Here is a 117,154-nt window from a genome sequence, read left to right as displayed (position 1 = left end):
GCCCACAGCTGCACTCTGCTCCCAGCGTTCGGCCTCAGTTAACAGCACCAGGACTTCAAGCTGCAAAAAGGACAAAGAGGTGCATTCGGCACAAACCCAGTCAGGGATTCAGATCCGAGCTCAAGGAGGTTTGGGGGGCTCTGACCAAAGCAAGAGATATTGGGAAATCTGAGGCATCAGCAGGTTCCTTCTTCCAAAACCATGAACTGAGCAGGAGTCACCCAGAGTTTGCACTCCGTCGTGGCAAAGCCTTCGCTGGAGCAGGACGGCTTTTCCCTTCCAGGCCTCCGGGAGCTGACATCCCGGCCCCAGGCCTCACTGAGGCCGATGTTCCTACCGAGGACAGAGCACTCCTGCCTGTAGGGTTCCTCCCCAGCTCTCCAGGGTTCCAGAACTTCTTCCTCCCGTTTCGATCATCCTTGTGCCACCCAGCTTTGGAACCCGGCTCCTGGAAGCCCACCCAGCCCAGCCCACCAGAATCCACCCTGTGGGCAGGCAGCAATGCGCTTTGTATGGGTCGCTGCCCTGGAGGCATTTGGGGAACACTGATCCCCCATGTCCCATTGCCACTGGGAGCCCTGCAGGCCACGGGGACAGGCCAAGAGCCAACCAAGAGCTGCAACTCCCTGGAAGTCCATCTTGCCAAAACCAGTTCTTTCCTGTTTCCATTTTCCCATCAAATATGAAGATTACTTAAGGTGTCTGGAAGGCTTTCACGGTCCCCTCCTCACGGCTGGGCCCTCCAAATTGGGTGCCCACATTCTTTCCAGTCACCGGTGCCTCCACCCTAGGCCAAGCCCTTGTCCCTCCCTGCCCGGAACACAGCCACCCTTCCTCTGAGCCAAGAGGTCCTTGTGGCTGTGCCTGGCGAGAGGGGCTCTTCTGAGGGAGACCCGATGCAACGCCCCCTTCTCCCCTCCTGTTTTCACCGTCACCTCCACTTTATAGAAGGTGGTTCTTGTAAGACAGGTCCAAACAGCTTTGGGTACCTTAAACCACTTTTGACAAATACTCCTGCAATTTACGAAACATTCAGGCAATCAAATACAGATTGGGTAACCTCCAAATGCAAGTGGGCTTAAAGACACCAGGAAACTTTGCTTAGAGCTAGACACAAGGAGGACTTTTGTCCAACTTAAAGCACCTCAAAGGTAGCTTTGAACCAATCCCAAAATAGTTGTAATTGCTGCTCATGATAACTGGTATTGTGAGCAAAGAAAACATATAAAATGGCCTTGGCACGGGAACTGCTTCTTTTGAGTCAATTGCCAACTTGGCTTTGCTCTAAGGGTGAAGGTGCGGAGTGAGGGGCAGCTCTTTTCTCTGGTATGTCAAGGTGGTCTGTCTTATTTACCATCTGGAAGAAGTGGGGGAGGGAAGAAAGGGGAGATGATGAGCCCTAACATGAACGGAAATCTCCAGGTTATTGGCGGCAGCATCAGCAAGCATTTATTGAGCACCTGCTATGTGCCGGCCACCATGCTGGTTGTTGTAAATTAGCGTAAGGCACCCAGAGACTCTAGCGTGGATGGGGACAGACAGAGCCAAATAAGTGGGTTGATTCAATTCCATGCATATTTCTTGAGGCCAACCCTGCCTCATATTGTGAGATGAATCAGCCATGAGCTCTACCTCGCAGAGTTCATGCATGCATGGGGGAGACAGACTTGAACCCAGATACCCAGAATCCAGAGGGATGAGTGTGTGGTGGTGTCCAACACAATTGGAGGCTTCTAAGCAAAATGGTGGCACAAGGAGCATTGGATAACTCCTCCCATCAACAATGAACCAACATCACCCAAGAAAGACAAGCAGAAAAGAAACTTAAAGGGAAATCTGCATCAGCACTAAACCACGGGATAAGGGTATCAACACACCAAAAATTTGGATTAATTTTTGTCTGCTCATGGACAAAAGGTGGGAATTGAGAAGGCATTGGGAGATTAGGGCCCTGGGACTGAACCCACACATGTAGATAGGATAGTCTAATTAAAAATATATATAAAGCATGAAGAAAAGACTAGAAGAAAATACACCAAAATGATTGTTGGCAGTAGTTGTTTTGGGGTGGAGGAATCATGAATGATCTTAATTTTCTTCTATAGATTTTCTGTGAATATATTCCATGATTAGAATATTATCTTACTCTATAATAAAAAAAAGTTACTTAAAAACAAAGAACATTGTTCTTGCAATTTTCTGTAAACTTGAAATTATTTCCAAATAAAACATTTTTTAAAGTTCTTTTAAAAGTGAGTGTGTGGGATGTAAATTAGTAAGATTGTAATCGTTGAAGGTAAATTATAGGTATGGGGGGGTTCATTCAAAAGTAACCTTTCCAGAAACTGTCTGGGAAGGAACAAGGAGTCATTGAGCAGGGTAATTCAGGACTGGGGATGGGTGTGTGAAATTTTTCTGTAGTAAAAAGTAACACAATAAGTAAATAAAGTAATAAGTAAGCAGTGGCACTGTGTGTGTGTGAAATTTTTCCATGGTAAAAAGTAACACAATAAGTAAATAAAGTAATAATAAGTGATGGCACTGTGCCAAGACCCTCCCCAGCCTGGCAGCCCAGCTCTTGGCCTCCTTCCTGCCTGTCACTTGGTTTGGTCACTGGAGCTGCAAGGTCATCTGGGACAGCCTCAGCTGTGTCTCTGTGTCCCCACCTGGCATCTGTACCCCCTCACTCTCTCACCCTCACCCTTAGAGCAAAGCCAAGTTGGCAATTGACTTAAAAGAAGCAGTTCCCTGTGCTGAGGCTATTTTATGTTTTCCTTCCGTAGTTCACACTTCACGCTCCACCTACACTAAATGGCTTAAGTTCCCCTAAACAGACATGACGGTCTTCTCGTATCTTTTCACATGCCACCCACTCAGCCAGGCACACCCTCCTGGTTCGCCCTAGCAAACCCCAACTCTCCCTCAGGAGTCAGTTAAGGCATTGCTGCCTCCAGGAAGTCTCCCTTGATTTCCCCTGCAGAGTTAGGGGCTGCCTCCTCTCAGCTCCCAGCATGCAGGTCTGGCAACCTCCCTAAGGTCAGGGCCTGGGCCTTCTCTGAGTGGGAACACGGATACTGCCGAGGCATCAAAGTGGTGATATTTCTGGGTCTTTGTTCATGTTGTCTCCTCTGGTTGTCCATCACCCGGTTGTCCTCCAAACCCAACTCACCTTCACCTTTTTCTGTTGAAGTGTTCCCTGATATTCCTCAGCAATAGCTCTTGCCTCTTCGGCTTTGAACATCAGGACTGACAGTGTGGGGATTATCCAGTAGAACAGTGACAGGCCAGCTTGTTTTGTTTTTACTTTGATCACAGTAAAAGCAATTTTTCATCATAATTCAGTAAATATAAGCATTAAAATATGTTATATATATAGCTACACACACATATGTAATTGAAACAGAATGCATTTACTATGAGCGACACACTCTGATCATTTCTCTCTGACTCCACATCTTTTCCTTCTTTTTTTAATGCTGCTAATGACAAACTAAAGTAATCTCCCAGCCCACTAACTGATCTTCACCCACACTTTGCAAACCTCCTCTGTAGTCAGTGGGAATCGCTAAGGGTTTCCAGCAGGTGAGCAACTTGATAGAACGGTAGACAGGGACAGTGCAAATTACCTTAGAGAAAGGACCCGTTTATTAATATTTCTAATCTATCATGTATTTCCCTTTAATAAAATACAATAAGAATGAATTACTAGAAAATGAAATTTTAAAAAACAAAGATAAAAAATGCAAGCCCTGATTCTTTATTATTAGATTCAGGAGACCTGTGGACTGATGACAAGCATTGGATGGCAGGGACGTGGGCTAGAGATGTCAGGGAGCTTTACCAACCCTCTCGACACCCTTAGCCCCTTGCTACTCAGCCACACTTGCCCTGTCAATTTCTGTCCTGGAGCAACTTGAATTTTTTTTTAAGAGCAGTTGGAGGCTTACAGCAAAATCACGCAGACAGTACAGAGTTCCCATAAACCTCCATACGCATGCAGCTTCCCTGGTATTAACATTTTGCATTAGTGTGGTACATTTGTTACAATTGAACCAATATTATTATAATTATGTATTTATACACATATATATTTATATATACTACAGTCCATAGTTAACATTAGGATTCACTTTTTGTTTTGTACAGGTCTCTGAGTTTTTAAAAAACATTTATTGTGGTAACATATAAACAACCTGAAGTTGCCCCTTTTAACCATTCCCTGGTGTTAATGACATTTACCATGCCGTGCTACCATCACCACCATCCATCACCAAATGTTTTCCATCACCCCAAGCAGGAACTCTGTACCAATCAAGCATTAACCCACCAATCTCTACCCCCACTGTGGCCCCTGGTAACCCGGATTCTAGTTTCTGACTCTATGACTTTGCATACTCTGATTATCTCGTGTTAGTGAGATCCTGGGAGCAATTCAAATTTGCACAGTCTGAGGGGCTCTGCTGAAGACAAGGCGCCTCTGGCAGTCTCCCTCCGCGTCCACATCCGTGGCCTTGTATCAACGACTTCGCCTTCCTTTCCCAGCCTCAGTTTCCTCACAGGATCGGCCTGGGGGGTGAATAAAACCGCTACATGCCGGTGCCCAGCTGGGTGCGGAACCGGGGTTGCCCTCGTCCCTCTGGCGCTGGCGGGTGGGATTCTGCTGCTGTCATCTGGGCTCTCGCACGTTCAGATCTCTCTGAGTCTCCCGCACCCTCCCAGGTGCCCCCCCACGCTGGCCCCCTGGCGGCCCCTTCCGCCGTCCTAGGCAGCTCACTGCCGGGCTACCTCTCGCTCTCAGCGCAGGACTTGGCCTCCCACTTGAGAGAGAAAATAGTGCATTTCAGCACCCACCGCCCCCCACCCCGACCCCTCCACCTGCACCCCCACCCCAGGTCTTCTCAGCCCTGCATCCTTTCTCTGGGTCACCTGGCCTGCCCAGGCTCCTCCCCTGGGCCCCACCTGCCTGCCCCTCCCCTCTGCTCGGGGATTCCCTCCCTCTTCTGGGAACCCTTCCAAAGAGTCACATCGCCTGGTCACTCCTGGGCTCACGGCCGTCTGCGGGGCAGTGTGCTGGTACATGTTTAACAACAGGCTCTGTGTTGTGTGTGTGTGATGGATGCATATATGTGCATGCGTAAGTTTATTATAAATTTTATTGACATAAAGGATGTGTAGCAATTTGCAAATAGTAATCAAATTTAAGGTACTCTTTATTGTAAATTGCATACAGCTAATTGAAACATTCAGGATGCTTCCATTGATTTTCGTTGACCTCCTGAATCCACAGCCAACCTATAGCCATTAGTTGACAAACGAGTGTGGTTCTGACCTGTCTCTCGTTTGCATCAACCAGCGGGGGGATAAAAGTGAAACAATGAAGATATATGTTGGAAATTCCCCCATGTGTCAATGACAGGAGCAACATTTTGCTGAATTAGATAATAGTCTCTGAATACTGGAAGAATATTTGCTCATCCCCTCCCCACTGCCATGCTCTTCACAATGTAGCAGCTACAGGCATTGTATGTATGCGCATTGGTAACATTTTCTCCATACTTTTCTTAAGACTAGACAGTCAACAAAACAATAAATTAAGCCCTGTTGGTAGTGTTGTGCCATTTTCCCTGGTGTGACTATTCCCACACTGGTCTGTTACAAGCTACCAACCTGTCACTGAATGCCAAATTGGGAAAAGAAGGAGCAACAGCATTATAAAGAATGTCCTCAAATGCCATAGAGGTGAATAACTGTAGATAATACTAAAATAATGAGGAAGTGATGACTTCTAATATTTATTATCTTTGATTTTAATATACGTTATTTAATTATAAGTTTATGCCATTTACGTTTTTAATAGTAGCTGCATTTAACCAGCTGGCTCACAAAATTCCCAAAAATTTAACATTTGGCTCTTGATCTGACTCCAGCACACCTCTGGGTCTGAACCCCCAGGCCAGCTCTGCCTCAAATGGGGCCCTCGAAAAGCCCTCCAAACACCAGGGCCACTTCCCATGTACACTCTTCAGGACTTATAAGCAAAACTGAACTCATTTTTGTTCCCTGAAACTTGCTCTCCCGGGGACTGCCATCTTGGTGAAGGGCTCCACCATTCACCCAGGTCAGAAGCTACAGTGTCACCCTGCCCTGCTGTCCTGAGGCCTTGCACCCCTGCCCGTGCCCGGGCACTGCCATCTCAACACCTCTCAAGCCTGCCCCTGCTCTCTGTGCCCTGATCGTGTCCCCATCACCGGGACCCCTCATCATTTCCTCCCCAGGATCCCACTGCCTGGCACTGTCAATGCCTGGGTACCCTCCTCAGGACATCAGAAGCAGTCACTATGTCCAGCCCTGTTCCATATTGGGCAGTCAGGCTTCCAGGCCATCCAGAGTCCAGCTGGCATTGTCACTCATCCCTTGTCCTGTCTCTCCAGATCCGTCTCTGCCACATCCTGCACACTCACTCCATGTACAGGGCTATCTGCAGTTCCCTTAACACATCCTCCTCTCCCAAACCCCCAGGCCGGGCACACACCCTCCTCAGTCGCTGGAAAGCTCTTCTCTATTCAAACCCCTGCTCCACAAATTCTTAGTCATTCTTTCGGACTCACCTCAAATATTATCTCCCCAGTGCGCACCCCACCTCACAGGTAGAATTCATTTGTTTGTTCATTTATTACTAATATTTATTCAGTGCTGACCATGTGCTATATTCTGTGCTAGGTGTCAGAGCTAGGAAAGTTCTCAGTCTGGTGAGGAAACAGAAACTGGGCAGTAAGCTCCTGGTAGACAGAGATCTGTGGAGGGTGCTGGGGAATAATAGAGAGGGGGCACCTTACTCAAGCTCCTGGGGGTGGCGACCCCGATCTGAGCTTTGATGGATGGGAGGAGTTAGCCAGGTGGGGGGTGGGGACTCCAGGCAGAGAGGAGCTGGTGCAAAGGTCCTGAGGCATGAGAGTGAGGGATGCCTTGGGAATTTCACATGAGTTGGTGGCCCTCAGGGGCTAGGAGGAGCCTGTGGAGGAAGGCAGGGCCAGACCCAGAAACGTTTTAACTGGCACATGGAGAAAGTTCCATAAATGGTGATGCTGATAATGGGGAAGGCGATGGGTGCAGGGGGGCAATGGAAGGCTTCTCGGTAACAGAATTACAGGCCTTTCAGATATATCCATTTGAGGAGTACAATGGAGAGAAATAAGATGAGAACCATGAAGAAGGGTTAGGAAATGAAATCAGCAGGGCCGTTAAGAGCTGCTGAAGGCCTGAACCAGGACAGCAGTGGGGCAATGGAGAGGAAGAGAAGGTTGGGAGAGTTTCAGAAGTGGGAGTGGTGGTACTTGGTGACCACCTGGGAGGGAATCCCGAGGCTGGGTGACTTGGAGGATGGTGGAGGCATCTCTGAGGGGGAGACCCTGGAAGAGCAGCTCTGTGGGGTGTCTGTGAGCTTATTTGGGACATACCGGGTTTGAGGTGTACATGGTGCACCCAAGTGGAAAAGTCCCCTCACCACTTGGAATCTGGAATTCAGGAAGAAATCCTGGCTGAGAGATGGCATTTGGGAGTCGTCAGCATGCTGGCATTTGGGAATCATCTCCCCTATGAAGAGAAGAGGCTAACACAAACCCCAAGGAACACCCGGGTATTTTAGGGTATTTGGAGAAAGCGGTGAGAGAGGAAGGAGGAAGATTGGAGCGTGGGGTTCCAGCAGACCAGAGAAGGCAGACCATGGTCCAGGGAGGAGAGGGTGCCTAGCACAGGTCACATGTGATGAAGATTGAGACACACCAGAGGAATTTAGCAACTCAGGGTTTCCTGGAGGCCTGGTGACAATGAGTGAAGGAAAGGGTGGCTGGTGGAGAAAACTGCAGGCATCAAAGGAAAGAAGAAAGTTGGGTGGACAGGATGATTGCTACCAGGGGCCAGGGAGAGGATGATGAGAGAGAGGAATAAGGGAGGGTCCCCGGCAGAGCTGTTAGGGTCCCCCTGGGGCAGGTGGAACCATATGTCACCAGGATGTGCAAGAAAAACCCAGGGGTAGAGGCCCAGCCAGGAAGGCGGGCCTGTCAGTTCAGTCTCAGGGCAGCAGATGCCAAAATAGAGTCAGAAGGCAAGAGATTTATCGGGGGTGGGAGGTGGGGGTTAACCCCTGGGAAAGATAAAGAGGAAAGGGAGCAGGAGTGGGCAGGGAAAGCCCTCAGTGCAGACGCAGGCTGGAGGATCCCGCAGGAAGGGCCATGGTCTGTGGGCAGCTCCCAGAGTCTGTGCCTGTCAGGAGTTCCAGCCAAGCTCCCACTGGCCCCGATGCTGCGCCCCTCCAGGCTCTCTCCAGCAGGGAGACCTGAGCACACAGCTTCCTGACGGCCACGGGGGCCAGGGCAGTGTCCCCTGCCTGGCAGCCTCTAATTCCACAGTGAAGTGGGCTGCAGTGTTGGAGGGACAGTGGGGAAGACTGGGATCGCTGGGAGGAGACGGGGAAGGAAGATGTCGGCTGCCCAAGGCTGGGCTGAGCCTGTAGCAGCTCCGTCCTCATGGGGGAGATGAGGCCAGCGGGAGTGGGAGCCAGGTCAGGGGCGCTGGAGGGATGGAGGAGGGTAGGGTGGAACGTCTGGGGAAGAGAGTGGCTGATGTGATGGTAAATGGCCCAGGCCCTCAGGAGAAGGAGGCCAACGGGGGTGGATGGAGGCCCTGAGGGCAGGGCTGGCTGGAGGTGTGGGATAAAAACTCTGGAGAGTTCGGCAATGACACTGATGGGTGGCTGAGGAGTCCACGTGCTGAGAAGGGTGTGGAGCCACGAGGCCGGGCTGCTCCCAGGACATTGGGTCAGGGGCCAATGGTACATTCACGAGCCTGTCACATGTGACCCCGTGTCTGAGAGCCCCCCAGAGTTCCTGGGGGCAGGGCTGGAGCCCCTACACAGAATGGGCCCTGGGTCTCATAACTGGCAGTCCCTGCCTAGGCCCCTCTGGGGATAGTTTCAGTCAAAGCCCCCAGCGGCAGCCCTCTGAGGAGAGACAAGGGTCTGGAGGGAAGCGGAGAAGGGTGTTTAATGGAGGGGTTGACTGTTTGAAGTGCTCAGGGAAGGTTTTCCAGAGGAGGCAATTCCAGGACCAAGATGTGAGAAGGAAAGTGGTGTCCCAGGTGAAGAGCTTGCAGAGGGGACTCACTTGCCCAGCTGGGGCCCAGGACGGCAGTGCCTCTCGCCTTCCCTTCCTGCCAGGGCCCAGCCACACGGCCTGCCCATGGGTTTCTCGGGGGTTCCCCTCCCCCTTGACCTTGGCACCCGCTGGGCCTCCCCCTGCCTCCTCCCACACCCTTTAGGAAGTTGGTGAGTTTGAAAAGCACCCAGAATTACTTGAGGAAAAGACTGTTTGGAGCAGGTACATTTGAATTTGCCACCAACTCCACTTGTAGACAAGAGGGTAGTTTTCTCCCCGTGGGCTTCATTGGTAAAATGTAGCCAGGCTGAGCTGTAACGTGGAAAGGAGTGGAGCTTGAAGGAGATGTGAGCCAGACATACAGTAGGGATGCAAAGATTATTTGCTGAGCGACTGGCCAGATGAACGGAAGGGCCAGACCTGCTCGTTTCATGTCTCCCCACTCCCACCCCAGTGGTCGATGAATTTGCTTTTGACTGGGCTGAGCCAGGGTCCATTTTTAGACGGGCTCGGGGCCATGGGCGGACGGTGGAGACCGCACACCTCGGAGCGTGAAGGGTTACACCTGTCCTTGCTCAAAAGTGAGGGGAAGTTGCTAAATGGACCAAAAGAAGAACCTGCGTGCTTGCAGCACTCCCCACCACCTCCAGCTGTTGCCTCATGGAGGGTCAAAACAGGCAAGATAAAATCTGTCCGACTCATAGCTCCAAAGAAGCATGAGTTAGAAAATGTGACCCAACCGCAGCCTGCCCCGCCCGGGCCTGCCCCCCAACCCCCAGCCTGTGGCCCGGGGGCCGCCTGGCCCTCAGCTCGGCCTGGCTGTTGGGAAGGCCTCGTGCAGAGGCCCCCAGGCTTCTGCTTTGAGTCTCTATTCCGAGATCCTAATCTGGCTCAGTTCTGGGTGGTGGGCCTGGTCGGTTTTATCTTCTCTGACAAAAAGTCGGAGGTGAGTCACGAGGCTGGGAAAGCCAGGAGCTTCCCTTCTCAGGGAAGCTGCAGCCAGGCCCAGCCCCACGGCACCTCTTCCCAGGGCCTGGCCCCCTCCAGGAGGACCCCAGTGAGGCAGCCCCGGCCCCGTGGTCCTGTGGAGTCCAGGACCAGCCCCCCAGCCCCCAGAGCCCATCAGGAGGCAACCTGAGGCCTTGAGGCTGAGCGGGGGTGCCGGGGGCACCATGGGAGCCAAAGGGGACCAAAGAAAACACCAGGACCTGTCCCTGGATATCAGACAAATCCTCTCTGGAGCCTGACACAGGGCCTTGCTCAAAGGTGATTTTAAATAAGTATTTGTTGAAAGCTCTCCAGAATTATTTGAGTGAACGAATAAATGGCATTGACACCACAGTCAGGAGCCTCGGAACAGGTCTGGGATGAGAAAGTCCGTCGTCCCCTCAGGGGCAGCCGCCGTCTCCCTCCCATTCAGTCGCTGGCACATGTCTCCTCTGCACAGGGACAGTTCCCTCTTCCCCACACTGCTTTCCCACCCTCCCCTGTCTCTGCATGCGACAGATAGCCCTGAGCAGATTGCCCTGTGCAAAACTGTCTCAGGACAGAAAGTGCTGTAATATCCACCCCTTCCAACACACACATCAAAGGAGCACAAACTGAGCAAAAATGCAGGAATTCAATTTCACTGCATCATTTTTTTTTTAAATTATGGGAATTCCCAGTGTCTCAGAAGACAATTACAACCACCTGACAAGCTTATAAAGTAAACAACAAAAGATACTGGTGGTGAACCCACTGTGGGTGGGAAATCACCAGCAAGGGGAACTCTGCTCCCATCTACAAGTTTCTCGTTTTCTCAGGGAGCTTATTCTGCTCCTCCAGCTACATACTGTATGGCATAGGGTAAGGATGCTGTCAAAATTGCACAGGGCTGGAGGGCAGGGGCCTTAAGTTCCAAACTCAAGACTTCTGCCAAGTAGCTGTGTGATCTTGGGAAAGTTTCTTAACATCTCTCTGCTGTAGTGTTTCCATCTGCACAACTTCTCTCTTAGACTTCCATTGCAGCTCCACAACATCGAGCCCAGCACCTCCTGGGAAGGACTTAGTAGGTACAAATGGGAAGAAATGGCTTAACAATTTTTGAGTCAATAAAACCCCAAACCTGGCCTAAGTTCAGATTTGGATAAAGAAGTGACCATTTCCCAATGAGTTCACCAGGAAACTTTGATGGGACATATCTTTGGAAGGAGAGTTTTTCTTTCCTGCAGCCATTTTTTTAGCCCATGGGTGAAGGGGAGAGAGGAAGTTAGGAGTAACTCTGGTTGGGGGCAGGGAAGAGAACAATGGGACAAAACCACAGAGGGGTGGCCTGTTGGTGTCCTGTGCGCTGTACAGTGCAGGCCATCTTGGATCTGGCTCCTAGGTGTGAGCTGAAGATGAGTGGTGTGTAGTGCATGGGGCACACGTCTTCCCAGGGACTGGAGCCAAACCCAGATGCCTACTAGCCCAGGGAGGAACCAGCCGAGACACTCAGGGCACCTTTGCAGGGACACAACCGGCCATGAGCCTGTCCCAGGCCTCGGGAGGAAGGAGGATGGCCCTCACAGGGCAGGCAGGGTCCAGGGCTAGTGTCCCCAGAGGATTCACTTGCTGCCCCTACACTCTCTCTCCGTCTCTGCAGGACTCAGGGGGACTCAGAACCTGGGAGTCCCTTCAGGGAGGGTTTGCCCAGACGGGTTCTGAGGACATGCGCTCATCCCAGGACATTTGTCTTCCGGTTCCCCCTGCCCAGCTTAGTGGACACGACCCAGCAGGCTGGAGAGCCTGGCCAGCTCCACGCCTCACCCACTGTGGCCATGGGGAAACGACTCCACATCTCTGGGTCTCAGTTTCCTCTTTCATAAAATGAGAACAATAGGACTGATCCAACAGGCAATTATGCAGATTAAACGAGATCATGGGTAAGGGTGGGGAACACCAAAGTAAAAGAAACTCTTGGCCCCTCTCAGGCAGTGGCAAACGCCAGCACCGTGAGTGCTCACACCTGCTTTAGAGATCAGCGAACCCAGTCCCACCCAGATGGGGAAGGGCAGGCTCAGAGATGATGATGGGTGGCTGAGGCCACACCGCAGGTTTGGGACAGAGTTCGGATGAGTGCGTATAATCCAGCTTCTCGATGCACCCAGGTGATTTCCTCAGATGTTAATTTGTGTGTAGATAATTGCATTTTCCCTTTCTGTTCCCATCCCAAGAGGGTCTTGGATCTGTCCTAAAACCCAGACTTTGACCAAATCCCTGCAGAAGATTGGGAAATGAAAAACAAAGAAATACAATCATCCACCAGACATACGAAGAAATCTATAAACTCAATAGCAGTTAAGAAATGACCATTAAATTCACGTCATTGTGGTTGCTGTTACGTCTAAGTTGGTAAAGTCTTTTTTCCCCTGTGCTACTGGTGGGCAGATAAATTGATACAACTTTACTGAACGGGAACTTTAAGATACACGTACACACATACATACAGAAATGTACGTAGACACACAAACATACAAAATAACAAAAGTCTTAAATATATTCACACCCTAAATATAACATGGTTTTTTGAATTGGATTGTGGAATGGAAAAACGGCATCAGTGGAAAAACTGGTGAAACCCAAGTGAAGTTTGGAGTTTAGTTAATAGTGCTGGACCAGTGTTAATTTATTTGTTTTGACACATGAGCCTTGGTTAGGTAAGACGCTACCATTAGAGGAAGCTGGGTGAAGGGATACGGGAACTCTCCGTAGCATCTCTGCAACTTTTTGGTAAATCTAAAAGTATTTCAAAATTAAGAGTTTATTTAAAAAGAAGTTCACCTTCAAGTATCTGTGTGACACCTGAGACTCAGAGCCAGAGTTCAGCAGCTGTGAATGTCAGCATCACCCCATACTGCAACTGTTAAAAAAGCTGAAAAAGAGTTCAGACTTCAATTAGAGATATGAATGAAGTGCATCTGGTTAGGACTAGGGCAAATCAGACTAAAGTGTTTCAAAACTTCAACTTCCGTGTGAGACCAAGGGAAGAGATGTTTATTTGGTGCAAAATCTGTATTTTTGTGCAGCACTAAATAATTTAACTCATACAGTTTATTCAAACATCATAATTACATGGAATTTTGAATAGGGAGGGAGATATGGTTGGTTTCTACAGGTTAGTGTGAAACCCCAATAACATCTCATTACATTCTTTGGGCAGAGAATAAAAATATATTTGCAAAGCCTTCCTGAGGGACTGGGAAAAAAAAAAACTTGGAAATATTAAACTTTCCCACCTAGGGAATTACTGATAATCTCACAAGCATTGGGAACTACCAATTTAGAAGGCCGAAATCTTGATCTTGGAGCTTATCCTCATGAAGCTTGTTACTGCAAGGAAGAGGCTAAGCCTACTTATAATTGTGCCTAAGAGTCTCCCCCAGAGAACCACTTTGTTGCTCAGATGTGACCTTTCTCTCTCTCTCTCTCTCAATCTCTCTCAGCTCACTCGGCAGGTGAACTCACTGCCCTCCCCCATATGTGGGACATGACTCCCAGGGATGAACCTGGACCCAGCATCGTGGGATTGTGAAAGACTTCTTGACCAAAAGGGGGAAGAGAAATGAAACAAAATAACATTTCAGTGTCTGAGGGATTTCAAATGGAGGCAAAAGGTCATTTTAGAGGTTATTCTTATGTGCTATATACATATCCCTTTTTAGTTTTTAGTATATTGGAATAGCTAGAAGGAAATACCTGAAACTGTTGAACTGCAACCCAGTAGCCCTGATTCTTAAAAACGATTGTATAACTATGTAGCTGACATGGTGTGACTGTGATTGTGAAAATCTTGTAGCTCATACTCCCTTTATTCAGTGAATGGACAGATGGGTAGAAAAATGGGAACAAAAATTAAATGAATAATGGGGGGAGGGGAGGGATGGGATATTTGGGGTGTTCTTGGTATTTTTATTCTTATTTTTATTTTTATTTTTTGGAGTAATGAAAATGTTCAAAAATTGATTTGGGTGATGAATGTACAACTATATGATGGTACATATAAATTGTATAGTTGTACAATTAATTGTACAACTGTGGATGACAGTAGAGTATGTGAATATGTCTCAATAAAACTGAATTTTTTTTAAAAAGTAAACTTATTAAAAAAAAAAGTTCATACTCTTTTACCCAGAATTTCATTTCTAAGATATTTATCTCCAAATGTATCAGAGATGCAGATAGATACTTACGTACAAGGGTATTGCACCATTTGTAATAACTGCAAAAATTTGGAAATTATCTACAAGTGCAGGAATAGCAGATTGATTAAATGTTATGATACATTCAGTGATGATATAATGTGGCCAGAAAGAATCACACTATAATAATATTTATTGACATGGAAAAGTTCACAATAGAAGGGAAAGTGAAAGATTTAGGATACAAAGCTATATATTTTAAGTTCAATGCAATTTTTAAAAATATGTACATAAGAAAGAGAAGAAGGAAATACACTGACATATTATAAGTAGTTATTAATAGGTCATATAACTAGAGTGAATCTATTTTTTTCTGAATGCATTTATATATATTATAAATTTTCTACAATGTACATATGTCTGTAATCAAGAAAAAGGTATTAAAAGTCCCCTTACCCATGGAGTTCCTCCAAAAGTTACACATCAGCTTTCCATATGACCCAGAAATGCCACGCCTAGGTATACACTCAAGGGAACTGAAAATGTATTCCACATAAAACTTGTAGAGCATTTTTCATAATAGCCCAAAAGTGGAAACAACCTAAAATCCATGAGGATAAACAGAATGTGGTATATCCATACCATAGACTATTATTTGGCCATAAAGCTGAACGAAGTACCAACACACGCTACATCATTGATGAACCTTGAAAAACATTTTGCTAAAATGAAAGAAGACAGTCACAAAAGGCCATATATATTATACAATTCCATTTACATGAAATGCCCAGAACAGACAAATCCATAGAAACAGAAATTAGCTCACTGGTTACCTGGGGCTGGGGGAAGGAAGAAGTGGGAATGACCACTAAGGGGTACAGGCCTTCCTTGTAGGATGAGGAAAATATTCTGAGGTTAGTGGTAATAATGGTACAGCCTCATGAATATACTAAAAACCACTGAATTGTACTCTTTTTTAAGTTTTAATGATGAATTTTATGATATGTGAATTATTATATCTCAAAAAAAAAAGGAAAAAGAAACAAAAAAAATTCCCCTATTCAAAAACCACTTTCACTGCTTCTCATAATTTTCTTTTTAAAAAATTGTTTTTCCTACTTTTAACATGATGCTCAGTCTGGTCAGGTGCAGCTATGCCCAGAGCCAGGCCCCACAGGCTGAGAAGGCGGCCATCAGTGTACGGGATGGAAGGGGTCTGGTGGCCATCAGTGTACATGACAGAAAGAGTCTGGAGAGGTGACTGTGAGTAGAAACCTCTGCCCAACGGTTCCTTCCTTCCCCAACCATCCATCCATCCCTCAGGTGCCAGAGATAAACACTGTCCAGGGCACCGCATGCCAGTGAGCTTTGAAATTGGCTCCTTGTCTTTAAATTTCCCATATGAAAATACCGGCTTTCTGGGATGTTAGTTTATTGTCCATGTCGGCTGGCTGAGAGGGAAGGAGACCCAGGAGAGAGAAGCTTGGATCAGGGCAAAGGGAGGGGACAGGGTGGCAGGAAGTGGTACCTCCACAGTGGACAAATCTTGGTGGAGCCCAAGGACATGGGGAGCCAGGAATTTTGGAGGGCAGAGGGGAGCACATGGGCGTAAAGACACAGAGGCTGCCTGACCAGTCCCGAGAAGACAGGCCTGCCCCTCACCTTATGAGGCCTGGTCACCAGAAATCTCCTCTGAGTTGTGACCGCCTTAGACCTGGGGGCCCTTTAAAGTCATCCTGAATGGACTGATCTTGCCATGACCAAGTACAGTGAGCAGAAAGGGGGAGGGGAGAGGAGAAAGGACTGGTGGCAAAGCAGGGACAGGGACCCTCGCCCAAGCCCTTCCTTCCCCTCACCCGGTGGGGGCTCCCCGAATCCCCAGTACTTGTGATTTCAGTTCTTCGCAGCTGAGTCTCTTGTTCTACGAGACGGCCAAGGTCTCCTAGTTGCCTTCCTAAGAGCAGATTTGCTGCAGGATTTGGCCAAGTGTAAAGCTGAAAAGAGGAGCCAGTTTTGGAAAAGGAGGAAGAAGCAAATGGAGATTAAACATCGGCCCGAGGTTCTCCTCCATGGAGTTGATAGAACTTTCTGGAGAGCAGGCGAGCATGGGGCCTGGGACCCTTGGGGAGGGACATGGAGGAGGCAGGAGGCCTGCAGCAGATGGCATGAGGCAGATGCAGCAGCTGGTGGCTCCAAGGAGGGGCGGGACAGCCTTTGAGCAGAGATGCCACCCTCGTGCTCAGGGCCAGCTGGGCTGGGCAGGGCAAACTGTGTGTTGAAACTAAAATTGATGGAGGAATTTAAAGAATGGGGGTGGCAGTAATTACCTGGTTCTGCACGTGAGGGCTGACCTGGCTTCCTAAATAAGCCGGGGGTGGGGGGTGGCATCCTCCTGAGTGGTGGTCATTGCTTCTGTCTGTCCAGCAACCTGGAAACGATGCCTCACTCTCGTGAGAGGAAACTCGTGGTGGAACTGTCAGGATCTGGAGGATTTGAGCCTGAAGGGTACATAAGGAATCTGCCCAAAGGCAGCCCTCCTGTTCCTGAAGCCCCAGGCCCTCCTTCCTTAGCCTTTCTGTGGTCTTGGGGTTCAATCCTTTCTTCAATTCTGTGAGCCACGGTTCTTATCATATATGCCCTTTTTTTATTAAGCTAGCTAGACCCAAACTGCTACAGCATGCAAATGCGATGTCAGTAATAATTCCTGTTATTTACTTGGTTACCTACCATGCACCAAGAATGGGCCCATCATATACGTTAACCTAATTCTCATTCCATAGATGCAGAAACTAGGACTCAAAGAGATTAATACCTCATCTAGAGTTCCACTAAAATAGATGGAAAGAGGATTCAGGTCCAGCTTGATCTGGCTTCCAAACCTAGACTAGCTCTCCCCTCCCTCTCTTCCTTCCTTCCTCCCTCCCTCCCCTCTCTTCCTTCCTACTGGATTTGGACCTCAGGGGCAGACAGCTGAGTTAACCTTACTCTTCAGTTCCTGGCACTTGACCATCATCACTGGTCCATGCAAAGACCCTCTCTTGTTTTACTACCCAAGTTCTTTCTACCAGACCACACCACCTTCCTGTTGCCCTGTGATCATAGCTCACGTGAGATGGGGGGTATGGGGTTTCACTGACATGCACTCCAGATATTTTGGGGAGTCAAGCCTTTAGGTTTCTTTATTTTCTTGAGGCTCAAAATCTAGTTTGACCTAGGAAACATTTCAAGGTAACTCTCCAGCACTCCCATTATCTCGTCAACCTGTCAGCCCTGGTACGGGCTCAGCTCTGGCAGGGCTGAGATGTGGACTCAGTAAGAGAGGAAAAGACCCAGTCCCCTCCCTCAAGAAGTTTCATGCATCCACTCGTTCAGTGAATAAACGTGGAGCACTGACTTCCTATGCCTGGACCATGCCCTCTGAGAGCTAAGAGCCTGGTGGGGGAGAAGACAATTAAACAAGCACAATGTGGTGTGATAAGGCACCACAAGGGAGGGACAGAAGAAGTCAGGCGGGACATGGATCCTAGGCCTGGGCTTTAGCTGAGATGGTATCTCTGACCTCAAAAGTCACTGTAGAAACATAAATTTATGCAAAGACAATGGTTTCTGCTCGTTGGCCTCAGCATCATACAATGACGGTGGACAGATACTTCTCTGGGTTGGTCAGGCTTAAAGGTAGACCACGTGGCACGCAGTCATCCTAGACTAGACCTGTGGAGCCTGTGGTCAAAGAGGGCCTGCGTGACTGTTGAGTGGGACCTAGTTACCCTCTATGGAGATGGCTTCACTGGGAAAACAAACAGATGGCTAATGTGAGTCCCAGTCAAAAGACACAAATGCAGGTGGCTCTGGCCTACAGCCGGCTTTTGTAGCTTCCCTCCTGGGTACTTCTACACATGGCCCAGGACAAGTGGCAGTGAGGGCTCGGTTAGCTAACAACGGTGACTGGCGTGGGAGACGGCAGCGGGAAGCACTCCCCCACCCCAGAAGGACACAAGTGTGCCCAGGACAGAATCCGGGATGCCCTTTGGGGTAGGTCAAGGCCTCCAGATCAGCAGGTCTGTACAGGGACTCCTGAAGAAGTTTTTGGCTCAGAGCTTTCTGCCCTCAGCAGAAGGCTGTGCTGAGCAGGAGGGAGTCCACACCTGAAAAGGGTTTTCTTATCTGTCCCTGGCACCTCCTTCCTCAGGACCTGGGAGCATCTGACCCAGCTGGTGAGGGGCAGCCAGGCCAGGTTTAGCCTTGCTGTGCCTGCCTTGGCCTCACTGATCAGCCTCACTGTTTGGGGCCCCCAGCTGAGTGTGCGTCTCACTGTGGGCAGGACAGTGGGGGAGGACCCTTAGGTCCCTTAGTGGGAAAGATGCTTGGTCTGCTCTGAGCTGGAGCTGAAAAGGCGACCCCATCAGTGCAGTGCCACAGTCTGTGCTGTGAAACCCCATTCATCCCACCCCTCACTGCACAGAGGGGTCGGAATCACGGAGAAAGGTCTGCAGAGGGTGTGGGCCTTCTGTTGGGCCTTAAGAGATGAGCCGCCTAGGGTCGGGACGAAAGGAGTGGGAATGGCATTCCAGGGAGGGGAAAAGACTGAACAGAGTGCAGAAGTGGGGGCGAGGGGACTTCTTCAGTGAGAAGTCTGGCCTGGGCCAATTTGCCAGTTCCTCCTCAGGCACCCCCTGCAGTGCTGGGCACAGGAGACACCAAGGAGAAGATGCAGTGTCCCCTGAGGGCCATGTTCTTTCTGAGCACCTCTCATTTCTCTTCTCCTATCCTCCACCCCAGGTCCATGTAGCCAAGCTGCAGGCCCACCGATGACAAGGTCCCTCACACAGATGCACACACGCACACACACACAAGCATGCATGCACCCTCTACACAAACTTAAAATTCTCTAACACCTCCTCACTGCCCTGGGATAAAACCCCAAGACCTCACCTGCAGGCCTGCCCCCGGTGCCCCTGGCACTCCCGAGACTGGCTCGGCCCTCGGCTCCCAGCAGCCGCGTGCCCCGGGCCTTCCCCACCTCCTGGCTCTCCTCTGCCTAGAACGCTCTTCCCTGCTCTTGCCCTGGTCAAATCCGACTCGCCCTGCAGGCTTCAGCGTGAGCATCGCTTCCTCCCTTCTCTCCTGGTCCAAGCCGGGTCCCCCATTCACCCTCTTTCATCGGACTTGCTATTTTCCATCACACCATCAGTCTTAATTCCTAAAGTCGTGTGTCTGCGTGTGGACGCCTTCTGTGCCCATTCCCTGCATGGGAATGCCAGCTTCTGGAGGTGGGGACTCGGGCTCGCACTGACTCCCCAGAGCCCAGCACCCAGCCTGGCCTGCAGTGGTATTTGTTTCCTCATCATTCAAATGACAACCCTTTGACAGGGAAGTGAAAATCTAAGCTCTGGGCGCAAAGGCCTTACACCAGCCGACCTCTGCTCTCCTGCCTCACGTCCCTGGAGTCGGTCACCCCTGCTCCTGACCTTCCGGAGGACCCAGGGCTCCACCAGACCAAGCTACTTGCTGTTCTTTGAACGTAACCTGCTCTTTCTCATCTCCATACTTTCCTATCAGCTTTTCTCTGTGTTGAGAGTGGCAAACTCTTATTCATCCTTCAAGACCCAGCCTGGCAACCCTCCTGGACTCTCCCAGGCAGGACCCACTGCTCCTTTTGTGCACTCCCTCCCACAACAGGCCAAGTCTTTGCTTGTTTTCCAGCCTCTCTTCTCCACTAAATTCCTGAAGGCCCCCTTAGTTCCTCTCTTCACATCTAATGCCTTGGTTCCAGGACACAAGAGGGGCTCAAAGTAGGACTGACATGCTGAACAGTTTCTGCTCAATTAAGGTGGGAACATTCTAGAATTACAGTGGCCACCCAAACAACATGGGCTTCCTGTAAGGTAGTGAGCGCCCCATCATGGGGAATTCTTTAAGCAGAGACTGCAGACCCTCCACAGCCATATTTTTCAAACCCTTTTAACTGTGACCCAACAGATAAATATATAACTGTTACACTGAAAACAAAGGTTTCACAAAATGGAATCTTTTTTTTCTAGGCAGCATACCCTGATATTTTCTATTCTATTTCATTTCTCATAAATGCTGAGTTTTGACATTAAAAATTGGTTTCATGAGCCACTAAGGGGTCATGTCCCAAGTTGGAAAACCTCGGCTGTGGAAGGCGGCAGGCGGGGTTTCCCAGCCTCTGCAGTGCTTCAGCTTGCGCACCCTCTTCTGCACGGCCCCTGACACCAATGGGCACCTCTCAGTAACGTCCCCGGTCCAAAGGGCAGGTCTCCAGAGCTCGGCCAAGACTAGAAGGGGAAGGGCTTGAGGCCCTGTGCGTGGGGGCCCCTGTTGGCTGGGTGCCAGCTTCCAGGAGCAGGGGTGGGGGAAGCTCCCAGGTGCAGCTGCTCAGAGACCAAGGCCTCCCATTCATTCACCCAACAGGTAGGTCTTGAGCACATGCCACGGACTGGGCACTGTGCTTGTCTCTGGGGACCCTGCCGTGAAGAAGAGATTAAAAACCCCGGCCACCTGGAACTTACGTTCAGAGACACACACTCAGAGAGGGTTATTAGCAGAGGGCAGAGCTGGTCTCCCTGCCTCAGAGCAGGGTTCTCAGGCCCTGGGATTCCACCACACAGTCTGGGGCTGGAGAAGTCAGGAAACAGGAGGCTGTACCGGGTGCCTCCCCCACCCCTACACACTCTTAACCCAGAACGTTCCCCTTGTATCTGTTTTCAATTTTGAGCACGTTCAGATGGAATTTTGTTTGAAAAAGGGCCTCCACTGCTTAAAAACATGTTTTTTTCTAAACCTCAGTCTTCCTTCTCTAAAATCATCACTTGTTAAGGGATATTTCCAAGCACAGCGAGAGGTGGGGTCCGCTTTGCAAGAGGGGTCCGCTGAGCAGGCCAGGGGCCGGGTCACCGGTGATCAGACCTCAGGCCCCATCTCTTCCCGGAGGGCAGGGTTCCCAGCTGAGTCACCGCTTGTCATGCCCAGGGTGGAGTATGGCAACGGCACCTGATCCTGGCCTTGGAAACCTTGGCTCAGAGTCCTGGCCCTGCCCTTTGTAAGACACTTAATGTCCCGGCCTGTTTTATTAGCCGTAAAATGAGGGTGACCCCGACTCCACCCATCTCCTAGGATATGGCGCCAGGACACCACCGGAGGACGCCCAGCCCAGTGGGATGCAAGGGGGAGCTGTAGTGTCCAGGCTGAAAGCTCAGGGGTGGGGCCTGTGGCCCCAGCTGTGCCTGGGAGGCTCCAGGGCAGGGCCCTGCACCCTTGGACCTGCACAGCTGGCCTGACCAGTCCCGGCATGTGGAGGGGGCACCCTGTGCACAGCTGCCCCGGGGCAAACAGCCTGGAGACCATCGAAGCTACTGGACACCAGCTCCAGGTGCCCGAAAATGCTTTCCAGATGCTTAATGGTTTTAGGCTCTCTTTGAGGAAGGAGGTCCCGGCCCACAGCCCACAGGGGTCTTCCCTGATCTGCACTGCCCAGGGGAGGTGATCACACCCTGCACTGCCCGCCCCCCCCCACCCCGCATCTCAGCATGTGACAGTCTGTCTGCACCTTCCACACCGGGCTGTGGCTTCTTGAAGGCAGGAACCCAACCTCTCTATCTTTGAGCCCCCAGCTCAAAGAAAGGGCTGAATTAAGACTGTGTGCAGTGAATCAATGATGATGATGATGAAGATGATGGGGCACATAACCCTTAGCACGCTTAGCACAGTTCTCTGTGCTTTGATTTAACTCATTTAAACCTCCCCAAATCCTAGCAGGTTGCAAGTGATTGCCACAATCCTCATCTGGAATGAAGGGACCAAGGTGCAGAGAGGTTAAGTAACTTGCCAAAGGTCACTCACAAAGTGACAAGAGCAGGACTTGAGCCCCCAGGCCTTAGTTTGCCATTTTAATAGCTACTCCAAACTGCCTGGGCAGGGGTGGCCAACTCTCCTGCTGCCTCCTTGTCCACGGCGTGAACCAACACCTTGGGAAGGGACTTGAGGAGTTGTCGGGCCACCTTCCTCCCAGGTATCAGCATTCAGCTCTCTTCTCTGGGCTGGCTACCCCCTGCCTCATCACCTACTCCTCTGGCCCAGACCTCATCCCTCCTGGTAACCCCTGGGCGTTCCTTGCTGGGGGGATCCCCTGGAGCCTGCGCCCCACACTGAGCGAGCATGTGTCCTGAGGAGCAGAGAGAAGGCGGCAGCCCCTCCCTTGTTCTGGATCCTGCCTCCCGTATGGCCGGACTCTGCTGAGCCCCACATTCCTGGTCTGGCACCCAAAGGCCCCCCACGAGCCCATCTCAGCAACCTACTATGTACTTGGATGACTCATTTTGTTGAACCTGAATATAAAATGTTATATTTTCCCTTGTAAATTTTCCTCTTTTTTTCCAGTTTGATAAGACCATTTTGAAACCTGACTTTGTCATCATAAAGTCGTTTACTGTCCCTCCTGGCGTGGTGCCATCGGCAGCCTGGCGAAGCCTCCCTTGCTGAGAAGGAAGGTTTCGGTTTCCTTATCTTTTTTTTTTTTTTTAATTTGGATCTAATAAATGGATCTGTGTCTCGTTAAACCACATCTCCCTGAAAATGCTGATTTGCAAACCCAGGTCACTGGATGACCACTTCGGGGATCATGGCGGGTGGAGTCTTGCCCCAGGAAGGGGTCAAGGGGCTCCACTAAAAAATCCTCTCCTGTTGGGGGTTTCGTTCCACTTTTGATCTTTGTTCCACTTTTTTTCCTTCCAGTTTAAGAACTATTTTCAAGGGAGGTAGGAGCTGGACACAAAATGGGAATCGGGCACTTTTTCTTTCTCCCTGACAACCTCACTGTGGGCCGTCCCCTGGCAGAGGGCCTGTCTGCCTGCTGTCCCCTGGCTCCAGCTTCAATAAGGAAGCCCATGGCAACCTTCGTGTGGGACAGCTTCCGGTGCAACCACCGCTGAGTCTGGACCTTGACCTTCTGGATGTACCCGTGGGCGTATCACACTCAGGCATCAGGTAAATGTGAAAACTTGGTGGGTTCATTGAAAATCGGAGCTCACCGGTCTTCTTTGGCTGTGCCACCCCCTATCCCCTTTCTCCCTGGTAAGATCATCTGTGATTTCATCATCAGAATCTGATTTCTACTAGTTAGAATGCTTATACTTGGGAAGTTTTTTTCTACTCTTCACGTTATTTTATTCTCACTGAAAATAATTCCTTTGGGCCTCTTCTTGGAAACACCACTTTGACCAACCCCCACCCCATTTCTGGTGACATTAACAAGGATGGCACCAGGGTCACATCAGAGCACAGCTCTGTCAAACCTCTGAAATCTTTTTAAGGACCTCTGATAGTATTATTTTGGGGTTTTACCCCCACCACCCACCCCATCAAGAGAAACAGTTTTGTCATTTTGTAATCAAATAGCATGTGCAATACATAACAGCGATCTCTTGTTAAGAGAGAAACCTCCTGGGGGCTTGTCAGATCTGCCCCACCCCGAGGCCTTCTCCTACATGCTCACCTTCCCAGATGGTGTGGAATAAATCACCTTCGTCTCAGAAATATGCAGCTTTTCCCCCCGAGGCACCTCACTGAGTGGCAGCCCCTGCAGTCACCCGGGGTCACGCACAGAAGCAGAGCTGGGGGGTGGGCGGGTCAGGGGCCCAGAGGGACAGAGACCTGGCCCTGCCTTGGTGGGTGGGGGCCTCGGGCAGAGCAGTGAAGAAGGTGGAATTTCCCTCCAGAGCCCTCTGCTGCTCCCTAAAGGCCTCTGGCCCAGCCCAGCCCCACTACCCATGGCCTGGTCCTGCCCTGTGGCCATCTGGGCCACCTGCCCGGGCCTGTCCAACTCAGAGCCCTCTCTGGCCTCCCCAAGGGCTGTCGGGGAGCAGAAAGGGCGTGGCGGATAATTCAGTGTTGAACAAGGGTATCGGGCAGTCCTGGAGGCGTTTGAGGCTGTGAGACCCCCTAGGCAGGGGCGCGACCTTATTTTATTTTTCCAGAATCACTGATGCTCTCCTAAATTACTTTTCCTGAAAAGCAAAACTTCAATTGCCAGAGCACTATTTTAATGAAGGGAATCTTGTTAAAATAGAGCCCACAGTTCCCTAACTCCTTAATATTTATATATATTTCCTTTACCCGTTGAAGTGGCCATGATTACGTGCATTCCAGTGGAACCGGACAATGACGAGGTTTCCTCTGCGTTGCTTCTCAAGCAGCCTTCGCTTCCCTGTTGTCTACGCATCTCTCTCTAAAAACCACCTCCCCCCTCTCCCCTCCCCCTTCCAGGCTGTTTCTCTTCCTCTGCAGAGGGTTGAGAAATCAGATAGCCACTGTGGGCAGAAGAACGTGCTAAGTGTTCACGGAGCAGGAGGCCTGCAGAGGGATGGAGCGCGTGGCCTGGACCCGGGATTTGGCTTTAGCCATTTCTGAGGGTCCTGTTTCAGTAACCTCCAGGTCAGGGCTAAAACTGAAAGGGAGATGGGGCTCCAAGACCCCGTGACCCCAGCCGTGCTCCAGCTGGTGTGGTGTTTCCACTCATGGCCCCGCTTTGCTCTTCTGGTTATCAGTTGCCCGGCCGCGCGGGGGCTCCACGGGGGACACGTCAGGAGGGAGGTGCACGCAGGCCTGTGACAGCTGACACTGACCTGGCATCTTTCTCTTGGGTGTCTCGCTCTCCCTCCTTCCACAGCATGTGTGACTATGACCATTTTGTGGTGGGACCAACTGAGGCACTGAAAGGGGGCGAGAGCCGCCAGGAAGGCCACACCAGGAGCCCACAGCTGCCAGCGCCTTCACCTGCAGCTCTGTGAGGGACTCGGTGTGAGGTCTCGAGCCCGCGGCCACTTGGCCCGTGGCTGGAGTTGTTTCCAGATGAGGCAGGCCGCCAGAGGCAGCCATGCCCTCACTCTGCATTTCTCACCCTGTGGGTCATGACCCATGACTGGGTTGTGAAATCAATTTAGTGGGTCATAACCAGCACCTTCCTTTAAAAAAATAAATGGAACAGGAAATATCCAGGTGATACACTGGTAGTGCAGGGATTATTTCACACAATTTTTGTTTTGGCCTTACATATCTGTATGTGGGTATATGAGTGTAGTAGTTGGAACGTAAGATATTTCTCTCACTGTGAGTGGAGGTCAAAGGAAGTCTGAAACACTGCGGCCTAACTCACATCCCACCTGCGGCCACAGCACCCTGAAACCCAACCCTGCCTCCTCCACCTCCCAGCCTTGGAAAACCAAAGGGAATCTGTTCAGGGCCCTGAAACCAGCCTCACCTGGAAGGGACCGAGGAGTCAGAGAAGCCTTCCTGGACGCAGAGAAGTTTGTTGCAGCAGGAGAGGGGAGGGGATGGCAGGGCAGAAGGAAAGGCAAAGCAATGTTGCTAAGATGGGAGGGCACATGAAGAAAGGAGTGGGGCACACAGGGGCTGGGAGGGGCCTGTGGGGGACAGCTGGAAACACCAGCCTTCTCAGGGGAGGCAAAATGAGGGGCAAGGCTGGAGGGGTGGGAGAAGGAAAGCCAATTTTATTTCAAACATGGGGGTTCAAAGTTACCTTTGGGAAGCCTCTTTGTTGCTCAGATGTGGCCCCCTCTCTCTCTAAGCCCACCCGGCAGGTGAACTCACTGCCCTCCCCTCTATGTGGGACATTTACTCCCAGGGGTGTGAATCCCCCTGGCAACACAGGCTATGACTCCTGGGTGTGAGTCTGGGCCTGACATAGTAGGGTCTTTTTGACCAAAAGGGGAAGAGAGATGAAACAAAATAAAGGTTCAGTGGCTGAGAGATTTCAAATGGAGGCGAGAGGTCACTCTGGAGGGTATTCCTATGTGCAACATAGATACTACCTTTTAGTCTTTAGTGTGCTGGAATGGCTAGAGGGAAATACCTGAAGCTGTCAAACTGCAACCCAGTGACCTTGATTCTTGAAGACGACTGAATAACTATGAAGATTGCACAGTGTGACTGTGTGACTGTGAAAACCTTGTGGCTCACACTCCCTTTATCCAGCTTATGGACAGATGAGTGGAAAAATGGGGACAAAATTAAATGAAGAATAGGGTGGGATGGAGGGGATGGAAAGAGTTAAGCGTTCTTTTTGCTTTTATTTTAATTTTGGAGTAAGGGAAATGTTAAAAAATTGATTCTGGTGATGAACGCACAACTATATGATGGTGCTGTGAATAACTAAATAACTGTACACTGTGAATGAGTGTAGGGTGTGTGACTATATCTCAATTAAACTGTATTAAAAAAAGTAAATAATCAATGGGGGAGGAGGGGAATAGGACATTTTGGATGTTCTTTATTTTAATTTTTATTTTATTTTTTGGAGTTACAAAAATGTTCAAAGTTTGTGGTGATGAAAGCACAACTATATGACGATACTGATTGTACACTTTGAATGACTGTATGTTATGTGATTATATCTCAATAAAATTGCATTTTAAAAAAGCTACCTTTGGGGGACACTCAGGGCTAGTGTCCTTATCTAACTGATCTCAGGAATGCAAAGCAACAGTGTCTGTTTTTTCATTTGTCAATTTAAATTAAAAATTCAGTCCCTCAGTCACAGTAGCCACATTTCAGGGGCTCGGTAGTCTCGTGTGACTGGTGGCTACCATATTGGACAGCAGAGATTGAGAACATTTCCCTCGTCTCAGAAAGTACGATTAGATAGCATTGTTCTAGAATGAGCAAACGAATAATTCATTCCAAGACCTTCGACTCCACCTGTCATTCGAAATGCAAATGTCTCTGAAGAGGTACTGGATTGGCTAAAATTCTTACCAAAGAGTAACTGCAAGGGCCTGAAGAAAGCCAGGGTTGAAGGAAACCATTTACCAGGGCTGAGTGTGGGTGAGAGCGTGGTGGGGTGAAGGGATGCCGGAAGCTAAGACGTTGTCCCTAACCACATGTGCTGCCTGTGGTGCTGATCCATAAGGCTTTAAGCTCCTCTCCTTTAGGGGACCTGGGCAACTTTGAGACCTGTGAGGAAAGGAAATGACCCACAGTTATTACTTCCTTCAGGTGAGAAGACTGAGTTTGTCCCGCAACAGTCCTTGTCAGGAAAGCTATTACACGAGAAACAAGCTCTTCTCTATTTCTAGGGGGGCAAAATAAGGGGAATTGGAGGTGGACTTCACAGAGGGATCTCACAGTGTCCTTGGCCCTCCTCTCCCCTGCCCTCTGTGTCCATGATGAGCAGCCCATGGGGTTACCCATTTCCTCCACACCAACGCCCCCCAAACTGCATCGCCAGCCAGACACTGCTGAGTTATCTCCACGAGGGGCCTCAGCTTGACAATCCCAAGGGGTTATAACAATCCTTGCCCCCGCTGCCCCTCACAGCTCCTCTTCCTGCTTCCCCACTGCGGCTCACTCTCCACCTGCCCACGCAGGGGCCCAGGTCAGCTCCCTGTGAGCCACCCGGCCTCCTCCTCCTCCTCACTCCCCGCCCGAGGCCACTGCTCGGCTCTGGCTTAACCCTGCCCAGCTCTGTGTCCTCTCCACACTGCCCCACTGCAGGCCTCGTCCTGCCACACTGGACTCTCACAGTGGCCACCTCCAACCCAGTGGTTCTTAGCCAGGAATGAGCAACAGAATCACCCGGGGAGGCGTTTAAAGTCTGGATTCTGACTCACTAGATCGGGCTGGGCTGAGTATGTGTGTTTTGCAAAAGTGCCCCAGGTGGTTCTGATACGCAGCCTTAGTTAAGAGCCACTGCTTCCTCCTCGTCCTTAATCACAACAAAAACAACAACGAACATACCTCGTGCACTTACGTGGCCCGTCTCATGCAACCTTCGTGACAACCCGTGAGGCAGGTGCGCTTATGAACTCCCATTTTACGGTTGTTGAAACTGAGGCATCGAAAGGCCAGTAAGGAGGGGACAGGAATGTGACGCCCTGCTGCTGCCCTGTGCTCTCCATACCACTTTAAAAGGCCATTCCTGAACTGGGATCCCCTTCTTAAAGCCTTTTTATGGCACTTCTAGAAAAATACAGCAGTGTGGGGACACATGCATGTCCCCTGCCCCACACAACCTCCCACCAATAGCTTAGGATGTGTGCAAGGATCTGTGACGACTCTGTTTGTTATTCCTGGATTAAAAAACCCCCGAAAGTCACTTAAAAAAGGAAAGGAACCTAGCAAATGTGAAACAAGGAAAAACTTGCATCCACAAAAGAAACAGGAAAAGCCTTCAAAATGCCAGTAATTTTGAGGAATTCTTTCTGGAAATAACAGATGAAAACAGATTAAGGAATCTGCTTAGCTAACAACCCCCAGCAAATCCTCAGGGAGAGGGAGCTGGCTGGGGGCAGGGTCCCTTGAGACTAGCAGGGAACCCCCCTACAGGTTGACTTGCCCCCAGTCAGGAGCGTAAGTTCGGGCACTGCAGAGGCCTGGGGAGATGGGTGGCAGAGAGGGGCTTCTTCCCAAACAGCCCATATGACTCCTGCACCAAAAAGACAGTCCAGTGCCACTGAAGCTACCTCCTGTGATGTTTGATGTTTATAAAAGGCCCAACTGGGTCACCCATGTTCCCAGCTCCCGCTGTGCAGTCCAAAGAGCAGGGCTTGGAAAAATAATTTTGAAGTCCCCCTGGAAGAATAAACATCCTAAAAGAGCAAGGAAAATTCCAAGAAAGACACGTGATCAGGTACATTTTACCCTAGCACCTATTAAAATATATTGTAAATAAAGTGTGATCAAAACAGAGTGATGCTGGTGTAGGAAAAGACAATTAACGGAATAGACCAGGGATTCCCAGAACAGATCCAGATATCCGTGGAAACTTATCGTAAGATAAAGGTGGAATTTCAGATCAGCAGGGCAAGGTAGATACTTTAATAATTGGTGACTTCAAGGAAAAGAATTTAAATCCTTAACTCTGGCAACTTACCAAAAAACACAAATTCCATATAGATTAACATTTAAATGTAAAAAGAAACGAAACCACTAAAGTATTAAGAGAGAGTTTATGTGAATAATATAATTCTGGAGTGGAAAAAAGCATTTCTGAGCCTGACACAAATTCAGAAACCAGCCCAGTCCTAGAAATCCAAACACCACCGAGTTATCTCCACGAGGAGCCTCAGCTCGACAATCCCAAGGGGTTATAACAATCCTTGCCCCCGCTGCTCCACACGGCCCCTCTTCCTGCTTCCCCACTGCGGCTCACTCTCCACCTGCCCACGCAGGGGCCCAGGTCAGCTCCCTGTGAGCCACCCGGCCTCCTCCTCCTCCTCACTCCCCGCCTGAGGCTGCTGCATCGTGGCCATCGCTCAGCTCTGGCGTGATTCTGCCCAGCTCTGTGTTCTCTCCAGCACTGCCCTCGTCCTGCCATACTGGACTCTCGCAGTGGCCGCCTGCTGGCAGCTCTGCTTCCTGTCACAGCTGCCTCCAACCCAGGAGCTTTGAAAACTTGTACAGACCACTTTGATTACATGGACATTTTAAATTTACAAATGCTTATAAAATGAACAAAACTAAAGGGCAAATGACAATTTAGGATAAAATATTTATAATGTGTGAAAGACAAAGAGTTAATAGCCTGAAGATATAAAGTCCTCTTATAAATCAATAAGACAAAAAGTAGATACAAATAGAAAAGTAGATAAAGCACACAGCCAGACAATTCATCAAAAAAGAATTACCAATGACTGATTGGCCTGTTAAAAAGAGACCATAACTTTCTAAGAGAGAAAGAAAGGAAAAAAGGGAGGGAGGGAGGGAGGAAGGGAAGGAAAGAAGGAAGGAAGGAAGGAAGCTGCAACAATGAAATAGCATTTTTTTTTTGTCTATCAAATCTGCACATACTCTTCTGAATGCTAATACTCAGTGTTAGGAAGGATGTAGGGAAGCAGATACTCTCACAGGACGATTGATGAAAGCCTGAGCTGATATACCTTTTCTGGAAGGCAATTTGGCAGTCTATCAAAATCCTTGAAAATTTGCTGAGTGTTTGATCTAGTGATTCTTCTTTTTTTTTTTTTTTTTGGCTTTTGAAGGGGGTTTATTAACATACAATTTACAGTTCTGAGGCCAAGAAAATGTCCACTCAAGGAATCAACAGGACGGCACCTGGACTCTGCAGCAGGCTGCCGGCCGCTGGGCTCCTCTGCCACACGGGAAGGCACATGGCAGCGTGTAGCAATTCCTCTTCAAGACTGTACCCAAAGGATAAAAACAAAGATGTACACAGAGTCAGCCTTATATAGAACAGCCTCAACTGTTAACAACCTAAAGCTGCAATATATAAGGAATTAGTTAAATTATAATATAGTACACAGTGGAACGCCAGAGATCCGTAAGAAGTTTATTGACAAGGAAAACTGTTCACAACTTATTGCTAAGTATTAAAGGCAAGTCATTGAACAATATGTACAGTATTAACCCCTTTATGCAGTGAAATGTATATGTGTGGGTGTAAATACATACATCTATCCACAGGAAAACAAGATCTTAAAGGATATATACCACAATAGTAACAATACATCTCTCTGACAAGGTTTAAGTGTGTATTTTTAATTTTCTCCTTCATTTTCCTGCTTCTACGAGAAACACGGCAGTGAGTCCTGGCAGAAAGCCCACAGGTGATGCAGCACCCCTGCTTCCCATCCACCTGGTGGCAGTTCCTGTCCAGACTCCCGTTTGGCTCTGAGCGCCCACGTCCCTTGCATGGAACATACATGACATTTCCTGTCTCCTTGTTTAGCTAGACCAGGAGTAAGTTCTGCGTCTTGCATTTCTCTTGCTGTACATAGTAAGTTTGCAGCACAAAGCCAAGGAAGGAGGTGTCACTTCTGTGCCCCTGCCACCGAGCAGAGCCTGGCTGAGCCCACAGGTGCAGCCCAGCCCTAGGCCAGCTTGAGGCTGTGCCGTCGGCCACTGGACAACCCAGTCCTGTGAAGAGGCCTATTGTGGCCACTACTCATTGTCGAGTGATGAGGCTGTTTGTTTAAAGCATAGGTCAGTGCCCCCACATCCAGAGGCAAAGCCAACCTGGATTCCTATAACTGATGAGCCAATGTTTCCTTTCTGCCAAGGGTGCAAAATTTGCTTTGCTCCAACAGAGCCCTTCCCACTCCTTCCACAAACCTCACGCCATTTACAACTTATCTTGGCTTTTCGCGGCCTCCCCTGGAGCAGCACTTCCTCTTTCCAAACCGTGGACCACGAACCCCGGTGTCCCAGAACTGACTCACCAGCTCTCAAGTCTCAGCAAATCGGCTACCCAAGCAGCCCTGCCTCCAGGCCCACAGACCATAAGGGCCCCACGCGACCACCGTCGGAGGGCAAAGTAGCCTTTCCTTCCAATCTAACAAGTGCAAGTTTCATCGTTGTCCACATCTTTTCAATCAGTACTCATTTTACCTAAACCCACTGTAGAAAAAAAATACAAAAGCCACTGGAAATGGAAAGGGAATCAGAATCAGGGAAAGAAGACCAGTCAACTGCTTTTTTTCTCCTTTTATAGATGGGGACATGTCCAGTGCGCCCAAGATGCTGAAAGAGCAGAGAGGAGAGAAGTCCTGGCTGTGTGAGGCTGAGCCCCAACTGTGCCAAGTGAAATGGGATGACTTGAGGGGCACCCGCCTCATCTACGTGGTGTGAGGATTAAATGGTTCATAGATACAACGTGCTTAGAACAGCACCGGGCACGAGGTGGACAGGACACACGCGCCACAGCAAGAGCAGAGGCAGTCATTTGAGACTGTCATCTCATGAATCTCCTGAGCACTCTCCTGCTCTCGTCTCCCACACAGCCAGGGACAAGGCAAGCTCCCCTCCCAGCCACTATAACAAGGCTTTAGTGCCCAAAGAAGGGACAAGAGCAGAGTTGGGAGATAGCCACTGGCCACAGAGCATTTCTGTGGAAAATCCTCTGCACAGCCCACAGAGGGACTTGGGCCCTGAGAGGGCCCAGCAAGCCAAGGGCTATTTGTGGGTGACCCCTAATGTCCCCTGTTGAAATCCACGCTGCCACAAACAGCATCTCCTAAGGGTTGGGAAGGGCCCCAGTTCCTGGCAACTCTGAGGTTTCTTTCCTTAGATAGGAGGGATCGACTCCACATGAAGTCCTTATTTTTAAGAGGTGGGGTAAACGAATACGGTCAGCCAGTCCCATGGCAGGACACCCCTTCAGACACGTCGCTGATACACAGGAAGAAGACAGGCCCTCTGGGTGATTACGAAATGCTCATTTTCTGACATGGCAGATTTGGTTCTTAGCTCTGGATCCAGAACTGTGGGAAGGCAGTTGAGCCTCTTCACCTCCTTCTCCACCACCACACCCAGGCCTTGGCTTTTCCTTGTTCACTCAACAAGCATGTTGGAAGCCAGGAGCTCCGGTCAGGCTAGGGCCTTGGCTGACTCGATGTCACTGGTCTCCACCTGCTGTTACCACATGACTCATTAGGACTCAGAACGGCAGCTCTTTGAGGGCAATGACTTGCGTCTGTTTTGTTCATCGCTGTAACCCCCAGTCTGAGGACAGTGCCTGGAACACAGTACGTGCTCAGGAAATGGTTGTTGAATGAATGCATGGCTGTTCTGCAGGGTCACTCATCATCCCCCAAGCCGAGGATTCAAAACCGGCAAAAGCCTGCCCCAGTTCACCCCTCGCAGAGATTCCATTTTGTGGTTTCTTTTATCAATGTGTTTTTTTTCCTCAGTTTCCTCAGCCACTTGTATCTAATTTTATTTTCAACTTGATAAGCTTATTGAACCATCTATTTTATTGGTATTAAATGTATTTATTAAAGCTTCAGCTTTTCTTTCTAATTCATTACTTGTTGCTTTTGTCTTAATTAATTAGTTCTAGCTCCCTTTTTTAGTTTATTTTCTTGTTCTTTTTCTAGCTTCTTGAGTTTCTAGCTTGCTGAGTTAAATTTCCTTCCTTCTGGTATAAGAAAGCATGTAAGTCCAAGTGTTTTGCTTTGAGAAGAGCTGGGCCACATCTAGTGATGTTTGATATGTAGCATTTGCATCATCCTTAATTTGTAAACAGTCTGCAAGTGCATATGGAAAGTGCTTACCAATGGATCTATCACATCACCACCCCCAAACTCCACCAGCCATCCTCTGTTCTTTGAGAGAGGAATTGGTGTCTACCCTTTTATGTAAATGCAGCTTCAAGCCACTCCCATTCCAGCCAGATGGCCACTCCCCCGCTCCTCTTAAATAGACGTTCAGGAACCACTGCTCTATGGCCCAGGGATTCTCAACCCCAGCACTAATGACATTTGGGGCCAGATAACTCTTTGTTGGGGGAGCTGTCCCATGTATTATAGATTGTTTAGCAGCATCCTTGGCCTCTGTCCACTAGTTGCCGGTAGCTACCAATAGATGCCAAAACTGTCTCCAGACATTGCCAGATATCCCTGGGTGACGGGTGGGGGGTAAAATTGCTGCCATTTGAGAAAACCATTGCTAAAGCCCTGTAAAAGCCACCACCACAGAGAAATCATGCCCACGCTCTGACTTCCCACGGCTGTGCAGGACTGCTGGGGATCAAGACCTCGAGGTCCTGTACTGACCTGTTTGTGGTTAGGGGTGGGAGCTGGGGATAGGGAGGCAAAGAGGGGCCAATATTGCTTCTCTAAATGGCTGGCATTTTCTCCTCTTGCAGAAGAAATAGGAAAATGGGTCCCAGGCAGCCTTCTAGTTGGGAGTTCCCCTCACACTCGGGAGACCAACATGATGAGAGGGAAGAGCACGAGGGGGTGGATTTCTCTGGCAGCCAGTGGACTTGGCTGTAGTCGGAGGGCATGAGAGAGGTTGTCAAGCCTCCTGGGAGCCCAGTCCAGCCAAGAGGGGAGAAGGCCATATGGGATCCCAAGCTGAAGCCGTGGCCATGGCAGAGGGAAAAGCCTTGCCTAGTGGGGCCTCTGAGCACAGGGACAGCAACAACTCCTCTTTTCTCAGGAAACAAATGAGCTCTGCCCTTGGTTACTAAAGGAAGCACATTGCTCTTTTCATAAAATAATGTCCTTGACCATTTAGCACTATTAAAGCTTAAAATGCATGTATCTTAACCTGGCAATTGCGCTGCTACACATGTAGCAATATAATGTATTCTGTGAATATATTAGGACAGGTGCACAGAGCCCTACAGAGAGGCCATGGTGTAGTAATCTAGAGGGTAGGCTCGGGACCTGGCTGCCAGGGTTCAAATCCCAGATCTACCACCTAGCAGATGAGTGATCTTGGAAAAGTTCTTGACTCTTTGTGATTTTGTTTCTTCATTCGTGAAGTAGGAGCAGTAATGGGGCCTATCTCATCAGGTTGCTGTAAGGGTTAAGTGACTTAGTAAAGCAGTGCCCATGATTGGTAAATGCTAGCCATTATTATATGCATAGTGCCCTTCTGGTCATAGCTAAAAACTTGGAATTGTAAATGCCCATCAAATGGTTAAATATAAGCAGCATATCTACGCCATGGAATCCTGGGCAGCCATTGAAAGAAATGAAGTAGAACTAACTGTATGTGCTGGCATGGAAAGGTTAAATTATTAATAAAAAATCAAATGTGCTGCAGAACGGTATGTATAATTTGATACATAAAAATAAATACATAATTTGTATATAAAAATAATTATATTTAGATATAGATATATGCCTTTATCTGCATAGAGAATTTCTAGAAGAACCCTCAGGAAGCTTCTAACCATAGTTATATAGGGAGTGGGAACAGAGGGCAGGAGAACGTCTGCTTTCCGCTTTGGTACTGTTAGAACTTCCTACCATAAACATTTTTTTATATTTTAAAAAATAGTATTCAGTATTTTTAAAAGAATGAGATAAATTTATATCTACCGGTTGGAAAATTTTTAAAGATATATTGTTTAAAAAATTTAAGTGGCAGAATATGAATAGTACAAGCCACTGGAATGAATCTTGGGTCACAAATTCAGGTGTGCAAGAAATCAACTCCCACCTGCCAACAAGAAACCTAACTGATGGTTGAAAAGGGTTGGTGGTCTTTCCACTCCAGGGGAAATCCTTTTTCCATCTTGTTTCAAATCAAGGCATTCAGTCTGTGCAAGAGAATCCTTTTTCTTTGAGCTACTCAACAAATCCTCAGGTTTCCCACTTAGCTTAAGCCTTTGGCGCAGAAAAGCCAGAAGACACTTGCAGGTTGATTGTTTTGAAAGGTGGGAAGCTGTTTGAGGGGTAACGGGCTCCATGAGTGTGAGGGTGGGAAAGGGGGAGCTTCAGAGAGGAAAAAAAGAGATTGAAGTCTCAAATATCCCAGTCACACATATTTGTAAATGCAGAGGAAAGAAGTGTGGACACTCACGCCAAATAATTAACAGTGCCCACCTGTAGGGTAGGCTTTGGGATGGGGGAAATGGTGGAACGGGAACTTTCACTTCTTATTCTATATATTTCTAAATTGTTTGGATTTTTTAAATGATGAAGATGTGTTCGGTGTTGCTTCAATAGTTTATTATTTTAAGTGAATACATGCATGTATGTCTTTCACCTGCAGGCCAGTGATGGTGAGTGGTGCATGTCACACCTGTCTGGCACTCTGGTGGGCAGACCCTTGGGAAGCCTTTTTGACAGGATGTTGGGAGGCCTTCCGGGAAAGAGCTCTTTCTAAAGGAAGAAGGAGACAGGCTCAAGGAGCTGACTCAGACAAAGCCTTGCTCAGTAGAGAGGAGGTAATTCTGAGCAGAGTGGTATTTATGATTTTGATGTATCTGTGGGGTGAAGGCCCCTGGCTCTCTGAGGTATTTGGGGTACCGGCAGCCCCGGAGCACTTCTCCTACTGACCCCATGCCAGCTGACTCCATGCCAGCAGGAGTGTCAGTGTCTCCCTGCGGGTGAGAGGTGCCCGATGGATGTGGCCCTGTCCAGCAGAGCTGAGCACTCCATGGGTGTGGTGGGGCAAAGGGAGGATGCAGAGCTGGAGGAGGGGTAAAGGTTGCTGGGGGGAGAGGGAGATGGTAATTGTCTAATCTTGTCCAGCAGCATGTGGGAGAGACCCACCCTGGGAGTCCCTGGGGTGAGGATGGGGACACTAGGCAGGAGCTGGCATCTTGCTCTAGCAGGTAGGACCAAGAGTGGGAGACAAACATGTGGGCAAGCTCTGACAATGTGATAAGTGCACAGGAATCCAGGTGTGCGTTCACAGGCAGGTAGTACAGGACAGGAAGCCACAAAGTCTGCATGGGAGGGGTCAGAGAAGGTCTCCTAAATCAGGTGACATTGGCAACTCACAGGCCGTCAGTGGGCAATTGGGTGGGAAGGGTGGAGGGCACCAAGAAGAGCCTGTGCAAAGACCTGGGACTATGAGAGAGGGCTGGGTTGGGGGAATGGAAAGCAGCTCCAGCTGAGTAAGGTGAGCATAGGAGAGTGGTGGAAGATGAGGCCACCAAGGCCATGTTCCATGGTAAGCAATTTGGATTTTACCTTGCAGGCAGTGGGGAACCTCAGAAGAAAGAGAGGGCCAAATCTACCAGGAAGGCTTTCCACCACCACACTGCTGCTTCTCCTAGCTACCTCCCACTCAGTGACAGTCACTTCCTCTAGGAAGTGTTCCCTGGCACCACTGGGACACAGCTAGCCTTCAGCTAACACTCCCACGGGTTCCCTTTCCCCATCCACTGCCTCTTACTGACCTGTTCCCTGGATTTCTCATGCCCCTCATGCGCTGGGAGCCTGGAAGTCAGGCTGTGGCTGTTGTATTCTCTGTTGTGTATCCCCAGCACCCTGCACAGTGTTGGTCATAAGTGCTCAATATGTATTTATTTCATGAAAAGCCAATGTGTGAGATGATAACTCTTGTGGTTTCCACCCCAATTGTGAAGCACAAGTTGGAAACTGCTAGCAGGGGACCCCAGGGAGGAAGCTCTTGCAATGGTTTAGGTGAGAAGGGCTGAGGGCCTGACTTGAGGCAATGGTGGTGGAGCTGGAGAGGATGGAGAGATTGGGAAAATATTTAGGAGGCAGAACTGATAGGCCTGAGAGATTAGATGATGGAAGTGAGAGAGCCAGATAAGGGGAGGAGAACTCCCAGGCTTCTGGTCTAAGCATCTGGATGGATGATGGCTTAATCAAGACTGGCTAGTCTGGAAGAGGAGGCAGTGTGTAGAGGGAGATGAGGAAATCAGGCGGACTTTGACACGCTTGTTGGGCATTCAGGTGAGAGGTCCCAGGGGCAGCTGGACTCATGGAACTGGAGCCCGGGACTGACATCTGGACTGCAGATAGAGATTTAGGAGCTCTCAGCCTGCAGGTGATGGTTAAAAACCAGGGTAGGGGTAAAGATCACCCAGAAGACTAGGAAGATGTGCAACAAGGGGGTCGCCAATTGAGGAGGAGAAGCCTCAGGGAGAAAAGGAGACAGGAGAGAGGGAGGAAGAAAAGTAGCCAAGAGCTGGAGCTCAGTGGCTCCAATCCTGGAAGTGGCTTCCAGGATGGACAAGCAGGGTCCAAGAGGGTGGAACTGCAAGGCTGTCCACGCCCTTCCTTCTAGGTGAGAAAGCCAAGGGAGGCTGATTGACCTGTCCGCGGCCCAATGCTCTCATCAGTGTCTGTGGTCATCCAGACCAGTGACTCTCATAGTGTGGTCCCTGGACCCCTGGGGGACCCCAAGACCCTTCCATGGGGGTCCACAAAGTCGAAACTATTTTCATAATAATACCAAGACTTTTTTTTTTTTTTTGCCATATTCACTTTGTTGACATTTGCACTGATGCTACAAAAGCATTGGTTGGTAAAACCACTGGTGCCTCAACGCTAACCAATGAAGTGGCAGCAAACTGTGCCAGTGGTCATGTTCCTCACATGCACACACTCACAGTTTGGGGTGCGAGGGAAGTCAGCTTCACATAAGGATGCCCATGATGGGGTAATAATTATTAATTTTATTAGACCTTGACCCTTGAGTACATATCTTTTTAGTAGTCAGTGCATGAAGCACTTGCAGTCTATCGAAGTCCCGGAAGCACTTATGTGATTGTATGGATTGAAAGCTGAACTAGCTGCTCTTTTTCATGAAACATCAGCTTTACTAAAAAGAACTACTGACAAACTATGACTATTCAGACTTGGGTATTTGGCAGATATTTTCTGGAAAATGAATAAAGTGAACCTGCCACTTCAAGGAAAACGACCAATAGGATTTGCTGTCAAGGATAAAATTTGAACTGTTTAATGCAAATAAGAATTTTGGAAAACTGGTATGCATATCATGAGCTTGGTAGTGTCCCAATTATCTAAAGACTTTTCTAATGAAATCAGTGGTATGTTAATAAATGCAATTTTTTTATATTGTAGACTAAAATGTGTCAACATTTGTGAGATCTGAACTACTATCGGATCTCGCTGAACTGATAGCATTATCTCACTGAACCATTATCTTCCAAATGATGTGTGCACACAAAATCAGGCACAAGTAAAAGACCCATTCAAAAAGCAAGACAGACCAGTGGAGTTTAATAATACAGCAGCATATGTAAAGTTCTTTGATAAGGTTTCAAGTTCCATAAGGCAACCAATATTTCAGAAACTGCCATTTGTCCAATTTTAGTGACATGTCAAAGAAGACTATCCACAATTATCTGAAAGTCTATTAAAATTTTTTTTCATATTATGTTAGATTTCATAATAAGGAAATGACTGAAACTATGGTACTATAACTCATAATCACTTGGAAATAACCTATATATCTACTAAATCATACTTTGAAAGATATTATCTTCTTGTATATTTGTTATATTTCATAATAAGGAAATAACTAAACTGTGGAATTGTAACCTATGATATTCTTTGAAATTTGCTAACTACTTGTTAAATTGCACTTGGAAAGTTGTCACTTTTAGGTATATATGTTATATTCTACACTAAAAAAAGATGATGAAAAATACAAAAAATATTCTTTTTTCTAACTACAAATCTGTATGAAGCTGGGTTTTCTCCATCTACTTCATCCAAAACAACACATCCCAACAGACTGAATACAGAAGCAGGTATGAGCATATGGTTGTCTCCTATCAAGCCAGACATTAAAGAGAGTTGCAAATTTGTAAAGCAATACTACTCTTCTCTCTACATATTTTTTGTTTGTTTTGGAAAATATGTTTTTCTTTATCAAAAGTAAGTTAACAGTAATGAATTTATTATGGTTATTTTTGAATGATTTAAAAACATGTATTTTTAATCTTCAGTTTCTAATTGATAATCCACATAAATAAAAGTTATTTGGGGTCCTCAATTATCTTTAAGAGTATAAAAGTATCCTGAGCCAAAACATCCATTCCTGTCCCTCAGTTCTTGGGTCCTATCTCCAGCCACCTACCCTTCCCATCACTTCACAGAATACAGAATTGTAAAGTCCTCAAAACAAAAAAATAAGAATGTAGCTGAAGAAGAGATAAGAGCAGGCATGGCAAACTAAAAAGAAAGCAAAAATGATTTTCCTTTAAGGGCCAGAGCCTGGTAAGAAGCCCTGCTGGGGGCTCCCACCCCTACTCCCCCCACCCCCCCCACCCCACCCCCGCCACCTGCGGGAGAGGAGCCTGGGGTGAGGGCGGGGCCGCAGACAGGTGTCTTACCTCCTCATTGTCCCTAACTGATCTGATAGAACTGCCAGTGAGGTGGGGCCATTTTTTATTAGTCACGATTTATAGGGGAGGAACAGGTCTGTGCTTTGCCTGACACCACTAAATAAATAAGAGGGCCGCCAGGGGCCAGGCTCCCTGCCCCTGGGCCCCCCCCACCCCACTCCTGCTCTTCCCCACTCCACTGGAGAAGTCACCGTCGAAGTCGCCTTGTTTTACTTGCCAGGACCGTCTTTTCTTAGGTTTATAAGGCATTTATATGTCTTTCTTTAATTCCTTGTTCATTCTTTTGGGTTGTTGATCTTTTTGTAAAAGTTTGTAAGAGACAGTGACCCTTTGTATTAATTTTCAACTACAAAACTAATTTAAAAATGATGAAAAAGTAAAAGCCAAATAGAAGACAAAGAAACAACAGAGATGATAAACCAAAAGCTGGTTCATTGAGAAAGAAAATAGACAAACCTCTGACAAAACTGATCATGAAAAAAGGTGTGAGACATTGAGAATAAAGGGAAAATAAGTAAAATACAGTAGAGATTTGAAACATAATAAAAGACTATGAAAAATGTTATGCTAATAATTTTTTAACTTTTTTAAAACTTCTTTTATTTTTTTTGGAGAAAAATTAAAACAACAAATTTGACTAAAGTAGACTTAGTAATACTAGTAGTACTAGAAGTAGCAATATTCTGGGTGCAGTGAGGCGGGGACCTGCACATAGCCAAGCTGGTGAGTTCAATCCTCAGTTGCCTCCATCTGTGACAAGAGCCGGGTCCTTGGAGCTTGAGCCTGTCTGTCAGGTTTGTAAGGAAAAGAGGGTGCTGAGAGTACAGGGGAGGGGCTGCACTGCCCCTTGTTTAGCAACCCTGGCTGACCTGGAGTCAGACGTCCAGACATCCCCTGCATGCTCCCCCAGGAAGCAGCACCCCCAAAGGGGATTCTGCCTGGTTCACTGGTCCCGGCTGGTGCCCAGACCCACAGCCCTGTCAACCTGGCGATCACCCAGCTCCACGCAGCCGGCTGGCTCCCCACGACCCCCTTCCTTCTTGCCCCCTTTCCCCTCCCTCCTCCTCTTCTTCCTTCTCTTTCTGTGCCCTAGCCCCTCTTCTGCTGGAAGACAAAGAGCAGGTGTGGCAGGAGTCATCAGGTGCCACACGCCCTCTGCCCACGTCCTGCCTGCTCCCCACGCCCACCTCCACGCACTTCCAGCCAGGGGAGTTTCAGCAAATAGGTGGAGTCCTGACGCCGCCCCTTAACCTGTCTTGGCCCATTCCCCAAACTCATTTCTGAGTCTGATTTCTGGAGCACAGCAGGGGAGGGTGGGGAGGAGTGGACGTTGCTACTATAAAGGGCAAGTGTTGTCCAGCTCCGAGCCCTGGTACTGGAGTTATTGCAAGAGGCCCATCATGTGTACCTTGCACTGTCAATAGCCCCAAGAAATGTCCCACGTATATAAGCACATCTGGGTCTGAAATTTGTCAAAACATGCTGTCTCTTTCAAATTTGTCAATGCTGTTAGATGAATTTTTAAAGAATCCCTTTAAATGTGTTTACTCTGCCCCTATCAGCTTGTGACCACTGTATTATCTCAAACAACAGACAGCAGAAACACCACCACTACGATCTGGGAGTGTGCTGGAGGGGTGGAAGCCCATTAGATGTTTTGATGATAGGAAGGGGGAGGGAGGCTCCTTCAGGAAAAGGATGGGGATGAGCAGGACACAGCAGACTGTTCAGTTTAGGTAGAAAGGCTGCTTTGTGGCCCTGCTAACAATTTAGTCCTGACTTGACTCTAGCCCCTAACCACCCCTAAAGCAGGTAGGTGCTTCGGTGGACTCCTGACCTTGCCCAAAGCCTAGGAGGTGGGAGGGGGTGGGGAAGGCAGATGACGCACTGTGACTGCCAACTTCTGCTGACACAGATGGTCTGGAGTGGCTGGCCTGTCCAGATACTGAAAAGTGATACTGCAGTGACACTGACCACACCCCAGACCAGGACACTTGACCAGGCATGTTCAGGTGTAGTGGAATAACTACAGTCTGAACCATACCAGGAAGTCCAGGATGCCTGGTGGTCCTTAGCGAAGTCAGCCTCTGGTGAGGATATGGACAGGAGCCCAGCAACAGAGAACTAAAAACCTACAAGGATGAGAAAGAGGTGCCACACCATGGGCACTTCCCAGTCCAGGAGGGTACTGTGATCTGAAGGACCTTAAAGAAGGTCCCCAGCCCCCCTCCCCTACTGAGTGATGTATAAAATTCCATAATTAGAGCTCTCCTGTTTTCACTGCAATTCCCCTAGGCTGGGCAGCACTGGGTGAGGCTGGGTGGAGCTGGGACCCAGATTATTCTGAACTTTGGGTTTCTTTTCCACCCTAGGACAGTTGACCACTCTGAGAATGGAGTGTGATAGGGTAGGTGCAGGAGAAGGAAGTAACCCTGAGGAAACAACTTTCTAATACTGCCTGAGTCTAACGAAGATCCAGACTTTCAGGTCTCCCTCCCTAACTCCACCCAAACTATTTGGGTTCAGTCTTTGGAGATTAATGAGCTTCTTGTTCAAAGCACCCACCACTCCCTGAGACAAAGTAAGGTGCTTTCTGCATGGGGCTCGATGCAGGCTCAAGGGCTATAAAGTTGTCAAGTGCTTGACTTAAAACCTTCCTCCTTGGGTGCGTCTGAATCTGGGGAGGGAAGGCTAGTGTGTTTTTGTGTGATCTGTCAGCCCTCAGAAGTCTTTCTTCCAAAAATATGCCCCCTGTTCCAGACTCACCTGGTACCTAACATTTCACCATTAGCGAGTCCTTAAAAGTCACTCAATAGGACTCTAGAAAAATACAACTATACTTAACTCAAAGTGGCGGTGTGGGATTGGTGATGGAGTCACACAAGAATATACCAGTGGTAGCCCCAGAATTCCCACCTGGGGGGCTTGGGGGTGGCAATCCAGCCGTAACAGGAACAGTAGGGATGGGGTGGGGTGGGGTGTTTCTTAAAGCTGTGTTTTCATCGTGGCTACCTGGTTTTTAATTACATTGAAATGTTTATTTGGGGCAGCTTTGGCCAAGAAACTGATAGATTTGGGATGCTAAAGACTCCCATAAGCCACCCCTTGACTCCCATTGCCAACAAGGAAAAAAAGCTGAGACCCAAGACCCTGGAAACCAAGACCCTTGAGTTATGGACTTGGGGAGTGGGGGGCATCAAATTCAAACACCACCACCCCTACCGCCACTTCCCTCCCCATCCCTGCTTTAGCCATTCTGCCCGCCACAGGCAGGCAAATACACCAAGGCTGGGTGGAGGATTACCCATGGGGGGGGGTCTCGCATCCCCGGAATTCCACAAGGCCCTCTCCCAGGGAAGCTGAGGAAGGGAGTGTAGGCGCTTGGGCCATGGAACGGCAAGAAAAGGGAACAGTAAATTGTGGGGCTGGATTCTCCAGTCATGTGACCTGATCTCACTGCTGCTTGTCACGTGACATCTTCCCCCCTCCTCTTTCCTCCTTTACCCTCCCTTGCTCTGTTTTGATTTGGTTAAAATAGATGCAACTCTGGTCTTTTCTATTTTTAATACCCAGCCATTACATAATCCCCACCATAATTGCTGACTTGAAAAACTATTGGCAACAGTAGAAAATCCCCAGAGTTTTCAACAGGAAAAGGATTATTACAGACAAAAGCCTCTGGCAGTTTTACTGATTGGTAAACCGCCTGTAAGCGTCACTTGCCAGTGGAAGTCACGTGGGCCGGGGGGACACCGGCCCCCACCGTGGGGAAAGCAGGCGGGGGAGGGGGGCCAGGGCTACGTGCCGCCTGGGCTGCTACAAGGTGGTGACAAGGCGGGGGGGGGGGGGGGTGCGGGGGTGCACAGGGAGCTGGAGGTACGGCCCAGGCTTGAAGGCTGCCCCTGTGACCAGAACCTGCTAGAGGGAGCTTCAGGTTAAAGTCCAGGGGCTGCCTTTTACTGTTTTTGTTTCTTGTCAGGCGGAGAAGCCTCCAGCATCCGGAACCTCGCCCTCACCCACGGCCTGGCCTTCCGCCAGCCTCCAGTACATTCCACAGTGAGCTGGAATACCTACCCCAGTTCAATAGTTGATTTTATCAAGCTACAGGAGCAAGGAAGGCTGCTTGTTAATCACACAGAGACCTGATCCACTCCTCTGCATGGATTTCCAGATATTAAGCCAAGCACACACTATTTAATTCTTCAATAAAACTGTCCAATAAAAACAAAAGAGCTAGTGGTTTGGTAAAGAGCTTCTCAGCCAAACAGAAATGAACTCGGTGAGTGTGTGTAGAAGGATGTGAGTAGTGCAGGAGATGAAGCTGGGACAGGGGCCACCTTCCCTGATTTTGCCAATTCTGTTACAATCCTAGCCCCCCCTAAAATCAAGGAGAGGCAATCCAATTTCGGTAATTATATGTGACAATCCATTCAATAAGTTTGCTGAGTGCCACATAGGGACTAGGTGCTAAGGAGCAAATCACTGCCCTTGTAGGACTGCCAGCTCCGTGAGGGAGATAGACAATAATCAAAATATCACAGAAATAATTATGACAATGGTGAACAATTATGAAGGAACAGTACAGGGAGCTAAGGCATTTAGAGCAGGGGAACCTGATCGCATCTGAGGTTTCCTGGAAGATTACCCTAAGGGCTTCAGAGTTCTTTTAATTCAGCACTCCTTCTTCTCTCCCTCCCTTCTTCTTTCCTGTAGTTAATATTTACTGGGTTCTTTCTAGGTGTTGAAGATAATACTAGGTTCTTTTCATGTAGAGTCTCATTTGATTTGTAGAACAACCTTACAATTCAGCACTTTAAGACAAAAGGATCTGTTGAGGAAGGCTGAACCGCACTTTGTAATGAGAACTATATATAATTTATGACATGGGTTAGTTAAGACTTCTGGCTTGGAGTGACAAAAATCCAAATCAAACTTTCATATGGGGGGACAAAAAGAAAGCCTAGAATCATGTAAATGAGATGTCCAAGGTTAGAGCAGTTTAAGGCATGGTTAGATCCAGGTGCTCAAAGGTGTCATCCAGACTCCATGCGTCTCCTCTGCCAGCTCAGTGTCCAGTGTGTCAGGTTCATTCTCCAGCAGTGCTCCCCTCAGGGTGGCAAGCTGGCCACCAGCAGCAGGAGGCTTACATTCTACCAGCGTGGCAACCCAGCTGGAAAAGAAATGGAAGTTCTCTTCCCAGTAGTGGCAACAAAAGTTCCAGAGAGTCCTGACTGGGCTGGATTTGGGACCAGGCCCTTGCCAACTGCTGTTCTCTGACTGGCATAGTCACATGTCCTCCAACTAGAGCTAATGGGTGGGCTTGACCCCATCAAAACCCAGTCTGAGAATGGGGAAGGAGGTGGTCCCCCAAAGGAAAATCAAGGTATCGTTTCTGAGAAGGGAGAATGCAGGCTGGTCAGTCAACACCCACTGATCTCTCCTGCCCCCTATGTTTGGTATTACAGTGGATATGACACTAGGTTCTGCCAGCAAGGAATGAGCAAGAGTCCTTGTTCAGTGTGGTACTGCTTGAATTCGCCCTGGTCCACCCTGAACGCCCAGAGACCTTGGCTTCTTGATTTAGGGCATTCATTGGTGAGTGTTAATATTTGCTTAGGTGCCTGCTCAGAGCAGTCTTCAAGTCTCAAGACTTTATGGAAGGCTTGGCCCATCCTCTTCTCCCTCCCCACCCTCAAATGATGCACCCTAGGCAGTGCTGGCTCTTTAACCAGAGTTCTCAAGTTCGGTGTAAGTCAGAGGGAGGGAAGGGCAAGGCAAAGCCTTTTTTTTTTTTTTTTTTTTTTTAATCTTCATTTTATTGAGATATATTCACATACCATGCAGTCATACAAAACAAATCGTACATTCGATTGTTCACAGTACCATTACATAGTTGCACATTCATCACCTAAATCAATCCCTGACACCTTCATTAGCACACACACAAAAATAATAAGAATAATAATTACAGTGAAAAAGAGCAATTGAAGTAAAAAAGAACACTGGGTACCTTTGTCTGCTTGTTTGTTTGTTTCCTTCCCCTATTTTTCTACTCATCCATCCATAAACTAGACAAAGGGGAGTGTGGTCCTTATGGTTTTCCCAATCCCATTGTCACCCCTCATAAGCTACATTTTTATACAATTGTCTTCGAGATTCATGGGTTCTGGGTTGTAGTTTGATAGTTTCAGGTATCCACCACCAGCTACCCCAAAATTCTTTAGAACCTAAAAAGGGTTGTCTAAATTGTGCGTAAGAGTGCCCACCAGAGTGACCTCTCGGCTCCTTTTGGAATCTCTCTGCTACTGAAGCTTATTTCATTTCCTTTCACATCCCCCTTTTGGTCAAGAAGATGTTCTCCGTCCCACGATGCCAGGGCTACAGTCCTCCCCGAGAGTCATATTCCACGTTGCCAGGGAGATTCACTCCCCTGGGTGTCTGATCCCACGTAGGGGGGCAGGGCAGTGATTTTACCTTTCAAGTTGGCTTAGCTAGAGAGAGGGGAAGGCAAAGCCTTTTTGTTGTGAAGTTTTGCTTCCCATTTGGAGTCTGAACTGAAAATGGCTCTTCCATTGGCAGAGAGAGGAGTATCTTGATGATTCCTAAGCATCCAACTAATAGACCTCCCAGAGCCGGATTTTGGGCGATCACTGATAAACATTTCATAAGACTTCAAGCCCCTAATCTGCCAGAGTTATACATTACTACAGCAATCAGATTTCAGCTGGATCCCCCTATCCCAAGTTCTGTGGGAAGTCCAATGGCCTTCCCAAGATTTCTGCAAATTCCGAGCAGCTAAAGCTCATAATAGTCCCTTTTGGCTCAGACTCTGGCTCCTGCTGGACTTTTGATATCACTCACATATCACCTCCTGAGGCTGGTCCCTTCCCTCTGCTCTGAGCTGTCCTATATACGGGTGGCAACTCCCTTTTTCCATGCTTCACCAAAAAGAAAAAATACACATATACAAACTCCCTCAAAACATTTGACTCTCCTGAAGGTCTGAAGAGACAGAGAGGTTTTATATTACCATGCCTCTTGGACCTTCACCTTCTCCAGATACTTCTCACATTTGGGGTGGGGGGTAGGGGGATCTCCCCTCCCTCAGGAAACTAAATCTCCATATATTAATCAGAGCAACTGAACCCTCCACCCCCTTCCCTAATTCAAGGCCACCTCCGAGGTCTTTGGAGTCAGCCCCACTATGAACCATCCACTCCAGATTCTACCTTTGACCAGCACCAAGGAACAGAAAGAAGTTTTGGACTTTCACTTTCTTACTCTTACCATTCTGTAGGTAGCAAAGGGAAAGGAATGATTTTTCTCCTACAGATACGAATTATGCCACCTCTCTTTGAAGCAAAACTGACCATGGTCAATTTTGATTTTAAATAAATTTCTATTCATCACTCAATGTAAATGCTCCAGCTCAGAGAAAAGCCTATATGACAAGTTCAAAACAACTGCCATGCACACATATTGGGGTCTACTGGACACTGAGAATGTGACTAAGGAAATCAATGCTTCTGTTCAAAAGGCATTGTTTGGTTTGATTTGAGGTTGCCAGAAGAGATAAAGGGGTTCATATTCCTGGGTCACCTTGTAATGGGATTCTATTTTCAGGTTGGCGCTCAAGCCTCAAACCCTGGTGAAATGGACAAAATTAGGAGTGTGCTTCAAGGATGCCTTCTACCTGGGTTGGTGGAGGTCTTGGGCCTCCACCAGCTGAGAGGACTCTTGGATGAGAGGCAAGGACAGACGCAAGGGGAAGGTGTCCTCCCAGACCTAGGTCAGCTCTCAGCCTTGCCCCTGATCCCCTCACACTTCCCTTGGGCTTTCTAAGAGGAAGGAGCAAGCAAGGCCTCCAAAACAGGAGAAGTCCAACTGTAACAGAGGCCAGATGCAGAGAGGCTCCACAAGGCTTTGACTACCAAAAAGGAGCAAATCCCAGGAAAGAAGAATTCTGAGCTTTGAATCCCTTTGTTCATCACACCCAAAAGTGCAACCACAGGCACCATGGCTCAGTAAGGTCCCTTAGAAATCCTCTTCATTCCTGGGAAGGGAGAGGTAATGACAGATGTCCTAAGAGGCCAAGATTTATAATGCCAGATTAAACTAATAGAGAAAGAAGGTGAGGATGGGGAATAAATCTTTTATCTTACATAAGAAGTCAAAAGTTGACATTTCATTCATTGCTGTGATAATTGGAAAAATATAGGCTTAAATATTTTCAAACTTAAAAGTACTCCCTAATAAAATTTAAAACAGGATACATACACTCCAAATCAAATAAATAGGAATTAAAAAAAATAATAAATGGGAACATTCTAGACATCTGGTTTCACACTTCCTTTTTTTCACTGATAGAGATGCCTGCTTTGATACTGTAATGGCCACACAGTATTTCATAGTCCCCCTCCTGATGGAGATTTACCACTGCATTGAGCACTTTTGGAGAACTCTGTGCCCAAGGGTGAGCATTTCTGTAGATGAGATGCCAGTTTGCCCTGCTATGACTTGCCTATTTGTATTCTTTGTCCATTTTCTGTTGGGCTTATTGTCTTTTTCTTATTGGTTTGTAGATCCCTTTATAGATTATAGGTATCAATCCATTGTCTATTATATATGTTGCAAAACTTTTCTCCCAGCCTGTTATTTTCCTTCTAACTTTGTTTATGGTGACTTTTGCCAGGCAGAAGTTTCTAACATCTATGTGGCAAAACCAGTTACAAACAATTTAGAAAGGACTGAAATGGGAACAGTGCACCCCAAGCCCTGAGCCACACAGCCTCTCCTGCTGGGGGCCACACAACCTTGCTTGGGTTCCTGTGGTGAAATGGCCAGTGAAGCAATCATTTTCTGGGTATTCATATCTGGTTCTATAGCCAGGGTGGCGGAATAAATAGATCAAGTTAAGAAGGGGCATAAAGAATTGTGAAGGTTTATATCTGTTTGTGTGTTTCAGATATTTGGTGATTTCTTTCTTAAATGTTTGGAGTCAAGTACTAACAATGAACAATGTAAACGGAAGCCTGAACCATTGAAAATCCAAAAACATCTTTATGAACAATGATCTGAGGATTTCCAGACTCTTTCAAACTATGTGGGCTTCAGGGCATTATATGTTGTCACTGTGAGCAGAACAGCTGAACACAGCCCAGGAAAAATAAATTCCAGACCACAGGAATAGTCAAGCTCCAGACTCCATTGAATCTTAGAGTTTCAAGCAAGAAACCTTTAGAAAAATTTCCATTCAGCCTCTCACAGATGATTAGCACTGGCTCAATCTGATCCTGACCAGTCCAAAAACTCAAGCAGCTAAAAGGGAGTTTGCCTGCAAGAGTGAGGGCTTTTCCTCCCCCAAGAGTACTTTGTCCCTGTTCCTGAAAACTCTCCTAAAGGCCCAGTCCTTTGTGGCAGCCATCATACTTGGCCAGACCAGCCCCTTATTAAAACTCCATGTTATTCAGGCGGGCAGGGCAGAAAGCAAGCCCAAGAGATGCCCCAGCTCCCCTCCCTCTCACTGAAACCTGACACTCCCTTAGGAATCTGCTTTCTAGCCAAGGAAGGTTCTACCACAAAATCATTTGTCAGTACCCAGAGCACCAGGAGGGGAATCAGACATTCTCGCAATGACTTTTCAAAGCCATCATACCTACAACCTTACCAAAAACCCTACCTTTGCTAAGGCTCGTGGAAAAAACAACCACACTTCTCAGGGTTGGATCTACGCACCTGGTCATCAAGGACTTGAGCCCCTCGGTCACGGTCTGCAAAGTCAGACCCTTCGCCTGGTCATGACCTATGTTCTCCTATATTTCTACTGCTCCTAGTCTTCACCTTCATTGTGAGTTCCAGCCCCTCAATACCCCCACCCCACCCTTGTGCCACCTATCAGTCCTTCTTCCTCTAGCCAACCTAATGAAACCACTCTCCTACCAAAACCCCAGACTCCCTGACCCACACCTTTGTTCCATTTGTTCCAAACCACAGCTCCTATTTGAATACAAATGTCCCCCTCTGCGTTGCCGAGTGCTGCTAAAGCCATCTTGAAGCCATGAGGTCCGGGTCCTCTATAAACTCACTGTCTCCCACATTAGCCGGGGGTTCCTCAGACCGCTCTCTCTGCCCCTGCCATAGTAGCTTTTAAAAACCCTACCACTCTCCCCACTTTCCCGCCTGTTCCCAGGAGGTGACCTCAATTCTGTCCAGAGAAAACAAAGCCCATTTGAAGGAAACTCTGACTTTCTGTCTCACCCAAATCTTACCAGATCCCTCTGCCCTGTTATATCTTTCTCCCTTATCAAATGAGATTTTTTAAATGCAATTTTACTGAGATATACTCATACACCATATAATCCATCCAAAGTATACAATCAATGGCTCACAGTACCATCATACAGTTGTGCACTCATTGCCACAATCAATTTTTGAACACTTTCATTACTCCAAAATAAAGAAAAAAATATAAAAAAAATTTAAAAGGACACCCAAACTACCCCATACCCTTATTCCCTCCCCGTATTATTTATATATTTTTTGTGATTATCAAAGGAGATTTTAGAAGTGCTTATCCAGAGTGCTAGCAAAAGGCAGGAAAGCAATAAATGGTACTGGTGGTGGTGATGGTGGTAGCCTCGGTGGTAGCTCTGTCCTTTGTTCGTTTCAAGTCTTAGCTCTCCACCTGGAGAAACAGCATCCCCTTCTCCTCTGGGGCCTGCCTCGACAATTTTTATTTTTCTTTCATATCTTCAACTTCTGTCTCTCTCTCTCTCTCTGTTAGTTCTTTCCCCACAGCTAGGAACATGGTCAGGTCTCAAAAAAATAAATAACCCTCCCTAGAACCTGTGTCCTTCCCTCACTATGTCGCCTCACTTCACAGACAAGCTTCCTGAAAGGGTGACTCCCTGCGCCGCCTGCACCCTCCCTTGCCATTCGCCAACTGCAGAGGGGCCGTCAAGGGAAGCGCGGGCTGCTCCTACTTACCACAGGTTCTGCTCTTTGGAAAATTGCTTTAGAGATTAGCAAAGAAGCACAGTGAAAGGACATACATTGTGTTGCTACTAATTCAGAGTTTTAATAACATGAAAGAGAATAATTAGTAGATTAACCTTGGTATTAACACTACCTCTGACTATAGGATAAACAAGATTGTTTAAAGTGTTCTTAAAACAAATATGTTTTCATTCCCTACATCCAAAAAGGAGAAGCAATCTCTCCCTCTGAGTTCCCACAGTATTAATCTCTTTCATATTCTTACCACTTTATCTATATTTAAAATTATTTATACATGAAAAGAAAGTTCCTCAAAAGTAGGCCCAGTTCGAGCCATCTCGACAGGTGAACTCGCTGCCCTCCCCCCTACATGGGACCCAACTCCCAGGGGTGTAAATCTCCCTGGCAACGCAGAGTATGACTCCCGGGGATGAATGTAGACCCGGCATCGTGGGACTGAGAGTATCTTCTTGACCAAAAGGGGGATGCAAAATGAGACAAAATGGTTTCAGTGGCTGAGAGATTCCAAATGGAGTCGAGAGGTCACTCTGGTGGACATTCTTATGCACTATATAGATAACACCTCTTAGGATTTAATGTATTGGAGTAGCTGGAGGTAGATGCCTGACACTGCCAAGCTCCAACCCAGCAGCCTGGACTCCTGAAGACAATTGTATGGTAATGTGGGTTACAAGGGGTGACAGTGTGATTTTGAAGACCTTGTGGATCACACCCCCTTTGTCTAGTGTATGGATGAGTGGAGGAATGGGGATAAAAACTAAAGGACAAATGGGGTGGGATGGGGGGATGATTTGGGTGTTTTTTTTTCACTTTTATTTTTTATTCTTGTTCTGGTTCTTTCTGATGTAAGGAAAATGTTCAGAGATAGATTGTGGTGATGAACGCATAACTATGTTATCATACTGTGGACAGTGGATTGCATATCATGGATGATTGTATGATGTGTGAATGTATTTCAATAAAACTGAATTTAAAAAAAAAAAAAAAAAAAAAAAAAAAAAAAAGTAGGCCCAGTTCAAGGTATCATAAAACTCTCTGCAGTTAATAACACATGAAAATGGATGGACTTTACAAGCATCTATTATTGTAGATTGGATAATTCTAATTACAGATCAATCCAATCAACTGATTCAGTCAGGTTCCCCGAAGAACCTCTCCGGATGTTTGCTCACCTAATACTAGTTTGCCTACATACTGAATCCAATAAAGCTGCATTCAGTTGGTCACATCCTGTCATTTAGGTTTTCATTTGTTTCAATGTGCCTTTAATGTGTAAGGCTCAAATACTGAGGTATTATTGTGTCGCTTGGGGTTCAGTCCAGAAGGATTAAGGTAAAAGTTAGTGAGGCAGGAATAACCCAGACTGAAGGGTGTGCGCAGACTGTTCCCAGGGAAGCAATGCTTTTCCCCTCCCTCACCCCAAAAATACCCAGGAAGTGCTACTCCAGGAAGGAAGGAGCCATGCCTGCTCCTCTCTGCTTCAACTCCTCTCCTATAATCTGAGAGTCAGCTCTTAAATACAATTTATCCTGAGGCACAGCACAGGCATGGCTTTGCTCCTTGCTGGACCTCCCTAGGTCAGTTTGTTTCTGAAACAAATAAGTTTGCCTAGAAAATCTCAAAAGTTTTTTCTGATGCTAATATTCTGTGACTGGTGGCACATCACTTAGTTTGAAATAAATTTTATTTTGAAAAGCAGGTTCCCAATATAGTTATGTTAGGTTAATTGTTTTTCTTATTCCTTTGTTTGGTTATAGTTTATTTTCTTGGGGTAGGGGGGAAACATGTTGGAAGCAAGTAGTTATTTTAGGTTATTTGTTTTTTCTTATTCCTTTGTTTTGGTTTTGTTTGAAATTTTTTATTGTTTTTTAATTTTTTGATGAAATTAAAAAAATAATGAATGAGTGTTTTAAAAAAAGTAAATAAGTAAATGAACAATGGGGGCAGGAGGGGAATGGAATGTTTTGGATGTTCTTTTTTATTTTAATTTTTATTTTATTTTTTGGAGTAATGAAAATGTTCAAAGATTGATTGTGGTGATCAATGCACAACTATATGATGATACTACGAACAACTGTTAGTACACTTTGGAGGATTGTATGTTATGTGAATATATCTCAATAAAATTACATTTAAATATATACATATACACCCATTATAATTTGGAAGATACAAATAATAAAATAATAATCACCTATATTCCCACCATCCAGAGACAACCAGTTAATATAAATTTTACATTGATTTTATTTCATATCAAATATGTAATTTGTGTTCTGCTTGTCCCCATATTCATATGATAAGCATTTTCATGCATTTTAAAAATTTTCGTAAATAAAATTTTAAATGTCTGCGTAACATTCCATCAAAAAAAAAATTTTAAAAAAGGCAGGTTCCATGCTTAAAGAAACCCAGTGGCAAACCCTCTTGTGATATGAATAATGACCCTGCTCTCCAGCACCCCCAACGTAATTGTTAGGCCATCTAAGGGAGACCAATAATTCTCCCCAGCAGGAAGTGGGGGTGCTGTCAGGAGCTCCTTCCACAGCACTGATGTTCCTGCCACCACAGTCCTTGATCCTTACCCTGGCAGAATTACGGGCTTGGAGGAAGTGGTAAAAAGGTTGCCAGAGACGCATGCCAGGAAACACAGGGCGGGGCCAGGTGACAGGTCCCAGACCCTCTGGAGCCAGAATCAGAACCTCCCAGTTTGCTTTACCCTCGTAGAGAGCTAAAAATCACCAATGGCACACAGCAAGAAGGCAGGGCTAGACTGGGTAAGCAAGAGCCAGATACGAGCTACAGAGGCTCCAGATTTAGAATCCAGGCGGTGAGGAGGGAGGGGGTAGGGAGCCTCCCACAGAGGACCTGTGAAGTAGCTGTCCTCTTTGGGTGACATCCAGGTTGCCAGTATGAAATCGCCTGCCTTCCCAGGCCTCCTGGCTGGCTCCAGAGATTTTCTCAGCAGCCTGATTTTTTAGAAGAGATCATGTGACTCAACTCTTTTAAGAGAAAAGATCCTGTGACCCACCAGATACCAGCTCACTGGCTTTGGAAACGTTTCTTCTTTGTAGAGTCACCAACTCATAGAGCAGAAACTTCTCTTGGTGCTTCCATTTCCTCCCTCCTCGCTATAAAAATTCAAGCCATAAGAGTTGTCCCAAAACAACCCAGCAAAGCTGTGGCGTGAGGCTTTGGGAAGACTGTTCCATGCAGCTCAACATGCTGCAGGGAGAAAGATTCCTTCAGTCCTTCACTCACTCACTTATTCATTCAACCACCATTTCCCAACTGCCCACTCTGCTCCAAGCACTGGGCTGCAAGGACACCAGCAACCTCCTTCGGGGCCTCTTCTTTAGAGGGGGCTAGCGACTGCAGGAGCTACCTCTTTAAAACAGACCCTGCTGATTCAGAACTTCTGACAGAAGAACAGCATTTTGCATTTCTACCATCAGAATGAGTTAGCGAAATAATTTAATCCCTACAAATATGACTACCACTTGGAAAGCTGAAATGACAAGAGGCTCTGGATTTTCTGCTCATTAAAGCAGGTCATCTTAGAGCCTCCACCAGCTAGTGCGTGCACAAATGAAGTTACCACGTGATCCCCAAAGCAAGCAAACCTAATGACTTCACAAAAATATTTTTTTTTCATTTAACTAATTCAGACAAGCTCTTCCCTCGTGGATCTAAGTCAATATGCTTTTACTGTATTGCTTTCAAAGGAATGAAGCCAGAATTCAACAAACCACTAAGCTAACACACTGACTGCTGTAACCAAATTGGCGAATCTTACTTCCAAGATACCTCATGGCTATTTATGGACAGGTTAGGGCTTTTTTTTTTTCCCCCTTGAATTCAATGGAACATCCAACATTCTCTGGTTTAGGGGAATGTCAGGACCTATAAGGGCCAGGGGACAGGGCAGTGACTGTAACATGGTGTAATCCTTGGCACTCTTCTCCCTCCCGTCCCTTAACTGTGGGTACCCTGGGCTCCAGGCTGCTGCTTTTCTCTAGTCCTTTCCTCCTTGGAAAATTCATCTCCAAGGGACAGAGCATGGAGAAATGGAATCTGAGGACTGACAACCTCAGTTTGAGAAATAATTCTACTCTAACTGAGCTTCAGTATCCATAATAATACAAAGCAAATGGGATTGTGTTAGCTAAGCCACTGTATATGACGGCAGTTGGTCAACAGCTGAGAGATCTTTTTTTGGTGGAGTGATCTTTAAACGTTGTGGTTATTGTCTTATTACAGCGATCGCTACCCACTCCTACCTCTTCCCAAGCTGTTCTTAGGTTGCAGGTGAGACCCACTGCCACAGTCCCCTCCCCAGGGTCTGCTGAGACTGCCAGCAGGGAGGGGGAACCAAGATGCCACCACCCCTTCTCAAGCCTCTCGAGGGTGCCAACTCTAGGAAGCCTCCCACCCCCATCTATTGCTTCTACTAGAAGTCACTTTTTCTCTAAATACATGGGAATCCCTAGCATACAGAACAATTCCTTCTGGATATACCTCAAGCCCCTCAAACTCAACTCCAGGAAACAAATTAGTCTCCCCTTCTAGAAGAGTGGCTCCCCTCTCCAGTTAACCCTTCCATGAACAATCTTTCGGATTGGTCCTTTTCCTTATGCTCCCATCATTCATCCCAGCTGATGCCTTATTATTTAAAGCCTATATTACCATTACAGCTTCCTAACTGGTTTCTCTAACTTCATTTTCTGCTTCTTTCAGTTCACACACCCATGTCATAAAACCTTCCTGCTTCACTTTTATCACCACTATCTGCTCAAGAGCCTTCAATGGCTCTTTATCACCTAGCTCAGCAAGGTAAAATAACTTTTGTTTCAACCCACCCACCACCCTGAAGTCAAAATCTATTGCTTTTTTTTTTTAAGGTCACCTTGTTGTTTTTCTGAATCAGAAAAGATAAGCTCTGTTAATATTGTATGATTTCTAAAACATATACATATAGTTATGGCCACATTTGTTAAAAATGAAACAGGCTCATATTCTATATTTTTTTTCATGTATATATTGTTGCCATGTTTCCACATCAGTGGTCATAGACCTACTTCATTTATCACTGTATGGACATGCCACAATTTATTCAACCAATCCAGTAGTGAAGGCTGTTTTGGTTATTTTATAAACTCTGTAGAAACAAATATCCTCATTACATACATCTTTGTACACTTGCCCTTGGGATAAATAATTACAAGTGGAATTTCTGGTATAAATCAATTGCTTTTTTTTTTTTAAGGTCACCTTGTTGTTTTTCTGAATCAGAAAAATATATACTTTAAATTTTGATATGTACTGCCAAACTGGACATCAGAAAGGTTGGACTACTGTATCTTACCAGCAACAGGGTATGAGTTCCTGTTTCCTCAAGCCCTCACCAGGAAAAAATGTTTTCTTCTTTTCAATATTTGTCAACCTAACAGTATATGCTTCTGGATTATAAGCAAAGCAGCCTTTTTTTCCATATGCTTTACTGCTCATTTGTATTTATTATTCTATGACTTTGACTTGTTTTCTTTTTGGGGTATTTGCTTTTTTCCTGTTGATTTGTAAGAGCTTGATGCACATTAGATATGTTGAAAATTCTTTTTAACTAGTTTGTCATCTACTTTTTATTTTTGTTCATGATGTTTATTGTGTGTTTTTTTTTTTTTAATTTTTAAATTTTTTAAATTTTCAATTTTTTTAAAGCTAATCCATCACACTTTTTCCTTTATAGCTTCTTTGGTGCCATACTCAAAAAAAACCTAATTATCTTCTAGTACGTTTATTTTTTATGTAAAAATCTTCGATCCACTTAGAACTTAATTTGCTTTAACGTGATAGATATATTTTTTTAATAGGTAAGCCTATATTATTTGCCCTAACACTATTCTTTCCCATTGAAATACAGGGTCTGTATCTGGACTTTCCAATATATTCTGACCTCTGCCCTCCAACAAGGATTCTGCTTTCCAGTTGGGCTAGATTTTTCATTATCCACAATAAGTTTTGTGTAGGTTGCTGCCTATAGCCATGTTGTTACCCTTCGTGGAATATCCTCCTACTTTCCCTCCACAGATCCTTCAAAGCAAAACAATTACTGGGGTAAGGAGAAGAGGTAAATGCTATTTAAAATAAGAAATGTCTTCAAAAGAGGAAAGATATTGTAAAAGAGTGCATCAGAGGCTCTACAGATCCTTCATGTTTCTAAAGAAATGCATGAAGCTTTATTTTTCAGGTGAGCCCCACTGTGCTCCAGAAGGGCAGCTGGGCAGACCAGCATGACACCTAATTAGCCCAAAGAGTAGTGGGCAGACTTCAAGGATAAGTTGGTAGTCAACAAGCAGGAGATATGTGTATGGACTCTACCCAATGAAACCTAAATGCAAGAAGAGGCCCCAGTATGGGAGAAGGGACCTGGCCTGAGAAAGATTGGAAAGCACAGGCCACAGCCCCTGATGAGGGAGTGACAGCAGGGTTGTAGTCCTAGATGGGGTTAGGGAGTTCAGGCAGGACAGTCAGACAGTGCTTAGTTCTCTGAGAAAAGTCAGAATAAAGGGGATATGGAAGGGAGGCAGAGACCGATGGCAGAGAGCTGTCACGCAGGCCACAGTACATGTGCCCAGGAGTCCTTGCCTGCTGGAGGCATTGGCTCCAAAATCCTGGTGATCAGTAAACCCAGCTATGTCACTAGATCTGTGTATGGGACCAGGGTGGGGCAGGGGAAGAGGGATGTTGTTGGTACATCCAGAACCTCCATAGAGCTGTGCTGATGCCGGCAAGGAAGAAGCTTTGGGAGTTGGGAGATGGAGGCCTTTCACCGGATATCCTTCTAGGGAAATGAGCCAAAAGAAAGGAGTTAGAACCCAAAAGGCCTAAAATGAAGCAAAAGTCTGGATCTCTAAAAAAAATGCTCTGGAGTTATGATAGAGATGTAGACAGAGTAGAAGCTGAGAAGCTGAGGGTGAAGGGCATCCATGACATGAACCCATCGGTGAGGAGCTGAGAAAGGCAGTGAGATTTGAGCTGCCTTAGTCAAAGACTCCTTGGGGGAGGCACGGTCATGAAAATTCGGATCATACAGACAGTCTGAAAGCAATGGTGAATGAAGAGTGAGGCCTAGCCAGTTAGGAAGGCTCTCTCTCTTTGGAGAAACTCAGACCAAAATGCTGTAGGTCTCAATCACCGGGAGCTACCTTGGCGGCCTCTGGATCAGCTATTTTGGCTCCATGATGCTATGGGCAAGAGGAAACTGCACCTTTGCCTGGGCCCCCCTAAGTGCTTTGTCATTGCTCTTGACATGGCTTATTCTGCTTTCTGGTAAAGCCCTATCTTGGTACAGCTCATTGGGAAATCATGACCAGAAGTTGTCTGTGACCAGCAGCTACTGAGGGAAGTGCCCTGCCCTTGTTGTCATCAGTAGCCTGTTTTGCGCCACCATTTAGCATCATTTCTGGGATCCTGCATCTTCCCCTTCCTAAGATCTGTGATGGTCTTGTCTGAGGACATCACAGCAAACCACAGACCCAAAGGTTCTATTCGCCTCGTTATTTTCCACCTGTCAGCTGTTCTCCACACAATACTCTGCCTGCACACCCTTCAGACTAGTTCAGCACCCAGCAACCCCTCCTTTGGGTTCAAAAGCCTCCATTCCCAGCACCCTCAGCTGCTTGTTTTTTCTCAGAGAAAACTGAAGGAAAGGAAGTGCATAGGGTCTCAGCTTCTCTTCTTCAGGGCCTTTACCTCAAAGTCAATAGTGTCTCTTTCCTGTCCCTGCAACTCTCTATCCCTGCCTTTGTCTAGTTCTCAGAAATAAATCTCATAAATTCATTGACACTTCCAATTACATGACCAGTCACAGCCAAACCCCTTCATGGAGTCTCTACATTTTTAGTAAACTCTCAAAGACTTAAATCAATGGAAAGAAATTTCACTTGTGGAATTCTAAGTAGTAGCAAACAACTGGAGCAAGTCTTTGAAGGGCAGGACACGTTGTTGGCACTCCTGAAATTATACCACTTGACAGACCAGCTCTGTCTCTCTGATTCCATCATCTGATGCCCTTAAGCTACCCTCCTCTGTCAGCCCAGAGGCCAGAAGCCTCTGAATCTGTGCCAGCACCCACTGCCATCAGTTCTCCCTTGGAAAGGCAAAATAGAGACACCTCGTTTACTCAGTAATCATTCACTGTAATACTCACACAACAGGTGCCACCAGCTCCAGTACATACAGTTAAGGGCATGCCACACCCTCACCTCTGCTCAGATCATAGCTCACTCTTTGGGATGTATCAACAGATTTTACCTGGAGAGGATGGGGCCTCTTTTGAAGCAAACCAGAGTTACCAGTGGTATTCTGGCATTTGTGGGCTGCACTGCAATGAAAAGCTAAAGAACAAAGGATTTTTTAATCGTCCCCTACAGCCAATTGTTATCTTTCCCACACGCATCGTGTATGCAGCATCTCTATATATAGAACCTAGTATTCTATAAACAGGATGCTCTGGCTAAACTCGTCTCAACGAGCAAAACTGTGAGGTGGAGAAAGGTGGCATCTCCCCACCTTCTTTCTTTCTCCCGCCTTCCTTTCCTAAATCTCACTGGAGACAGAAGAGCTCTGTGAAAGCAACTTGGGCTTTGGAGGTGGACAGACCTGAGCAGAAATCCTAACTCAGTCTTTTACTAGCCATGTTATCTTGGACATGCTACATAACTTCTTTGACTTTCAGCTTACCCATGTGCAAAAAGGGAGGGGGGGATACTTTACAGGGTTGTATTATGATAATTAGAGAAGAAAATATACAAAAAGTATCTAATATTTGCCTGGCTCTGAAGGATGCTGAGTTTCTGTTCTTCCCTAGCAAGCTCATCATGCACCTGGCACCCTCACAATATTCTCTGGATGCCTAAGGCTTCTACTTGAGCGCCCCACACAAACCTAAGCCTCGTAGCATTCTCCTGTTTCCTAACCCTGTCAAAGTTCCCATCCCTTTGAAGAAGTGATCTAATAACACGGTTAAAAGAAAACAATTTTGATGAAATGAATTTAAGTAAAATTTAAACAAGATTGCTGGCTTCCTTTATTAGCTCTGTAGGGTGTTTCTACATTTTAAAAGGAGGGCTGGAAATTCAAATGAAAGGGAAGATGTATAATGTGAGGCTATTCTAGATGTTTCAAATGTTACAGGATAGGAGATCAATGCAAACATGGAAGCACGGCCCATATCACACTGCACTGAAGATGAGAAACCAATCAGAGCTAGAGACCGTCAGTGCAGACTGCTGACTATCACACCTCAAATCAACTACAGGTCCTAAATAGGATTTGTGGAGCCTTGGCTACCCCTTCCTGCTCTAGCCAGCACATACCACTTCCTTAGCCAGAAGTTATAATGGTGCTTTTCTCCTAGGAGGTTTCCAACACTATTTTAAAACTCTTTGGCATCAAGCAGCCAACAGGATTTGATTAGGGTCAGCCTTAGAACAGTCTGTGGGAGGCCTGGGCCCCCCTTCTAGCATCACACCTCACTTCTCCAGATGATCTCAACAAGGCCCAGATTAATACAGGAGGTGGAATGGGCGTGTTGACTTTTCTCTAAGGGATCCAGAAAGAAGGACCACAGGGAAATTTTTAGGCTTCCCTCATACAGGATCACAAGTAGACTAAAATGGCCTAAGAATAATAACCAGATACAATGTGCTCTGCTGACTATAAATCACAATTTGCATGGCAGTTCTCATTATGAGGTACTCCTCAGCCATATGCATGATCTACTCGACCTTCCTGGCAAACCCTGAAGGAACCAGTGCTAGCCCAGGATAAACTCTCAAGAGCCAGACACCCCTGGGAGATGGGAGGGGCTGGTGGCAACTTCAGCAAATGGAGTAAAGAGGACTAAAGGTGCTGTCCAGGATGACAGAATCCAGATAGGATTAGCCAACAGTATAGGCTTAGGAAATGGGCAAAGCAGAGACAACAACAAAAGGTTTAAAATTTTTATATTTATTTTTTTAAAAAAAAGCAGCCAAGCAGTCACCACAGGAAAAATCAGAACTTTACTGGATTTTCTAATACTTATTTTGTGTTTAATATTTTTTTGAAATACATATTGTGGGGTGAAATACGAGAGACACCTTTATTTGTCTATTATTTAGCCTTCTAAAGTTCTTAACCTGGTTCTTAGCTTTGGCAGAAAGCAAGAAAAACCAGGAGTCTGAAGCTAGTTCATTCAAGGTCAACATTCATTTCTTCATTCAACAAACATTTCAGCAAGTGCTAGTAAGTGCCAGTCCTTTGCTCAGTCCTGGGATACAGTGGCAAACAAAACAGATGTGGTATCTGTGTTCCCGGAGATCACAGGCTAGTGAGAAAAGTTGAGAATTAAGAACGGGATCTATAGCAAAAGGTTGATACTGGAAAAAAGGCAAGACTCTGCTGAGGGAAGAAATCTCTTCTGGGATGTCAGCATAAAGCCCGTGGGTGGGCAAGGAGCTGTTCAGGGAGAGGAACTGGTTCAGATAATGCCTGCATTCAGCACAGGGACCCCACTCCCTTTGGAGGAGGAAAGCGCCACTGGAGTGCCATGAAGCTGCCCCTTCTCTGCTCACAGCCATGAGCCCTGTGGCCTGTGTGTGAAATCTTGAAAGCCCCAAGGAGAAACCAAGGCTTGAGTTGTCTGCTGACTGGAATTCTAGGAAGTGTTACAGGCCAGCCAAGGGAAGCATAAGAACAATTGCTGGGCAAACCTACTCCCACTTGTAACCCACATCCCTCTGACATTGCATGGAAAGGAAAAATAAAGCCCGATTTCATCTCCCTTGTGGAGAAGGGAGACAAGGAGACCTGCTGAAGTGGTCAGGCTACAGCCAGAAGCCTCCTGAGAGGAGTTTTTGCTTTGGGATGAGGAGAAGGCAAGGATGGGGCAAGGCTGTGGCCTGCTGGGTAGCAACTCTAGCAGCTCAGTTCCAGCACTGCCAGAAGCTGATGCTATGGTTAATGGGAGAAAGCCAACAACCACCACAAAGGGAGCTACAGAATCAGTACACAGCTGGCAGAGTAGTGGTCTAGAGAGATCTCAAAGTATAGACCCTCTATGAGCCTCAGCTCCCTTATCTGTGAAATGAAGTGATAATAAAGGTACCTACCTCATAAGGAGATACGGAGCTTAGAACAATACCTGGCACATACTATGCCCTATATAAGGGTAGGCAGCTGCTGCCAATGGGACCTGTGGGTGCTGTGTTATATAAGAATCACTCTTTCTCCACCTTGGTTCAGAGGCAAGAAACTGGAGTTCCAAAAACCACTAATGAGGGCAGGATTAGAACAGTCACGCAGTGAGTTCTAATCCCAAACTGCTTTACATGGCACATGCATCCCCACAGCTTATGAAAACAATGCCTTTTGGCTGCATCCAAACATCAAATCCATTCTCCAAAATGGAGATTTACTATCTCTGAGGATGATATTCAAAAGAATAAGCCATTTTCAAATTGGGGGAGGGGAAAATAGATCGAAGGATCCTGCTCTTGCCCCTCCTTCTTCAATAAATTGGTTCAGGACAATCAGCTACCCAACTGAACAAAAAACAGGGCCAGATCCTGACCGCTTCACAACAAAATAAATTCCTGATAAATGAAAAGTTTAAACTTCAAGATTAAATTTAAAGATTTAAAAAGAACACACGTGCAAAAAAAGAAAATGAGTGACCAGTTTACAATTTAAAGGTAGGGAAGAATATTCTTTCTAAGCTATGATGTAGCAACAAAAAACAACGTAAGGGAAAAGATGAATTTGACCACCCAAAAATGTAAAACTTCCAGACAGAAAAAAATCTGTATAAATAAAGTTGAAAGACAAATGACACACTGGGAACTATTCTGCATTATAGATGATAGTCAACAACCTTTTACAAATTAGTAAGAAAAATACTATTGGAAAAATGGGCAAAAGACATGAATAGTGATTCAAAGAAAAAATTTAAATGTCCAAAATACATTTAAAAAGATGTTTAATCTTTCTATTCAAAAAAAGGTAAATGAAATTACATTTGAGTGCTATGTATCAGTAAGAATTTTAACTGGACTTGCTGATTTACTCCTCAAAATAACCCCATGAAATAGATGCTATCATTATCTCTATTCTATCAAATACCAAGTGAGAGACAGAGAAGGTACATGGCTTACCCAGAGTCACACAGTTAATAAGTGGTTGGGTCAGAATTCAGGCTCCAGCAGGATGGCTCCGGGGTCACACTCTTAACCACGATGTTTCAGTGACAAGACCTATAAGATGGGGAAGATGAAAAACACAATGCCGGTGTTACTGAAGATGTGGGAATTAGGCATCCTCAAGTGCCGTTAGTACAAGTTCACATTCTTGAAGGTAGCCTGGTTCCATGAATTAACACTTTAAATGTGCATATCCCTTAATTCAGCCTCTCCATTTCTTGGAATTTATCCTAAGGAGACATGTAAACAAGCGTGCAAATGTGTACATATCAAGATATTTAACACAGCATGTTCATAATAACAAAAACACTGCAAATAAAAAACCCAATGGGTATACCAAAACTCCAACTAATTCATTCAACAAATATTTACTGAGCACCAACTTTGTACCAGGAACTGTTCTAAGCACTAGGTATGGAGCAGCAGGTAAGAAAGAAAAAAATACATTCCTGTTTTCATGGAGCATACATTCTAATAGAGGGAGTCAGACAATAAACAAACAAACAAGAAAAGTATGTAATATATCAAATACTGAATAAACGCTACAGAGAAAAATAAAGAAGAGAAAGGAGATAAAGAAGGAAAGGGAATTGCTACAATTTTAGGTAAGAGAGTCAAGGAAGGCTCCATTTATAACAGATGAGATAAATGGTTAAATATTAGAGAATAAATGCATTATGGTACATCCACACACTGAAATAATAATTTAGCCACCCGTTCTGTATTTACTGACATGAAAAGATGTCTACAACACACAAGTGAAAAAAGATTACAGAACAGTGTTAGGGAGGAAAAAGAGATTTAAGGTATGATTCCATTTACACAAAATTACATGTGTGCATGCTTATACTCTAAATGGGAGAGAGAAACAACACACACAGAGATCAATAATACCAAATGAGGGTCCAGGCTGTGTGTCAGGCAGCATTTATTTCTTCTCCCACCCACCGATCCTCCTTTCTACACCTACACTTTGATCCAGAAAGGATTTAAAGACAGCAAATCCACATGCCCGCATGAGTGCTTTAACTCTCCCCATCTTCCCTCACCCCTTTCCCTCTTCTTCCCATAAGTCAGGGCAGTGATGGGGGAAAGTGACAAAAGTTTAGGATCAAGTTAATAGAGGGGGCATCAAGACAGATGGAGGGAAACTTCCACGGGATCTGGATGGGGATTTCTCTCATTTGAGCACAGGGCAAACAGGTCCCAGGAGGCACAGGCACACCTCTATGCACATCTGCAGGATTTGAAGCAAAGCTATAGACTCCCTATTTCATCCCTTAACAAACCCAAATGCCCTGCAGGGGTAGCCAGGAGCAAGACTGACTCTTTCACAGAGAGAAACAGGCCACACAAGGCCAGATCTCTTTCCCTTGCATGAGTGCCTGCATCTTCCTCTGAGCAGAAAATGACCAGTCGAGTCCTTCTGACCCCCTCTTTGTCTTTTCCTCCATGCCTGCACCACAGCCTACCCTAAGTTTACACATGCCCAACTGCCCCACCCCTTTGCCATGGCTACCTTAAAGATTCACACACTTCCCCACTAGGATCTCAAGACTAGATCCCTACCAAGAAAGCTATCCAAGGTGACCAGACATGCTAGGTGAATCGGAATACTTTCAGTTTGGGTTAATGTTTTGAATAGCCTTTTGGACCGAGTCCAGACATATCTGCTCTCAGATATGCAGAAGCAGATTACATTCCTTGCATGAGCATAAAGTCACAAAGGAAGAAATGGCAACCTCCCAAAGGTGTAAATCATGTCACTGTCCCCTACTTCTTTAAGCTGGAGGTGAGAGTGGAGGCACATGAGTAGATTTTAGAGGGCCTAGATTTGAGTGATTCACGATATTTCTCACATACCATCTGTCACCTCTTGGCCACCTACCATATGCCAGGACTTATGTTAACAGCTTTCATATCACCCAAAATGGCAAAATCACTTCTATCAAACATTCCTACTATGTGTTCCTCAATTTAAGAAGCCTAAGGCACTGATAGGTCCAGCTACCCAGCCGACAGCTGATTACCCAGGCTTGATATGAGGAAGAGGAAAGGTATCTGAGATACCCCTCGGGGCTGCAACATTGATGTCTCTCCACACAGTAGCAGGCTGGAGCCCTCAGGTACCTCAGCCCTTAAAGCTCAACCTAAATTCCTAGGAAAGTCACTCCAGAGGCCAATGCCTCTAGAGGGAGGCCCTATTCAGGCTTCTGCTTCCTGGGCTTTCAGTAAGGAACATCCTTCACTCCCCTACTCCCTGCTCTCTCTCGCGCTCTCTCTCTCTCTCTCTCTCTCTCTCACACACACACACACACACTTTGTCTGCAAGTGGAAGAAATTCCCAGCTGGTGAAGGGTACAAGATGAGACAAAGAAAAACAAAAAGTAATTACCTCTGCAGAGGAGCCACCTTCTCTCTCCATCTCCTGTCTTCATTAATATGTACTTATTGAGCAACTTCTACTATGCTCATCGCTACAGGATATAATCATAAGACATGCCTCATGCCTTCAAGAACATATTTGATTTGGAAAAACAAATCAACACACAGGAAACACGTTATAAAAAAGGACTCCAAGTTTTCAGTCCATGTAAGAAGAAGAGAGGTGCTGTTAGGACAAATGGAGGGATGAGAGGAGTAAGACAAATGGTGCAGTGTCCCGGCACACCCAGGGATCTTCAATTTCAAACACTGAGCAAATCTTCCCCTTTTTTGGTTTCATTCTGAATAGTAAGTGTGTTTTACTTCAAAAAAATCCTAAATACAGAAATCTAAGACATAAAGTTGAGGATCATTCACTAGACAAGAAGCATTTTTCTCTTTGCTGTAAAATTTAGGGAGAGAAAATTTAACACACCCCCTAAATCCCCATCCTTGTTGTCACCCCCCTTCCCCCACCCCACACACATTCATACATATGTACAATGTTCACACCCAATTGTTCAGTATCACATTTTTAGGGTGAGGCAAGGTACTTTTAAAAACATTTATAAAAGGCAATGTACATATGAGTAAAAAAAAATATTTTTCTAATAATGCAAAAGGATATTAAAAAAAAAAAACACCTTCCAGAAATATTGTGGGTATATACAAGTATTCATAGTCCCCTCCTCTATCTTACACACACTAATACTAGCATACCAGAAACACTATTGTGCACCTTGCTTTTCTTTCCTCTTAATGATAAATCTTGGAGATTGTTCTATATTATTTTCTATCTACCTAATTCTTTTTAATACTTGTATAATATGGCTATATCTACCATAATTTACTCAACTAGTCCCTTATCAACATACAGTAAGATGTATTTTAAGCAAAATGTGTTAAAGGCTTTGCACACCAACTGTGCGTATTTTCCCCCGCAACAAGACTTTTCAGATTTCACTCTTTATATATCCTCCAAGCAACTATGATTTGATGCCTGAAACTTGTTTGGGTTTAAATGTCATAGTGTTTCATCTTAGTTCATTTCTTTTTTTTTTTTTAAGTGATCATAAGACTTTAAAGTCAAAAAACTGGATAAATGGGTACAAATGAAGGTTAGCCACAAGGTTTTTACAATCACAAGGGCACCAGATAAAGGCAGCAGGATTACCAGAGATCAAGGCAGCAGGATTACAGTTCAGATTTCAGGTATTTCCCTCTGTCTACTCTAATATACCAAAAAGTAAAAAGGAATATCTGTAAAATGATTCAGAATCATAATCAGCCCTTGAATCCTAACTTCTCTGTTACAACTCCTCCCTCTCATTTGATAATTTTCCCTCAATCTTGACGGATATCTGGGCGACTTTTCTAACCTCTTTGTGCTGAGAAAAGGGGTGTCAACATTACAAGGCAGAGGGATGAAACTGGTGGTTGTTCTTGGAGAGACCAGTACTCCTGGGTTTCGGAGCTTATCTGGTATAGGAACAATATGGAGGGTTTAAGTCTCCAAAAAACAAACTTTATAAGTAAAACTTTTATAGAACCCAGTGTATCCTTTAGGGTTCTCAGGGACAATGTTGGTTAGGGCTTGCCATATTGTGGCAGTTCGTAATATCTGGCTGAAAGTTGCATAAGAGTAACCTCCAGAATGACCTCTAGACTCAATTTGAAATTTCTTAGCCATTGAAACTCTATTTACTTCTTTTCCCCCTTTTGGTCATCCAATTCTACAATGCCAGGGCCAGGTTCATCCCTGGAAGTCATGTCCTAATTGTCAGGGCCACCTTAGCTCATTTCTATTACGTTGTATAGTGGCTTTGTCAGTGTCACAATCAGTCACCAAGGAAACACATGAAGTACACATCATCCTCTAGATACCAAGGTCACTTGACCCTTTACTCCATCATCCTTACCAATGATTTTTCAATAGTATTCCTTTTACTATATTTAACTCTGAGGAAATTAACTACTCAACTAATGAAAAAAAAGCACCTCTTTTACCCCAGTGTCTCTGGGTCTGCTATTTGCTTTCTGTTAGAGGAACCAAGTAAAGGAGTGAAGGCTCTCTGCCATCAAGGTTCAAATCTCAGTTCTACTATTTACAAGTTAATCCACCTGTCTGATTTTTCATCTGTGAAATGGGGGCAATGTCATCTATCTCTTACATAGGTGAAGTCACAACGCAGGGTGAAAAGTCCATTCAAGTGGGAGAAAGCACTGTCTTTGTTGAACTAGCACTGTCTGGAAAAGTCAGAGAAATGCTTAGAGAAGCTGTGAATGACAAGAAGGAATCTGACAAGTTAACAGGAGAAAGGGTGTTTCTGTCAGAAGCAACAGCACAGTAAAGGGTGAGAATTGTGCAGAGCCACAGTGCAGCAACAGGCACAGACAAGACAAAAATGCAGTTTATCAACAAGTACTTCTGAGAGCTTCTGCACACAGTGAGTGATGAAGATAAAAACATAAGCGAGATGGCACCTGCCCTCATGGAGTTTCTCATTCTAGTAAGAGAAAGACAAACGAGCAAACTGGTTAAGAGGTCTAATGGAAGCAAGTGAAATGCTAAGACAGTAACAATGGGACTTACCTTAGAGTGGCAAAAAAAAAGACCTCTCTGAGAAGATAATGTGCAATTGACACTTAAAGGCAAGGGATAATTAATGAAGTGAAAAGCAGGGTAAAAAGTATTCTAGACAACTTCTGTGCTTCAAAGGACTTTGTCAAAAAGGTAAAGAGGCAGCCAACTCAATGGGAGAGAATATTTGGAAAACATATCTGATAAGGGTTTGATATCCAGTATATATAAAGAAATCCTACAACTCAACAACAAAAGGACAAACAACCCAGTTATAAAATGGGCAAAAGATATGAATAGACATTTTTCCAAAGAGGAAATACAAACGGCTAAAAAGTACATGAAAAGATGTTTATCTTCATTAGCTATTAGGGAAATGCAAATCAACACCACAATGAGTTATTATTTTACACCTACTAGAATGGCCACTGTTAAACAAACAGGAAACAACAAATGCTGGAGAGAACATGAAGAAATCGGAACACTGATTCACTGCTGGTGGGAATGTAAAATGGCACAGCCGCTGTGGAAGACAGTTTGGCGGTTCCTCAGAAAACGAAATACCAAGTTGCCCTTCAACCTGGCAATTCCATTACTCAGTATATAGCCAGATCTGAAAGAAGGGACACAAACAGAAATTTGCACACCAATGTTCACAGTGACATTATTCACAATTGCCAGAAGATGGAAACAATCCAAGTGCCCATCAAGAGATGAGTGGATAAACAAAATATGGTATATTCATACGATGGAATATTATGCAGCAGTAAGAAGGAATGAGTTCTTGAAGCATACAACAATACAGATGAAACTTGAGGACACAATGCTGAGTGAAATAAGGCAACAAAAGGACAGATACTGTATGATTTCACTGATATGAACTACCTAGAAAATGTAAACTCAGAGTATTAAAATGTAGAATATAGGGAATGTAGCGATAGAAAGAAGTTCGAGAAGGAGGAGCAGTTACCTAATATGTACAGAATTGTTAATGAGGTTGAACTTAAATGTTTGGAAATGGCTAGAGGTGACGGTACTTCATTATTGGGATATAATTAATAATGCTGTACTGTGGGTGAATTTGACTGAACGGGGTTGTTTAAAGTCACGTATGTCACTGCTTAACACTACAAATATAAATAAGTTCTTACATGAACATACTACAAATGTATGACACTTGTACAAAGAGTTAAAAAATGTATGAGACCACATGTATAGCATTATAACATTTAAACATATTCTTTTTTTAAAAATAGGTTAATTTGGTAAAGAATTTCTATTTGGAGTGATAGAAAAGTTTTGGTAATGAATGATGGTAACGGTAGCACACACTGTTAAAGTAATTAATACCAATTATAGATACATGGAAGTGTTACATGTTAGAGAATCATGATGTATGCAACCTACTCTCAAATGTTTAGATAATACATAGACAAACAGAGGATGGATAGATAGACAGACATAGATATTATAAATGTCATAAAATGTTACAAGTTGGTAAATCTGGGTATCTGGGTGAGGGATATATACTGGAGTTCTATGTATCATTTTTGAATTATTTTTGCAACTTTCCTATAAGTTTGGAGTTATTTCAAAATAAAAAGCTAACAACAACAACAAAAAAGGTTCTAGCCAGAGGCTGTAACACTGCAAAGGCCCTAAGAGTTGAAGTGGTCAAGGAACTCGGGAACTGCCAGCAGGCAACACTGCCAGCAGTGGGTAAGGAGGAGAGGGGTCTGGGGTGAGACTTGAGAAACAGGTAGGGACCAGGTCTTGCAGGACTTTTTAGGCCACAGTTTGGGCCAAACTGTGCAAGGCTATTCCAAATTGAGACATCTGATTTCATTTGATTGTGTAGACAATAGGGATGCGAAAGAGAGATGAGATCAGGTTGTTTTATAGGAGGATGAGTGGAAGCGGTGTGAAGAATGGCTGGAATGGGGAGTGGAACTGCTTAGAGACCAGATGAGGAAGGCCAAAGCTAGTGCAGTGTCAATGTGCACAGAGAAGGGAGGAACCCAGAAACAAATCTGAAGTGAGACTGGCTAGGTCTATATTCTAGCCATGTTGGTACCTGCTTTCTGAGTCCAAAGCCCCAGAGACACTGACTTGCCACGGGAGAGTCATTAAGGTCTTCGCCTCATCTGGGCTCTATTCCTGGTAGTGGCAACAAGAAAATGGGGTTACAGTACATGGAGGTGGTTATCAATTGTCCACTGGATGACAGGTGACAAGTAAAGGTTCCTAGGACCTTAAGATCCAAGTAAAGGGTTCAAATCCCCTTCCTTTTCCTTTAGGGATGGGGACTGGCAGAATCCTCTAAGTCAGAGTTTCTCCAAATATGGCTTGCAGATGATGACTGGTATCACAATCACCTGGGAGATAGAAATTCAGATTCCTGGTTATCTACCACCCCATACCCACTGAATTAAAATAGCAGAGCAGGAATCTGCATTTTAAACAAGTATCCAGTCTCTCCCCTCCCCCCATAGGTAATTCTGTTGCATTATAGCTTCAAAACCATAGCTCGAGGAACAGGGCTGATGGAGGAAGGCCCTCACCTGAAGCTGGCTGGAAATGTCAACATTAGGAGATTATGTAGAGACAAGAGTCAAGCTGAGCATGGAATGAGTACTATAGAAAGAGGAATCTGAATGGATTATGGAGTCAGAAAGCCTCAGAGCAGAAAACAAAAGGCAGGACAGCAAAACCGTGGGCCTGGAGAGTGGAGGAGGCAAGCCAAGATAGGAGAACCCCTGGGGAAACCACTAAAAATGACCTCCATCTCTAGCTCTCTTAGGTTCAACAGAGCCCTGGGAGGGGGAACAGTTGCCTCACCTCACACAGGCCAAGTGACCAGGCCATAGACTGCCCATTAGGTACACAATCACTCCATCCAACCTTTAAAAGAGAACACACCCCTCCTCAGTATCATTTCTGTCCCCGTTAATTCTCCCTCAGCATCCTTGATGCCAGCAAGGTCACCCTGATCCAAGCTACATACAAAGGCACACAGAACACCTCTAAGGGCTACTCACTAGTACTACTCACCAAGACTCCCTACTTGGCACATCAGAGGCCCCTAACTCTGCCATAAACTCAAGGAATATTCCAGGCCAGAAACCTTGAAGCCCCACACAGCTTCAGATCCTGCCATCCTTGCACATCCAGCCAGTCTCCCACTACTCCTTACTGTGCCTCACCGATTAAAGTCCCACCCTATATTCTATACTCTCATGTCCCTCCTCCAAATTCAGAGGCAAATTCCACAGATTCAGGCTGTGAAGAGAGTTCTGAACTCCTGATGCTGCTGAGGCCGGCTCCCATGCCCAGTTCAGTGGGAGAAGGTCACCTGGAGGAGTGCTCACAGGCTTCCTCACCTACTTCAAGGAGCTCCAGTATTTCTGCAACCTTTTTTTTACAAAGATCAGTGAGCTGTACTTGGGGTACAAGGTCGGCTCCTGACAACAGAAATTGAAATTGACATGTGGGAGATTGACATGTAGGAAAAAGGTATGGTAGGATTTCTTGGGATTTGACTTTAAAGTAAACACAAATAAAATACAAAGTAATATGTAATCTGGCCTAAACACTTATATGTCAACTCCCTGATCTTTTTTATAATCCAAAGGCTGGTTCCAGACTAAAGAAGTTAAGAATGCTAAAGGATGATTTCAGTAATCCCTAAGATTATTTATGACCTTAATCCTGAACTGCCTGCCCTGACCCTTCTTATACTCCACCCATTACCCTGATTCTCTAGGTTTCTGACCAAGTGATTCAGTTTCCTGTTTTTAGCCTTACCTCACCTTATCCCACAGACCTTTTGCTTCCTTCCTTACTTAGGATTCCACTTCACCCTCAGATAGTCTGCTGTCAGTCACCTGGGAGTAAATATCTGCCTACCCAGATCCTCAACCTTTATCATTCAGCAAACATTCTTATGGGCAAGTCCCCTGCCAGGCTTATTCCAGTTTCAGGAACACAACTTGGAGAAAGAGAAGCATGTTAAACAGTTCATCTAGGCAAAAACCGTTATCACCAAATATGATGAAATAAGGAGAACAACAATAAGTCAAGGGTCAAATGTCTGTCACCCCAAAGTACACCTTCTTAGCGCTCAGGTGCTATCCCTGGTATTCTCACTTGCCACCCCCACATCAAGGGACCCTTTCAGCCCACAGTCCATTAGCTAGGCACTAGAAATACATGGTGAGCATGACACAGCCCTTTGCCCCACAGAACTTAAGTCTAGTGAAGGAGTCCGCAAAGAATTACAATATGGATGATAATTAGGGGCAAGGCACACAGAGCTGCAGGATCAAGAAGGCTTGCCAGGTAAAGTTACATCTAAGCTAAAACTTGAAAGATGAATAGAAGATACCCAGGCCGTGGCAGGGCATTTGAGGGAGACTGTTCTAGCTGAGGGAATAGCATATGCAAAGGTCCTGAGGCAAGAAAAGTACATCTGAAGAGACGGAATAATGAGCTGGGAGTGAGAAAGCTAAGGTGAGAGCGTACTGAGGCAGATGATGCTGCAGAGGCTAAGAAGGGCCTCATAAGATGGCTGAAGTTTTTTTGTTGTTCATTTAACAAGAATTTACTGAGGGCCTACAATTTGCCAGGCATTGTCCTAGGTGCTAGGAATACAACAGTGAATAAAACAGACAATATCACTGTTCTCAGAGAATTTATACTCTAGTTGAAGATTATAAACCAATACACAAATAAACAAGAAAATTTTCAGATCCTGATAAGCATTATGCAAAGAATTAAAATAAGGTGACATGACAGAAAGCATTTCAGTAGCTACTTTACAGTCTTTAAGTGATCAGGGAAGACCTTGCTGAGATGACATTAAAGGCAGAGACCTGAACAAAAAGTGTCAGTCATTCAGAGATCAAGGGGAAAAGTATTCCAGGTGGAAGTAACAGCACATGCAAAAGCCCACTGAATCACTGAAGTTTTTTTAAGCAGGGGAGTGATATCACACTCATTCTTATATTTTATAAACATCACTCTAGCTGCAATGTGGAGAATAGAATGGAGGCGGGCAGGGTAAGATCAAGACTGGAGGTAGAGATGAGAGTGGATTGTGCAGGCTAAGATGATGAAGGTGAGCGCAGCTAACAGTCATATAGCACTTACTAGGTACCAATCCATTCTTCTAAGCATGTTACATATATTAATTCATTTAATTCTCACAAAAACTCTATTTTATAGATTAGGAAACTGAGCTCTAAGGTAATGGCAATGATGATGGAAAGAAGTGATTGGATTCAAGAACTACTGAGGAGGCAGAAGGACAAGTCGTACTGACTGGTTGTCAGATATAGGAAAGGAGGGAGGACTCCTGAATTAGGACTGCCCGGTTTAGGACTGCAGCAACCACATTGGCAGTGGTGCTATTTACAATGTGACAGGAACTGGAGGAGGAACAAGCGGGAAAGAGCAGGAGGCTGCACTTGGCAGTGCCTGTGTCATCCCAGTGGAGTTGTCCAGGTTGGCAGTTGGATATTCTGATCTGGAGAAAGATCTGGACAGGAAGTAGAAACTCAGGAGTCATCCATGTGGAGATGGTAACTGAAGCTATCTTAGAGGTTGAAATTACCCAGAGAGAGTATCAAGAAAAGAAAAATAAAAGGCCTAGGAACCGAATGTTTACATTTAAGCCCAATAAGAATCATTCATAATTGGGAAAAAAGCTTGAAATATCTTAATGTCCCTCAATAGGAAAAAAAAGCTAAATAAAATATAGCATATATCCAGTCTACAATAGAGCAGCCAAAAAGAATGAGATATATCTTTAGGTACTAACATGGAATACTGTCAAAGCACATTACTGAACCAAAGAAGAAAATGCCAAAACAGTACATAAAATGTGGTATCATTTGTATAAATAAAAGAATGCTTTTTTTTCTAGATTCATACATAAGGATGTAAACAACATAAAAATAGTCTACACGGTACATTCCAAACTGGTAACAGGTTGCCTCTGAGCAATATAGAAATAACTGAAATGAGGGGGGGAGGAGTTGTCAAAATATTATGTTTTGATTTTTTAGATTGTCTTTCTTGTAAATTAAAATTAATTTCTCAAAAGCAGATCTGGTTAAGACTAGAACAAATCGGGCCAAAGGGTAAAGGTTGAAACTGACTGTGTGTTAAAATTTCAACTTCCATGTGAGACCAAGGGAAGAGATGTTTATTTGATGTAGGATCTATATTTTCTAAACAATGTAACTTCTACAGTCAGTTTGTTCAAACACTACAATTACATAGAACTTTGAATAGGAAGTGAGCTATGGTAGGTCTGTATAGATTAGAATGAAAGAGCAACACATCCTAAAGTAATTTGGGTGGAGAGCAAAAGTATATATTCAGGGCCCCCCTGAAGAGCTGGGGGAGGATGCAGAGGTGTTGGACTTCCTCACCTGGATTGCTGCTCACGTTCTCACAAACATTGGAGACTGACGGCTTGATGTGCTGAGCCCTCTGTCTTGGGGCTGACCCCTATGAAGCTTGTTGCTGCAAGGAGAGGCTAAACCTGCTTATAATTGTGCCTAAGAGTCCCCTGAGTGCCTCTTTGTTGCTCAGATGTGGCCCTCTCTCTCTAAGTCACCTTGGCGGGTGATCTTGCTGCCCTCGCACCTACGTGGGACCTGACTCCCAGGGGTGTAAATCTCCCTGGCAACGTGGGATATGACTCCCGGGGATGAATCTGGACCCAGAATCATGGGATTGAGAACATCTTGACCAAAAGGGGAGTGCGAAATGAAATGAAATAAAGCTTCAGTGGCTGAGAGATTTCAAATCTAGTTGAGAGGTCACTCTGGCAGACATTCTTACATATTATATAGATAACACATTTTAGGTTTTAATGTATTGGAATAGCTAGAAGTAAATACCTGAAACTACCAAACTCCAACCCAGTAGCCTTGACTCTTGAAGACGACTGTAAAACAATGTAGCTTACAAGGGGTGACAGTGTGATTGTGAAAACCTTGTAGATCACACTCCCTTTATCCAGTGTATGAATGGATGAATAGAAAAATGGGGACAAAACCTAAATGAAAAATAGGGAGGGATGGGGGAGTGATTCGGGTGTTCTTCTTTATTTTTATTTTTTATCCTTATTCTGATTCTTTCTGGTATAAGGAAAATGTTCAAAAATAGATTGGGGTGATGAATGCACAGCTGTATGATGGCACTGTGAACAGCTGATTGTACACCATGGATAACTGTATATATATGAGATGAGAATATATCTCAATAAAACTGAATTTTTAAAAAATTAATTATTCAAAAAAGAATGGGCAGAAGGAGCCAACAAAGGATATCATTTGCTTCAGACACTAAATTATCTCTGTCCTTCCCGCCCTTCAAATGGCCTTAAAGCTCAGATCTTCCAGCTTCCCACCTGCCACATTTGAGATAAAGACATGAAGCCCCCTAATTTCACACTCTATCCTGAATCTTTGGACCCAGGCCAGCATTGGCCACCAATCCCCAGCCTAGGACACAACTCCAGGAGAGGAGTTCAGACACCAAAGTCCTTAACAAACATGGGGGAATGGGTATAGATTGGATCAGGTGGCCTTGCTAGTCAGCAAAAGTCTCAAAGGGGAAGTTATTTGCAGGACATCAAAGTTTAGTGGCCTAGAAGCAGCTCAGGTGTGCTGGCAAATGGGGATAGGCGGCAGCCTCGTCAAGTCAGGGGCAGGGTGGGGGTTGTGTGGTGTTAGTTGAGGAAAGAGTCCCACTTATAAGGATTTCAAGTGAAGTGCTGTAATCTGGTGGAAAGCAGGTTTACAGCAAAGAGAAGTGGGAAAGCTGCATTCTGTGAAAGGGAAGGGGAGGTCTAGGGATTTCTGGAGAAGACAATTCACATTAAAGCAACAATTCCAAGAGTCACAGTATAAAGATTTAGAAGCGGGAGCAGCAAAGATTTAGAAGCGGGAGCAGCAAAAAGAGGTCAGGGATTTGGCTCCTGACTGGAAGGAAAGGAAGTTCTACAAATATGGAGAGAAGAAACGGAAATCAAGCCTTTCCTTCTTCAACAAAGCAAAGGCAGAGAGACCACGGCAGCGTTCTGGTTTTCACGCTCTTAATTTTCTGAGGAAGATAAAGACAACGTGTTTGGCCTACGTGTTTTCCTGGCTACCTATAAGAAATGACACTGCGTAGGTCTTACCAAACAGCTGACTCACCATCAATCAGTCTGTATCACAGCCTAATGAGCCTCACACAGTCACATACGAGACTCTTCTGGAAGGAAAACCTGGTGTGAGCTGTCAAAGTCCTCTCAGTGCCTGACCTCGCCCTCTGGAGCAGGTTTCATTTCAAAACTGAAAGGGACTGAAGGGCTGGGGAAATCCAAAGATCAACAAAGCTAGAAACAGGTGGTTCCCAGCAGAAAAAGGTTCCAGGCTAGAACTCAAAACAGAAACCAGACTGCTGATAAGACATGGTTTATGATGTCTGTCTCCAAGCCTTCAGATGACATTTATTTGTTTTCCATTATTTACAACAGGGGAATGACCACACTTATCCAACTCCTGACAACTAAATGCCAAGTGCTCGAGCAATTTTCTGGCTTTATTAAATTTTAGGGCATGGGGGGAGCGCCAATAAGTGGGAGACCACGGACTTGTGAATTCTGCAGTCCCTCAAATGGGTCACATATTAAACACAATAAATTTTATCACTTCTACATCTCCTCACAAACACGTGCCTTGTTAAAAAATTCCCAAGTTGTTCATAAGAGCCCTCTCACTGGAGCAATAGTCAATATAGTAGAAGTCCAGTTCATCAAAGGTTATTTGCTTGAGGTTCATTTGTAATTAGTTGTGTGACCTTAGACAAGTGGCTTCACTTTTCTGGGTTCAGTTTTCTCATCTGAAAGTAAGGGGGTTGGAAAGAGAAAGATGGGGAGCAATAAAATTTCCCTTAACTGAAAAAAAAAAACCAAGTTTTTAAGTCTAAGAGGATCGTCAAGTGCCAAGCAGGGTTACTTTAAAAAGACACACACTTATCATAGTGAAACTATAAAGAAAAAAATGCACAAACTTCGCAAAAGAGAAAAGAGATTATTACTTACAATGGAAAAAGAATTCTGTTGGCATTGGACTTCTCATCTATATCACCAGAAACTGAAGACAGTGGAAAGAAGTTCACAGACTTCATAGAGACTAAAACTACTATTCAAGAATCCTAAACCCAACCAAGACACCCTTCATACATGGAGTTAAAAAAAAATGTGGACATATAAGGACCTTGGAAGAATTATCCATATCCCCTTCTAGGAAAATGACAGCAAAATGTCCCAGCCAAATTAATATTTAAAATTGGAACAAAGCCAAGAAAGACAAAGTATACAAGAATCATATGTCCTCCCCATCCCCCTCCCCCTCACCAAAACTTTTAAAGAGGAGTTGGACTAGATGACTCCTGGTGGCCTTTCCAAGTACAAACAGAAACTGTCCTGTACACAATCCTCCCTGGCAGTCTAGGTTTGTGAGTTGCTCGTCACCTAGTGGCCTGATAAAGTAAGTGCAGTTTTGTCAAGGGCCCGGATAAATTCCCAGCCATTTTGTGAGCTCTGAAGATCTGTACTGGGCAGCAGCCTGACCTCCTAGAGATTACAAGAGTAGGAAACTGCAAACCCTCCAGACTCATATTCAGCTGTAAAGATTTAGCTCATTATCCACTCATTCTCAAGGATTTGGGAAAGGCCCACTTTGTGCCTAGCCTAATCACAAGAAGTGATGCACAGATTTGTTAGTACTCTGCACTTGCAAAGTACTAAAAGGTAGAGATTGCTTTTATTCAGATCAATCTGAATTGTAAACAAGTTTAGATGCTATGAGAAAACTGAAAATATGCCTTATAAATGGGAAGACTGTCTTTAAATGTTCCCAAGACTGGCATGTGGAAAATAGATTTATCCTGTGTAACTCCAGAGGATAGGCCTAAAATTAATGAGAAGTCTCAACTAGATTTCAATTCAAAATAAGAAATAATTTTCTACCAATGAGAACTCTTCAACAATATACTGGGGTTCTTCAAAAAGTGATGAGCTTCCCCATCAATGGAAGTATTCAAAGAAACTTGGCATGGTCATCGGCCGGGGTGGGATGGGGGTGGGGGGTGGGCGATAGAAAGATTCCTATAACTGGATGGCAGACTGGAGACAAGGAGATTGTATTATATTATCTCAAAGGCTCTTTCCAGCTCCAAGAGTCTATCATTCGAAGTAAAACAAAAACAAAACAAGCAAAAAACACTAATAATAAAGAGTCCTCCCTCTGCTTTTTTACTTCAAAAGCTCTCATCAGGTAGTACACAATTTAGTGGCTAAAAGCATGGGTTTGACCCTACTTTCCACCTGAGTAAATAAGGACAAATTACTTAACTCTACGTGTTTCAATTTCATTATCTGTAAATTTAGAATAAGAGTGCCTATATCATAAGATTACTATGCATATTAAATTAAATGGTACTTTGTAAAGTACTTAGAACAGTGCCTGATGCATAGAGAGGATTCAAAGCTAGTAACCTGAAAGGGAAAAGGAAAGGGAAAGGAAAAGGGGGAGTTGGCAAGAGAAGTGAAACCTAAATGTGCTGCTTGTTTTCATTATCTGTACCCAACTCTGCACCAAAGCATTTCTGGTTGCTGCTGGCCAGAGGCTGGGTTTCCTTGGCAACCAGCCTCAAAAAAGAGCCCAGACCTACCTTCTTCAAGGAGCTGGCTCCTTCCCTGCCCTGTAATCTGGCATTTTCCTCACAGAAAGCAGGCTCCTGAAGACCTCACAAACACCACTGGTGCAAAATCAAGGATCTGGGCAGGTGCTACTCTCCTCACTTCTTATGATTGATCATGGAACATCTGAGTTAGAAGGGCCCTCAGAGATTATCTAGAGCAACTCCCTTGTTTAATGGATGATGACATTAAGGTTGAAAGAAGTGGGGTCCTGGAAATGCCAAGTTGGTGACAAGGTTAAGACAGACCACAGGCCTCCTTATTCAGTGGTCAAAATCCTCCCATTTTTGAGGGAAAATAGGGTTAGCCCTGCTACTTCCTAAGCCAACTGGCCCAAACTACCTACTTAACACATGTAAGAAATAGAAGCAGTAGAATGCAGACTTGAAGAGCATGGGCACTGGTGTCAGGTTCCTTATTCAAATTCCAGCTCTGCTTTATTAACTGTGTGACTTTAAGCAAGTTTCCTTACCTCTCTGACTATAAAATAGAGATAAGAGTATAAAGTTCTTATAAGGGTTAAATGAGATAATCCATGTAAAATGCATAGCACACAGAAAATCCTTGATGTGTACACTGCGCTGCTTCTCATCCTTACCAGGTGAATTAGGAACAGAGACAAGTATAGTAAGAGAGACTGGACAAGCACCTACTTCTGGGCGAAAGAGTACTGGGAAAGGCACAGGTATTTATTGAGCTCCATTTCTTGACCCAGGCCAGGAATCACCCAATCCTTCAGCAGAAGACAACAACTAACCTATTGCTCACTCATTTTTCCTCCTTTCTTTGGATCTAGAAAAGAAACAATTCAGAGAATAATCAAATTACATGCTATGATGATAAGATGCTTAAGATCGCCAATGAAGGTGAGGTTGGTCAGAACCCAAGCCTGATCACCACACCTATGCTTGACTTAAGTTGGACTAGATGCAGTTCTTGTCCCATCTGTTCCCCTCAACCCACTACTGCAGTGTAGCGTAATGGTTAAGTACAAGAGTCTGACTAGCTGGGTTCAAATCCCTGTTCCATTATTTCTTTGCTGTGTGACTTAGGCAAACTGCCTTACCTGTCTCTAGAGCCTTTGCTTCGCCATCTGTTAAATAATAACTATTTTAATTATGATAAAAGCTGACATTTAGGGAGCACATTCTATGTGCCAAGCACTATTCAGAGCGTACTACATGGCTCATATCATTTAACTGTCACAACAACCTTATGAAGGAGGTACTATTATTTCCTTCATTTACAGATGACGTAAATGAAGCACTTGTCTTGTTGAAGGCCACACAGCCAATTACTGAGATGTCAGTGAAGGCACTCTGACCCAAGAGTCTACACTCCTTACTCCTACACTGCTCTGCTTCTCAGTATACCTGCCTCATACAGTTGTTATGTTGTGAAAATAAGACAATCCACATGAAGTGCTTAGCACAGTACCTAGCTCATCAAAGTTAGCCAATACCATTATTACTGTTATTATTATCATCATCATCAATCCCCTTGAGCCTCTCCTGACAACTACTACTTCCTGAGTTCCAACTTCACCTAAAAGGAAAGGGTTGTTTTCCTACCTAGATACCAGCTCTATGGGTAGCTTGAAGTAGTGTTTTTTAGTATTTCATTTCCCTTGTATAACACAGGAGTAAGGATGTGGGCCAAGAGACAGGGAAATATTTATTGTAAACCTAATATTCTATAAAAAGCAATATACTAAGATCTTTGTTTTTAGAAAAAAACATCTTTATTACTCTTATTATAAAGATACATGATTACACAATTTTTTTTTTTTCAAAAAAAGCAGGGGTATACAGTATTTACTAAAAAATTGAAACTGCAAGCCTTTTAACCTCCCACCACCACTCTTCCTGTTTTCAAAAATGGAGTATTAGCACTTTCAGACATGAAGGAAAGTTAAGGATAAACTCTTTCACTTATCCTTTGAGGAGGTGTCTGTGACACAAGGTGCCTGGAAGGTACCTAAAAGGATTTAAGACTGGTAATGGGACTTTTAAGAAACTCTTGAAAAAGCCTAACTGTCCTAACACGGCAAGGCCAAATAGGAACTGCAGCCTAAATATCCAGTATGCAGTAAACTGTTATCAATCCTGCCCTCCCACGAACAGTGCAAATTATTGATGTGTCTGACAAAGCAGGGCTTCATCACTGATGATATCTGTAACCCGGCACACAAGTCCTTACCACCCCAATTCCAAAATGATGTATCACTTTATCCTGCTAGAGAGCATAACCCTGTTCAGGTCAAAATAAACATTTTTTTAGACTCTGAGGGCAGGAACAATGTCTTATTCATACAGATAACCCCCCTTATTACCTGGTACACCATCCTCTATGTATTCAATATATTTTTGTTTAAAAACTGATACATTTAATCATTTAACTCCTAAGTGCCAGGCACCAATCTCAGAGGTAAGGTTATAGCAATGAGCAAAACAAAGTGCTGGCTATTATGAAATTTACATTCCAGTGGGGGGTAACAAATAATAGACAAACTACAGTAGGAGTCCTAGAACAGTGCCTGACACATAGTATGCAGCACATAATGACCAAATGAATGAAGAGTACATCAAATAGCACTAAGTGCTGCGGAGAAAAATAAAGCAGGAAAGGGGGATTGGGAAGGCAGAGAGGGCAGGAAAATGGCTCTTACCTTAAATAGGCTACTCAAGGAATGCTTCACTAATTAGGAGACAGCTGAGCTGAAACCTGAAGGAGGTGAGGGAGGAGGCCATATTGTGTTCCAGGCAGAGGAAACAATTATAAAGAACCCCAGAAGCCTGGCATGTTGGATCAATGGCAAGGAGACCAGTGTGGCTAGAGCACAAGAGGAAAATAGTAGATGAGGTCAGAGTGAAGACGACAGCGGGGGGTGGGGTGGGGGTGGTAGACCCTGTAAAGCCTTGGAGACCACTATAAGAATTACAGCTTTTAATCCTGGTGGGATTGACATCCAGTGGACAGTTTTCAGCAGAGCAATAACATGATCTGACACACATTTAAAAGATCACTCTGGCCATTAAGTTATGATTAGACTGTGGAGACCAAAAGCAAAAGGAAGAAGCCCATTTAGAAGGCTTTTCCAATAGTAGCAGGGGAGGTGGTGAAAAGTGTTCAAACCCTGGATATATTTTAAGGTAGAGGTGACAGGACTGCTGGTGGACCAGATGAGAGAGTAAGGGAAAGAACAGAGGCAAGGGAGACTCTTCTCTGTTATCTTCAACACAACTGAAATTGAGATGGGGAATAACTGCCAGAGATGCTAGTTTGAGAGGAGAAGCTCTAGAGTTAGGTTTTCTAATATGTTAAGTCAGAGAAACCTCAAGTGGACATGTCCAGTAGACATATGGACATAAAAGTCCTGAGTTCAGGCGAAGACATCCAAGCTGGAAATAGAAACTTGAGAACTGCCAAAGTACAAATAGTATTTAAAGTCTTGAAAGACACCACCTAGGAAACGAGTGGAGAGAGAGAAAAAATCCGAGGACTGACCTGCGTATTCCATCATTATAGGCTGAGGAAACAAGGACGAATAAACATTAAAAAACAACGACAACACAAACCCCACTGTTGAGAAGGAACAGTGAAGCAAGTAGAAGGCCAAAGGGGTGGTGTCCTGGAAGCCCAAGTGTCAAATGCTACTGAGAGGTTAGGTAATAAGATGACTTAAGAAACGACCACTGCATCTATGTGCTATTTGCTAAGCATATTCCTTCCTACTTCATACATACTCCCCTTTTCTCTTCTAATCTAGGTAAAATCCCAGTATTGTGAATGAATACACACAATGTTTCTATTTAATGCATCTATTGCCATATCTCAAACAACAAACAAAAAAACAATGCTCTTAAACTGGGCACAACAGATTTTATAGAGTAATCTTGAACAAATGCCTTGTCTGGAGGAAGTGACTGTCTCTCTGAAACAAAGTCCCTCCCTATGTCCTGCTTGTCTTCAGCAGATGGGATCAGAGAACTGAGATATTTAAATGCATTTGTTTGTCCTGCCATAAAATAGCAATTATCCTTGAACTCCTTTCCCTCCTCCCTAACACAAACATCCTAACCAGCTAAAGTCCCTAAATTTCCACTTTCCTCTCTTTAAAAACACAATCATATCCAAAAGTTGGATGAGAAAGGGATATGCTGTGCACTGCACCTTCTTTCTTCTACTAGACAGTGGGTTACCAATCATTTGCTATTTCAAAAGCTGTCCCTCTTTCCATCTTATCCTTAGACTCTCTACATAGGAAGTACAATTTCTGGTGTCATCATCTTAAAAGGAGAAGTACTGCTACAAAATAAGAACTTTAACTTTCTATGTCTCAGAAAGCATAGTCAAGCTTCAATAATTCACACCACAGAAGCAGCAGAACAATAATCACCAAAAACTGGATAATGCAATCATCCTTCGTTCCTTCCTGAAATGGCTAAAACTTCTGAACGTACTATGTTTTATCTGACTTTTGGCCTTTGCCAACAAAGATGCTCCCTCTGCCTGTAATACCCTTTCTTGCCCTCCACTTTATAATTTGCCAACTTGCTACTCAGCCTGGATGTCAACTTTGCTAGGGAGCCTTCCCAGATACCCTCCAAGACTGAATCAAGGGTCTCTCCTCTGTGCTCCTATAGCACCCTCTGCTTACTCATATCCTAACACTTAACACACTGTATTTTGGGTATCTGTTTATTTATCTGTCACTCTCTTGACACCATAAAAATCCTGAGGACAAGGACAGGATCTTATTCCATTCTATGTCCTCAGTGTCTGGAACATATCAAGCTATCAATAATTACTTGTGGAATGAAGAGATCAATAAAATGAAATTTGAACCAGAATACCTTCTGTGATTTTTGTAACACATTTTCCTTGATAAATTAATTAAGCCGAGGCTAATATTAAAATTACTGGCATCTAATCACATTCCCAGCGGGTAAGAAAAACAATGAAACCTCCCTTACCTAATATTGGAAATAAAGGATCAAAAAGGTAAGTAAGTACTGCTTAAGATGAGGTCAGGAGGGGTTCTCAGACCAGCTGTTCTTTGCTGGTGCAGAATGCAGAACAACAGCCTATGCTTCCCCCACTACAAGAGGGGCTAAAGTATCTCTGGATTGTTTTCACTGTCGACCCTATATTTTCTTCTTCTTTCTACCCTATTCTTCTCCCTAGCTCTTTTATCTTTTTTCCTTCTTCACTTCCTATACTTTATATCTGCATTCTAATTTCCAATTTTTCCTTTAATTTTTCTCTGCAGTCGCTTCCCCATGCCTTATTTCAGTCAGGGGCACCACAGGGAACCTATGGGCATTACTTTGCCCAATTGGAAGAACTCATGCCAAGGATGTTACTGTATCTCTTGGTCATTTCTGTAAGCCACCCCAACACACTTCCTCTGCTTCTGAGGAAACCAACCAGCGACCCCAAAACAGAAGCTTAGGGTCACCAGCTTATGAAGTCAATTGCTACTATCTACAAAGTGGGTAAGAAATGTTTCTAGGCTGTACTCTCTAGGAACCTAGAAAGTAACAGGGAAAATGCACTCTTAATTTACTTTAATTTTAAATAAAAGAGTAATAAGAATAAAAATCTGAAAAGGGAGAAAAGAAGAAACCATGTTTTAAAACCATGTTTTAAAAAGCAAATGTTAATGAAGGTGTCAGGGATTGATTTAGGTGATGAATGTACAACTATGTAATGGTACTGTAAACAATCGAAAGTACAATTTGTTTTGTAAAAAAAAAAAAAAAAAATGACATGTTGCTATACCCAGTTAGGAGTGCTGGCAAGTGGGTGTTTTGTGCCAGCTAAAATGTTCTTTCAGGAATCCTAAATCTCTTTGAAAAAATAATAATTTTATTTAGTCTAATCCCACCAAGTGAGCCAAGTTGATGATGACTGAGAAAGAAAACCTCAATTTTTGAAGAAGGTAAGAATTAAGATAATCCAGAGGTCACCAAACTCTTTCTGTAAATGACCATACAGTAAATCATTTTGGCTTTGCTTGCCATAAGGTCTCTTTGGCAACTTAACTCTGCCACTGTAGTGGAAGCAGCCATAGACAATATGTAAACAAATGGGTGTGGCTATGTGACAAAAAAAAACTTTATGAAAACAGGCAGCAGGCTGGATTTGGCCCACAGGTCATAGTTTGCTGACCCCTTGGATACTACGTAGATGGCTCTCTGAAACAGACTGAAACTTAAGGAAAGATGCAGATCTTGAGGTCAAATTTAAAATAATAGTGTTTTTAAATCCCCTGTATTTAAATATATGCTTAGCAGTAACTCCGCTTCTTGTATGTCTCTTACGGCATTTGCTTTCCAACAGCGTTTTCCCTAAATGTATCATTGAGGTGCTCCTCTTTCCATTGAACTCTCTGTATAATTTTAGATTCAATCACTAAAATAGATCCATTCTAAATATTCCAAGAACAAAGAATTTAATATAAGAATTAAGCCTGCCATGGGTGCTGGAATATCTGGAGGAGTAGGGTCACGACCAAAGATCAGGGAAGCAGACACTAAAAAATTCAGCCTGAGGCACCAGCATGGGTGTTTATCAAAAGCTTTCCAAAAAACAGTTCCAATTTTCAAGAATCTGAGAAATTTCTCACCAACTGCCTCAGTCTATACCAGCAAAGCAGCTGGTTCTCAAACTTTCCCCAAAAAGCCACCGTGATTCTCCTGCCTGCCCACCCATGGGGCTGGAACCACCCCTGAACATAATAGCTTCTACTCCTCTTTCACCTGAAAAAAATTCTTACGTTCCTCTCTGTGACTAATGCTAACTCGTGCCCACCCAGGAAAGGAGAGTACAAGAGATGTAGCACCCAACTTCTCTTCCGCAATGCAGAAGAAACCTTTTCTAAGGGGTGATAATGACAATTCTCTACTCCTTTGTCAACTCAGCATCCATACACACTCCTTTTACCCATTTTTAACTTCCAAATAATGTAAACAACATATGCTTCTATCCTACTCGATGTGACTATCTCTCATCAAAAACTCACTCATGCTCCACCACCACCCCACCCCGCAAAGTGGAGCTACAAAGTCCTGTATGTTATTTTGTCCAAAACTAGTTGATGTTCATTCCTCTTCTAGTTCAGTCACAACCACTCTTTACTTCCTTGCAATTTAAATACTGAAATATAAGTTTATCTACATACCTTATATTAAACAAAAAGATGACTGAAGGAGGGGGACATTTGTTAAAATGTTAATACGTTAATATATCGAAACAAAAAAAAAAAGAAAATACATGTCATTACAACAATCCTCAATCCCTTCTTTAGACCTCCTTGTTATCAATTTTCTAATCCTATTCCTTCCAAGTTATTGACCATCCAGCCTAACATTTAGCTGCATGCCTCTATCACTTGACTGTGCAATGTACATGTGCCTTTGAGAACACCTCAAGACTGATCCCATATAAATCACTTATAGCTGATGATGAAATGCAGGTCCAACTCTACTGCTTGAAGCAACAGATGACACCCAATTCATGATGGGCAGTTCAGATTGCATGGTAACTTAGTGGCCCTGGGTCAAATAGTCAATCTCTACCAGGGCCCATTAGTAAGCCAAAAGCTCTTTTTTGAAAGGAGAATACTTATCAGATGCAGAAGGCATGACTTTGCTCCAAACTCCTGAAGGTCTCAGTAGTGATTTTCTTATAGGTATTCAAAAAATGTTCCACACAACATCTCTATCTGCTATGTATTCTTCAAGAACATCAGATATGCTAAGTCATACGGCCCAGGTGGCAGAGCAGCTTTTACAATAGCCTGACCTTGCTATAGAGTCTTCCCTGGCTGTAGGCCCCACTTGAAACGGGCAGTTTTATGGGTTACTTAGTAAATGGGTCAGAGAAGCATGCCCAAGGTGAAACATGTTGCTTTCCAAATCCACAGAGGACCACTAGGCCTCCTTCTAAATGGGAGGAGCTGCAAGATATAGCATCTTATCCTTCATCTTGGAGAGGTTATATTGTCCAGCCTCACATCACTGGACTCCTGGAATCTTCAATGAGGTGCTGAGCTCCTGAATAATGTGGGTATGTTTGTGGATATTTTATAAATACAGAAACAATGGTAAAAAGACACACTGTCACACTGTCTACTCACTGACATGGTAATGGGTTGGGGGGGGGTCCACAAAAAAAAACTTCATATAGAATGTTACCATATTTACTTAAAATTGTACGCAGTGTGTGCATAGAGAGACAAGATGATCACCAAATGTAGGTGCTGGTTATCTGGGATAGTAGGACTTAGGTAACCTTTGCTTTCTTCTTTAGGTTATGCCTATGTATTAGTTATTCTTCAGAGGAAACATATGTAATATATAAAATCAGCATATAGCCTATTTCTTTTCATTTCATTTCATTTCTTTTCTATCTATCTATCTATCTATCTATCTATCTATCTATCTGCATCTCCATCTCCATCTCCATCTCTCTTTCTTGGAAGGAAATTAAGAAAGAATGAAAAGAAAGAAATCCATAAAAAATAATTTAAAAACATAATGTCAAAAAATAAATAAATCTTTGCTCTCAGAGGGGGTGCTTAACTCCCTATTCCTTACTTATAAGCTTCACATAGGGACTTCCTTCCAAAGACTACATATGGGAAAATCAGGGAAAGAATAACTCTACAGTGGAGAACTCTGACCAACACTACCTCAATGAGGTGATCAAGGTCAACATCAACAGTGATAAAGTCATGCTGATAGTACATACTTTTGATAGAACGTGATGAGAATGGCAATGATCTCGTGTCTTCCTCCCAATAATCTGCAACCTCAGTCTAATCGTGAGAAAAGCATCAGACAAATCCCAACTGACGGACATTGTATGAATAGCTGACCAGTACTCCTCCAAACAGTCAAGGTCATCAAAAACAGGGAAAGGGTAAGGAACTATAGTAGCCGAGAGGAGGCTAAGGAGACAAGACAGCTGAAAGCAGTGTAGTATCTTGGATGGGACCCTGTACCAGAAAAAGGATACTAGGTAAAAACTAAGGAAATCTGAATAAGGTATGGACTTTAGTTAATAATTTTTCAATATTGGTTCATTAATTTGAATAAATGTACCACAGGAATGTAAGATATTAATAATAGGGGAAAGTGGGTGGGGGGATATATGGGAATTCTCTGTACCATCTTCATATTTTTTTCTGTAAATATAAAACTGTTCTAAAAATATGTTTTTTAAAAATAAATAAATCTTTAAAATTGTAAAAAAAAAAAAAAAAAAAAAAAAAAAAAAAAAAAAAAAAAAAAAAAAAAAAAAAAAAGCAAATGCTACCCTTTTTAGGTTCTAATGAATTGGGGTAGCTGGTGGTGGATACCTGAAACTATCAAACTACAACCCAGATTTGAAACAGCAGCAGAGTGAGTGGATTTTATTTTTTGTTCATTGTTGTTGGTAAAAAGATTTCCCCCCATGCAATTATTGTGAACACCTTGCTTTGTGGTCACTGTAACATTTGGGGTGCGGGGTGGGACAGAGAGGAAAAGTAACAGTAGTCCACAGGTCCCTGGCATCTAGTCAGAGCAGTGTGCAGAATGTAATGCTCTTTTGTAAGAAACGTTTTATGATTTTTAAAATAAATTTAGTGAACCTATTTTTTGGTGGTCATTTTTTTTTTTTTTAAGGTGGTCATTTTTCAAATGGCTAAACTCTTCCACCTCACCCCTGAACTAAACACTAAGTTTTGATTTTCAGCTCCTCTGTTGGATATAAGTGCATCTCTTCTTGGACATAGGCAAAAACACCTTGGGAAATTCAATTCTGGTGATTTGATGGTTTGAAAATCCATTGTTTGGAAAGATACAGATACTCCATCACATATATTCATGCTTATAATAAGCTGGGGGGGTGTTTGTTTTTGTAAATTGTTGCCCCCTACTTTGCAATTTTTATTAATCAGAATAATGCTTGGTTATGGAAGTGACTGAATAAATTCTGATTATTTTTATTAGATTATTTCTCACCTAGACTTCAACTGTCAACCTGCTAGTGTCTTTATTAGTTAAACTTTGTAAAATATATATATATTGTTTTTCTGTTGTATGCAAATTGAAAAAAATATGTACCATTTTCTCTGTTGTATGTTGGATTATGTAGGAAATGTTTGTGAACAATTCAAAACAAAGATGGAAAAAAAAGTTAAAAAAAAAAAAAAAAAAAAAAAAAAAAAAAACCCAGAACCCATGAATACGGTTGCTGTAAAGGAGAGGCTAGGCCTCCCTGTAATTGTGCCTAAGAGCCTCCTCCCGAATGCCTCTTTGTTGCTCAGATGTGGCCCTCTCTCTCTAGCTAAGCCAACTTGAAAGGTGAAATCACTGCCCTCCCCCCTACATGGGATCAGACACCCAGGGAAGTGAATCTCCCTGGCAACGTGGAATATGACTCCCGGGGAGGAATGCAGACATGGCATCATGGGACAGAGAACATCTTCTTGACCCAAAGGGGGATGTGAAAGGAAATGAAATAAGCTTCAGTGGCAAAGAGATTCTAAAAGGAGCCGAGAGGTCACTCTGGTGGGCACTCTTATGCACAATTTAGACAACCCTTTTTAGGTTCTAAAGAATTGGGGTAGCTGGTGGTGGATACCTGAAACTATCAAACTACAACCCAGAACCCATGAATCTCAAAGACAATTGTATAAAAATGAAGCTTATGAGGGGTGACAATGGGATTGGGAAAGCCATAAGGACCACACTCCACTTTGTCTAGTTTATGGATGGATGAGAAGAAAAATAGGGGAAGGAAACAAACAAACAAACAGACAAAGGTACCCAGTGTTCTTTTTTACTTCAATTGCTCTTTTTCACTTTAATTATCATTCTTTTTATTTTTCTGTGTGTGCTAATGAAGGTGTCAGGGATTGATTTAGGTGATGAATGTACAACTATGTAATGGTACTGTGAACAATCGAATGTACGATTTGTTTTGTATGACTGCGTGGTATGTGAATATATCTCAATAAAATGAAGATAAAAAAACAAAAACAAACAAACAAACAAACAAAAGCAAATGCTACCCTTTTTAGGTTCTAATGAATTGGGGTAGCTGGTGGTGGATACCTGAAACTATCAAACTACAACCCAGAACCCATGAATCTTGAAGACAATTGCATAAAAATGTAGCTTATAAGGGGGGACAGTGGGATTGGGGGGGGCCATGGGGATCACACTCCCCGTTGTCTAGTTTGTGGATGGATGAGTGGAAAGGTGGAGGAAGGAAACAAACAAACAAACAGACAAGGGCACCCAGTGTTCTTTTTTACTTTAGTTGCTCTCTTTCACTTTAATTATTATTCTGGTTATTTTTGTGTGTGTGGTAAGGAGGGTGTCGGGGACTGATTTTGGTGATGAATGTACAACTATGTGATGGTACTGTGAACAATCAAATGTACGATTTGTTTTGTATGACTGAGTGGTATGTGAATATATCTCAATAAAATGATGATTTAAAAAAAAAAAAAAAAAAGCAAATGCTGAGTGACGGTAGGGCAAATCCTTATAGCTGTGGATACCTACTGGGCCAGGCAAGCTAGAGAACAGAAACGTGGTCCCTGACCCAAGGGAACGCACAGTCTCACTGAGTGATCATCCTCCCACCCCAAACCCATACAAACAAACATTAAAGAACAAGAGAGGAGAGATTCTCTTAAACCAAGGGTCAGGAACTTATCTAAGTGGATTGGATGTTTTGAGGAAAAAACATCAAGATTAGTTGAAGGTAAAATTCCATTTGTCAAAGTCAGCGCAACAAGCATCAGAAACCAAGAGAAAGAACAACCCACAACCAGGGGTCCAGAAGCCCAGCTCAAGTCCTAACAAGCTGTGTAACCTAGGTCAAGCCACTTCACTCCTCTGATCCAAAAATGGCTCTTTTGTAAAATGGGCATAATAACACCTTCCTGGCAAAGTTGTTTATGATGATAAAATAAGTAACACAAAATCACTTTAAAAGGTTTTACTTACATAACATACCAATGTAAGGTAAGAGGAAGCAGAACTCTTTCCTACGAATGGAGTATAAATCCTGTGTTTCAGCTTCCAAAGTCTAAGCCTGACTCACCTTTCCCAAACTTGTTAAACCCCTTAACCAACTTGCAATCACACGAGTGGCAGAAGAGTCATGTGTGAGGCTCCAGGGGTGGGGCAGTGACTATTACCAGTCAGTTGCTCCATATCTCAGAGGCTTCATCTGTAAAACGGGTGGTGTGGAATTCACTCACATATCCACAAGATAGTGCAAGTCTGAGAAAAGAGTGGAAAATTTACCAAAGGTGAGTAAAATATTTACTTAATCATCCCCCCACCACCCCAGGGATAAATAACCAAGAGCATCATACATCATCATTCCCCCAACAGAATTAGAAGGGGCCTTAGAGATGGTTTAATTGCTCGTTTTACAGATAGGAAAACCAAGGCCCAGATAGATGAACTGGCCTGTAGAAGTCTTGGACTTAGTCAGTGGCCCAGACCCCCTTAGACTCCAAGGCCCTCTTCACCAGATCACAGGGTCACCCCAGGCACCTGAGGCCTGTACCACACACTATCAGCACCAAGACATATTAACACATCATCAAGAGCCAAATGTGAGCTACCAAAGGGAGGGGATGTAGGAGTGGGGTAAGGTGGGAGGCTAAGAGGTGGGGGAGTCAGGAAAGGGAAAGCTTCAATGAAGAGGTGAGATGAGTCCTGAAGGGACTCAGAAAAGAGGAAACCAAGGGAATATTTCAGGGAGAAAAGGTTGAACAGCAGTCTTGGGAATAAAGACCTGAGGATAAAATTTTCATTGGGGAAGATACACAGGTAGCAGATTGAGAGGACAAGAATGCTTTAAATCAGGGCAATCCTTGATTATATATAACATATATACATATGCAATTTAGTCCTACTGTTGTCTGCTGACTTTTTTTTTTTTTAAATCTTCATTTTATTGAGATATATTCACATACCACGCAGTCATACAAAACAAATCGTACTTTCGATTGTTTACAGTACCATTACATAGTGGTACATTCATCACCCAAATCAATCCCTGACACCTTCATTAGCACACACACAAGAATAACAAGAATAATAATTAGAGTGAAAAAGAGCAATTGAAGTAAAAAAGAACACTGGGTACCTTTGTCTGTTTGTTTCCTTCCCCTATTTTTCTACTCATCCATCCATAAACTAGACAAAGTGGAGTGTGGTCCTTATGGCTTTCCCAATCCCATTGTCACCCCTCATAAGCTACATTTTTATACAACTGTCTTCGAGATTCATGGGTTCTGGGTTGTAGTTTGATAGTTTCAGGTATCCACCACCAGCTACCCCAATTCTTTAGAACCTAAAAAGGGTTGTCTAAAGTGTACGTAAGAGTGCCCACCAGAGTGACCTCTCGGCTCCTTTTGGAATCTCTCTGCCACTGAAGCTTATTTCATTTCCTTTCACATCCCCCTTTTGGTCAAGATGATGTTCTCCGTCCCACGATGCCGGGTCTACATTCCTCCCCGGGAGTCATATTCCACGTTGCCAGGGAGATTCACTCCCCTGGGTGTCTGATCCCATGTAGGGGGGAGGGCAGTGATTTCACCTTTCAAGTTGGCTTAGCCAGAGAGAGAGGGCCACATCTGAGCAACAAAGAGGCATTCGGGAGGAGGCTCTTAGGCACAACCATAGGGAGGCCTAGCCTCTCCTTTGTGTCTGCTGACTTTTTAACATTTTTTTTCCCTACTCTACTCTGTCTCCCTACAAAACTAGGCCCTCTGAAGAAACATCTAGTTTAGTGGTTAAGTATGTAGTCTCTTGACTCAGATTACCTACATTCAAATCCTTGCTTTACCACTTAACAGCTATGTGATGGTGGGCAAACTCCTTCACCTCTCTGTACCCCTGGAAAATGGAAATGATATCCCCATCCATCTTAAAAGGTTTTGTGAGGATTAAATGTGTGCAGTGGTCACAACTTACTAATAGGTTTTTAATCATTTTACTGAATGTGCCTTTTTTTTTAAATGTAGAAAATAGAAATTACCAGAGTAAGCTGCAGTAAGAATACTGTTTTGCAAAAATTTTGTTTCTGTTAAAAAAATGTATATATGTGTCTGAGTCATGGTATAAAATTTATTTCTCACAGTGGTTTGCTTTTAAAAAAGTGAGAGCCACCGGACTAACGCATAAAGCTTAGAAAAGTGCCTGATATATAGTAAGCACTAAGTGTTATCTATTATGGTTGCATTATGTACCTACCTATTAGAGTTGTTTGCAGGATTATATAAAGTAATATGAAAGCACTTTGAAAAGTTTGATATATGATTTCAATATAAGTTAAAGAAGGCAAAAAACCCTTCTCTCCATCTCTGACAGTCAAGTAAAGCCCGGTTACGCACATATTTGTTGCCTGGCCAACTGGCTATTCGTTATACTGAATATGAGTCCACAGACCATGGTTTATCTAATACTGTCATGCCCTGCCAATATTTGCTGAGAAATGGAGGTTTGGCACCAGAGTAAAATAATTTATTTTTACCTGGCTGGGGAATTGGGGTGGGGAAGGCAGGAGTCAGACCCACTGAGTCACACAGAGAGGTTTCTTCCTTCCCGAGCCAGGTCGACTTGAATGTGCCACAGGCAAGGCTGGACTGACAGATACTTGGGCCCGTAGGCAGGGCTGAATCACTTCCCCTCCCTCTCCTCACCCGGACACCCCATAAAATAGCACTTCAGCCCGTTACAGGTGTAGCTCCTATCAGGAAAAACTGGGAGTCCCAAAACAGACAAAAACAAGAGATCTATATGACAAAAGGTTACCTGAGGGGTTTCTTTAAACACTAAGCTCACCTAAACGTTTAAAACAGCATTTAAATTCTAAACCTCTGCAGAAAAGCTGGAAAATGTGCTCACCAGTAAGGAAATCGGGTCTGGAATCCATGCCCCTGACATTGGGTTACCATGGATTAGTCACTTCATCTCTCTGGACCTAAGTGTCTTCATCTGTTTTAAAAAAAGAGAGATAACACCTACTTTAGAGGATCACTAAAAAGATTATGCATTAAAATGTTTAGCACATCATTTGGCACCAATACATACATAATAAACGCCTACCCCTTCTAGACTAAAAACAAACAAGAACTGTGGTAAACTGAGGTTCACCAGCCAGCTAGTCCGTGAAAAAGGTCACAGGCACCCTTCATGGAGGTTGCCTTTTTTTAAAATTAGGTTTCTTGATATCCCCAGCTCAACAGCTCGTGGTAGGAAGTCTAGGAAAGCAGTAATTTTCCATCTCTTTCGTTAAAACAGCGGGTTCCTAACTGCTTTGGTAACGGGAGCCCAAATTCGTGTCCCCCATAATCCATCATTGAACAGAGAAAGATAAAAATGAAATCGGTATGGTGTCTACATTTTACAATTATTCGCGTACCCGTTTCAAATGAAAAGGGGAAATGCATTAAAATCCGTCTCCCCCCTCCCCCGACCTTCGGACTAGGACGGGGTGGGGAAGACACATTCTAGAGCTTTCGGGTCGGTCTCAATTTCTCGTTGGCGACGATTCCAGGCCACGTGTCGCCATTTTGTGTTCCGGAAACATGGCGGCTACCCCCGTGAGGAAGAAAGGGGCGGAGGGAGCGCCACGTTAGCCGCTTTCCCTGAGGGATCCTGAAGCATGTTGCCCACAAGACCTTTTCTGATCTTAGACAGCCAAAAGAGAAAAGGGAAGAAATCACAACTCCTACACCACCGTCCCGGGCGACATTTTCTTTGCGAGAGAAACGCGGGCAGTGCCACTCGGCAAAAACGGCCTCCCAAGATGGCGGGGCCCCGTTGGAGGCCGCCCCCGGAGACAGCGGGGCGCGGCGGCTGCACCGAGGGGGGAAAGAGCCGAAAGGCAGCAGCGGGAACATAAAGGGCGCGGGAAAAGCCGCAGGAACTTCCCAAAGCACTGGTCGTATGCCCCGAGTAAATGAGGCCTCCAGACACGCACACCATTGTTTTAAATATCTCAAAAAGGTTGCCGCAACTAAACCACGAGGACAGGAGGTGGGGTTTCTGCGGGTTTAACCGAAACTTGCAAAATGCAAACAAAGCGTTATGTAAATGGACGCCATTCTTTTCATGGCCACGTTTCTAGTGCTTCCCAGAAACAATCAGCATAGCCCCAAATAGGGCGACGACTGGGGCTGTAGTTCGGTCTTTCGCCTCACGGGCCTGCACCACGGGGCCGCGGCAAGGATTGAGGCTGGCGCCGGACACCTGGACGCGGGGACGAAAGGGCCCCACGTGCCTGCCTGCCCGCGCGCGCGCCCGTCAGGCCTCGCCACGCCGCCCCTCCCCCCCCGGAAGACGACGCGGCCCCTCCCAACATCCACCCGCCTCCCAACACCCTCGCGCACGCGCTCTGGCCATCTCACGCGCACGTTTTAAATCCGCGGCGTCCCAGTTGCCGCCTGCAGTTACCGTCAGGGCTGCCCGTCTCATTCCGCGCGTAAACTCCTTTTGTAGGCTGGAAAAATAATGTGTTTCTCCCACATACTACACCAACATTTTAAAATAACTGCCGGTTCCGTTAGACCTCATAAAATACACGCTTATTTTAAAGGTCTGCCGAACTCACGTCTCTGGCCGTTATGTGTTTTATTTTCAACACTAGGGTGTGAAAAGGATTCTTTTTTTCCCGTACCATGTGAGGGGTGGCGCTATCTTGTGACCTAAAAAAGACGGGTCCTCATTTTTTTCAAGGGGTCCTGCGGCAGCAAGCACTTCCGGGGTCAGAGGGTATGCGGGGTTGAAAGCGGGCTTCCCGCCCCGCCCAGATCGCCGAGGCTGCCGCCGGAGTCGCCACCGCCGCGCCCTCGCCCACCCGCCCGCCCGCCGCTCCCGGCCCCGCTCGCCCCCTCCGCCGCCGCCGCCCGCCCCTGTGACGCCGCCGCGGCTCCTTGCCTGCGCCCGCTCGCTCCCGCGGTCCTCGCTCGCCTCGCGCCGGCAGTTTTGGGCCTACACGTCCCCTCCCCCCGCCAGCCACCAAAGACTTGACCACGTAACGAGCCCAACTCCCCCGAACGCCGCCCGCCGCTCGCCATGGATGCCGGTGTGACTGAAAGTGGACTAAATGTGACTCTCACCATTCGGCTTCTTATGCACGGAAAGGAAGTAGGAAGCATCATTGGGAAGAAAGGGGAGTCGGTTAAGAGGATCCGCGAGGAGAGCGGCGCGCGGATCAACATCTCGGAGGGGAATTGTCCCGAGAGAATCATCACTCTGACCGGCCCCACCAATGCCATCTTTAAGGCCTTCGCTATGATCATCGACAAGCTGGAAGAAGATATCAACAGCTCCATGACCAACAGCACGGCGGCCAGCAGGCCCCCGGTCACCCTGAGGCTGGTGGTGCCGGCCACCCAGTGCGGCTCCCTGATTGGGAAAGGCGGGTGTAAGATCAAAGAGATCCGCGAGAGTACCGGGGCCCAGGTCCAGGTGGCGGGGGATATGCTACCCAACTCTACCGAGCGGGCCATCACCATTGCTGGCGTGCCGCAGTCCGTCACCGAGTGTGTCAAGCAGATCTGCCTGGTCATGCTGGAGACGCTCTCCCAGTCTCCGCAAGGGAGAGTCATGACCATTCCGTACCAGCCCATGCCGGCCAGCTCTCCAGTCATCTGTGCGGGCGGCCAAGATCGGTGCAGCGACGCTGCGGGCTATCCCCACGCCACCCATGACCTGGAGGGACCACCTCTAGATGCCTACTCGATTCAAGGACAACACACCATTTCTCCGCTCGATCTGGCCAAGCTGAACCAGGTGGCAAGACAACAGTCTCACTTTGCCATGATGCACGGCGGGACCGGATTCGCCGGAATTGACTCCAGCTCTCCAGAGGTGAAAGGCTATTGGGCAAGTTTGGATGCATCTACTCAAACCACCCATGAACTCACCATTCCAAATAACTTAATTGGCTGCATAATCGGGCGCCAAGGCGCCAACATTAATGAGATCCGCCAGATGTCCGGGGCCCAGATCAAAATTGCCAATCCGGTGGAAGGCTCTTCCGGTAGGCAGGTTACTATCACTGGCTCGGCTGCCAGTATTAGTCTGGCCCAGTATCTAATCAATGCCAGGCTTTCCTCTGAGAAGGGCATGGGGTGCAGCTAGAACAGTGTAGGTTCGCTCAAAACCCTTTCTGCTGTTTTCTCATGATCCAACTGTGTAATTTCTGGTCAGTGATTCCAGGTTTTAAGATAATTTGTAAGTGTTCAGTTTCTACACAACTTTATCATCCGCTAAGAATTTAAAAATCACATTCTCTGTTCAGCTGTTAATGCTGGGATCCATATTTAGTTTTATAAGCTTTTCCCTGTTTTTAGTTTTGTTTTGGGTTTTTTGGCTCATGAATTTTATTTCTGTTTGTCGATAAGAAATGTAAGAGTGGAATGTTAATAAACCAGTTTAGTTCTGTAATGTCAAGAATTTAAAAATTAAAAAATGGATTGGTTAAAAAAAATGCTTCATATTTGAAAAAGCTGGGAACTTAAACTCTTTGTTGGTGCTTTTTTTTCTCCCGTTTTAAGCGTTAAGTGCTTGTGGGGAGGAGGGAGAAGGGTGGGCCCGTCCTTGGTATTCTCTCAAGCCTTTCTCACCTTATTGGTAAGATTCCATACCCTTTCCCCAACAAAGAACAGGGCAAGTAGGCGGGTTTGGGGGTGGTTGCAGAAAGGGGCTCTCCCGGGGTGGATTTCCAGGCAAGCTACTGAAAGAGGCCTGTGCCCATTTCTCTGGTAGAAAACAATCCTTTCCTCATGGAAGGAGTATGCGCCTTCAGAGGGTCAGTAGGATCTCATATGAGTGGCAGTGTGTCCTCTTATCTAACTTGCTCCCCCCACCCCAATTTCACCAGTTTAGATTTGGAAAACTTAGCCTCCCCCCTCCCCTAAATATTCAGAAGTGGGAGGAATCTGAGGGCCTGGGGGAGGGAAGGGAAAGAAGGGATGGGGGAAGGAAAGGAAAACGGGTGGGGGAGGGAATGGAAGAGGGTAACAGCTGCAGGGTGGTGGTGGGAGTAGAGGGGTCTTATGTGGGCCGCAGGGGTGGGAATCAGGATGATACCGGTGGGGAGGCACGTGGCAAGCATGCACCTGTAGCAAGTGGCCTGTCAGAGGTTGCTATACCTGCTAAGTGGCGCATCCAGAAACAAAAGAGGCCCAGCTTTCATTTCTCAGCTGTGTGCAATGTTTATAGAAATCATTATACCAGGAAATAATTCTGCCTAAACGGGGGCGGTCCTCACCAACAGGAATGTGGAGTGATCCATTGAGTACCGGCCTAAGAATGACCTAGGGCATTAAAAATGCAGATTCTTGGGTCCCACCCCAAAGCTGTTGAATAATAAGACTGCATTTTTAACAGAAAGCTTAGAGTCACTGACACTTCACCAGTGGAAGAGGAAGATCCTGCTGTGTAGACCGAGCAACTCCCTGTCACAATGGTATTAGGCTGGACCGGATGGGAGAACTCTTTGCTGTATAGGCAAAGAACGCAAGAAACAACAGGACAAGACAATAGACAATTAGGTGCCCACATGTGTAGTTCAAACCCCGGACACTAGGAGATCACTATGGGGAAGAGAAATTCCTGTGGGAGGGGAGTATTTTCCACGATAAATATTTGTTGAGGCTTGTTCTCTACAGGGCACCTGCTCCTTCTTGAGGTACAGACCTGGTTTGGAGGGCCCCTGGAGGTAAGATTGGGATCTGCTATGCACTTCACACCCACTGTGGGGTCAGGCAGGTAGTCACTGAAAGGAGCCCAAATTCTGGAGTTAGTCTTGAGTTCAAATTTGGGTCCTGCCACTTACTTGTGGCCTTGGGCAAATTACTTAACCTCTCTGTAAAAAGGAGATATAGAAAGTATACACTTCCTGGGCTTGTGAAAATGAGAGAATGTAAAACAGAACAGTGCCTAGAACATAATAAGCTTCAGTATGCTCTAACTTACTAAAGGCCCATTTTTAGGCTATGGGGGTTGCCCACAATATCTTCGGGCAGAGAAGACATACTGAAAGGTAGAGAACAAAGCAATGTGTATTAAATGAAGAGATTAGAGAGGAGAGTTGGACTGATGGATCAGGACAGTTAGATGAGGCCTTAGTGAAAACCCAGAAGTGGGTATAATGTCTTCTGGAAATAAGAAGCCCAAATTGATCTTTCTGTATAGGCAGGAGTGGATAATTAGATTAAATTCTCAAATACCAAGCCAAATAGTTTATGAGGAGTCCCTGAAGTTTGCCTGCTAAAGTGGTTTAATACCCTTAAAAAGTAGATTTCACACTCCCCCCACCCCCCTTCTGGGGCAAAGCTGGCAATAATTTGTAAAATAATGATTTGGGCAGCAGGGCACAGGGTAAAGGCAGGGACAGCAGTTAGGAAACTACCTCTGGAAAGTGCTATCAATAGAGACTGAGACTGGATGTGGAGGCCAGAGAAAAAGCTGTAAGCAGGGGAGCGATGAATTCAGACATGGCGATGGAAGTACATGCAGGTAGAAATACACAAGTCGCTAGAAATAGAAACTGGGGAAGGGAAGTCAGAGCTAGAGGGAGACAGAGGTAAACAAGAGGTAAGGGCTAGAGATCGAGCTCAGAGATATCTCCTTGTGCCTAACACCATGTCTGACACATAGTGGGGCTTTCACTGTTTGTAGAATGGATATGGAAGAGGCAGCCAATGAAGAAGACAAGGAGTAATCAAAGCAGCAGAAGAAAAGCCAGTGTAGTGCCCTTGAAAGGAGTCAAGGAGGAAGGTTCAAGGCTAAAGGAATGACAACAATGCTACAGAAGGGTTGTTAATATCTAACAGATTGGAGCACCTACTGGGTGCAAAATACTTTGAACTAAAACTTGGTGTTTTGAAGCCTTTGGAAGCTGTCTAGTAGTTTATTACAGAGTATGGTATACAGGGAGGAAAAGGGAGGTAGATGAAGCCACAAAATCATTTGCGGCTAAATTATAAACAGGCTTGAATGCCAAAATAAAGGATTTGAGCTTTATCCTGAAGACCAGTAGTCTCAATGTTTTCTTATATTTTTTTCAATGTTTTTTTAAAGTATGCCTCATCACTAAAAAGTCTTTAGCAATACCCTTATATGCTAATTTATTTATAAAAAACGATACTAATCATTATGCTTATTTGTAAAGTATATACAAGTAGAATTCTAAATATTATTTAACTGTAGAACACCAAAAAATATAAATGTTAAGTCAAGATTAAAAATAAATTGAAATCTATTTAAAACAATTTTTAACCCCTTCCCCCCTTTTTTTAACCCCTTCTCCCTAGTTATTTTAGAGACCACTTCAAGGGGATATTGGGGAAGCCTAGATTTGACAGTTGCAATGTCATGAGTATCCTTGGGGAGCAGAAGTTCAGAAGAGTGATCAGGGTAGAAGCCAGATTGCAGCAGGCTGAGGAGGGCTTGGGGGCAGGGAAGGGAAGACATGTAGATCATGCAATACTGGGTAATGGAAAGGAAGGAAAGAAATAGGGCAATAATTTGAGGGGTAGAACGAGGTGGGGGGTAGTTTCCTTTTGTTATTGTTGTTTTTGAAAGGCACCTCACTAAGTGCAGATGATGAGAAACCAACAGAAAACTGAAAATTAAAACTGCAGGTAAGAGAGTCTGGATAGAAGAGGTCTTGGAACAGTGACTCTCAGGAGCCAGGCCAGTTTAATTATTGGAATTTAACTCACATTGTTCCCTCTCCTATGGGGTCCTTTCTCTTTAGGGCAGCCTGAGCTTGCCTTGTCCTCCTCTAGAACGAGGACCGGAAATTGGTAAGCCCCCTCTGCAGCTGCTGTTTTTCATGTCAGCCCCATTCCTGCCACCAGTTGTTAGGCCACAGCCACTGCCACAGTAAGGAAGATCCCAGATGGGTTGACAAGCACCTGTTGTGTCATTGCTACAGAAGTTGTCCCATATGTTTAGAAGGTTGGTGTTCCCTTAGCCCCTTCCCTCGCTTAACACACACACCACCGCCACCACCACGTGCCCTACCCCAGCCAGCAAACTGGACTGTGAACCACCACTCTTGGGTTCACCATTGGAGCAGCTACATATTCCTTGTCACCTAGAAAGTAAGCAGTGTTTGCCAAGAGCTTAAGGTTTATTAGTAAACCCACCTCACCCCCTGCTACTCTTGGCTTCCCCAAGTGGTGAACCACGCCCAGTCCAGCCTCCCTGGGCAGGTCACCTCCTGCCAATGAGACAGCCCCCAGCCAGACATTAATAGGCAGTCACAACAGGAGAATCCTGCTATTACCATGTCCTTTGGTCACTTTGCCTGGCCTGGTCACCTCAGGGACCGTCCCAAAATGAAAATCTGACCACATCTCACCCCTACTTAAAGGCCACCCTGCCACGGTCTACATAAGAAAACCCAAACTTCTCCACACAGCGTTAAAGTCCCTTCAGGTTCTGCTCCCTACCAGTCTCTGCCCATCTCTTGTCTCTACCGTCAGCCTAGTTTACAAGACAACTTGCATCTTTGCCTTTGGGATACAATGGTTTCTTCCTAATTTTGACCCTGATCCTGGCTGTGCTCTTCATTACCTGCCTGGGGCTCTGGGACTACTAACTAGGGCCCCTGGCCCTTATCAGTCTGCAAGGAAAAACGACACCCAGCTGAGCATCAGGAGGCCTGGGTTCTAGGCCTGGCTCTGGCATCAACTTGCTGGGTGATCTTGGATAAGTTACACTCCCTTTTTGGGTCTTACTCCTCCATCTGAGAAGACTGGATAAGCACAGCCATGTTTCTCTGGCTGCCCTGGATAATAATGCTGCCTTTGTGGGCACCCATCCCCACTTCTGCCTCCTGCCACAGGGCTGACTTCTGACACTGGTCTTCTGTAAACACTGCAAGAGAGAAAAACGGAAGTTAAGTAGAAATTGTCAGCAACAAGCCCCAGCTTGGCATTTTGGGTAACTACCACCAGGGCTTGATTGAGGATGAAGCAGAGGGGAAGGAACTACCAGAAAGGTTTGCTCTGAGCATTCCTTCTTGTGCCTGCCTCTTCAGACATTGTGGGGAAGAGGAGAGGACGGTAGAGAGGAAGACAAAGGGGGGCATGCCAGAGAAGTTTCCACACGAGGAGAAGTTAGTCCCCAAAGCAGACTCCAGGCCCCCCTTCCTCCCCTCATGCCCTAATAGGATAAAAAGAGGGCTGTAGCTCTCCCTAATAGCCCCCCTGGGACTTGTGTCCACTAAAGTAGGGATAGGGTGACCATAGCTGGCCCCTTCCCCTCCCCGAGGCCAATTATGTCTCCAGGCAGCTTGAGTGGGCCTTGGGAGAGAGCTGAGGCAGCTCAGTGATAGCAAACACTTTACCCACTTAGTCACTCAGAGCGTGGAAGGTACCAGATTCCCTGAGCAGTTCAGCCACAGTGAGGAAACCAAGATAGAGGTTCTTAGAATGACCTCCCTGTGGATGAAAACCTGTGCCCTCATTTTTTCAACTCGCTTCTACTTCAAAAAGCATTTTGGGGTTTGTTCAATGGGCTTTTACCAGAACCTTCTCCCACCAGTTCCTGACAGGACCTTAGTGGGGTCAGACGTGGCCATTCCCCAGCCTGGAACCTGCGCCACCCCAAGCATTTCGTATCGCCGCACATCTCTGGGACTGGCTAATGTTTATTAAATGCTTACTGTGCAAAGCATTGCTCAACGCTCTTTATGTGAATTAGCCTATTTAATCCGCAAGGCCCTGTGAGGGAGGTGTTATTTTGATGCCACTTTCTGGATGAGAAATGAGGCACACAACAGTGAAGTAACTTGCCCAAGGTTATAGAGCCAGGCGGTGGCGGAGCTAGTATTTCACACAAGCAACATGGCTCCCAAACTGCTCCCACAACCACCATGCCAGACTGTCTCACTAGGGCAAAGAAACCATCCCTGAGAGAATCTAAATGGACAGCTCATCTGTGCATTGTTTTATTGTATTTTCAATAACTTTAATTGCCTTTTTTTCAGTTAAGAAAGAAGTACATGTTCTATAAAAACTATACAAACTATACACATATCTGTAATACATAGGAAAATACATAATGCTCCTGTTATCTATTCTTGGTTTTATGCATATGTAGATATGTAGTAATCAAGAAAATGAAATATTACTCTACACAATAATTTGTATCCTATTTTTTCTTTTTATTAAATTGAGATATAATTTACATATCATAAAATTCACCAGCTTAAAGTGTACAATTCTGAGGTTTTTAGTATATTAACAAGGGTGTGCAACCGTCACCGCTATCTAATTCTGGGACATTTTTATCACCCAATAAAGAAACCCTGTGCTCATTAGGCATCACTGACCATTCGTCCCTCCCCCCAGCCCTCGGCAACCACTAATTTACTTTTTGTCTCTATGGATTTGCTTCTTCTGGATATTTCATATAAATGGAATCAGATAATGTATGGTCGTTTGTGACTAACTTCTTTCACTTAGCATAATGTTTTCAAGGTTCATCCATGTTGTAACATGTATCAGTATTTTGTTCCTTTTTATGGATGAATAATATTCCATTGTATGCCTATACCATATTTTTGTTTATCCATTCATCATTGATGAACGTGTGGGTTGTTTTTGCTTTTTAATTATCAGGAATAATGCTGCTATGCACATTTGTGTACAAGTTTTCATGTGGACAGAGGTTTTCAGTTCTCTTAGGTCAGTGCAGTTGCTGGGTCATATGGAAACTCTATGTTTAATTCTTTGAGGAACTGTCAAGTTGTTTTTCATAGCAGCTGCACCATTTTACGTTCCCACCAGCAATTTATGAGGGTTCCAATTTTTCCACATTCTTGCCAAACTTGTTTTATTTTCCTTTTTTTTTTTTTATTATACCCATCCTAGTGAGTGTGAAGCAGTACCTCATTGTGGTTTTTATTTTATATCCTTAAAGACTAATGATATTTGAGCACTTTTCATGTGTTTATTGGCCATTGGTATAGCTTTTCGTTTTTTTTAGAAACGTCTATTCAAATATTTTGTGCATTTTAATTGGTGTTGTTAATCTTTTTATCGTTGAGCTGTAAAAGTTCTTTATATATTCTGTATACTACAATCTTATCAGATATAAGATTTGCAAATATTTTCTCAGCCTGTGAGTTTTTTCACTTTCATGATAGTGTCCTTTGACGCACAAAAGGTTTTAATTTTAGTGAAATCTATTTTTCTTTGGTTTCTTTTGGTGTCATATCTATGAAACCATTGCCTAAGCCAAGGTCATGATGATTGATACTTATGTTTTCTTCTAAGTGTTTTACAGTTTTAGCTCTTACATTTCAGTATTTGATCTATTTTTGAGTTAAATTTTGTATATGGTGTGAGGTAGAGGTCTGGTCCAAATTCATTCTTTTGCATGTGAATATTCAGTTTTCCCAGCACCATTTGTTGAAAAGATGATTCTTTCACTATATCCTATTTTTTAACTTAGTAAGTTGTGAACATTCCATTACAATAAATGCTATTTTGTAGTATTATTTTTTATTAGTTGTATGAACTCCATTATATTGATGTAGTTTAACCAATCTACTATTGACAGACATTTGTTTTTACATTTTGCTGTTAAATAATATGGTGATAAATATACTTAGAGAAATATCTTGCGATACCTCTCTGATTATTTCCTTAGGACAGATTATTCAACATTGGAGAGGCTGGATTAAAGTCTCCATTTTCAAGGCTCTCGATGCGTATTGTCACAATGCTCTAGAGCAGCAGTTCTCCAACTTTTGGTCTTCGAACCCCTTCACACTCTTACAAATTACTGAGATTCCTAAAGTTTATGTGTTATTTCTATTGATGTTAGCTGTCTTATAAATTTTTTAAAACACTTAAATATCAATTCATTTTATAGAACTATAATGAATGCATTAAATGCTAACAGAAATATCTTTTATGAAAAATAATTATTTTCCAAAACAAAAAAAAAATTACAGAGAAAAGTGGTATTATGTTACATTTTTGCAAAATGTAATGGCTTAGTAGAATATGCTGGAATCTCATATCTACTTCTGTATCAGTCTGTTGTGATATCACACATCAGGATGAGAGTGATATATCTTAGTATTATTATGAAAATACTCTTGCCCTCTCAGATTCTCGAAGGGTCCTATGGAGCCCTGGGGCTCCCTGATCACTCCCTGAGAAACATTTTACCAGACTACATTCTCCCCACAGTGCCCTTTCCTTGCACCGGCACTGGGCTTCATTTTTTTTTTTTTTTTTTAACCTTTGCTAATTTGTTAAGCAAAAAGCAGGATCTCTTTGTGGTTTTAATTTGCGTTCTGTAACTTCTAAGAATATTGAACCTTGTGTCATGATTTTTGCAGTATCTATTTCTTCTTTAACGAATTGCTTCTTTGTGTTCTTTTCACATTTTATTCCTGGGATAGTCATCTTTTATCTTATTGACTGTGCGAGCACTCTTTATATTTGGGATATTATCCCTTTGTCATGAATATTGAAAATATTTTTGATGTGCAAACGTTTTTATTATTATTTTTCTTAGAATACTTTTAATGGTTTTGTCCTTTCCTTTTGCCCTACTCAAAGTCAAATAAACCATCCTCCAGAAAAATTGTACGAATTTAAATTCCCACCAGCAGCTTGTGGATGGGCCGATTTGGCCTAGGAAGGCATCAGTGGTACCTGTTCAGCATTTTTATGTTATTAATAAAACCTCCCCATTTTTATTCTGTTGATTATTTGGGTGTTATGCAACGTAAGTGAAATCACTTTTGAAATCATGGCATGAAGATGATCTTTAATGCCACTATCACAAGACACTCCCAACCCAATGTCCTGGGGAGAAAGTCCTTGCTCACCCTAGAACATGGTTGCAAAGGTGGGGGTTATTGTTTGTGTGTGGAATGAGTGGTTCCCACTGGATCAGAGGGCTGGAGACTTGTGGGTTTCCTGTCCTTCCCATGGGGGAGGTGGGCTCCTGGTCTCAGGCCAGGACTGCGCTGCCCAGCAGGGGGCTGTCTCACTGTACCCTGAGGTGGGGCCAGCTTGTACCCAAAATTTTACCAGGAAATTTGGGCATCCAAGAAGTGAAACTTTATTAGGGGAAAAGACTCTGAGCACTCAGGACCCATTTCCTAAGAAGAGAAGCTTTAGAATAAGAACAGGAAACTAGAATTTAACTGTCTGACAGGATATTCTAGCTTACCACAAATTTACAGAATTAGAGCTGAGCTACAGAGATCTCCTTTTGCAACTTTTGCAGCTACCTCCAATAATGCTACCTTCTACTGCTTGACTGCGCTCTGAAAAAGGTACTCAGAAACCATTACAAAGTGGATTTTGTGTCCAAGGTGACTGGGCCCCACTAGCTGGGATTTTCTCTGTTTCAATATTGTTTCCCACATCCTTACACACAGTGGGGATTTTTCTTTGTCATGCTGGCTGGTGAAAAAGACTGGTATAATACTGTTTAATTTTCATTCCTTAAATTACTGAGTTAAAAAATGTTACGTTTCTCAGCCATTTGTATTTTTCCCTCAGTAAATCGTCTAGATACATCTTTTTCACCTTTTTCTAATGGCATGTTCATATTTTTCTTATTGTTTGAGGAGCTCATTGCATAGTGTAATATTAACCCTTTGTCATATATACCGCATTTTTTTCTTTTTGTCAGTTTCTTTTTAACTTCTGCTCTGCAGAAGTTTCTAATGATTAGGTGGCTACATCTATCAATCTTTAACTTTACAGTTTCTCTCTTGGGAAGTCCTTCCCCCACAACAACAATAACTTTAAAAAATAATCTAGTATTTAAGATTTTTGTTTTATACATTTAAATCTTTAATTCATCTGGAATTTTTTATTTTGGTATATGACAGAAAAAGCTAATAATTTTTCCCCAAATTGCTAACTAGTTGTCTCAATGATATTTGTTGAATAATCCAGGAATGGCAAACATGTGGCCTGTGTGCATCAATCTTCCCCTGCTGACCCCTGAAGGCATTTCTAATCAAATGCAGAGCTCTCCAGCTAAGCCAAGACTAGGCCCCACAGCCCACCCGGCTCTCCAGGCAGCTACATCCTACCTGTGGAGATTTGCCATCAAGATGAACCTTTTTGTCATTCCCTAGACTAACCCACCCTTTTCCCCACTGATGTGAGATGGCTTGGATTATACACTATTTTTTATTCTAGACTTTCCTTTCCCTTTTATTGATACATGTGTCTTCCTGTGCCAGTTCCCCACTGTTTGGTTATGGCTTCTTTGTACTACATGGTAATAATTGGTAGGACAAGCCTTACACCTTTATCAACATTTTCTTGACTGTTTCTCTCATTTAAACTTCTGAATAAATTTGTTGCATCAAATTATGTCCAAAGTAAATTAATTAAAATTAAAAATTCATATTTGATTTTCAAACTTAGGTACATGGTATTTCTTTCCATGTTTAAAGACTTCCTTTATGCTTCCAAATATATTTTTTCTGATAGGTCTTACACATTACTGGTTAAATTTATTCCTGGATATTTTATATTTGTGATTGCTATCATGATTGCTTCTTATTACTAGAATGTAAGTTTAATGAAAGCAGAAACCATTTATCTTGTGTTCATAACTGTAGCCTGAGCTTAAGAAACACAGCCTTCACATTATAGGCCCACAATAAAAATTTCAGAGTGAAGGAATGCTATTGTCTTAGCATGTCCATTAATTTGTAATAGGCAAACTTAACTGAATTTCTTAATTAGTCTTTTATTCAAATGATTCTCTGGAATTTTCTGTATCTGCAAATATTGATAATTGCCTTCTGTCCAACAAGTATTGTTCTGATTTCTTTTTCTTCCAGAGCTTCCAGAATAATTCTAAATAATATTGAAGGCTACATGCACCTTTTTCTTGTTTCTGACTTAAATGGGAATACTTCTAGTGTTTCACTGTTGAGTATGATGACCAGATAAAGAGCATATTTGCTAGGAAGAAAATAATGGGTTCCATTCTGGATATGCTCCAAGGGATATTAGTGTGGAGATACCCAGTAGTCAGCTGGGCATGCAGGTCTTGAGCTCAGGTAAGTAATCCAGGCCAGAAACAAAGATTGAGGAGTTAACATCATATGGGTGGTCGCTGAAGCCTTAGGATAGATAAATTCACACTGGAGAGGAGGTCTGAGGCAGAACTGGGTACACCAATGTCAAGGCTCAGCCAAAGAAGAAGAAGCGGTACAGAAAACCAGGAGGAAACCATCACAGAGATGAGTGGAAATCAGTGAAGAGAAAAGTCACAGGAAACCAGAGGTGAGTTTCAAGGGAGAGGAAGTGATGGACATAGCCAAAGAGTGAAGAGGGGGAGAAGCAAAAACAGCCCAGGCAGCTGGTAGGGAGGAGGTCATCAGTGGCCCGAGTGTCAGGATTGTCAGTGCTGTTGTGGGCACAAGTCACCTGCAATGGGTTGAAGGTGAGAGATGAGAAGGTGCAGACAGCCATAAGGACCCATCTCACAAGAAGCTTCTCAGGGAAGAGAAACCAAGAGGTGCGGTACCAGGTTGACAGGGAGACGGCTTAAGAAGGGCTTTGGAGTTTTGGAGTGATAGTGGCATGTATGAATGTTTATTAGCTGAAAGGCAGTGAAACACTAAAAGTTTGAGAAAAGCGGAGGGAAAATCACACAAAGCAAAGCACAGAGGGAGGGGAAGGGAGGCGCTCCCATGGTGGGGATGATGTTAGCTTGAAGAAGGAAGGATCTCCTCTTTCTCTGAAGTGGGAGGGAAGGATGTAAGGTGGGTGGGGATTGGAGCCTCAGGAGAAAAGAAGTTCCCACCTGAGTCCTTTCTCAAGAGACAGGTAGAGGAAGGAGAGCAGGAGGGGCCCAGGGAGCAGAGAGGCTGTGGGATCACTGTTGTTGGGCCTGGAAAAATTGCTGGCTAGGGAGCACTGAAGGACTGGAAATCGTAAATCCACCTGGTCAGAGAGTAAAGGCTGTCAGAGATTCTGGTTTTGGGCCCGGGCGTCAGACATTTTTAAAGCTCCAGGTAATCCTAATGGGCGGCCGTGGGTGAGAACAACTGGGGTTAACAGTTAATTGGTGCACATGTAGACTAATCCCAGGCCCTAGCTGGAGGCCAGGGAGAGGCTCTGGGGCCCGGCCTGAAGCAGTGGGTCCCTATCAGGGCGGAGGACATCCCCCCCAAGTCGTGGGATGATGAATTCCTTCTTTGTTCCGTGGTTCAGTCCAGATCTGAATTCCTCCCCAACCTCTTGCCCTAAATTAAACCACAGAGAGCTTCCCTGGCAGGAAGGCCCAGCAATTCCTGGTGTAGCAGTGAAGTGCCAGGTTCAGGATTATGAAATAATCATGGTAAACAATACGTTCTCTCACTTAAGAACCGAACCCTCCGCAGCCTGGTTTCACTGCATTTGTGTGTGTGTGTGTGTGTGTGTGTGCGCGCGCGCCCGCGCGTATGTGTGTGTGCGTGTATGTGTGTGTGCGTGTGTGCGCTCAGGCCATCTATTCAGCTGAAAAACAAAGCTGCTCTGAGACTGGAGCAGAAGGTTGAACAAGTGATCCCGATGACTCATGCTGCTTGGCTGCGAAGGCCATGGGGCTGCCACCCCCGGCGGGGCGGGGCCCGGGTGGGAAGCGGCCCAGGTACAGAGAGGCCCCAGGGAACTTCCCACCCTGCCACTGGGCAGGCTGCCTTTTGGGCCAACCAAATATTTATTTTTGCAAAAATTAAGACAGGAAGTGTGACTTTCCTCTTACGGTCATAAACTTCCCCGTGTCAGCAGGCTTGTTGAGGCAAGGAGGTGGCTGATGGGTTGAGGGAGATATAGCAAAGCAGAGAGACGCCGGCACCATGGTCAGGGTACGGAATAGTTGGCTAAAAAAATGTCCCCTTCCTCAAAAAGGGTTCAGGGCCTGGGCGGAGGACTGTAGCCCCTGTTGGGGTAGGGGGATGTATCACAGGAAACAGGACCAGTCCAGAGGAACCCATTTGAGGGAACCTGCAGCAGCATGATCTTTTGGGCATGAAAGAAACACTAACCCTGCACTGTGGAGCGCCTGAAATATAGCTAGTCTGCATTAAGAGGTAAAATATACACTGGATTCCAAAGATTTAGTATCGAAAAAAAGTGTGGCATATCTCAATAATTTCTTTATACTTTTTTATATTGACTACATGTTGACACATTAATATTTTGGATATATGGAGTTAAATTAAATGTGTTATTAAAATTACTTTCACTTTCACCTATTTCCTTTTACTTTTTAAAAATATAGCCACCAGGAAAATTTTTTAATTATATATCTGGCTGTCATTAAATCTCCATGAACAGTGCTGCACCAAGCCCGTCAACCAAAACGTCTACTGGACAACTACTTTGCCCAAAGACACATGAAGGCACAAAGTAGTATGTAATAATAACAAAGCTACAAATTTTACAAGGTTAACTGCTTGCCAGGCACTTTGCACTGATTTAGTAATTTGGTCTAGGTCAGAAAGCCAGTGATTCTACTTCCAGAATCTCCATTATTAATCACTAGGCCATATTGCCTCCCAATAGCAAACAACTTAACGTCTAATTGGGGTGCATCCCGGAGAGACGCCCTGACACAATACAAGCTGCCAAGACAAGAAGCTGCCGAATGGCAGCGAACACCAAAGTTAAAAGCCCACCCTCAGGAACACATACACTTTAAATGTTTTTTTAAAATTATTGAAGACACGGTAACCTGTCTTCACTCGCTTTCCCAATCTCCTTTACAAAGATTGCTAAACTTTCGTGGCATGCTGCTTAGACTAAGAGGTACAGGGCATGTCCTTGGAAAAGCACAGTGGTTTTTAACCGTGGCGGCCCAGTGTGCTCACCTGGGGAACTTCAAAAAATCCTGATACCTGTGCCAAACCCCCAACTCCCACGCCTACCCCCCCATCAAGATTCTGATTTAGTTGGTTTTTGGCCTGGGCATTGGGATTTGAAAAGCTGCCTGGGTGATTCTAACACATGCCCATGGCTGAGATCCACTGGTGTAAAAAGTTTATTGGCCCATATGGAGACTGGATCACCAACTCTGGCTCTCCCAGTCTATTCTGCCCCCTGACTGTAACCACTTGAAGCGGTGCCAGTGGAGCAAAAATGATGATGAGGGGTTGCTGGAGTGAGTGGACCTCACTGCAAAGAAGGAAGGGAAACAGGACCATAGAATTTCCAAAGGCTGAGCATTTTGACTTTGGCTCTTTCTGAATTGGTGCATTTAAAAATATATGGCTACTTCAGGGTGCATTTTCTCTACACACATACACACACACTATTGGGTGAAAGCAACAGGAAGTTGTGGGAAGTAACATGGGCATAAAGCCAAGAGCACTTGCCTCCAGATCTGGCTCTTCACTTCCTGGGTCTCAGTTTCCCCGTCTGTAAAATGGGTGGGTTGGCCTACATGGGCCTAAGACTCGTTCCAATATAGATTTTCCAGGATTCCAGATCAAGGTCAGACTCTGCCCTCGATTTTGTATCTGATCCGACAGGCAGAGAACAGGGCGAGATCTCTGGCTAGTGCACATCCAATGCTACCAGCATGGTGGAGATTTCTCCTTTGGAACAGAAATTCCCATCTGCATGCTCTCGGCAGACCACGTGGATCCTCTCCTCCCCACCCCACGCCCTCCTCCTGTAAATCAGCCTGGGGAATCAGATCTTGGAGAAACTTTGATCTCTTTATCTGGAAGGCACAGAGATAGCATTGCAAAGCCTGCTGCTAGCATGGAGGCGGGGTTAGTTAGGAATGCTTCACATGTTTCTAGCAACTTTTCCTCCCTACCTGATTCACAAGGAAGGACCATTCCCCAGGGAGGCTTTGGGAAAAGTGGCCATGAAATGAGGGAAAGAACATGGAAGGAGTGAGAGGGAGTCTACTTTGAGATGAAATATTGGCAAATTCTAATATCTACAAAGTTTTGAAACATCCATCATATCACAGCTGTTTGGAAAGAATATGGGACTGGGCTGTGGAATGGCTACGTCACTGTGTGATTTGAAAAAGGCATTTAATGTTTCCAAGCTACTGAGTGCAAAAAGCCTCTCGCCAACTCCTGAGTCCCATTTTGCACACTTCCTGCCCACCATCCATGTACCATGTCACCAGTGTTCTCTCTGAAATTGACCTCTGACCTGTTACTGAGTACCTAATTTAAACCCTGACTCCGCCTCCACTCCCACTCCACTGCCTCCATTACTAAAAGTGAAAAAAAAGGAGGAAAAACCTCTTTGTGGCATTTGAAGCCCTTCAAAATCTGATCCAGGCTACATTTTTAATTTCATCTCCTGCAGACGGGGGCCTTACTCCTCTCTCTAGCCCGCTGAATGCCTTGCCCTGTCATCCTGAGTCCTATGTTCTGTGCCCCTCTCTTGACAGCCATGAGCTTCACTAGGAAGGACAGTGACTTGGCCATTCCCAGTGGCATCCTCCCTCCAGCACCTCTCCCAGTTCCTGGCACACGGTATCAGGAAACGTTTGATATCTGAATTACCAACTAAACGGGCCATGGGACTGGACAGTTCCTAAATTGCCTTCCAGCACTAACTTCTGAGAGCATTTTCACAGGGCAGAGCTCAAAACCACTTAGAAGATCATAGGTTGTATATATGTTTACTAGAATAAAAATTAAAAAAAGAAAAATCCATGGAACTGCACAACACAGTGAACCCTAAGTTAAATCATGGACTGGAGTTAATAGTACAATTATTAAGCCAATGCAAGGTATTAATAATAGGGTGGGACATGGGAACTCTGTATGATGCACTATTATTCTGTAAACCCACAACTTCTCTAATTAAAACAAACAAATATTTAGAACTTGATCCAGTTCACATTAATGGTTGCCACTGTTTCCAAGCCAGAAGAAGAGAGACAGGTGGTCTGACAAAGGATTTTAATTTTTTAGAATTCATATCATAATTTTTAGTAAAGCATAAAAATCAGATCACAGTGCAATTACATACTTAAAACCACATTAAAACAAGATCATCCTGAATGTGCCGTTTCTACCACCAAGTCTCCAGCCCTTTGATTCAAAGGGCCTTCAGGTGGACCAACAAACAAAAACCCCTTCAAGTAGGAAATGCATTGAGACATTTTATTCTTAGAGATGATGATGATGGAGGAAGAAAGGATTCCTGGTCTGATAAGAAGCTATTTCAAATGTAGTGATTCTTAAAGTACCTAAATATCACTAATGTTCAGAGGCCACAGCTATTTGCCATGCTAGAACAAGGAAATAAGCAAAAATAGCCTCTGACTGACCACAATAAATATCACCGACTAAAAAGAGAGTCAATTTTATGAGGCAGGTGATCCCCATTTTACAGTCAAGTAAATTAAGGCTCAGAAAGGGTAACTTGCCTAGATTTATATTTATACAGCTGGCAGGTTGAAGAACCAAGATTCAAACCTACCTTGGGTGTGGAAAGAATTTAAAAAAAGAAAAGAAAAGAAAAAAAAAAGACCCGAAGTCCATGCTCTTTCTACCATCCCATGCCTCTACTCCTTGGATGCTACAGTATTGATCATGGTTTTCTTGGTTTGGTTGGTACCCACCCTGTACCCCAGCCCCCAACCACCTTTGCCTATCTAATCCAAGATGGGGCTTTAGTGGAAGGAGACTGGGGTGGCTAAGAGAACTGAAGAGACAACAAGCAGGGCCAGACAAGCAGGATCCCAGGCGGCTAGGGACCCTTCTCTCTAGAACACAGCAGTTCATGTGACACAGCTCCAAGCTGGCCAGGCTCGGACACTCTCCGTTCAGGTTTCAAATTCCCAGGAGAGTGAATTGGTTTGCCTGCCTGGGTTGGGTGTCCACAACCCCATCAGTCAACTCTGCCCAGGGAAACAGGATGCTGGACCCCAGACACGGCCACTAGGGCTCATCCTGGGTGTCAGCTCTTCTCAGAGAAAGGAAATTGCTCTGGGCCAGGCAGACCCCTGGGTGTGTTCCCAGCAGGGAATTTTCTGGAGGAGGGAAGAAGGGAACAGAAGTCCTCATAGGAATGTTCTGAGCCATAAATTAGGGCTAAGTTCTGCATGTCAATCTATCATAGTTTCATCACCATCAGGGATTGCAAACTTTTGCAGCATACCTGCAATTTCAATGTCAATGGAACCCTGAAAGTGAAAACTCATCTTACTGCACCAAGATGGCTATTCTGGAGTTGTCTTCCAAAGGCTCCCCTTGAGGTTTAGTGGGTCAGAGGGCCACTCAGGGCTGGGGGAAATGACAGCACACAATCCAGACAACTCAGGAGTTCCTGGCAGGCAGGCTGTCCCCACTCTCTGGAAATCCCAAGGGCTCCCTAAAAAAAGAAAATAAAAATGGATGCTATGCATTTGACTTTGTTTAGCTGTGTGTTTGGGCTCATTGCATAGAAATCTGCCCATGCATGGTCAGTCAAAACAGGTAATAACCAGAAGGTCCCCACCTAAGCTCCCAGTCCCATTTAAGTCTCTTAGAACCATTAGCTCAACTGTAGTTAAACTATTGGCACAAATCATTAACCAAATTAAATGGCCAGTGGTTCAGTAGTCTTTCAAAGTCACCAAGGACAGTAGGTGAATCAACAACAGCAATAACTACCATTTGCATAGCACTTTACTGCTATTTCAATTGCATTTCTCTACAATCCTGGGAAATCTGTTGTTATTATAACCATATACACATGAGAAAAATGAGGCACGGAGAAGTTTTGACTTGGCCTAGAACACAATGTTGAGAAATAACCAGAGAGAGAGGACTTGGATTGAGGTCTTCTGAGCCCATATCCTAGGCTGATATATTTCATGAGGACTTTCTAATGGATTCGTCACTTCTTTATTCCCTTTAGGTCCTCGGCCTTCTTTCACAGTATGTTGCCCAGTGATTGCCCTTGCACAAGACTGGCTTCTCCATGCCAGTTGAAATGCACATGCAGAGGATGCACTGGATTAGTTTCTCTGCCCAAGAAAGTAGTGCCACCCTTTTCTTGGGCCCTAATTTCAAGAACAGCTGAACTAGAGCAGAGCCTGTTGACCATTTGTAGCCGAGATCCAGATTACACAGCAGACAAGGGGAGTTTTCTAGGACTACACGAAAGCAAGTATAGTTAGGGTGAGGATGTCGGGACCATGGAAAAGAAACTTATTCTAAAAGGATCAAAATTCAAAACCAGAGTTTTTGCTGATGCCTGTTAGATGTCAAGCAAAGCTCAGTTCCGCTTCAGTGCTTCTTCGCAGGGCTGCAGTGTGCCCCTCTAGGACTCATGGTTGTCTGCCCTCTCCATTAACCCTTGGAGTGGGAGATGTGTGAAAGTGGCATAGAAGTGGATAAAATTTGGGGAGAGAGAAAGTCAGTCTCTTCATGGTCCTGATTTGTGTTTTTCAAACTATGGATCAAAGGCCAGTTGATGGATTCTTAAATCAATTCAGTGTGTCAAGATGAACACACACACACACACACACACACACACACACACACACAATTGAAAGAGAAGAGAACAGAATTAGTCAACAGGAAACACAGAGTGTATCATGTATTGATTCATGAAACCTTAAAATAATTTTTAAAAATAAATATTATTGTGTGTAGTGGTTTGTAATGTAAAATGTATTTCTTACTACAGGTCACAGTGAAAAAAAAGTTTGAAAGCCACTGGCTAGATGGATAGAGAGCTGGAATGTCTAAGTTTATTACTCTCCACTTAATACTAGGTTTCAGCTGTCAGGGAATATCATGGGGCTATTTAAAACTTGACACCTAGAAGCATGAAACCAAAACCAAAACCTGTAAAGAAAAAAGTTTAGAAACATGATTTTGTAAACATTTCTAAATTTTCTGTTTAAGAAACGATGTAAAAACAATTTAACGGTAAAGAAAGGAAAAAAAAAAGAAAAAGAAAAATACCTGCAACACAAGTTTCAAAGGTAAATATTCTGAATATAAAAATAATCATTATAAATCAGTAGGAGAAAAAGTCTAATATTAATATCCCAATAGAAGAAAAAGACTGGAAGCAATTCATTTAAAAAAAGGGAAAGAGATGAGATGTTCACCCTCACCGATAATATCAATTAAAACAAGATATAAATTTTTCACCTCCCAATTTTTTTTTTAAATACCAGTTTTGTCAAGGATGTAAGGATATAAAGGGTACCAGACACTGCTGGTTGGAGTATGATTTGAGAAACCAGAGGAAAAATTGGCAAAACACACCAGAAGCCTTGAAAATAGCATACCATTTACTCTTGACTCAAAAATTCCTCTTCAAATAATTTATCTCATGGAAACAATCATGGGTGTGTTCAAGGATGTTTACAATAGTAAAAACTTGAAAAACACTCTGTCCAACAATCGGAATGTTATGATCTCCTTTGTGTAAAAGCTACATTGAATGAATAAATAAATGCATGTGCAGGCAGCCAGGAACCCTAGCAAAGCCTGAACTGGGAATCAAGCTTGGGCCACTTGTGGGGCTGAGAGTTCATTTCCCTGGGATGACATGTGACGGCAGGAGGAGGGAGGAGTTTAGGGAGCACAGGCTTCGGGGTGGAGAGAGGAAGACAATGGGACTGCTGAACCTCAAACAGAGAGAGAGAGATCTAAGATAGAAACCAGGGAGCTGTTTTCACCAGAGACTTTGTGAGACTATTAAGTCTGGGGCCTGGGATTAAGAAAAGATAGAGCCTAAGTGTGGTGGTTTAAATGCTCTGGAGAAGAGTAAAGCAGATAAGGAGGGCAGGGAGTGCTGGGGGTGGGGCAGAAGGACGTTGGGGTGGGGTGGGGTGGGGTGGATTTTGCAGGCTTTTTGGAGTGGTCAGGGAAGGCCCCTCGGAGGAGGTGGCATTTATCAGAGACCTGAAGGAAGCACAAGAACTACCAGTGGGGCAGAGGAAACAGCTCTGCTAAGACCCTGAGGCAGCTGCCTGCCTGCTGTGCTTGAGACAAGCAAGGAAGCCAGTGTGACTAGAAGGCAGAGAGCAGAGGGGAGCCTGCGAGGGGACAAGGGCAGTAAAGCCCTCAGGTCAGCTCACGTAGGACACTGTAGCCATTCTAAGGATTTGCCTTTTACCCTGAGTGAGACACTGAGCCATGGGAGGATTCTGAGTAGAGAAGGGGTGTGACCTGAGTTACGCTTTAAAAGGAGCACTCTGGAGAGTGCTATGGA

The 117,154-nt window shown here is 44.7% G+C and overlaps 1 protein-coding gene and 1 long non-coding RNA gene across 4 annotated transcripts; one reads left to right on the top strand and one right to left on the bottom strand.

Annotated features, from left to right (window-relative positions):
• Positions 1–26,656: 26,656 nt before the first annotated feature.
• LOC119512488 lies at positions 26,657–95,557 on the bottom strand. 3 transcript variants are annotated; one of them, XR_005212392.1, is made up of 7 exons: positions 94,369–95,261; positions 93,852–93,941; positions 91,030–91,211; positions 63,110–63,208; positions 30,404–30,489; positions 28,088–28,178; positions 26,657–27,304 (listed from the first exon to the last, which is right to left on the bottom strand). It is a non-coding gene; the product is annotated as an uncharacterized LOC119512488 (long non-coding RNA). The 3 variants fall into 3 exon arrangements; XR_005212393.1 differs by lacking the exons at positions 26,657–27,304; positions 28,088–28,178; positions 30,404–30,489; positions 94,369–95,261 and adding exons at positions 60,950–61,284; positions 95,363–95,557; XR_005212391.1 differs by lacking the exons at positions 26,657–27,304; positions 28,088–28,178; positions 30,404–30,489 and adding an exon at positions 60,950–61,284.
• A 248-nt stretch (positions 95,558–95,805) lies between these two features.
• PCBP1 (poly(rC) binding protein 1) lies at positions 95,806–97,475 on the top strand. The gene has a single exon (XM_037807188.1). It carries the CDS (start codon positions 96,024–96,026, stop codon positions 97,092–97,094), a length of 1,071 nt encoding a protein of 356 aa, XP_037663116.1. The 5' UTR covers positions 95,806–96,023; the 3' UTR covers positions 97,095–97,475.
• The last annotated feature ends 19,679 nt before the right edge of the window (positions 97,476–117,154 follow it).

The sequence above is a fragment of the Choloepus didactylus genome, chromosome 17 (genome assembly GCF_015220235.1).
Source record: "Choloepus didactylus isolate mChoDid1 chromosome 17, mChoDid1.pri, whole genome shotgun sequence".
Taxonomy (NCBI): domain Eukaryota; kingdom Metazoa; phylum Chordata; class Mammalia; order Pilosa; family Megalonychidae; genus Choloepus; species Choloepus didactylus.
This window is presented reverse-complemented; position numbering and strand designations above follow the sequence as displayed.

Coding starts and splice junctions, on each gene's coding strand:
- PCBP1 (XM_037807188.1), top strand. CDS start 96,024: ATGGATGCCGGTGTGACTGAAAGTGGACTAAATGTGACTCTCACCATT.